The 144,179-nt window shown below is 46.7% G+C and overlaps 1 protein-coding gene across 2 annotated transcripts; it reads left to right on the top strand.

Moving 5' to 3' along the window:
• The first annotated feature begins 28,777 nt into the window (after positions 1-28,777).
• PAX2 (paired box 2) lies at positions 28,778-115,299 on the top strand. 2 transcript variants are annotated; one of them, XM_049810983.1, is made up of 11 exons: positions 28,778-28,880; positions 32,695-32,860; positions 34,152-34,349; positions 63,198-63,283; positions 65,360-65,479; positions 87,411-87,586; positions 89,412-89,538; positions 101,944-102,153; positions 105,885-105,986; positions 111,995-112,081; positions 113,398-115,299. In XM_049810983.1, the coding sequence occupies exons 1-11, from the start codon at positions 28,838-28,840 to the stop codon at positions 113,472-113,474; spliced, it is 1,392 nt and encodes a 463-aa protein (XP_049666940.1). In that variant the 5' UTR covers positions 28,778-28,837; the 3' UTR covers positions 113,475-115,299. The 2 variants fall into 2 exon arrangements, with proteins under 2 accessions (XP_049666940.1, XP_049666939.1); XM_049810982.1 differs by lacking the exons at positions 28,778-28,880; positions 32,695-32,860 and adding an exon at positions 32,540-32,636.
• Positions 115,300-144,179: the final 28,880 nt, after the last annotated feature.

Genomic DNA, 144,179 nt, shown 5'->3' with positions numbered 1-144,179 from the left:
GAGACGGGGGTGGGGGACATTTTTGTCTTCCGGAGCAAGCACTACGCGTACTGGAGCCCTGCTTCCCAGGAAGTGGCCAGACATCGCCTGCTGATGGGAAGTAGAGAGTAACATCATTTGTTTTTTTTCTTTGCTTTCGCGCGCAACCTTTGCTATCGTTTTATTAAACTGCCCTTATCTTGACCCACGAGCCTTTCGTTATATTTTTCTCTCCCCCGTCCAGCTGAGAAGGGGGAGTGATAGAGCGGCTTTGGTGGGCACCTGGTATCCAGCCAGGGTCAACCCACCACAATAGCCAACCCCTGAATTCCTCCATGCCCTGTGCAGCACAATAGCCGATTCCAGTGGTAGGGCCTGTTTTGCCTGGATGAGTGGTGCCTGCTTGCGGTCTCTCCCCTTTCCCATCCTGTGCTCACTTTCCCGCCACACACCTCTGTGCCCCTGGTTTCCTGGCAAACACAGCCAGCTTTCCTCTCTGGACTCACCAGCGGGTACCCGGTTCTCACCAGCCTCCGCAGAGAGTGATGGTGTGATGCAGACAGATCTGTGCAAGCACTGAGACTGGCAGCAGCGCAGACGTGACAATGCGAAGCTCAGCGTGAGCTGTGAAACCCTCCCGAGAAGTGAAGCAGGCATTAAGCACAGAGTTCAGCTTGGACTAATTATGGACTATGAACAATACCCAAATTAGCAAGTTTGAAGCCAGACCAGGCATGTCCATGTGACAAAATGGTCTCTGACACACATTTACATCATCAACACAATCACTGATATGAATCTGAATTTTCACCTGCTTAGAAGAATATTTTCCTCTCTCCAAAGCTTCTAGTTCATCAGTTCCAATCTTTCCAATAGGAATTTTTCATACCTTTTTTGAAAATAAATTTTCTTCAGAAGTCAGTGATCTGCTAGTGATGGAAAAACAACATGTATGAAACTGCTTGTTTCAGAAATATATCTTTTCTTCTCCTTTCCCTAACCCTGCCCCTGAAAAGTGTGAGACACTATCCAAGTCCAAAACTACTGTCACTTACACAGAACACACTTCGGCAGATCCGCCTCCAAACCACTTCAGCAGTCATGGGCTAGCTTCAAACTGATTATAAATGTTTTCAGAACAGAAGCAGTAGGTTTGAGGAAAAAGAAAATACTTATGAGGAAAAAAATACCTGCTATAATTCATTTGTTAAAATGAAGGAATTCAACCTAGCTTTGTATTGCACACCAATAGCAAACACATGGGAGCTAATGTCCCAGGCTAAGAAAACACTAAATCTAGAGTCAAGGCATGCAAATTTTCATACAGGGTTTTGGGCATAAGGGCTCATAAGAGAGCAAGCATGATTATACCAGAAAAGCATCTAGCAATGCATTCTCAAAGTATTCTCCCAGGTTTCAGGAATAAATGGTACTGGCACTAAGATATCCTAACATATAAGTTAAATAAGAGAGGAGAGACTAAAAGAAGTTTAAAGTCTCTATAAGGAATAAACAGAGTCTGTGCAAAGGTTTTGACCTAAAAAAAGTATACAAGCTGAAGAGGGAAGGAGAAGGGGAAAGGGACTGTTCTTAATTTCTCTATCAGGTTTGGTCTGACCTAGAAGCCTTCACTGACCCTAGAAAATGGTTTTGAAATATTGATTTCACAGGCAGCAGAAGTTACGAGGGACAAATGCCCCTTTGCCACTAACTCACAAAACATTAAACTCTTACCTTGCAAGTATTCATTGAGCTCTGATGGTGAAAAACACTGGGGAGTATGTGCTTTTCGCTAATCTTTTGACTTCTTAACTGCAGCCAGGGTATGAATAAACAGCAGCAAGAACCCCAAATAATTCCTCAACAGAGCCTTCAAGCCTCTCTTTGCAACATCAGCTGTCAAGAACACGAGTAAACCTCAACAGGAAGCACAAAGGGCTACAGCAGCTCTGAGGGACAAGCAGAGGCATCTGTCAGGGAGGAAGAAGGGCCAGCTGTCCCCTCTGGGAGGACAAGCCAGGGGCTGAGGGCAGCCCCGGTGCAGGCACAGCGCCCGAGCACAGCAAGCAGAGCCAGGAGTCAGCAGCAGGCTCCGTCAACAGACCCAAGCAAAACAAGCAATACGCCAGCTCCAGAGTCCATCCAGAGGAGTCCAGTTGGGAAGCAACAGGAGGCAGGGACAGACAGAACTGGAGAAAATGCTGGAATATTGGTCCATAGACCATCCAAAAGTCACAGCTAAAAGACACAACAGGAGATGAATGGCAACATATGTACGAGGGGGATATCCAGGAGACAAGCTACCTACAACGCAAGTCCAAAGTCCATCCAAAGGACCAGGAGAAGAGGTATGCCTACAACACAGCCAAAGCAAGGCCCAGATCCAACCTTAAAAGGAGCTCCTGGGCCCCAGCCCATGGGCCAGATATGTGGGGTGTGTGGAGGTTCCAGGTAAGGCTGGTCAGGGCCATTAAAGCCTATTGGGGCATTCAGGGCCCTTCTTGCAGGAGAAGGTAGATCTGTCCAGATGGGATGTGACTGGCATAACACCAAAGCTCTGCTCAGAACAAAGTGCTGCATAGCCCGTGCTGCTCCAGAGACATCCCAAGAAAGAGTATCCAGAGACAACTGGAGTGCTTCTGCAAAGAGGAGCTGGAGAAGTGTCTGGGTGGGATTCACGAAGTCTGGTGTGACCTGCTGGTTTCTGGACAAGAAGATCAAACCTGCTCTTGATTTTGTCCAGGCCTGAGGGGACAGCTTAGACATTTTGTTTAACAGTCCTTCACTAAATTAGCAATGACCTGGTTCTCAGTTCTGCTGCTGTTGTTCTTTGTGTCTTCCATCTACTTTTGCCTTTGCTCCTCTCCAGTAACATCGAAATACTATTATCCATTTTTCCTACTTATGTGCTCTGTATTAACTCTGAAAAGCATCCCATGAGGTTCTCAGACAGGTGCTTTGAAGAATAATTCTTTCCTAAATCAAGATTTTAGAGCAAAGACTAGTTTATATTATGTCTGTGCCTTACAAGGTGACACCAGAGTATTAACTAGTTAAAAAATAACATTTCTGTCAAAATAATCTAACCCCCCTGCATCGTTTCAATTTTTTTTTGAGAAACTTGTACCTATTGGACCTGTTCACATTAAAAACAAACAAATAAGTAAATAAATAAAACATGAAGAAGCAATACCAATGAAGTTCTAATACTTGTTTAAATAGTATAACTGAAAATTAAACTTAGTTGCTTTGTGTATGTGTGTTTTGGTTTCAGGTTACTCTTTAACCCTGGACCATATGAATTAATGCAATTGCCCAGTTGTAAAATTCTGAGAGGAAAATGATCTTTATACTCTGAAATGACCAGAAAGCTTGTTGTGTGTTTTTAAAGAAGGAAGCTGTTTTGATTCATAAAATATACAAGAGTTGCATTGTCATCCCCAAACATTGTATCAGTCATGAATCAGTTACAGTTTGAGATATGAGCAAGTTAACAATAACCTCTACATCCTTCTCTTTTGATTGCTAAGGTTTGAGCTAAGCTTTTCCTTGCAACTATATTAGGCTAAAATGACACTTTTTAAAATACGTGAAAGCTGAGAGTTGCGTATAATCGCTTGACTCCAGGAGCTGGGACTGACAGAAATTGCTGTTAGGATAATCTCGGGGACCATATCCCAAGTGCTGTCCAGGCAGCTTCTGGGATGTAGCTGGTAGATAAGGTTGAGAGGCAGCCCTAGCACATGCCCTGCCACGAATACACAAACTCCTCCAATATTTCATTCATGCAAGACTCGGGCTAAGCCTGAGAACAAAGTTATTAAATGCTAACAATGACCAAGGGAAATAACATCCAATCCTTGTTCAAAATACACTCCCTGGCCTAAAGGGCACTCAGTTCATTACTGCTGTATGATTCCTTCTGCTGCTGGGTGTTGATCATTTGCACTTGCAAGTCTAATCCATTTGTAAGGGCATCTAGAGGTTGAGGAGTTGGGGGGGGGGGGCTGATTTCCAGCCTTATTTACATCTAAAGGGATATATTTTATTAAAAGTCCATCTAAGTGCATCTCCTGCATATGCACCTCTTCGAGATCCATCTCAGACCACTCAACAGAACAAGCAGGTAGGACTTGGGCACCTCCAGCCCAGCTGAGGTCAACAGGAACCAGACAGTGAGCCGAGCTTGGCCGACTGACACCGGCAGGACCGGCTGTAAGGACATTGCTCCGTGGAGCACCTCAATCAATCCACTGACAGAATTACAGACGAAGAAGGAAACTAAGTGCCTAACTTTCCCTTCTGGTGGGCAGCTCTGAGAAGGCTGCCAACTCATGCCTGCAGCACAGCCAGCTTCCAGGCTGTCAGCAGAAAGCAGCAGCAAAGGCTGGGGGCGGGGGGGGGGGGGGGGGGCAAAGGGACAAGGGCCGGGCAGACCATGCCCTCCGATCCCCAATGGAGTGATTGGGGCTGGGCAAGCACCGTTCCTGGCCCACCTCTGGCTCTGCCAGAGGCACACCCCAGGGGTACAGCGTAGGGCAGGGGGCTGGAGACTCCTGAAGCGTCCCCCCCTCCCCGAAAAGGGAAGCTGAAATAAAAGGCAGAGGGAGCCTTGTGTGTGTTTTTATTATTATTATTTCTGATTAAAGAGGAATTCATTTCATCTTTGCCTCCTGCCAGGGGCTGAGGTGCCGCCATTGAGGTTAACGGTGCGGAAGAATACAAAAAAATTTCATTGAGGAGGATTATAAAAGTTACTAGCTGGAACATTAACAGAAGAGTAACTTGTAAAAAATGCAATATTACAATATTCACAAGGACGGTAGAGCGTGGTAAAGCTATAAAATTCAACATTAAAATCTTCTACAGCCTAGATAACCTAGTTAACAAACATTGTATTGGAACTACTTTTTTTCCGCCGTGCTGAGAGGGCGCGGGGCTGGGGCGGCGGGGCCGGGGGGCGCGGGGCCGGGGCGGCCCCGCGGCGGGGGGGGACGGGGGGGCGGCAGACCCTGTCTGCGCCTGGTGGTCCCTCCCCGAGAGAAGCGCGATCTTAGGAGGGGATAAAGAAAGGCGTGGACCCGGCGCGGCTCCAGCCCCTGATTCAGCGCTGATGAACTTTTTGTCATTAGCAAAGCGTGGGAAGTGATTTGTCTCATCCAAACCCGCAAACAGGAAGCACCGATTCGTGTCATTTGTCACCAGCAGCAAGTGCCCATATAAATAATAGCCAATGTATTTCCCTGCGCCGGTTGTATTCTGCAAGGCAAAAAACATCGGCAGCGTTTTCAAAAAAAAAAAAAAAAAAAAAAAAGAAAAGAAAAAGGAAAAGATGGAGGGGGATCAGACATTACCATTATTGTTCTTATTATTACTGTTATCTAGTAATACTAGTAACTAATAATAATGGGCTCGTGCAAAGACGTCAACCTTAAAGATAAACCGATGCCATCCTTCCAAAATCGGCACGGAGAGCCGGTTGGCTTTGAAGTCTCGCTACACCAGGCAAAACTTGTTTCCCTTGCAAGAGGAGGGGATGGCATTTCGCCTTGTTGTGCGTTATTTTAATGTTGTTTGTCGCCACATCTTTCTCCCCCCCCCCCCCCCCCGCACCCTCACCCCCCCTTTCCCGCGCCCTCGCTCCCTCTATTCTGGGGGCTGCGGAGTCGCGGGAAGCAGAGAGTGTGAAAGGGCCGGGAGAGAGGGAGAGGGAGCGAGAATTGCTCTGAGCGACTGCGGAGTGGAATTCAGTTCCCTGGGGAGTTAGCAGACAGTTTGTGGAGATGTTACTCCAGAGTTTCAGACTATGATAAATATGATAATTTGTATAAAATTTGAATGGGTTCTTGTTTTCAGGGAGAATGCCTCCGATGATGAATGTTCATGATTTTCAGATAGATGGCTGATAAAAAGTGTATTGAATTGTTGAAAGCGATTTTAATTTTAATTCTCTACCTGCAGATGTCTGATAATAATAATGTCTCCTAATAAAATAGGAAGGTGTCAGTTTAAGCAGCAGTATTTCGCTTCACTTCATCCTTCCCATCCCCAGACTGTGGCAACATTAACCTCTTCTTATAAAAAGGCACATAAAATTATTATAATTACAGAGTTATTAATTTTAAAAAGAGGGTTAGCAGGATTTTTTATTATTATTAATAGAGCTCGCACAGTACCCCTGCAAGTAAATCCCCGTGTGAAATGATGGATCCGATTGCTAATTCTATTATTAGATATTGCCTAGGAATTGCCTTTCGGGTTTTTAATTAGAGTAATTGAAACTAGAAGAGGCGGGGCTAATTATTTTTATTTTCCCCCTTTGTTATTATTTAAAAGTCATTGATAATGCTCCCTGCATTCAGATCTCGGCTTCAGAAGGAGACTTACAACAAAGCAACAAAGGGAAAACAGGCAGATCCTCGGGTCTGGAGGTTGAGACTCCCAAGCCAGCAGTGTGCGTCTGTTAGGTCAATTGGGTTTTGTGGGTTTGGGGGATCTCATAGGAGACCGTCCCCAACCCAGCTCCTACTGCCTCTGATCTGGGCTGATATTTCATGTCAAAAAAAAACCCACAAAAAAAAAAAAAAAAAAACAGGAAAAAACCCACGAACAACAACAACAACTCTAGTAACATGAAATCAATGACCTGGCAGTTACACTCTAATTAGCGCCTCCTGCGAAGCAGCCCAAAGCCAGCCCAGGAAAATCACACACAGGCACACGCACACCCGGGGGGGGGGGGGGAGGTGGGAGAGTGGCGGGGGGGGGGGGCGGGAGGCAGTTGAGGCGCAGAGGCAGGCGCACCTCGGCGGGCTGCGCGGCTCCCCGCGCCGGGGGAAGCCCGGCTCCAGCCGGAGCCTGCCCGGTGCCTCTCCCACCCGCGGCCGCCCCCACACCTCACCCACTCGCGCCGGGGAGAAGCGCGGGGGCGCCTCGGGCGCTGCCCCCCGCGTCCGGCGAAGGGGGGACCGGCCCCGCTCCGCTCCCTGCGGTGCAGCCGCCGAGCAGCCCCCGGCTTCGGTCTCGTGTGCCCGAGCTATTTTTCTCTCGCCCTGAAAGGAGCAGACGATATTGTCCATTCATCAGAAAGGCAGGAATTTGGTGCTTCTGGTTGACTCCGAGCCGGGTAATTCAGGGAGAAAAGAAAGCTGGATAAATGACTCGATAGTGTAAATTAGTGTGGAGGGTGCAAACCGCCTCGCGGAGAAGTGCGATTTTATAAACAGCAGCAGCATCTGGCAAAAGGGTAAAGAACTGTGCACAGCTCACAGCTTTTCTAAAGCATCGCGTTGATATTTTATACATGCACAAGAGGGGAGAGAGAGAGCTAGAGATACATATGATATATGGGCATAAACACAGGCTATGCAAGCACACAGGAGCTTTCCCTTCCAAATCTCCGCACAGGTGCATCTCTCCACACATTAAATGCTCCCTAGCTGTCTCCAGAAGAAATGGTTATATGCAATAAAATATGTATAAATTAAAGTCTCTTCATTTTGATATAGAGATTCGGTTTTATATTATACATTTGGTATATATTGCCACGTATTCCTCTCCACAGACGAATGTATTTCGGGTATATGCGCGTAGTTGTGAATATAACATATATACTTCTAGTTACGCAGGGAATCTGAGAATTGGCAATACGTCTAGCAATAAGAGAACTCGTTAGATATATAGTTATATAAAGGATCGTGTACAGTTACATTAAGTCCCATTAAGAGAGCGAATGTCAGTCTCCGCCGTTTCGCACACGAAATTAACAATTATAAGTTCCTGACTACGGAGCAGGGGGAAATTGCCAGAAGTTGGGGTGGTCCGGTCCCCCCACCTCGTGCCTGCGACCTCCTTCCCACCGGGGTGCTGAGGGATTTAGGAAGCCGGAGATGGGGAAAAGGCATTTATTCAGGGCAATTAGAAAGCAGGTACCGCTTCAGAAAATGGATTTATTAAGGGGGAAAGGAGTTGAAATTATTGTTAAAAAAAATTGCGCATAAACGAGTCTAACAAAGTAGGGAAGCAGAAGCAGCTTGGCGTGTAAGGTATCACACTGGAACTGCTTCTACTTCAGACCTCGGGATTAATCAAAGAAATCGGTGCGGCTGATGAGGAGTTATTCAGCAGCTGAGCTCTGGAAAACTGCATCCCTGCTTTCTTTATACATTTTATTATTTTCAATTGGGTTGAAAAATTAGGAGTGTTTAGAGAAAAGAAATACACATTTCTTCTTCCAGCGGGCTGGAAAGCTTTGATTTCATTTCCCCCCCTCTCTTCTTATCTTTCCTTCCCTTTCTGTTTTTCCTTCCTCTGAAGTTTGCGGTGGGGGCCGCAGGGAAGGATGCGTTTGAGAAAGTCAGAAATTGAAGCGCTTTTTTGGAGGGGACTCTTCCCCTTCGCCCCTCCCTCAGTATCCATAACTCACTCCTGTTTCCACCGAAGAGCCCAGCCCTGGAAGCCAGCAGCCCGGGCGCTTTGCACCCTCCGATGCCAGGCAGGGAAAAGGGACAGATCTGGGCTCTTCCTGACAGTTCTTCATTGTGCCTTTAAATCTCTCCCTGGCAGGGCTCGGCAAATGCCTCTTTCTCCTCTTACGAGTGGCCGTGGCGGGGGGCGGCGGGTGACCCCCCCTTTACATGGACGTTCGTCAATGAGAAAACTTTCTTAGGAAATTTGCTGGAAGACCCAGCTCCTGGCAGTCGGGGGAAAGATGGCAGCTGCCAGAGATGCCCCTTGCCACCAGCCCTCCGCGACTTTCTCTGCTTCCAAAATAAAAGCGAATACGCCTATTTCCAGGCTGGCCATCTCCTCCCTCAGTTATTTTTCAGTGCAAATCTTTAGTGCTGTTGAACCAGAATCTCCGTCCCTCGGCCGGCTCGGAGGCAAAGTTGACAAGCTGAGGGGATGGTGGGGAGGGAAAGTTACTGGCAGGAGTGGGACAAGGCAGGAGGGGCCGCAGCCCTCCGCACTCGCTGGCTGGAGTGTCACAGCCGGCCGTGTCCCCGCACACAAGGGCCCCTCGGGAAATCATCCCCCGAGAGCGTTTCCTATTGATCGCCGGGCGAAAAGCGGCGGATTGCATCTCTCCCCTGACCGCCGGCGGTGTGATAGTGGAGGGGATAGGGCGGGAGGGAAGGAGTTCTTGGGCCAATTTATCAGTTATTAAAGGACCCTTCCTGGACCTACAGAGCTCAGGGGCATTTCTCGTCTCGACTCCAAATAGGAAAAAAAAAATGTAGTCAGCTATCTTTAATCATTGACTCGAGGGCACATTTCACATCATCTCTCAAATCTGCATTTTTTATGAAGTGGCCAAAACGTGTGCTGTGTGCCTAATTTTCTCTCCCTTATAGGCGTTAAGAAGAGTAATGAGAAATCGGCTGGAAATTAACTTGCTTCTGCCCCTGCAGCCTTCTCCCCTCATGAGAGACTGGAACTTTTATCCCCCTCGCACACACTTTTATATGAACCGGTTCAGAGCCCGGGGGTGGCGGGCAGGCTGGGGGGAGGCGGGGGAGCTGGCCGCAGCGGAGTTAGGAGACAGACCTGCAAACTTCCCTTTTCTCTGCAGCTCCCAGACCATAACAGAGATTCTTGTCACAAGGACAATGGTTGTGTTCCCGGGATAAGGTGAAAGGCACACGAGTTACATCTCCCCCGACTTTCACTTTTCCCGTCGCTATCCCTCTCCCAAACCTGGCCCAGCCCCCGAAACGCTCTGAAAACTCAGCGCGTCCCAGAGATCCGGGGACCGGGGAGCCAGCGGGTGTAGGAGAACATTTATTTCCTAGGTTTTAATACACGGAAAGGCATTATCATTGTTGTCATTATTGTTCCTCTCATCATTATTAGCGCCTGGAGTATTGGAGTTTTCCACCGAGGTGGAGGCGGCGTGTGAGGGCAGGCTGCCTGGGGAGGGAGAGCCGGTTCCTTTCCTCACTTCTCCGCACCTTGAAGTCTTTCTTTTGTATTTCCCATAGCCCTTCCCCAACCCTCGCCCCCCGCCCGGCAAGACCTGCGGAGCCGGCCACCCTGGCCGTGCCGCCGCCCCGCCGCGGGGCCGGCTTTCCCCCTCCACACCCCTGGGAAAGCCGTGCCCCGGGGGAAGAGCAGGTCCTTCCCCTCCCTCGACGTGCCGGGGAACTGTTGCTCCTGCCCGCCGGCCCACCCCGGCGCCTGCGGGGCCGCCGAGAGCCGCTCCCGCTGCTACCCCGCGGGACCCCCGGGCTGCCGAGGGGGCGGGAGGGCCGGCAGCTGCCGTGTGTGTGTGTGTGTGTCCCGCCCCGGGGCGGAGGGGCGAGCCGCCGCTGCCCGCCGGCCCGGAGGGAGGCCCTTGCTCTGGGGGGCGGCGTGCGGAGCGCCGGGGTGCGCCTGCTGCCCTGCTCCGAGGGACCCGCGATGGGAACTGGAAGTGAACCTAACGCAGAGAAGTGCAGGGGGAAATAATTCTTACAGCTCAAAACAGCGTTAAGCTGAGATTTAGGAGCTCCATAAAATGCCAATGGGGAAATCGCCTCGGCGCGGGCTGCCATAAATGTTTCTGCTTTTCTGTTCTAATTCTGATGTCTACCAACTGTTTGACGGCTCTTAAAAACCTCTTTTCTTTTCTTTTCTTTTCTTCCTCTTTTTTTCTGCTTTCTTTTCCTTTCTTTTCCTTTCCTCTTCACTCCCTTCTTTCTATCCACAAATGCTAGAAGGGTTTTTTTTCCTCATTTTCTGTTTCCTTCTTCTCACATTTACTATTTTTCGCATTAGAATTTTATCTCTATTCTGTCTTTTTATCCATCCACCCATCCATCCTCCTTTCATCTTCAAATTAAACGTCCCCTTCTTTACTCAGCCTTTTTTTTCACTAATATTAGTAAAAATCAATGTCTGTCTCTCCGTCTATCCATCCATCCTGATTTCCACCTTCTCAGTTCCGTCCTTCTTTTATTTCCCCTTCTTTTGCACATTAGTGCAGGGAGTGGCTCTGTGTCTCCAGCCTCTCAGGTTTTTAACGTGATCTTCCACTTTCCCCTTCCCTTTCTCCAGTTCTGGCAACGGCGAGCGGGTGTCCCCTGCCAGCGTGTCCCTCTCCCTCATTCCTCCCCAAATCCACGCAGCGACTCCCCCCACATCCCCTGAGCCCTGGAGCAGCTCCCCGGCCCTGCTAGCCCAGGCTGTCCCTAAGCACAGGGCACCCCCAGGCCACCCGGCTGCCGGGTCCCCCTCCTCGGGCTAGAAACTTGTGTTGAACTTGTGAAAGAAGCGATCGCACCGAGGTCTCCCAAAACCCCGGGAGATCGGGTCCGGCCCCCGCCCCCGGCACGGACCCGGCCCCGCGCAGGGGGTCCGGCAGCCCGGACCCCTGGAGACATCTCCCGCTTTTGCCAGCCGCCGCCTCCGGACGAGTGGGGAACGGGTCGGGAGCGTGGAAACGTTTGGGGAAGCGCTCTTGAATTCGAGCCTCACCGCCGCGCAGGGAGGAGTTAAAACGCCCCGTCCCCCGCCGGGGCCGGCCGGAAGCACCCCGCCGGGGCCGAGGCCGGAGCCCCGTGCCCGGCACGGCCCGGAGCGGGGCCCGACACCGCCGATCTGCACTGCCCCCTCTGGCGGGACGCGCGGCCCCGCCGCCCCGCCGGGGAACGGTGCCGCGGCCGCCCCGCTGCGGGGCGCCGGGGGCCCGGGGCCAGCGGGGGTGCAGCTCCCCCCGCTCCCCCCCCCCCCCCCGGCTCCCTCCGGGCCGGTGCCGGAGCTCCCGACCAGCGACCCGGCCTCCCCCAGCCGGCCGGGCTTCGTTCCCCGGGGCGGCACCGGGAGGCCCGCCCAGCCCGCTCCTCCCCGCGCCAAGTCCCTGTCCCGGCCGGCAACTTCACGCCAAGGCCGCGGCACCGGCGTCGTCTGCTGCAGCTCCGCCGGCTCCCACCCGTCCGCCCCCCCCCGCCGGCACCCCGATACCCCGCCGGAGAGACCCGAAGGCAGCGGGAGCCCCTGCGGGTCCCACCCCCCGGCAGCCCTAACCCACCGCCTCCCTAGGCACTCGCCCCCACCCCGCAACTCTCGCAACCTCCTTCCCACTCCGCTGCTCTGCCACCAGCCCAGCCCACAGAAGGGCAGCCTCTTCCCGTGCCAGCAGCATCCCTCCAACTTTGGCAGCTCACAGTGCTCCTGCTCATCCCGCAGCCCCTACAGACAGCCCCGAACGGGAGAGGAGGCCCGCTGTTTCCTCTGTCCCTCTCCCCTTTCCCTGTGTCCTCCCCAGCTCCACCATCACCGCCAAAAGGCACCAGGTGGCCAGCCCAGCACTAAGGCAACCGTGCGGGGCACAGCGGCAGCGACACGGACATCCCCGCACCTCTGAAGTCACCCCGAAACTCTCGGGAAGGGGCCGGCTCTGCCCCGGGCTCGGCTGCCGGCCGGGCGGACCGCAGAGAGCGGCCTCCGAGCGCCACAGCCCCCCGGCCGGGGTCGAGCCTCGCCCCTGCCCCTGCATCTCTCTCGCAGGGTCCCCTCCTAAATATCCTCTCTGTCCTTCAGAGCACACCCTGCCTCGAAGAAAGGGAGAGGAGGCTCCGGACATAGGGAAAGGCACCCATTTCCTTACGATGCTCTCAAGCCAAACAGCCGAGCAGCGTGCTTTTCCCCTCGCCACTGAAAAGCCCTCCATGCTCCCCATGTCGCTGATGTCTGCCCTATTACCTGTTGCAGCCACTTTCTGTCTCGGACTACGGGGAAAGAGCCTGCCTCCCTGCATCCCACATCCCCATCAAGAGTTTATTCCTTGAAACACTCGGTGCCCGTTTCTTTCCTACAAGGCGCAGGCAGCCGGAGCCCCGAGCCCTCCGCGGAGGAGCCGGGAGGGTTTCCCGGGGGGGTTACGAAGAGCCGCGCTCCCGCGGCCGGGGGAAGAGGCGGCCGGTGCTCGCCGGGAGCAGGGAGAGCCGCGCTCCCTCTGCCTCCGCATTTCCCTGGGAACTTTCTGTTCTGGAGTTAACTATTAACTGCGGGAAAGCAGGCAATTTTCTTCGGAATGTGAACTATTTCCTTTATCCAGCAGATAGATGGGGTGATTGATTAATATGGAAATTGATATTAAAATATAGGTCGTAGGCAGGAACGCTTGCCCTGTAGTTCACAGCCGCACAGAGGAACAGGGCAAGCAATGCACCCAGCTATTGCCGAGGGTTTTCCTGGTTCGCTTTAATTGTGAAATACATGCGGATATAATTCTAATAGCTCCCATTAATACATTCTGAACAGTGCTGAGTGAAAGGGCACACGGAGGGGGCAGAGGAGCACTCACACGGGGGGAGAAGCGCCGGGACCCGCCGCAGAAGGGGGACTTGCTGGGATAATGCTCGGTGGTCACCTCGGGAGCAAAGGCGGGGGCGGTGATCCCACAAGCTGGCAGGGTCGGTGGGTAAAGAGCAGCAATTCACGTATCTAAAGATGGTGTATAGCCGAACAGGTACCCTCTACCCATTTGTAGGGTACCAGTTTGCTGCAAGGGGAGAATCAAGAATTTACGGCATGGGAGCCTGTAATTCTAGACTCGAGTTAGATAATACTTCAGCACGGATTGAAGGTAGGAAGAGACGTGTGTCCGTGAACGTACCCACCAATCTTCCGTCCTTAATCGTTCACTCCTTTTATTTGCAGTAGCACTTGTGCTCTTTGGTCGCAGTTTGACACCAAAGGGAACTGTTACACCCCGGAAAGCCGGCAGAAGCCCGGTCCCCGTTTATCCCGGCCCCACCATGTGTTGCTGTTCTCCCTCGGCCAGCCCCGTTCTAATTAACCGGCGCCTCTTTTAATTAAGAGGAGGACTCGCTCGGCGGCGACTGCCGCTCTGTCCGGCGGCGCGCAGCCCCGCGCCGCCCTTGCCGCCCCCTGGCCTGGCGGGACCCTCGGGCGGCCTCAACCCGCTTGCCCGGCCCGGCCCGCACCCCCGGGCCGCCCGGCTGGCCGCCCCTCCGCCCCGCAGGGGTGGCCTGGCGCGGGCACCTGCTCCTCCCGGCCCGCTCGGCTCAGCCTCCCGGCGGTATTTTTCATGGTCCCTTCCCCCCCCCACCCCCCGCCGATTGACATCTCCCCCCCCCCCCCCGCTTTAGTCCCGGGAGAGGGGAATTTTCCAGCCTCCTTTGCTGCTTTTCCGTGTTTCCCGGGTTTGTGCCTCTCCCCCTCGCCCCCGTCCCCTCCGTCTCCCTGCCCCTCGCCCCCCCCGCCCCGCCCCCCCCCCGCCGTTTGTTTGTCCCGGTGCCCGGACGATCATCGCGGTGTATGAAGTTCTAACTGGTTTGTGTCAGGCAGCTCTCTCTAAGCAGCCTGGCGTGACGGATTAAACATCAACTAGTTAAATAAAAATTAATATCAACTGCCTCCTAACTTCTAATGTCATGTTGTTTATAACTAATGAACTGATTAGGGGATAAACACATCAGGAAGACATTTCTGCTTCCCTGCTCTTTCGAGAGAGATTTGCAGAATTCAAAGTAAATCTCCCAGAGTCCCTCCTGGGTTTTTCCCACACCAGTTTGGGGAGGGAGAAGGGGGATTCCGTGGGGTTTGTTGGGGCTAGGTCGGAGGAATCTGGTGCGTGTGTGAGGGGTAGCTGGACTTATTTAAACACCTCTCCGTGGAAGCACGTTTCGGAGCGGCGGGAGTGTGCGGCTGCGAGCAGGGCTCAGGCTGCAGCGAGGTGAGGAACTGCTCCAGACAGATCTGGTGGCTGCTGCAGACCGGGTGGGAGACGTCGTCTCAGAAAAATACTCATTGCTGCCATTATTGACTTTTGGCGTCCCATTTTAATATTTAAAATTAACCTCTTTTTTCCTTGCTTGAAGCGACAATCGATGATTTTTAAGTGTTACGAAGGAAAGCGCTCCCTCCACCTTCTTTATTTTTACAGTGATCCACTTGTCTGGGGCATGCTTTTCGCCAGACTGCGTTGTTAACATTTTCCTAAACACTTTAAAAAAGAAAAACACATGCATACACAAAACCCCCAACAGCCTCATCTTGGAGAGGTCCCAAGCTTTTAAATACTGTTTGCCCAGCACCGCCGGCTCTGACAAGACAATAATAACAGGGGAAGCTTTTTAAAACCAATTTAGCAAATGCAGAAATGTAATTTTAATGAAGAATCGATAGCAGAATGGTTCATTTTTCCTGGGACTCCTTGTTGGAGCTGAGAGAGACTTTCAATCAATGGGGAGATGGAAGAGGGGGGGTAGAAAGCGAAAGAAAAATATTCGCTCAGTGATGTCTTTAGCACTGGGAATTTTTCTTCTTTTCTTTGGAGCTTTGTTTTATTTATTATTTCTTTTCAGTCGCGAAGCCTTTACTAAAACGCGGCCGTAGGAGCAAGGAAGAGACGAGTGGACAGATAAATGGATGGACGGATGGATGGGCAGATAGATAATCTCTCAGAAGCACAAAGCCAGGAGCTCACAGGGGCAGACTTCACAGGACTGCCTTCTGCCGCCTCCAAAGTAAACGGCGGAGTCCCCGGTCCCCGTCCCCGTCCCCCGCCAGCCCACCTGGAGGCTGCCCGGGCCCCTGAGCTGAGCGCTGCCAGCTCCCGGGTGGGCTGCGCCACCGCACGTATCGCCCCCCCCCGGCCCCTGTCCCTGTCCCGGCCCCGGTACCGGCGCGCTCCCCCCGCAGCCGGAGCCCACCGCCTCCCTTTTCAACTTGGAGGAAGTTCCTCCTCTGTCCCGCGTCCCCCTCTCCGAGCACATTTTTATGGTAATAAGACAACAAATTAATCTGCTGTTGCAACAAGACTTCCCTACAGGTAGCCAGTTTGCGGGAGGGGGGCAAGGGGAAGCAGATTCAAAGTCCAAGGCGCTGCCCACCACCCACCCCACAGGACCCCCCCCCCCCCCCCCCCAGCCCCTTTTCTCCCCGGCTGCACAGCCCTGCTACGCTGGAGCAGGTGAGTCCCTCTCCACTTTTATAAGCAGCAGCGCTGCATTTGCTTTGATTGTTATTTATTTTCCCCTCCTTTTAGCCTGTCCCGGCTCACTAGAGCGGCGTTTCTTTCTCTGTGGCTGGCTATTTTTTTTTTTTTTTTTTGGTGGTGGCGGTGCTCTGGTGTGTGTGTGTGTGTTGTTATCTAAACCGTTTAGTTTTGGGTGGTTGCGCCTAGATCTCGAAAGTCAGCGGGGGAAAGCAAGACATCCAAGCGGGGAGGAGAGAAGCGAAGAAAAGGCCGCGGCGGATCTACTGGTTTGCAGCCGTCCCGGGGAGACGGGCCATTAGGCAGAGGAGCCATGGCTCAGAGCTCAGGGAGAGCAGGTAAGGGGGGGGGGGTGGCGCTGAATATTCAGCAGTGAGGGATGAGACCGTCACCCCCAACTCCCTCCTTTGGTAGGAGGCAGCCTGCCTCTGCTCTCTTCCACACACACCCTCCTTGCCTCGCCAGATTCCCCTCCAACGCTTGCCATCTCACCTGCTAAATGCCCCCCTTGCCTAATGGGTGCCCGCTCCAGCCCCCCTCGAAGGGCTGGGTTCCCGCCGTGTTTACCGTGAGAGGACCCTCAGCGGAGCCTCCAGAGGCGAGCGAGAGCCGGGCCGAGCTCCGTCCCCTCCCCGCCCGGCCCGGCCCGGCCGCCAGCGGCCCCGGCCGCTCTGCCTCGCCGCCCCCCCGGCGCCCGGGCCGGCCGTGAAAGACACCGCCACCCGCTCTCCGCCCCCGGCCTGTTTTACACCCCGGGTTTGTCGATTTGCCCCAGTCCCGGAGTTCCCTCCCGTCCATAGAAAGTTCAGGGCATCGCCTAAACTCTTCCCCCACCGACTCTCTCCCCACCCCGTGAAACTTTGCTCGCTGTGGCGGCTCTCCCGCTTCTGGACCTGCACTGTCCCCGCCTCGGGGCTCTCCGGCAGCCCAGCGCCTCGCCAGTCTCTGCGGGGCCGCGGCGCGGAGCAGCTGCCGACCGGGACCGGGACCGGGACCGGGACCGGGACCGGGGCAGCATCGCCCCCGCGCGGGGCGGGGGCCGGGGCCGCCACGTTGACTCTGCACCCCCCGAAACCTGCCCCGCCGACGGACGGGTCTCCGGATCGCCCCCCCACCCCCTCCCCGTCGTCAATTTTATGATTTGCAAACAAAGCTTCAAACAAACCCCGCCGGGGAGGAGAGGTTTTCCTCGGCGCTGCCGCTCGCGGTAAAGCACAATTACGCGCTTTGGTTCCCTCAAATTACGTATATAAACGGAGCTGTTAATTTAGGGATTTGGGGGGAAAAAAGGACATAGAGGTTTAAAATGCAAACCTCGCCGACTGTCGGCACAGAGCCGTGCTGCTGCCCCGGCTGCCAACCGTTTGCTGAAGGGGAGGCTTGGAAAGAAAGGCTCCGGCGGGAATGGGGAACCGGGGCTTGCAGCTCCGGTTTTCTTTTGTCATTTCTGGTGGAGTCACAGGGTGAAATATCCCCCATCTAGAGAGTGATTCAGGTGCACAAACAGAGAGACACGTACGGGAGGCAAAGAAAAACACCCACCCTTCGGAAAACCACATCTCTTTTCTGTCGATAGAGTCCCCATATATAAATGTATGTGCACCACCTCAGTAAATCTTAATATTAAATACGCTGTATGTGTGTATATATATATATGCGCATATCCACATATACACGTGCGAGCGTGTATTTTGATAATCGAACCAATTAAATCTATTATATACGCTGTATATTATACATAAATATGACAAAGAATCGCCAAAACGTAAAGGAAAAACATAAAGGCAACGAAAAAGGCCTCCTAAAAGAAAAGGCCACAGCGGCTTTTTTTTCGCTGTTCTGCACCGAAAATCTTCTGAGTCGAAACTGAAAAAACCTTCAGAAAGTTTGCAACCCCCTCTGTTCCTTTTTCCTTCTGTGTTTTTAAAGGATCTGCCCAAGTCCCTTTGCATCTGAGGTTTAAATAGGGAGATCAATAGAAAACAGTTGTAATGATCTAATTAATTATGGCAAAATTAAAAGCGAGTAGAAAATCAATCTCTGATGGTGTTGAAGATGGAATTAAATTGATAGTCCATCTGTTCACCTCCTAGACCGTATAAATATGCAACCCAAGGACGGAGCTAATGGGATCAAGCTGCATGGGAGAGTCTCTCTCAATCTCTCCCTCTTCTTTTTACTTCTTTCCTTCCCGAAGTTCAGCCCCGCGAACCCAGGCTGCCCGTGCTCCCACTCACAGCCCTGTGTGTTTACCCAGCGTTACTCCGCTCGCTGGAGACACGCAAAAGACGCTTGTGCCGAGCAACTCAAACCGACAACAGCAGCCCGCAAATCTGAGGGTAAAAAGCCGTATGGTTGGGGGGGGGGGGGGGGGGAAGCTGAGGAGACAGCGTTCAGTGACAGCTATCGTGCTGTTTTTAAATCAAACGGACAGGCTTGATGATGATCATGGCTACGGAGTAGTTTGAGGATGCTCTCCCTCCCTCTAAGCACCTTTTTTACATCGGTCGGGGGTTTAGAAAAGTCAGCCCTTTCTTCAGCCGGATTTCTACAAAACACCAGGCGTGCGCTTGGCAGGGAGAGGCGACACATTGAATTAGTTTTGTTTGTCGGATTTTCCTCTGACTCTGTGAAGCTCTAAGGGCAGACACCCAACGGGAAGACCTCGGTGCCGCCCTGTCCCGAAGCCGGCCCCCTCCACATAACTGCCCTGCCCCTGCCGGGCCAGCCTTCCCCAAGCGGGCAGCGGGCACCCCTGCGCCGGACTCCCTTCGAGCTTCCCACGGCCACCCGCCTCCCCACCGCGGTGGTGGTCTTCCGACCTACCAGCGCCACTTGAAAAGAAAGGAGGATAGGTGTCACTGCCAAATTAGAGAGAGACCACGGAATTCCTACATTAGCCCGTTAAAAAAAATTAACAGTAATAAAGAAATACCCTTTCCTCCCACCTCCCCGCTGATTTGTAGGTGCGGAGCACACGCTAACAGCAGGGAGAGCCGGGGCGAGCTGTCAGGCTGGAGGAGTTCCCCACCGTCCCGGCCCCTTTTTAATTGTGAAAAATGAAAGCTAGGTGCTCCGGTTCCGCTGGAAAATAACCGAACAAAACGATGATGTTTATTGCCCGGGTTAGAGCTGCATGGGGTGGGACGGAGTCCGGGGGGTGGGGTGGAGGGGGTGTCGTTTAAATAAGTGAAGCCTAAATATAAATCAACTAAGACGGGGGGTCCCAGGCCCGGCTCTAACCGCCTGTGCACACCCCCACGGCCGCACCGCGTTTCTGGCACGCCTGTGGGGGCGAAAAAAATTGACCGTATCTCACCAGGTTGTGTTAATTTAGCTGTGTCAGACCCCGAGAGCCGACGGGGAGAGTCCCGCCGGCTTCGCCTGCCGCCCCCAGCGCCGCGCAAGGCCGGGGCCGGGGCCGGGGCCGGGCTGCCAGGGCTGGAGCCGGTCCCGGAGCCCAGCGCTGGGCCGGAGGAGGCGGGGGGGGGGTGGGGTGGGGGCCGGGCCGGGCCCGGCCGGGTCGGGTCGGGCCGGGCGCTGCCCACGGGGACTTCCCTGACAAAGTTTGCCTTCCCCCTCACACTTCTCCATCCGGCCAGAAAGAGTGCCCTGGGGGAGCAGCCCGTAGCACCAATCGGATTTATTAATTGATGTATTGAAAAGAAGGATTGATTGACATCTCCTAATGGAAATTACAGCCCCGCTTTCCTGCTGCACGCTGCCCTCCCGGCTATCCCTTCATAAAGAAACCCTTGAGGCGAAAGGTAGATTTTCATTTAAAGTGCCCCCATCCTCAATTTCACAGATTAGATACATTTTAAACACAGACACACATATTGCAAATTAGAAGCTAATTTAATTATAAATCAAAACTGGGCATAAATCTGCACTCACCACAAAGGATCCATTTAGCAGAATGCAACCACCTCCCCTAACCCTGGAAAACTGCCTTGCAGAAATAACACTGTATATACATTGCCAAAGTTATGGATTGTGCACAGTGCAAAGAGATCTACGGGAGATATTTTTTCCCCACGCTGGGGGAGGGGTAAAGCCCCGCGTGTCAGAAATTAGCCGATCACATGGTGACAATTTCTCTTTCTCCTAGAGAAAGGAATTCTTCGATAAATAAAAGTTTGCATAGATGTAGAAGGTTGTAATTCTGAACTTACAGGCTGGGAGGGAGTCGGAAGCGGCAGATTTTTGAAGTCCAGCAGGTCGGGATCAACAAACATGCTCACACACGCACACACACGCACGCACGCACCCACAGAGCCGGGGTTCGTATTGATTGGTGACGTTTGGTTTGCAAACCTCCGAGAGGAGAGGAAGGAGGGAAGGGATCAGGGTGCAGGAGAGAAGGCAAGACAGGCAGCCAGGAAAAGCGCTCCGCGGCTCGGAAGGTCTCCCTTCCCTCCCTCTCTCGGATCCATCCCGGATCCGCTCGTCCTCCCTCTGCTGCGCGCCGCTCCCTGACTTCGTTCCTCTCCCAACCCTGCCCAGCCGAGGCAGCCAGGGGAGCTGGAGGGGAGATTTGGCGTCGGCTCACAGTTCAGACCTTCACACACACCCCCCCCGCCGCCACCCTCCAGCTCCTCTTTTTAAGTTAAAATTCTCCCCTTCCCTCCTTCCTTCAATCTCTCCTTCTCTTCCTCCACCACGCTTAGAGACCCCCCTTCTTTCAGCCCCTCCGTTTCCCCGCACACTCCATCTCCCTGCCTCTCGCTCTGTGTCTTCCTCCTCAGATGCGCTGAACTCCGAGGCCATTAACAGCTGATGTTAAAGAGGAATGACTCTTCCTGCCACTCGTTTTAATTAGGCGCCGAACTTGGGCTTTCGCAGCTCCCAGCCAGGGGAAGGGAAGGGAAGGAGCGAGCGAGCGAGCGAGCGAGCGAGCCCCCTTGTGCGAAGGCGACAGCGGGGAGAGAACGGAAATCGCCCGGTTTCACGGCTTTTCCAGAAAGAGGGGAGGGGGGAGAAAGTTTCCCCACCAACTTACGACCAGTTTCTGCTGAAGCCCTGCAGACCCCCGCCTTCCCCCCTGCCGATTCAAGCACTTCTTCGCAAGCAGGACCCCCCGCGCCCGGCCGGGCAAGCCCCAGCCCTCACCTGCGGCTCTCGCACCGGGCGGAGGGGCCGCGCCAGGTCCTTTGTTGGTGCGTTTCCAGCCTTTGTTTAGTGGTGGAAACGAGCCTGCCTTCCCCGAACCCTCTCCCGGCACATCCCCCCGGACCGCAGAGCCGTCCGTGGCGGAGGGAAGCGGGGGCAGAGGCAGGGCTCACAACGGTGCTTGGGAAGTGCTGCCAGAAACGCGACCGGGGCAACTTTCTCTGGGGAGGTGGATTCGTGTGTGTATAGAAATTGTCCGAGCTCAGCCTGGCTGGGAAGGAAAAGAAGACTGGAAAGGTAGAGGGAAAGGAAGAAAGACAGAGAGAGGAAAGGGAGAGGAAGGGAGAGAGAGGAGGAGGGGGGGAGAAAAAAAGGAAAAAAGATAGAAAGAGAGAAAGCGAGATGGAAAGAAAGAGGGAAGGGGGAGGAGGGAGGGAGAGAGAGAAAGAAGGAAAGAAGGAAAGAAGAAATAAAGTCTCGAGGCATATCTATCACTTTCTAATTCATGTGCGGAGAAGTCTGCTCCCAACTTCCCCTGCCGGCCCTGTGGAGGGAGCGGAGCGCAGCGGCCGCCCCTCTCCCCGGCATGTCTCTTTGTGCTATCATTTTTGGCAATGTGAATCCCAGGCAGTCATTACCACACTTTGGCCCCTCTGAGTGCTGGAATTACCCTTTCCGGGGACTTTAATGGGCAAGCCATAGGGTTTTTCGCTGATCCGCAGCAGTTTTCGCTCCCTCCCCGTTTTTATGGGTGTATTATAGTTAGGGGTTATATAAATGTTTTTGAGTGTGATAACTGTAAATCCTAACATTTGCAAATGGCCCGGAGGCAAACTAACCTTGGACGGGCAGAGAGAGGGAGGGAGGGAGGGTCTCCCACTACTGCTGATTAAAAGGAGACTTTAATAAGCGTCTAATTCACTCATCGGGAGTTTTATGGAGAAATTAGAGGAGGACAAAAAAAAAAAAAAAAAAAGACATCTCCAGCGTGGGGGGAAGAGGCAGCAGAGGGGGGCTTCCACGGCTCTACCCCGGCGGCAGCCCAGGGCAAAGAGAAGAGGCAGCTGGGCCTCGCCAGTGCCACAGCCTCCCATCACAGAAAGAGCAGGAGGGCTCACATCTGGGCCAACTCCTTTGGGTCAGAGGAGCAGCACGGAACCGTCCTGCCCTCCTCCCCCCCCCCCCCCCCCCCGCTCCGCCGCTCCGGGGCAAAGAAATGAGCAGGCAGAGGAGCGGAGGGGGCTCCGGGACCGGCGGACAGACAAAAGGAGATAGGTGGCAGGGGGTCTGTGGCGGGCGGGCAAGACCGGCCCGCGGAGGCCGCCTCGCTGGGAGCCAGGTCCGGGGACCCCGCTTGCAGCGAGGGCTCCCCCAGCCCGCGGCCGGCAGGGGTTGCACCAAGGCGGAGTCCGGCGCCGGGAGCCGAGTGCCCGCTCCCTGCCTACCTGCCTGGGGAGGGAGGGGGCAGGCTCGGGCGCTCTGCGCCCAGGCTGTCCCCGTCCCCATATGTCTGTGGGCTGGGAGGCTTGGAGACTCGCCCCAGCTCCGGCCGGCCCGGTGCTCTAAGAGGCGGCTTTGTTGCAGAAGTGTCTCTTCACATTGTTGGCTCCCCCCCCTTCTTTCTTTCTTTTTTTTTTTTTTTTTTTTTCCTTCCCCCTCAATGAGGCTGCAAAAGGTCTCCGGCTTGTCTCGTTTTTGTGGCAAACGCTCTCTTGTAAAGAGGAGAGGTTAAAGTGTCGGTGACTGAATAAAGAGCAGCACACGTGGGCTATTACCATTCAGGGCAAACAAATGCAGAGAAGGGAAAAGCCAGCAGCAGGCAGGGCGAGGGGGGAGCGCGGCCCCCCCGGCGCACACACGCACCCGCCCCGCTGGCAGACCCCGTCCGCCGGCCTCCTCGCGGTCCCGGCGTCCCCCAGACATGCAACCCACCCATGGCTCACAAAAGAGCGAGAGAAAGAGAGAGGGGGAGACATGAGGGGGTCTTAGATAGGAAAAAAAGAAAGTAGCTTTAGGGGGAATGTGCTGTGGAGTGTGAAATTGCAGCCCGTGGTGCTCCATATTGTACCAGAAGCTCTCCAAAAACTCATCCTCCAACGTGACCAGAGGTGCTTAGAGGGGGAGAGAGAGAGGGAGAGGGGGAGAGGGGCTCGGAGACACAGGGGGAGGGGAAGGATGGGGGTCTTTTATTCTTTTCGCGCTCTCTTTCTTATTAATTCTTCGTTTAAAACCTAACTGTGTTTATTTGCTAAACTCAGCCACCAAGAGCGATCTCGGGTCTCCTGGGCAGAGTGGCTGGGGGGGCAGGGAGGGCGGCAGGGCCCTCTGTGCCTCTCCTCTCCTCGCCCTGCCAGGCCCGAGGAAAACCTCGCAGGCAGCTTTGATCCCGCTCCCGCATCTCCACGCTGCTGCCCGGCAACTCAGTCCTGCCCCATCGCCCTCTCTCCCCACCCCGGGAAGATCAGACCCCAGCACCCCTACAGTGAAGGAGTGATCCCTGGTCTGGACACCCCTTTCCCCCGGGCGCTCGCTGGGGAGAGGCAGCGGGATGTCTCCTCAGGCCAGAAATCACCTTGTCTTCAGACAAAGCACCCCAAAAGTCGCCTGGGAAGGTTTTATCAAAGCGCCCCCTTTCTTGAAGACCCCGCTCACACTCACACACATGGCAACTCCTTCCTTTAAACACTCATATTCCTGGGCTTTTTTTTTTTTTTTCTTTCCCCCCACAGCCAGGGATTTCGCCCGAGCCTTTCCCACGCGAGGCTGAATTAGTTGTCGTAGGTCAGAAAAATACATAGAGATGGTGAGCGCAGATTTATCCACTAAATCCGTAAATATGGTGCTGGGGAGTATTAAGGGCAGAGCTAAACCACCTCCAAACTACCAACATTTAGGCTGTAAGCGCTCACACTTGGCAAGGGGATGAAGACAGGCGGTGTGTGGAGCCGAGGAGTTAGCGGCACCTCGATGTGGTATAAATACAAAACTTCTGCCCCCGCAGCGCGCCGTCCCGCTGGCCATAGGGTCGCGTTTAACTGGTTTCCAGCGTAAGCAGCGACAGACAGCCCGTAGAAAACTGGGAGCCAACGTGGGCGCACGTCCTGGCTCTGGCGACAACGACGATCCCAGACATAACAGTTTCGCTCCAGGCCTGACTTCTCCAAGGGGCTCCCCCCGCCGCCCGACCCCTATTGTTCCCGGGCGGAGCGCCCTTCCCCGGCTGGCAGCGGAGGAGGCGGCAATCGCCGAGAACAGCGTTTGTTTAACCCGCTTCCCGGGGAGGAGGCGAGCTCGGAGAGTTGGCCAAGCCGAGGCAGCACGGGAGAACTAAAAAGACTTCGGAGGGGAGCTGAGAGAGCCCTCGCAGTTATGTGTATTGGGGCCAGGGGTGGGAAATAGGATCAATGGAGAAGATTTCGGCTTGAGCAGCTGGAGAAAGCCGGCTAACGGAGCAGATCGAAAGATAGCTATCGCCGCAACTCCCCCCAAAAGTTTATTTTTCTTGAAATTTCCGTAGAGAGGCGGGCGCCTCTTTTGAAGTGTAAATGTTTCTAGCTTGGGGGGGGGGGCTGGGTTAGCGAAGGAGGGGGAGATCCTCAGATCCTCTCTGAGAAAGAGTAAAAGAAAAGAAAAGAAAAGAGAAAAGAAAAGAAAAGAAAAGAGAAAATAAAAGATAAATAGAGGCGGAAAGGTTCATTTAAAGTGGGACGGGGGAAAAAGCACCCAGGGCTGGTGAAGTGGGAATCGGTTGGCGAGACGAGTGTGGAGCCGTGGGAGTGGGAAGAGGCCCATGGTCTCGGCCTCGTCCGGGCCCGCAGGGCACACGGCCGTGCCCGGGGCTGTGGGGACAGGCCGGTATTTTAAATCTAGGCAGACATAAATTGTTCGGTGGATTTAAATGTTGACAAAGCAATTCTTCCAGGAAGTCTGGTGTGGGAAGGGGCACCAGGTGATATTGTGGTATGTGTGTTGGGGGAAGGGGACAGCGAGCGGGCAGCTTTTTCCTTTTTCTTGCCTTTTTCTTTTCTTTTTTCTTTTTCATCTTTTCTTTTTCTCTTTTCTTTCATTTGTATTTTCTTTCCTCTTTTCCTTTCCTTTCCTTTCCTTTCCTTTCCTTTCCTTTCCTTTCCTTTCCTTTCCTTTCCTTTCCTTTCCTTTCCTTTCCTTTCCTTTCCTTTCCTTTCCTTTCCTTTCCTTTCCTTTCCTTTCCTTTCCTTTCCTTTCCTTTCCTTTCCTTTCCTTTCCTTTCCTTTCCTTTCCTTCTTCCCTCTTTCCCCGCTCCTCTTTCCTTTCCTCTTGCCTTTCTTTCCCGAGAAAGCAGTCTTGTTTTACCAGGCTCGGGGCTCCTCTGTTTACACGGGTTACCTCCGTGCCGTGGGACTCGAGCTTCGTCTTGCAGAGCGCTCACGTTGTGTGCTTCTCGAGACTCTTATTCCTGCCTTTCTCCTCCCTGAGACGGGGAAACAGCAATAGAAACTACGGCAAAATACATCCTTGGGAGGAGATTTGGGGTCCGTCGGGTCCCCCCGCTCCGGTCCCACCACCAAGCTGTTGTCTCCTCACCGTACAATCAACAGTTATAAAGGCCCAGAGCGTCTCTGTGAGAGACAAAATGAACTCCCCGGGCGTTAATGACGGCACGGGGAGGGAGGCGAGGAGGAAGTTCGCTGCAAGCGGAGGGCCTGGTGGGGACAGGCCGGTTAGCTAAGGCAGATACAACGCCGGAGGACGTACCCTTCCACCCGGCGTTGCTGGGGCTCCTGCCCGCACCTCCCAGCCTCTGCCTTCGGGCTTGGCTGCGTGCTGTGTGCCTGAGCCCGGCCGCAAGGGCGCGGGGCGATCGGGGCTGCCTGGGCTCGAAGGGAGGGAGGAAGGGAGGGGGAACCGCTGGACGACGAGAAGCGACCCAGACCGCTCGGCGGAGGAGGGCGAGAGAAGGGCCCTTTCAGCCCCAGTCAGGGCGGGAGCGGCGGGGTCGCGGAAGGGGTTAACGGCAGCGGTGATTAGCGCGCTCCCGGCCCGGCCGCCAACAGCAGTAGCGGTTGTTGGGGCGACTCAGTAACCACCGGGCCCTCCGCCGCCTCGCCGGCAGGTGCGTGCGCGGGGCCGGGGCCGGGGATCGCGGCGGCCCCGCTGCCGGCCCGCGCCCGCCGCCGCCGCAGCCCCTTCCCCGCGCCCGCCGCGCCGCCAAGCCGACCGGAGGGCGCCATCTAGGGGCCGCGGCGGGGAGCGCCGCCGCCCCGCACCTGCGCCCGCGCCCGCGCCCGCGCCGGCGCCCACGCCCGCGCCCGCGCCCGCGCCCGGCCGCCCCCTCCGCCGCGGCGCGGGGGGCGGCCCCGCCGCGGGCCCTGGACCCGGCTGCCCGCGGCGGGGGCGAGGGGGAGCGGCTGATAAGGGAGCCGGCGGGTGGGCGGGGGGCGCCGCGGAGGGTGGGCGAGCTGCGGCCGGCGGGGCAGGGCCGCCGCCGCGGCGGCGGTGAGGGAGCGGGCCACCCCCGGCCCGGCAGCAGGGGCTGCCCGCCGAGCCCAGCGGCCGCTCGCAAACTTGGCGTCCGGCGGGAGTTCCCCGGGCGGGGCGGAGAGGCGTCTTCTGCAGCCGGACGGCCGCGAACACCGCTCCCGAGCAGGCAGCGGAGAGCCCCCGCTCCTGCGGGAAATTTAGCCCGCGTGGGGGGCTTTCAGCTGTGCCCGCCGTGCCTCCCCGCAGCGCAGAGCCGGGAGCTGATCGCTGTCTCGCCTCACATTTAACCGTCGGTGGTGTCCAAAAAGAATTTTTTTTTTCTTCCCCAAATCATCCTTTTTGCACACGAGGGAAAGAGCGAGGGGAGCGGGGGGAGAGAAAGACAAAACATCAGCTGAAGTGCCAAAATGATTTATGAGACAGTAGAAAATATTTCATAAAGATCTCCCAGAGATTCTTTACTTGAACCAGTTAGAAAACAAAGGGGCTGCTTCGTGACAGATAACCAGAGGGACGGGGAAGGATGAAGGAGGAAAAGAGAAGAAGAAAGTACATTTCAGGCGATGGGAAACTCGCAGTCAAAACTGGGCTCGCAGCAATTTCCACCTTGCCTGTTTACCCCCGGTTATTACCCTGAGAAGGCATTTCCCCCTTGCTCCCTATTGCTCTGCTAGGTCAAAGCCACGTCTTTTTTAGCCGTAGACTTGTTTGCGAAATAATTTTTAAATCCTGCTCCAGCATTAGAAAAAGAAAACAGCAGCAGAGATGTGGCAAGTGGGAGATTGGATTTGTTGTTATTTCCCCAAATGCGCGTGAGGGGAAACTTTGCAATGACTGAAGTGGGCCCAACCTATCCGTTCAAAGAGGTGCGAGCAGCTCGCTCTTCCTTGCTTTCGTTCTCTCTCGGTCTCTGGAGCTTCTAGTTATTTTTCTTTCTTTTTCCTCTTGACGCCTGTCTCTCTTGATCCTGCTCTCCTCTCTCTGCCTGTCTCCTCTCTCTTCCCCTTTCTCTCCCCCGCTCACCTCCTTCCTCCCTTTCTCTCTCAGTCCGTCTCCCACTTCAAGCCGCACACTGCCGAAGCTTGGATGTGTACCGAATCCCCCCCCGCCCCCGCCCTCGCCCCGAGTCGAGTCTCCGGTAAAAAAGCGCGGGACATGAGAAGGGAGATGGAACTACCAAGCCGTGTGTGCGTGCGTGCGCCCGTCTGCGTGCGTTAAATAAGGGAGTTGAAGATCCAGAGCCGCAAGTGACAACAAAAGCGGGGCTCACGTCCCTTCCCGCGGGCGGGCCGGGGCGCCGCCGACCCGCACACGCGTGGCCCGGGGGGCTCCGGAGCGCGCGGCCGGGGCTCCCCTGCCGCCGGGTCCCGAAGGCGGCGGCCCCCCCGCGCCGAGAGCCGCGGGCCCGGCCCTCCTCTCTCCTCTCCTCTCCTCTCCTCTCCTCTCCTCTCCTCTCCTCTCCTCTCCTCTCCTCTCCCTCTCCCTCTCCCTCTCCTCTCTCCTCTCTCCTCTCTCCTCTCTCCTCTCTCCTCTCCCCTCTCCCCTCTCCCCTCTCCCCTCTCCTCTCCTGGCCGCGCTCGGCTCGGCGCGCTGGCGAATCAGAGAGTGTCGGAATCTATTGCCTTTGTCTGACAAGTCATCCATCTCCGGGGAGGCGGGCGGGGGGCTGAGGGCGCTGCGGCTTTTAGAGAGACACACACCGGGAGCGGAGGCTCCAGTCTCCGGCCCCGGCTCCTCGCAAGCACTTCCCACCTCGGGCGAAAGTCCGCCGGGCGCCGGATCCTCCACCCGGCCGAGAGGAGGGGGCGCGCCCGCCCGCCGCTCGCAGCTTTCCCGGGGATTGCTACTCCGCTTTGAACTTAAATGAACTAGCCCCGGACCGCGGGAGGAGGAGGAGGAGGAGGGAGAGCCGCGTCCTCCCGCGCCTTCTGCCGCCTGGCCGCCGGCCGCACCTTGCTCCGGCACCCCCTCCCCGCCGCCGGGGATGCTCTGAGCCCTCCCAGCCATGACACCCACCTGCCCCCCGGCGCCGCCAGCCCCTCGCTCCCACGGACTCTGCTGACTCCGCCGGCCCCGCCGCTCCGGCCCCCCAGAGCCGGCGCAGCCCGCCCGCCCCCCGGAAAGTACTTCGCTCCCCGCTCCGCCGGGCAGGGGGGCCAGCGCGCCCCGCCGCTCCCCTCCTCTCCTCTCCTTGTGTGTTTTTTTTCCTTTTTTTTGTTATTTTGGTTTTGGTTTGGTTTGTTTTTTTGGTTGTTTTTTTTTTTTCTCCCCTAAGTCTTGAAGTTGAGTTTTAGAGGCGACACGGCGGCTTCAGCCGATTTCTTCCCCTTCCTTTGCCTCCCCATGGATATGCACTGCAAGGCAGACCCCTTCTCAGCAATGCACCGTGAGTACTGGAGCCCGGCTCCTTCCGCTGCTCTCCCCCTTTCTCATCCCTCCATTCCTCCTTCCCCGACCATTCTTCCTCACCTGATCCTCCTCCAGGTCCATCCTTTCACCGCCGGCCTCTCCTCTCCTGGCCAAAACCGGGCTTAGAGGGGCGTTCAGAAGGCAGGACGGGCATCGCCGGCCCCGGCGCAGAGCGAGGGTCCCGGGCAGCCCAGGGCCCGGGAGGAGCAGAGCTCCGGGCCGGCGGCGGGGCGGGGGCCAGGACCCCCAGCCCGGGGGGCAGGTGGCTGCGTGCCGTGTGCGTGCGAAAGAAAACACCCCCCGAACCAGGTCTCTCCTCCGCAAAGGCACTTTCCCCCATCGCCCCTCGGACAACACGAGTTTATTCCGACTGGTGTCAGCCCCCCCCGGGCCGGACCCTGTCCCTGTCCCTGTCCCTGCCCCTGCCCCTGCCCCGCCGGACCGGGCCGGGGCTACCCGCAACCCCGCGTGGCTCTAAACCTGCAGTTTACCCCGCGATCTGATGCTGTTTGCTTAGATTTCGGATTTCAGCGGCAGAGAGGGGAGACGCCAGTTTCAAATTAATGGCGGGTTGGTCGGTGGCTGTTCCTTGCTTCGGTTTGGTTTGGTTTGGTGAAACGTTCGACTGCGGGAAAAATAGGACACTGTACGGCCGGGAGACCTGGCAGCTTCGGAAGCTCACAAGAAGTCACGGTCCCTCCTGGTTTATTTACCAGGTCGCCAGTGTGCATTTTAAATGCATTCCTGGCACAGAGGAAAGTGCATTCGTGATATATTTTCACTGTAAAGAACCTTTCTATAAGAGGGGGACGAAGGAAAGAGAAAAGATCCCTTTACGGGGAACTTAGTGTAACGAGGAATTTTCAGGGACTTTAATTTCACCGCACGGAGGGAAAATAATTCCGAGATTTAAATTAGAGAGAAAAAAACCCCCAAAAACCAAAACCCAACCAAATAATAGAAAGCCGAGATTGAGAGCATCTTGAGTTAGGAAATGAATAATTAAGAGCAATTTGTAACTTTTGACACCGAAACTTTTGAGGACACGCCCTGCCCGCTGCATAAAAACAAACCGAAAAGATATAAAATGGAAATGCTTGAAGTTTAAAAAAATCCAGATTTTGCCGTGAGAAGGAAGGCGCAGAAATACAAACCCATGATCAGATCCCCAAACGTGGATGTAGGTAACTGTCTTCCTTTTTCCAAATTAATGATTTCCAGGATATATTGCTTAAAAATGTAGGGTTTAATTTTCGAAGACCTTTAACAGAAAATAGTCCGTGCATTAGGCGTTATTTTTAGTTTTAGGCAGTGCGACCTGCTTTCAGGCGCGATTGCAGTAATTCTGCCTCCGGTACGATCCGGAACATGTAGGCAGCCGAAAGAGGCATTTCACCGTCGCTGATTTTTTAAAAACTCCAGTGAGATTCGTAAACAATTTTGGCTTCCGATTAAAAAAAAAAAAAAAAATCAACGTACGATTTGTTCCCTGAAGTGTATTTCTAGAGCTACAGACCCTAGATATTAGTAAGCAATTAAAATACATACGGGCGCGGACTCCTGACACACACGCACACAGACAGCAAAACACGATCTGTACGAAAGCGGTACGATGGGCTGGGTATGTGTATATACAGACGCCGGCACTTATACGCGGATAAATACACGTAAATATCTTACTGCTCTGATAGAAATAACCTTAGAAAACCACGGGGCAGAGCAAAACAAACTCGTGTGAAAAATATCCGGGCTGCAATAATTTGAATTATTAATTTTTAATCTTTTTTGCATCTGTTGCCTTTTAATACTTTGTAATGCGAGTTATAAAAGGTGCTTTGAATTATTTATCATGGAGTTGCCTAAGAAATTGCTGTCTCGTAACTTTAGAGGCAACATGTGCAAAAGGGGTTCTGAACAAATGAAGAAAACACACAGCAACATATACCCGCGGGTTTTAGTGGAGGAAGATGAATATTCCCCCTGCCCTCTGAACCCCTAAATATGTTTTCAGAAAGACTAACAAAAGAATGCAACAAATAACCCCCGGCTCATCGGGGAAGGGACGGGGAAGCCAGCCGGCGCCCTGGCCGAGGCGGCTGGGAGGGGATATGTGGAGGTGTTACTGAAGGGGTGGGGGAGATGGAAAAAACTCTATTTGTGCGAAAGGACTTGGATCGATCGCAGGGCAATGAGAGTTTCCACTAAGTTCAGAGCCAATAAGTCAGTGTCAGAAGCAGGGGAGAAAAAAACCTCAGCGAAAATACAAACAGATCATTTTTCAGCAAACTGCAAAACGAACTAAGATCTCTTGGCGAGGAAGATACAGAAGGTTAGGGTTGTGTGAAAGGAAAGCTTTAATACAGAGTGCACTCCACAGCTATATCAGCTGGGTTTTGCGGAGATAGAGACACCCAGGTAGCAGCGCCAGCGAAGCTGCACCGCCTGCGAGTGTGCATCTCCCCACACGCCCGGGTAAAGGCGACCTGCTCCGGTCTCTAAGGCAGACCACCCCAAGTGCAAGCGGTTCACAACCGCCTGTCTTGCTGAGTCCCAAAAGGAGATATTTCCCTTTATTCCTGTCATCCCGTTCCTCCAGCCCACGCTTAGCAGGTGCATACTTATTTTTTCCCCAAGTTATTTCTCGAAATGGAGAAGGACAGATCGGAAAACAGCGATCCTAGCAGTCCTATCTGAGAGACCGCAGTTTTTTTCCTGGAGAGGGGGGAACAGAGGAAAACGGAGCATTTTAAATTGTCTCTGAATTAGATTGGGGGTCGGGGGAGGAAAGACGGAACCGTGCGAGTCTGTTAGATTTTTTTTTTTTTTTTTTTTTTTTTACTGGAGGATTTTTCCTTTAAAGATCGAAAGCTGAAGAGAGAGAGGGTCTGTCTGTAAACGAACACCGGCCGCGGGACACAAAATATTTTCTTTCTCTCTCCCTACATTTCTTTGCCTTTGTCTTGTTCTCTCTGAATCCCTTCAACTCGCATCCGAAAATAACGGGAGAGGACGCGTTGTATGGGGGACATGCCGCGGGGTGAGGGAGGGCGGGGTTCGCGAGTAACTGTAATTGACAATGTGATAGAAAATCGCGGAAAGAAAATGAAAGGCGAGAGGAAAAGCCAAAGAGTAGAGAGAAGGGGGACTGCGGCAGGGTCCGCCCGAAGCCGCTCAGCAGCTGAGCTCCGGAGTTCGGGAGCGCATCCCTCCCCAACTCTTGGGAGAGGAGCCGGCGCGGGCACTACCTCCGTCCTCGCCCCACCACAATGGCCCCGGGTAGCCGCCGCTCCGGCGTCCCGGGGCGGGGGGGGCCGCGGGAGGGAGAGGTGCTCTCTGGCCCAGGGAAGGGGAGACGGCGTACGGGGTGGACAGTTCCCGGCTAGCCTCCGGCTCGGGAAAATTCACTCTGCCTTCTCTTTCCTTCCCATCTCTCCTTCTTTCTCTTTCTTTCTTCCTGTCTCTTTTCTTTCTTTTGCTCTCGCTCTTTCCCCTCTTTCTTCCTTTTTCTTCTCTTTCTCTCTTTATCTTTAATTTTCTTTATCTTTCTTTCTCTCGTTATCTTTCTCTTATTCTCCCTCGTTCTTCCTCTTTCTGTCTCTCTTTGACCCTTTTTCTCTTCTTCTGTCTCTCTCCCACGTCTTGTTCCCCCCTTTAGACCCCCCGCCATCACCTCCATCCATCTGTAGTGACTGGAGATTTTGCAGTACGAGTGGCGAAGAATCCACGACTAACGGTGTGTTTCTGGTGTGCGTGGGTTGTTGTGTTTTTTTTTATTTCTCTTTCCCCAGCAGGGCACGGGGGTGTGAACCAGCTCGGGGGGGTGTTTGTGAACGGCAGGCCCCTACCTGACGTGGTGAGACAAAGGATAGTGGAGCTGGCTCACCAGGGGGTGCGACCCTGTGACATTTCCAGGCAGCTGCGGGTCAGCCACGGTTGTGTCAGCAAGATCCTGGGCAGGTAAGGAAAGAGGCAGCTCCTTCCCCTCCCCTGGGACGGCAACGGTGCATCCCTTCCCCGCTCCGGTGTGACCTCCCGCCCTTCTTCCCCCGGCACCGGGCTCTCTACGCCACCTCCCCGAGCGGCCCCGGCACCTCCGCGCCGTGGGAGCCCGCGGCTGAGCGGAGCCCCCTCCTCCAGCCGGCAAGGACACGCTCCCCCGCCCCGGCGGTGTTTGGAAACTCCTGGGAAGACAAACAATTTACGAGGGGTGGGCGGGAGGGCGGGAAAGAGAACGGACGGGGGGAGAAAAAACCGAAAGAACGACAAAAAACCCCCTCCGACAACAACAACAACAAATCCCCCAACTCGCAGCAATCCGTGAGCGGCCTTAGCAAATACACGGGTAAATAAACAACGGGCAAATAAATAAATAAATACCCGCGGTAACCGATCGCCGCCAAATGTGGTGTGAAATATCCCCAGGGGCAAGCCGGGGCGGTGTGTGTGTGGGGGGGGAACCCGGCGCCCCCGGGCCCGGCCGCTCGGACGCGGAGCGGTGTCAGCAGGCGGCAGAGCCCCAGACGCCTGTGCGTGTCGTGTGTGTGCGCTGCCGTGCCCTCCGCAAAGGACGGGTCAGAGCCGCTGCCGCCAACAGAGCTAATGGCCAGCGGGGAGATGGGCTGGAGCTGCCCCGTACGAGCACCCGCTTCCCAGGGACCGGGGCGGGGGAGGTAATAAACCGCGCTCCCGCACACACAGCCCCGCCAGCGGCCGGAGCCGGGAGCAGCCGGTCGGGAGAGCCGGGGGGTGGGGGCGCGGCGCTGCTCGCTCCACGCGCCCCCTCCCCGGCCGCCCGGCCCGGCCCGGCCCGGCCCCGCGGTCGGCGGGCTTCGCCTCCGGCCGGCCGCACCGGGGCGAGGGTTTTCGTTTTGTTTCTCGATCCCCGGGCCTGAAACGAGTGGGTGCCTGTAAGGCGGGGGAAGGGGGAGGCAGCGAACAGCCCAGCGCCTCTCGCTTCTGACACACACACACAAAAAAAAAGGGGGGGGGGGGGGGGGGGAGGAGGCAACAAAAAAAAAGAGCGGGAGCGAGCCCTGGAAAGGAGAAGGGCCCCCCCCAGCCCCAGGCGGCCCGGCGCCATGCGGCACCCCAGCCGCCGCGGCCCGACGCCGCGCACCGGTGGGCCGAAGCCGAGGTGGGGCGCGGAGCCGGGGGCCGCGGGGCGCTCCGAGGGGCAGGCGAGCACCGGGTGCTCGGGGACGGCGGGTCTGTTCTGGGCACGTTAGGTCACTGACCATCCTTTGTGCAGGTATTACGAGACGGGGAGCATCAAGCCCGGCGTGATCGGCGGCTCCAAACCCAAAGTGGCGACCCCCAAAGTAGTGGATAAAATCGCCGAGTACAAGAGACAAAACCCGACAATGTTCGCCTGGGAGATCCGGGACAGGCTACTAGCCGAGGGCATCTGCGACAACGACACGGTCCCCAGCGTCTCCTCCATAAACAGGTAAGAGCAACCCCGCAGCCCTGCTCGCGGCCCGATCGCCTCTTTACGGCCCCATAAAAGCCCTCTCAACAGCGCGGACGGCCCAATCCTTCCTCGGTCAGGTTAGATCCGCCCCGCGCCAGCCCCGCGCCCGCAGCGGGCCCCCCGGGCATGGCCCGCCAGCCCTCCCGGCCCCGCCGTGACCCCCGAGCCCGGTCCCGGGCAGCGGGGCCGGAGCCGGCTGCCCCCCGCTCCAGGCCCGGGCAGCGGGGGGGGAGCAGCGGGTCTGCCCCCGGGGCTGGCCGCTGCACGCCGCAGGGCTGCGGCTTGCTACTGCCGCCTGGCCCGGGGCGGGCAGCGCTGCCGCGAGAGCCCCTGAGCTTCCCCCCCCACGCCGAGCAGCCCGGCGGTGCCGCAAGGTTTGGGGGCCGTTCGGGCTGGCGGGGGCACGGGCGGCGGAGCCGGGCTTTCCCCTGGCCCTCCAACGCCCCTCCCGGGGTGTGAACGACCGCCAGCCTTGTCGGGGTATTAGGGCTGTGAGCCGAAAAGCTGCCGTTATCCGCTGCTGAGCCGGGCTGAGAGCCCCCAGCCGCCGAGTGCTGGAGGAAGGCTTCCCTTGCACCCGCTCCCCCCGGTTCACTCCTCATCGCTAGCCGGAGGGAACGGCTAAACTTGCGAGGCGGTCCCTTTCCCCGGCTGGGGAGCGCCGCTTCCTGCGGTCCCCTGCGGCTCCCGGCTCGGGCTGATCCCTGCCCTCGCAGGAGGCTGGGGAGCAGCCGGATCGATTCAGCACTAGAGAACAATTTCCCCCCGTCTCCTCCCCCAGCTGCTAGGGTGCGACTTTTGTTGGTGGAGGGACTCAGATTTGGTCTCAGGTTTGAGGTGACAAAAATAACCATATGACAGGCAAAAAGAAAGGATCGATGCAGGAGAAAGAGGCCGGTGATAGATGTAATCAAGTACTAACGCACGGCAAAGGGCTCAGACTGTTCGTGTGCCCGCACATTCAACGCAGCGTCCATCAGGTCCTTACACTTTGGCAACACACAACACCCTTGCACAGTAAAAGTAGTTATGCTGTTTTAGCGTAACGTATGTACAGATACCTTGACTATGCCCACAGAAGTACAACCTTGAGAAACAGAGTAACACAGGGATATCTGCAAGGGGTGCATACATAGGCACAAAATAACCTCACCAACAGAGTAAGAATACATGAAATTTTGCACGCAATCCCAAATATACAGCACTTTCCACTCAAATAAATGTGTGTAGGGTATATGTAAATATGCATGCAGGCTTTTGTAGCGTCCACATAGATAAAAACGCACAAGTTGGTATATTGGCCCTTTTGATACATAACAAGTTTAGCCAGCTTTTTTTTTTTTTTGAAAAACCTGCTGTATTTATAGCAAGGGAAGCAAAAAATAAATAGCAGGGAAGACACAGTGGTATTTTTTGTCTTGCGCTTTTCACGGCAGATTTATCAAAATATGTCTAATAACTCAGACTGTGTATTTCTAAATCTGGCATCCTATATAAATGGGTTTTAATATTTTGCAAATGATATGGAATTATCCCAAATCATCTTGAAAACAGCAGGTAGAATTAGCTACTGGAATGTACCTTGGCTAAGAAAGATTCCCTCAGACACACTGTCTCTGTAATATACTGCTAGGCTACCCTAGGAAATTATCCCTGTGTGTGCCATCTGTATTAAAATGGTTATTAAGTTATGAACAGGGTAACATAATACTGATCGGCTAATTATACACCCTCCTAAAAAACCTCCAGGTCTCTGTTACTCTCTCAGTCAGGTATTGAAATAATAACAGTTTGACATTCAGACACCTTACAAAGGCAGCTGCGGAAGGACAGCCAGCTATCCCTGGGAGGAATTAAGCTGGTGGTACAGAAGTCCAGAGGAACAGCTGTGGGCTTTTTGGAGGAATAGCATATATGGACCCGACACACATGTATACTTCAGCTAGCTCAAGGGGTCTTAGCATCCAAATGTCACTGAACTCTCAGCCTCCTGCCTGCTGGACCCAATGCCTTGTGTCTGGGTTGCAATGTCCTGGGCAGAAGGCTGAGCGCCAGGTTTTGCTCCCACCTTTGCTACCAGTTTGTGGCAGGGCTTTGGGGGTTTTGCTCCTCAGTTTCGCCACCCTGGAAATGAAAACTAATCCTTTTCAGAAGGAGGTGGGAACAGATGTCAGTTAGATTGTGCTTATAAAATGCTTTGAGAAGGACAAGTGCTTTGTAGATGCCAAGTGTTATTATATTAAAGAGGCTCAGCTGTGACCCACCATGTTTGATTCATACTGCGATGGCATTTGAGTGTGTAGTTACCAAAGCACAAGAAAATTTTGGCTTCATGTGATTAAGTCTTTCCCCATTCCTTTTAAAAATTAAGGCCCAACTTCCCACTATTCACCTTTGTATAAGGCTCCCCAAACCTCACATCTGTGAGGAAGTGAGCCCGTTATATCACAGGTAATAAAATTTGCAAGTCTGTGCTAGGCAAGAACAGGACCGTGAACTGGGAAAAAATTGCAGCGGAATAGGAAACAGCAAGTATATAAGGGCCCGATCCCAGTGCTGTGGAGAGTAGCGTGAACTTCCTCCACTCCAATGACTTTTGTGACTCCAGCTCACAAAACTCACAAAACACAAAGAGGGGACTAAGTTCACAATTTAAATATACATTTTTCTTTCTTGCATTGTCAAAACACACATATGGAATTGGGTCAATTCTTTGTAACAGCACATCTCTTGCCTGCGGTACGATCACAAATTGAAGTTAATCTAACACTCTGAGCAGCAGTCTCTGAGCAGCTTCAGATAGATGACAGTTTTAAAACCCAACCTTGTAGAAGTATCTGTCTTCTTATTTTCACAAAATGTGGAGTTTCCAAAGCAAAATCTGCATTGGCCCTGTGTCCAGAATTGTTAGAGCTACATCCATGAGCGGTTTAACATCTTGAGACTATAAGCGAGGTATTTACAGAAGTAGAAGTCGCCTGTGTCCCTAGATAGACTGGGAATACTGCACTTCAAAATGGAGATCTCCTTGTACATGGGAAAAAATTACTTTTGGTTTTTATAAGATTTTCTGAAAATGTATTAATTACTTTTTATTTCCTTTCTTTCTGGGGATTAGTCTAACATTAACAAAGACTTTTGGGTGAGAGACTAGAAAACAATGCCATTTCAATTCAATTTTTAAAGTCTCCCTACAACATTTAAAAAATCTATTTTTCATTAATTATTTTTTGTGATACGTGAATTCTATGTGCCTGCATTGTACTGATCTGTCAGTATTGCACTGAGAATATTGGGACACATTTGGGACAACACGTAATTCAGTATTGCAATTTATCAGAAACTTCTTCCTACTAAACTCATGCAGATAAAGGATAGATACAAACTCGGGTGAAAAACATGACTTAACTACCCTGTCAAGATTCAGGAAAAAAAATTAAAGTCTTCTCCTATGCGGTAGTTTTCCTTTCATTACGGCCAAAAAGTCTAGAGAGTATACTAGTTAATGAGCAAAGCGCACCAGAACTGACAGGATCAGGACAGAGCAGTTATCTCTGCACCGGGAGCTTCATACATTAGGTACTATACAGTATAAACCTATTGTGTATGTGTAGGTATACACACACACACATATATACATACGTGTATATATATACACACACGCATCTATGTAAACACACACACATACGCACAGTGCATGTAATTGAGAAGCAGGCAAGTGACAGAAGCTCTTGATTCTTTGGTTAGCAATTAGTGCTTACTTTAAATCACTTGAGCACCTTACTTCTTGGGCACCCTGCCAGCCCGAACTTTTCCATCTATCATATAACTATAAATGAGTTATCTTTGGTCACTTCGGGTTAGAATATTTCAACTGGATTTAGGCACTGCTGTAAGCCTTGCGGCGGTCTCCTAAGTATGAACTCAGAGGCAGATGTTAATGAGAATTTTTCCTTTGCTTTGTGGCATGTACAGTTAGCCTAAGAACACAGGTTTCATGAGATAATAATTACCCCAGAAAAATCTTTTGTATTAGACAGTGTACTTTAGTAGGAACAGGACGGAGCACATCATGGACGCGTGTTCACGGTTATGCAACAAGGGATGCAATGGGCATTGTAGTTTAAGCGTTACTTCCTGCTTCTCTTAAATTAATTAATTCCTTACAGGCCTAGAAGGGCAAAGCAAAACAACGCCCCCACAATTTGTCCCTCTATCCTAGCTCTCCTGCGGCTGGGTTCAGTACTAGGGACTCCCAGTTAGTCCTTATCCAAGGAATGCCAAAGCCAAAGCATTACGGAGTTCAGTCAGCCTTCTGGATACACTTCGGACCCCCAGTTCCTGAGAGTAGACCTAACTTAATATCAACTGTAGGGAATAGAGTTTAGTGGCTATATTATCTCAGTCAAGCCAACAGATGTTTTTTTCAATCTTCTCTTAGGTATTGGGTATACGTTAATTTCTAGTTAATTTCCAGTGCTAAGTGCTTGGTTTGGGGAGATGTTTCCTGTTTCATTATATAACAATTGGCTAATGATTCCTAGTTAAAGTCTCCAGTAATGATGTACTCTTTAAAAATACTTACAGAAAGACACACACATTGATTCAAGTTATAATGACCAGTGAAATATACTTGTACATTGAAATATTATTGAGCATATGGCCAATTTCTGTGGCCGTGGACAGGCCTGTAGTTTAGAGCAAAGAATGGCATATTAGGAGATCAGATTTCTCTTACCAGTTCTGCCATTAACTTTCTGGTTGATCTTGGGCAGGTCACACGGACTTCTTATGAGGTTGCTTTGCCATCTGTAAAATGAAAATAACAGTATTTAGCTACCTTTGTAAAACTCGGTGTGACCTTTCACTAAAAATGCCCATGGAGTTCAACACGTGACGAGGAAAGCTTCAACGCTGGAGCTATTTTGTTTTACATCAGCTGAGGCTGTAGTCCACTCAAGGGAGATAGAATTGAACAGAATCTCGATTGAGGTAAATGTAATGTCTCAAGACAAACAATTGAGTCTGGCAAAAGGCAGGGCTGATTAGGGCAGGGGCTCTGTCATATGCGGAATAAATCAATGTTATGGCAACAGAGCTTTCTGGGTCACTCTTGCTAGCCTCGCTTGAGAATTTCCCCAAAGGACACCCTGGTCAGAGCCACTGGTGAATCTCTGCTTGTCTTTTCCACCAAACAAATCTGGAATTCTTGGAGGACAGGTAATGAGTCTAGGGAGAAGTTGGAAGAGTACAGAGTATCTAATGGTGGCTTGTTCATAGTGACCAAAAGCAGTGACAGCTACATGGCCTGCAGTGAACACAGGGGGAATTGCACTGTTTTAACTGGCAAACGTGTTTGTGTCACACAAACCTATCGCCACCATCACTACTTAGTAGCTACAAGCCAGTTTTCTCAGTAGAGAGGCTAATGGTTAGACTGGCCACGTAGACTGGATTAGCCTCTGACTGCGAATGTGTTGGTGCAAAGCAGGGGTGAAGAAAAGTTGTCCGACAGTACCCAACAGAGTTTACCAGGTCTCATAACCCGGCACTTCTTGTGGCGCACAGAAGAAACTTGGGATCGTAGCAGGGATCCTCTCCCTTAGTTGATGCTGAGTGTAAGGTTTCCCTGTGATTTCCTGCATCAGGGCATGCTCTCAAGGTAGAAGACTTCTACTGCCAGTTGTTTTCAGCTGTGCAAAGAAAGTGATTGGGTCACACAGGGCTTCATTACAGGGAATATACTCCTTTAAATTCAGATTCTTTTCCATCAGACACAAACCTGGTATTATCTTCTTTTTATCATTGCAAATAAAGGACAGGCTCATAAAGCAGAGGTTACAGACAATGTTACTGCAGCTGAAAGAGTAAATGAATGCTCACAGCATTTCTCTTTGTCTTATTCATCATATCTGGCCACTGGAAGGTTGTATGGTGGGAACTACAATAAGCTAGCTGCATTTTTTCTAATTTTCATATTGCAGAGATATTAGCTCAACAGAGGCGGTTAGCAAGTAAAATTGGTTGTGCCTGGGAAGTTTTGAGCTCCCTGTTCTGTGAACCTCGAAGTTCAGAACCACATCGGTCTCTTTATCACCTAAAAATACCAGCCCTTCCTTTTTGTATAGATGTACAGAAAGCTTGATTTTTGTTGGAAGTTAAACATTTTCAAGCTTTTGCATCTGGTGAATGATTGCTGCATTCTGCCATAGAGGTAGCTGCATTTCAGTGCTGGGTGAGTGAGTCTTATGGAGCTAAACCTCATTTACCAGAATCACTATTATGTGAAAAAACTCATTTGACTTTGGGAGAAAAGAGGAGAAAATGTAAGTGGCTTGGCCAAGCAATGACAAAGTGGTGAGAACAATATAGTGATCTGAAGGGCACAGTCCCTCCAACAGGAAAGGAATTATTCACGTTTAAACAAAGTAGTATAGCCAGGAATGAAGAGAGGGAAATAAGAAAGAAAACATTTAAATGGTAGCAGAAGGTATCCCCTCATAGGAAGGTCCATTAAGTTGTGGAATTGCATCCCATAGGAGTTCCTGATTTCTTGGACTATATATATAACTAGATGGCATTAATAAAAAGCAAACGTACAATAAGAAATAATCTTGTGTTGTCTAAAGAGATAGATAATGCTTTAGCAGGCCAGCTGGACCCTTTATGATATGATGACATGATGCATACAAAACAAAGTTGTGTTTTCAGCTGTATATCAAATATCCCCCAAAACCCGTCTCTGATCCTAAAGCCCATTCAAACAAAAGATTTCTGTATTACTTGAATAAAAAGATACGACTTCAAAACTGTTGAACAAGGCTGAGCTTCACTTAGATTCCATGGTCTTTAAGGCATGTTGAAATTCAAATGGAGTTTAGGCTTTCTTCTTACAATCAGCAAAACATTCAGGGATCCCACTTTTCGGGAGGGTGTCTATAAATGGAAAGGTAGAGACTTCCAAAAGCATTTGTCATTGGCCTGACATCCATGCAGCTATAGGAAATCCCATATGTGTGTAGATGGCTCTGATGATGATTAGTACTCATGAAAGCTTCAGAAAGGTTTGAGTTTTTCTCCCAATCGTTTTTTAAACTGAGAGCTAACAGAAATGAGGATTTTTCCACTGTAATCCCAGTTAATCTACTGGAGCCTATACATGCACAGCCATATTTACCAGTCCCAACTGTTTAAAAATGCCAAGGCAGAGCCTAAATCATGCAATTGGCATAAAAATAATGAGTACTTGTAATACAACATGGGTTTGTTTTTACTTGTTTTCTCTTCTCTACCCTAAATTTTTAAAGGGATTTGGATATCTGACTCCCATTAAACAACTTTAAAAACACCTTAACAATGCAGTCCTTTGAGTCTTCAGAGAGCTGACAGGCCCCTTTTCAAGCCCCCCCAAGCACTGGAAACAGACTTTATTAAATGAGAACTGAAATTCTTATGCTATCACTTGACTAGAGGAGCTGGAAAACCCACAACAAACACTGTTAGGCTTGTGATGAAATACTAGACAGTATGATATTCAGTGCTAGCCTCCAATTTTCTCTAGTGCCAGTAACTGAGAGCTGATTTTGTAGCACTTATATGGCTATCTACCCAGCTGAAAATCACAAATCTAATCACTTGGTTTCCAAACTCCTCAGAGTGCACTTACAAATATTCATTTCCAATCAATTTGCACCTGCTAATATTTCTCAATGCTCACATGTGATGACAGAGTCAGAAGCAATGCCGGTGCTTACTATTTCTGTTGCAATAGCATAAAGAGGCTCTGTGCATAGATCACAGCCCATTGTCCAAAACAGGCACAGCGTAAATAGGAATTTCTTTTGAGAGGTTCTTTTAGAAAATCAGTATATACACACATCTTTCTTTACACCATCCCCTTAGCTTCTACTAGGCTCATAATTCAGACAGTCCTCAAGGTTTCAGGGACCCTGAAACAAACATCTTTGTTACAGGAAATGAGGTACCTGGCCAGGGCTCACCCACCAAGCCCAAGCCTAGGTAAAAGGCAGAGCAAAAGTGGAGAGCCCTCTTCTTCAGGCTCATATCTGACAAGACGGAAGCTGAACACTAGCTAGACTGCGACAGCCTCCCCCCTCTTCCCCGATAAGTAGGCATATAAATAAATAAATAAATGGCATCCTAACTGCACTGAGAACTCAATAAAACAATCACATCAAATATGAGGAGGTATAAATCTCATGTCTGCACAGGTAACCCACTCAATTGCTTTTATTATGGCTCAGCCTGACTCCATTTATTACCATCCGTGGCCTGGGTGAAGGATGTTTGCATGGAGGGTGGTCTCCTGGTGAAATCCTATCCCTGGAACAGTGACAATCAGCCCATACAGAGGTGGATTTTGGTGGGGAGACCAAAGGCAGATCCATCTGTCTGCATGAAAACCAATCAATAACCCTGTAACTAGACCCCTTGTTGCTGGGAAATGGACAACACAATAGTTCAATCCTGGAGCCACAGGAGGGGAATAGCTGTGGTTGGTGTGTGAAGAATGACAGGATGTATGCATGAAGTGTTTGAGACATATGGACAGAATATGTCTGTCCATATAGATGTTGAGGAGGAGTGATGGGATAGGAGCGTAGAGGGTACATTTATATATATAGTAGGCAAATTTGAAAGGTTGATGTGTTCAGAGGTGGGTATGGGGAAGGAAAAAGCAGAGTTATACTGTGGGTTTTTTTATAGGACATTTATGCGGGGACTGTGAGTGCAATGCAGATAGGTACCTCTGAGGAAATGCGCCTGCTGGTTGGACACTACATATGAGTATATCAGTATATGGCAGGGAACATGTATCTCTAGACAGGCACATAGATGGTGACACAAAATGCTGGTAGGCTAAAGGAAGTATATGCGGGAGTTTGATGTGGTTGGGGAAGGATATTCCTTTGTCCTCTGTCTGGCTTGGGATTTATGTGTGTTCTAGTTTTGACAGAGAGGAGGAAGAGTGATGTGCCAAAAGCCTGAACTAATACACTTCCCAGAAAATGCTATGTATGAAACATTTACCCAAACCTCCCTGTTAAATCAGGAAGGGAGATTCTGGTTGCTTGTCTCCGCCTGTAAGAAAAATAGAAATAGGACTTTTCTTGCTGCTGTCATCCCTAGCTCTGCAGTTCCTGTAGTGTTTCCAAAATCTGCACAGAGTATTGTTCCCTGGGCTTCTAGGAACTCCCCCAACACACGCACACACACACACGCACAGAGATATGCTGGAGTTTGCCTCTATTAATTATTCTCTCCTGAGGGCCAATTTAGTGTTTATTCCTTTGGCTCCATTTTGAACAGTTCCTCCTTCTAAGATAAGCACCCTCCCATCTCTGCAGGGTCCAAGGCACAGGGTTAAACGTCCATCTCTGGTTGGGAGCCAAATTGGATCAAGAACAGCAGTCAGCTCTGCTCAAAATGCCCATCACTGTATTTCAGTTGAGAGGGGTGGTATCCATGTTTTGCAAGGCAGATTGATGTGTGTTCATTGATTCATAAAAGGAGAAGCAGAGACTGCGACCGGACAACAAAGTCAAAAAAGAAACCCTCCGATATCTGTCAGACAGGATGTCCTGCACCACTTTTAGTTTCAGGGGAGTTTGGATGGTTGCGGCAACAGTAACAGTACCCATTTCTTTGGTCAGGGAGGGTTAATATCCCAGCCCTTTGATTCCTGGAACTACTTCTCATTTCTTTAAGGAGGGCTGAAATATGAGGGCAATCTCATTACACCACTGCCCATTTTCAAGCTCTCACTTTAAAATTGTGATAGAGTTTTTGGGCACTAACATTTGGGCACTTCTTAAAGGGACCATTGCCTTTCAACATACTCATGTTTCTCTAAAAATTCCTTTAATAACAATTTTTGCTCATCTGCCTTTAAAAAGAAAGATCGCAGCACAACATAGCTATGTAACAGTGCCTGCTGTTAGAATTTGCCAAAATTAGGGCCTTTCTTGGTTGTTTAAATTTAGACTTTCAAGCTTGAAAAAGTATACATTTATACATAAATTATACATACACAAAAAATACATACACGCTTATTTAAAAAATCAATATGGAAGGGAGGAGATGTAGAAGAGAAGAGGAAAGGAAGGAATAATACTTCTGAAGAAAAGGAGATTGTGTTTGCATACTGAGTGCATAGGGGAAGTGTATTTCTGGGATGTGCTACATACAAATGGGCCAAGGCTGTGTAAGCAGGGACAGAGTGGAAAATGTGCGGTGTCACAAACTCCCTCTCCCTACAGAGCAAACAGCAAATTTAAAGAGATCATGTTTGTGGTACTGTCTCTGGCAGCCAGCTGGCCAGCCACAACATGAAGCTTCCAGAGCGGGTGGAGAGCACAGCTGGGGGGAGTTGGGGGAGGAAAGGGCAAGAGATGAGAGTGGAGTGAAAGGCTAAGGCGGATTTGACTTGGATAGTGTCAAAATGAGACCAGCTGTGGTTTTACAGAAGGCAGTCTTGGCCACTGTGCCAAACAGGATGCAGAGTCATCCAGTATTGACATCCAACTCCCTTACATGGCTTTAACAATTTCAGGCTACATGTATGCCTGTGTCAGGGGTCTGTGCATATGGAGGCAGCCAGGATGGAGACAGAGTAAGTCTGTCTGATTGTGTGTGTATTCTTGTGAGGTGCACAAGCTGGAGAGCAGGGAGGAACTGCATGGGTGAGTTTGTATGCTTGCACATGAGAGAGCATGTGTAAATTTGTAAAAAGATGACCGCCATGATTCTAACCCGCTTTTGTGGATTATGTGATTTTTTGTGACCTGCAAATATTGAAGGAAAAATGCATGCCTGTAGGTGACCACCCTGTGGGTCTTGGTGCCCAGCTGGCAAAACTGCCAGAGCTGGTGGCACAGGGAGACATGAAATGGAAGGGAGTGTGGCCCATTTCAGGTGGATGTGTACACAAGGAAATGCTGCTGGCACAGTGAGAGGCAAGGGATAAAGTGATCCTGGGGAACAGTCTTTAGAAGAGGGTAAGAGGAGGGTGCCAGCCCTGTAAACGAAGCCTTTGTACTGCTTAGAGCACCACCTTTCCAAATGAAAGCACCTTCTGCACCTTTTGAAAGTGCTCCTGGATCATTCTGTGCACAGTGAAGTAATTTGAGCATGGAAACCTGGGTGCATTTGTGCAGATAGACTGCTGGGTCTCTATTGTTCTACCAGACAATCTTCTCTGTAATGGATATTTGGGACATGCCCTATACCCCATGACATGTGTACGAGGAGGAGCGTGGTCATATCACTAGGGCAACATGTCCAGCTGGGAGTATTGACTTATAGCAAGTAGGTATTACTGGTCTGTGTAAGAACTAAGAATAGGCTTATCCATGGAAACAATGCTGTAACTCTGCAGTTGCATGCAGGGAGTCATAGGGGCAAGCAAAGGCATGGCAATACACATCTTGGGAAGCCTGTCTAGTTTTGTGGGGCTCTGCACAAGATTCTGCGTGACTGCTTCCCGATGGCAAGGCAATTGTGTGAATGCAGTGATGAACTGTGGCTGTGAACAGATGCATGAGGGGGTCCTAGCAGTGGTCATATCTTTGTCAGCAGTTCTTTTGGGTAGGCCTGGGGATAAGGTGCTATGGCAGCCATACCAACAATGAGCTGGGGAGAATGCAGCTGGGGAGATGGGCAACGTCAGTAACACAAACATGTGTGAGAGTGTGTACAACAGAGTGGCATCTGCTGAGATGTGTGAACACAGAAGGCATATGGCAGGGCGAGTGCACGTATACACAGAGGTGCCACGTACAAATGTGGGGACACGTACCTGTTGGGGGTACCTAGTGCATCTGAGGGAATGAGGGGTGTAGATGGTGTGATGTATTTCTCAGGGAGTGGACATGTTCTAGTTCATCTGATAGATGATGCAAGAAGGGGATAGCTGGGGATAGTGGGGGCAGAGGGGGTTACACTAAAGGAGGTATTTCTAATGATAGCCATAGTTTAATGCACTGGACTCTGCCCTCCTCTCCTCTCCTCTCCTCCTCTCCCCTCCCCTCTCACTCTTCTCCTCATTACCCAGGTTATCTTGTTTGGGTTAAGAGGCCAATTTCAACAGACTATAATTGAAGAGTGAAGAGAATCTGATAAGATAAGGAAGGGACATCATTCCTCAAGGGATCAATAGAGGTTTCATGTTCCTTCTTCCCCTGCTGTGTCCCTAACATGCTAACACTCTGTGTCCATGAGCCTGGTTTATTTGCTCTGCTTGTCTGCAAGCCCAGAAAGGAAGCATGGGAGTAGGGGGGGGCTGTAGCCCCCATCTATCACACAGCCAGAGCAGGGGAGGGGGCATAAGAAAGGGGCAGTGGGAACACTGGTGGTGATAGGTCCCCCCTGGGAGCCAGGAGGAGGTGGGGAGGTGACAAGCCTGATGCCCTCCTGGCTCTGGCAGGGGCACAAGCTCACAGGGGAAGTGTTCACCTTTGGCTTTTTATCTCGGTGTTGGGCTCTGCAAGGGAAGGATATTGATAATTTGTCTAGATTGAGACTCGCTTTTCCTAGCGTCCCCAAGCAGACAAGCTCAAAGCTTTTTATAAGCACTCACGGGGTGACCTCTCAGGGCCCCTCAGGGTGAGGGAAGTAGAATTACCCCTACCACAAGGAGGGCTGGTAGCTGCTCCTGATTAGGTTTATGTTAGGATCTGAGGTTCAGGCTTGACAGCCCCAGTATCTCACAAGCCATTCTTAGCAGTTTTTGGACCAAACCAGCATGAGAGCATCCCCTTGAGAAACGTGGAGCTGCCTCAGCAGTGAATCCAGGTCCCTTCATGGCAGGGCTGCCAGGGCTCCCACGCTGCACAGGCAGAGTTTCTTCTGCTCCTGCCTCATGCTCCTTGGCAGGAAGGTGTGCACCTCACACAAGTGATATGAGATCCATACGGACCCACGTGCAGGGATCAGCGCTGCCTGGCGCGCGCAGGCAGCCGGGGCAGTGCAAAGACATCCCTCCAGGAGGCCCAGCCTTTCGCAACAGGCGAGCGCTGCAGATGCTCCCCTGTCCCTGCAGCCAGCATAGGGATGCTCGGGCATGGGGAGAGGAGCTGAGAGGTCAGCACGGTGGAGGATCCAATCCAGATCCCATACAACAGGGCTGGGCAAGTTTCTGGAGAACCTGAGACACAGAGGGGTCTGGGGCTGAGATATCTTCTTCCACCTGATTTCTTTTTTATTTTTTAACACCCAGAGAAACAGACGCGGAGAGCAAGTCAGTCATGCAGTGAGCATGTGGCAGAGTTGGGAATACAACCCAGATCCCCTGACTCCCAACCTCAGGCTTTAACCACTAGACCATGCTTCCCTCTAAGCCACCTTGAACTTTCCTCAGTGAGGATGGGGGCTACTAAGCCTCTGTGGGCTGCAGTTTACCAAGCTGTCAGGAGTGTGCTCACTGGACCGCCTCACCAGAGACAGCCTTCCTCACGCACGCTAAAAAAGTTGAAAAGAAATTCATTTCATGGCCGGTGGTTGCTTAAAAAAGGCGATTCCAGCATATGTATGTGATAAATGTTAACTGTGCATTAATCGCATTAAAGAGGACCCTATAAACTTTTCATTTCTAATTAAATTCTGGCCGGTGATTCTGGCAAAGCCAGCACACTCTGGGCCTTTGTTTATGTGGAAAATTAAAATGCAAATACAATGGAATTTATTTCCATTACTAGAGTGATATGCTGGGCTCCTCTGTTTAACAGCCTCCAATTATTTTCAAACAGGTCTCTCTCTCCCCCCCTTTCTCCCCCCTCTCTCCCTTCCTCACTCCCTCATTTTTTTTCCTCCCCCTATTACCCTGATGCTGCTACCCCAGTGTGAGGGGTGGGAGCTGGTAAAGCAGTGAGTGGGCTTAGGATAGTGTCATCTGTTCAAGGTCAAATGCAGGCAAGAATACAGAGAAGGAAGTGGGGGGAAGAGTGGGAGAGCACAAACAAGGAGGCAGGGGAAGTAACAAGGCTTAAGCTAATGCAAGGAGGAGTAAGGGTTTACCTGTTAGCAAGGTCACTGAAAAATACAAGCTAAACTCACTGGCTTGCTAAATCCTAGCCATATAGATGACCTGACTGAGAGGGGTCAGGTCTTCCCCTGATGGGATATTTTAGTGAGACAGTACAGTTGAGAGCTCTCTCTGGAAGTTTTCGGGATCTTCACAAGCCCTTTTCATTGTCTTTGTCTGGATGTGACTGCTGCTGGGCCAGATCCTGATGGCTGAGGAAGCACAGAACAGGCCCAATGGCAGACACATTGCCTGCGCAGAGCAAATAAATCCATGCGGCAGTGACACATAATCATCAGCTGAAAAATAACTGAACTCTCTTGTTCATTTCCAAGGGACTAAATGTGGCTACACTGTCTTAGGGCATTAGTGCACAATATCCACACAAGTCAGAAGCCGTTGCACAAACCCAGAGATTCATTGTACATTTAAAATTTCTTAACACATATATTTACTGCTAAATGCTGCTGACATAGAATCCCATTCTTTCTTACATATATAAGAGACCCAGGTCAATTCAGACATGGGAACATTGCCAGGCACTCACACACAGATCAGAGGCATCTGCTAACTGACACAGATGCCCTGCTATGCATTAATATAGAAAGTCACAAAAGACAACCATTGCAAAGGCAAGTATGCACTTTGCTGTAGGTGTAGGTAGTCATTTGTAGATCACTTCACAGACTCAGTCAAATCTATTTGAAACTGCACAGTGTAGTCTGGCGTATATTTGTGGAGAAACCTAGGATACAGAGACTTACCCAAAAACGTAACTGAAAAGTCTTAGCAAACCCCCTGAGTGCACCAGAAGGCACACACACATGTAAACATATTCACATAGCCTTAGAAATACATCGACACGCATACACGGTTATTCACAAATAAGTGGCCACAGACCTTGAAGTATGCGGCTGAGAACCAGCCAGATGTGCCACCCCGTGTGTCACACACACGTGAGCGGCGTACCCTCGGCACGCCCTGTTGGCAGGGAGAGCTCAGGAGCCAAAGGGATATTCTTTTAGTGCATGTGAGCATCTTAAGGAATCACCTAGTGTAAATGATCCTGCCCCAGCCGAGACCAGGAAACAGGAGAAGGACACATTCACTTACAACACTGAAAAGAGGCCATTACCCAGTCAAACAACCCAATCCCTGACATCATTATTCAATACACAGGAGCCCTGAAATGCACACTAACTCAATCACAGAGACACACGATTACAAAATAATACTGATGGAATCAATGAGACAGACATGCGGTCATACAAAGCGCACCCACCCCGGTGTTAATACACAATAACAGCTGCCCAACAAGCGAATACAAAACAGCCATTCACGACCACAATGGCAAAACACAGGGCCGCATTCTCAAAGGAGACTGGAAAACTCTGGAGACAAAACCCAGAGGGGTTTTTGGTTTTGCCAGAGGGGTCTTAGAGCAAAACTTAGGGCGTGGGCAAAATCTGGCTATTGTCAGCCTGGTGAGTAACAAATAGTAAAAGCCTCGGTGAGGAGCGCGCAGAGAACGTTCATGTCTTAGTGAGGCTGGTGGACCCCCAGGGCACTCAGGAGCATGCAGAATTGCACCCACAGCCATTGAAATAGACTGGTCTAGTTAAGTGACACCTTTGCTCGATGACCAAAAGCATCATGTGGTCACTCTTAATACAAGCAGGGGGGGGATGCATGACATTCAAGACTTACCGTAACACAAGCCAACCTAAGAAAGCAAAACCTACTGATTATCAGAAACAGAACACATCCACGCTATGGACAGATGCAAATACTGTTCAGCACCCAGAGCCACAGAACCATCTCACAGACATCTGCAAAATAGCCCAAGCCTCTTCCCAAACAACAGCAGCACACCCAAATCTATCACAGTGCTAGTGTCTTTCCCCTTCAGAGAGGGAAAAATCAAAGTGCCCACATAAAACATGCTCATAACGCCACAAATAATCGACCTTCCTTGTGCCTCACAGACTGTGCCAGAGCATGCTAACCCAAGCGCTTAACACAAGGCCCGAATGGCTAGCTTTTGCACATCCTGCATGATCTTCTTGGGAGGGAGACAGGGGAACTGGACTCTACGTCCTTTCCCTGGCACAGGAGGCATCAGTTCCTACTAGGTTGCGTGCACAAGAATATGCCATTATTGAAAAAGCCAGCAAGGCCAGGGGAAGACTGCCGTCAGTTGTGTGTGCCTGCGTGCATTGTGTGTACAGGAATTCCCCTTCCTCTACCGAGTGCCGCTGCTTGTAGCCATTAAAAAGCCCAGGTCCTCATGCTGGGTGTTCAGTGAGTATTGATTCAGTCTGCAAGCAATTTTAATATTTCTTCAGGGACTTTCCAGCAACAGCACAAGTCATTAATTCACCCTCCCAAATTGCTTATTCAATAGCAGGAACATGGCTCCTGAATAAAGTCCCAGAATTTATGTGACTCACATGAGTCAGGAGGTCAAACAACTGTTATGGAGCGAAGTTAAAAATCCAAATAAAATATTGACACTTTTTTGGGGAGTGAGAGGAGGGGGAAGGGGGAAGGGAAAGAAAAGGTATTTAAAATAGGGTTTTGTTGCAATGCCCCCAGGATAAAGAACTGAAAGAGATTGAAGACAAGTTGGAGTTTGTAAAATCAATGGGATTTATTGCATATCCGCTTGGCATTTAATAACTCCTTCCTTTCCACCTCCCCCTGCTCTGTATGTACATGGGGGAGATCAGCTCTTCAGCAAAACTACAAATAGCCAGCCACAAAGTACACAGATGGGCACCCGAACACCAACGCATGAAGGCAGGCACGCGCAGGGATGAATGTTATTGTAAGGCAGTGGCATAGCATCAGAAGATCCTCTCATGACCTATGGTCTTGACTGAGCTAGACAGAGCCCATCACACGTGGCATTACATATGCCCATGTAGTAGCAGATAATCTATGTCCACTGTCTTTGTAAAAAAAAGATGGGAGGGGAGACTGAGGCACAGAGTGAATTAAAGGAGCCTGCTCAGCCACAGAACCCATCAGCGGGGTGGCTGGATTAGGATCCAGGTCTCCTGATGCCCCGTTAGTGGTTTTGCTGCTGAAGGATGCTCCCTTTTACGGGAATAAAAGCACACACAGTGACTGAGATCAGACTCCAAGAAGGCATCCATCTCACAGGAGGGACACACAAACCACACAGGAAGAAATGCATCCACAGACGCCACACAAGCCTATCCATATGCAGATAGACGCACACAGAGATACAAATACATACATGCTTCTACCGAACTCATTGCTATTCAGAAAGCACCGCAGTCAGATTACACACAGAAGTAGAAACATACCTGGAGACAGGCATACATGCAAATGACTGTGTATACAAATGCACAAGCACATACATGCACCCACTGATACATCACTATAGCCTCCTACAGCTGTATATCCCCACCGAAAAAGTCACGCAAACTGGTGTGTTGCTACAAACCTAGATTTTACTTACAGTGGTATCTTTAGCTAGCTGCACATAAACGGATGCCCCCACACACTTACATGCATTCTGCACAAGCATATTAATATATAGGACTGTCTTCTTATTATATTATATTATATTGGTAACTGTTTCAGTGAAACTATGCTAATTTTCTAGCAAAGATCTGAGACCGTAGTAGCCGTCAAACAACATTTATTCATTAGCACTAACTCCATAAAAAACAAGTGCACAAAAATATAGCCTAACTATCTAATCAAATAGTACTTGATGGCTTGGGATATTTAAGTGGGCTTTCTTTGTTTTATTTGGGTTTTTTTGTTTGTCTGGTTGACTTTTTAGCAAAGATTCAGGGCAGGTGCTTTCTCTGAGTTGAGATTTTCCAAAAGGCAATTTTTCAAGGGCTTTTTTGCATTGTGATAAAAATAATGTTTGACAACATTTTCCTCCTAAGACGTCTTTTGACCAAATACACAGTATGGTTTTAAAATTAAGCAAGGTAATGAAAAGTTTGAAATTTCCATAATGATGCTTAAACAAGATTAATATTTTTGCATTAAAATATGCTTCTGTGTTATTTCTAAGATTGTTTTGTTCATGATTGATCTTGCAACCGCCCTTTAAAAATGGCAAGATAGAATCTTTGGACTACCTTATGCTACTTCCTTCTGTCTTCTTAGACTACAATATATTCAAGATAAAAATGTAAAGTTAATATAGTTTTTTTAATACCACTGCCTACGTTCCTCTGTACTCCTCTACCTATGAATCCCAATTGCATCTGATCTTGTCCAGTCTAAGTTAGATCAAAAAAATGAAATACATGCTAATTTACAGCTGGAGGTATTTCGATTTGTTAGGTGAACAAGGACTTAATTCAGATTAAGGGGACCATGTTTTGAAACAATGGAGCTGGATAAAATCACTAAGATTCTGTAGAATATTGTGATTTTCAGAAAGAATATCTTGTAATTTGCAATACAGTATTCCACTGCAAAAGCCTAAACTGTAAAATTTGAATAATTAAATATTTATAACTCAGGTCTTCAGACAGTGTTAAACAATTGCTGCACCTCTTCTATGTTTACCCCAGCTAGTGCCTGGCTTAGTGTGTCAAGCTCTGGACAAATCAGTCTTAAAGCTCACAGGGAGAAAAGTTGCCTGCCTAGGGATGAAGAAACACTTGTGCGTGTGGGAGGATCATTTAAACTGCTGCTCTTGGGAGGTTATTTGTCAATTTGGAGTTGTCGAAGGAGTCTCAGCTGAGATGGTTTCACTGACGGGGAATAGGCAACAAGCTTTTTTACACAGGGGCAAATGAGAAAATTAATCTGAATTAACTTTGCAAGTGCATTGGTTAAAAGAATTGAAACATTGTTGGGATGCTCATTCAAAATTTGAGTGTCCTAAATTGAATTTAGGTTACTTCATTTCCAAAGTGAATTAAGCTAAACTAAATTAAAGCTGTAGTTTAACTAGACCACTTAAATTTCACACATTCAGTTAACTCAGATTAGTTATTTTGCACAGCTGTATGTAGGTAAACCCTTAGACTGCTGACTCCTATGGACAGAGATTGTATTTATATGGAGGCCAGGAAAAGGGGACCCACAAGTCCACTGTACTCTATCAGTCATCGTGATTGTAACAGAAAAAGATAGAAATAATAGGTTGTTGAAGGCCCACAGAAACCCATAGCTCTGCAGTTAAATTGGATGGATGCCAGTTATGTGATTTAGAAATAGAGCAGATCTGTATTCACAAACTTACACAACTATGCAAATGTACACACAGGTTTGGGCCTTATAATACAGCAAGGTTCCACATTAATTATGTATCAGTATTCAGATATGTTAGCTGTTACATCATTGATATTATAGCCTTGTTATGGATGAGTTCTAGGTGGTTATGACTTATTATTTGTAATAACTGTGCTTGGTGCTGTACAAAAACATCCATATAGCTAGCTGGTGATGGTTACAAGCCACAGATCTGAACAGTCTGTTTGCCCATTAAACTCTGTTAAAAACTGTAATGGTTGAATAAATGTTTATTAATTCTTCATGGGGTCTGAATATATAATATGTGACCCAAATGTCTAATTCCATATAGCCACAGTTATAAATGCAGACCTATGGGCAAAAATAAACAAGTATGCACATTGTGTGGTAAATTAAAACAGACTAAGAGACAAATGCTAGTGCATTTGCAAACACAATATAGATATATAAACAAACATATAGCTTGTATTCTCTAAATATTAGACCTGATAGTGACTTACATGAGCCAAGCAGACTGGCTACAGGTTTGTCTTTTCATTACAAAAAGATGGCTTTGTCCTATAAATATGAAAATTAGACTCTCTTTTACAGAGATGGGCACCAACTTTATGCTGGGAGCCTATGTAGCACCCGCACCCTGAAGTGCTTGCCTATGCCTGACTGCTTTGGGTGGTATGATGCAGCAAGGAATAAATGATACCAAGACTAGTGAGGACTAGAACAGGAAGGGAAAAATTCAGGTTCTCTGTGGAAATTTTCAACTTTTCAATGTGGTTTTGAATGAGAATTTTAATAAAATTCTACAGCTACATTTCAGTGTAGTTGGAACTGCTATTTCAAGAAAATCTGAATATATTAGTCTAATTTTAACTTTTTTAACATAGTCTCTCATTCACCCTAAGGGTCATTTTCAAGGGAAAAACCCAATTTTTCCATTCTGATAAGGCTTAAATTCTTCTCAAAATTTTGTTAATTTCTTTAAAACCCAAGGTAAAAATAACATTGTATCTACACTGACACATTGTCAGCACTGTTTATGTTTTGATTTTGGGTGAACATCTTCTACTGGTAAGGGGTCCACTCTGAAATTTTCATCAGTTCTGACAGATGTACGGGAGTGACGCACAATGACACCCCTGTAAAGGGAATCAGTCACCCAACACACAAGCACGTACTGCAGTGGAGCACTCCACAGGATACAGAGAAAATACGCAGCTAATACACAATGCTGCCAAGCCCCAAAGTTAAGAAGTCCTGAGTCAATACCCTGCAAAATGAAGAGACTGGCATAAAGTTTACAAGGCTGTAAATAAGAATGTGTTTGGTTTTTTTCCTTTGCCTCCAGTTCTGGCCCCTTGGCATAAAGTTTACAAGGCTGTAAACAAGAACGTGTTTGGGTTTTTTTCCTTTGCCTCCAGTTCTGGCCCCTTGGGAGGCAGCCAGGTCCCACTTCCACCTGGTCTTTGCAGCCATGATAGCCAGAAATATCTTGGTATTAAATGAAAGCTGAAATAATTGCTTATCTTCAAGATCTGAGGTTTTACACAAAATACCTGGTATGGCATAACTTGCAAGAGAGTTGAGAATGTTATCTACATTTATCTGATCCCTCCCAGTTCAAGACTCCTTTCCTAGCACACACATGTCTTCTGTTAATCAAAATGAATGTCCACAAGGAATTCAGCACAGACTCCTGAATTTTAATAACTGGAAATGGGCTCAAAGCAAAGCTTTCAATTAAAAGTTCCCATGCTCCAGATTAAGATATTTAACCTTGGCAAGCCCATGTGTTTCTGTAGGTCTTCTTAACTCACCTGCTGGCACAGCCGCTGTTCTGACAGCTCCAGCCCGTGCTGCGTGGCAGTCACTGGTGTGCTGGCAGCTCGTGGGGCTGGACCCTACGCCAGCTCCATGCTGCTGCAGCGACGCTGCTAGCAGGACCCAAGCGGGCCAGTCTGTAGGTAACAGAAGATGTTACTTTGAACTGCAGTCATTGTAGCGTAGGTGTACTCTTAGAACATGATTAATTCCTAGGAGCTCAAAAATTTCTGGGCATTTTCAAGGCAGAAATCTCTTGCTAGTGAAGGGGACCTAGCTGCCGGCAATGCTTCTCTCCTGCTCTCTTTCCTGTGGCTTGTCATTTTTGAAGCTTTTGGTCTTCTGTTGCAAAGGTTATGAGTGTTGAGGGGGAATGGTAGGTCTGTAGCTGCTAGGATGGATACTTTCATGGGTGGTGCGAGTTGAACATCTGCTCCGTGGTTGCCTATGATATTAGAATTTGGACTTGATGACCCAGGCGGTTCCTCCCAGGCCTGTGTTTCTACATCCAAGACCAGCAGAACTCTTTTTGTCCTTTAAGATTTCCTTAATTCACCTTAAACCCAAGATGTCAAACACCTACACCCAGGATCAAATTTGCTTCCAATATTTCGTAAACTGTATGACATCTTCTAGATGTTTGGATTTTAATGAATTGCTGGCTTTCCTGACTGCGAAGAAAGCCTTCCAAATGTGAACTGAGTGTAATAAAAGTAGAAACACCTGCCTGAGGACATTTCTATGCTGCAGTCACTGCTTGACTGCAGCTCATGTAGATATACTTTGGCCAGCTTTAAGCCAGCCAGCCCAGGTCCTGATGGCTCTGTAGCCACACCTTTGCACAACACAGCAACTATTCAAGCACACCTTCTGTTTCTCAGGTGGGTTTTGCACCCTAAAACAAATCCACTTGGATGAATGTTTCTTAAAGCCTAATGCAGCAATTTATTCTGGGACGTTACAGAATAAACCCCATCAATGCTGTCAACCCCATCAGTACCAGTGGCATGAAGTTGTGTGTTACTGCTCAGCAGAATGAGTTGGCAGGCCAACCTCCTGCCTGGCAGATCTCCCCCCTCGCAGAAGGCAGGCATCTTCACCTTTTTTTCCCTCCACCCCTCTTCCTTATGTCCGGACTTGTACCGTGTAGCACAGCAGAACTGGAATGGGCAGAGATCTGCTAGAAGCTGAATGTTAATGCTCTGCTCAAATTAAATGAAATAAAACCATATGGTGTCATCATGGGTCACTGATTTAAAACAACAAAAAAATCCTAGCTCCTCTCTAAGCCCTTCAGATAGTAAAACTGCTGCTGTGAATTCTGCCTCTCCTCAGAGTGCAGCCAAGAAACGCAGTGAAAGAAAAGGGCAGGATTGGGCTTTCTCTTGCGTTTGAAGTGAGCAGGCTGACCTGGAACAAAGTGGCACTTTTTTCCCCATGTCTTCAGGCATGATGTCAGTGTAGCTCCAGTGAAGTTGATGGACCTACACAGATTAACAGCAGATGAGGAGTCAAATCTTCTCAGGGAGGGCTGGGATTGTGTTTTGACATATGTAAGGCATCTCCATTTTGACCTCTCCTCTATTTGGAAGCTTTGGGAAAATAGATAATCCCTCTTTAGGCACCTTTTAGGACTATCAATCTATCTATCTAATCAATCTAATTAATCTGTCATATTTGTGCTTATATACTAATGTAGTAAATGATCACCCTTCTTCACTCCCTTTCCAAAAGGTGGGGAGAAAGAAATGCAATTTTCATGACAGGAGAGAGTTTGAATGTGTGAATATTGCTCGTGGCCCCTGAATATGGCAGGGTTTGAAGGCATTCTGCTGTCTTGGCAGGGAGCGCCAGAGCCTCAGGCCAGCTAGCAAGGAAGCTGAGTCCACTGCTCCTGCCAATGTCAGCTGTTGTTCTGAGGGTTGCAAGTGTTGCAGTAGATTTTGAGAGCAGTAGGAGAAGCTACTGCCCTCCCATCCTAATGGAAATTATGTTGTGGCTTTTGGGGGGCAACCGCAGCTCTGATCTTCCCAACTACACCTGCTGCTGCAAATTCAAACACAACCACCAAAGCCAGTGCAGCTGAAATACCGCTCCTGTTGCCTTTGTGTACCTCCCTTCCCTTCACGTACAGCCACTGTCAGCAGGGTACATGTCACTTCTGTTTCAAGCAGGGGAACGAAGCCAATACTGTGCTACAGCTCGCTGAAGCACTTACTTGGCCCCTGTTATTAGAGAGTCTGAGCCCTTCACTCCTCCTTCCAGCTGTCCTCACTGTGCCCCAGGTGGCACGGCAATGCTCCTATCTTCACACTTCAGGCAGGAAACAGAGCACAGAGAGAAATGCCATTTGTCCAAAGTCTTGGTGAGAGGTCCATGACAGAGCAAGGAACTGAAGACCTTTCCCCAAGTCAGATTAGGCTCTAACTATCAGACTTTCTATTTCCCTTCCTTCAACCCCCAAATCCCTTGGTTGGTTTTCTTCACCATGCTATGAAGCTTGCTTTCCATTTTGAACTTCGTGCAAACAAGACTTTCCCCCCTCCCTTTCTTTTGCTTGACCGTGAATTCAGCTCTGTCTCGACCCGAGCACGGAAACATAAGACACTCTCCTATTTGAACCAAAGCCATGTTCAGAGCTCTTTATGCCTGCACAGCACCAATCTGTGGGTGGGATATTGTTGGCTCCATGGGGGCTGTCACCAAGGAGCCCAAAGCTGCCTCTTCCCACCCCATGTTCTCCCTCTTTTCCTCAGGCACACTTTGAGGCCAGCATCACTGGGATGGTCAGGAGCCCTTTTGTAGGAAGCAATCTGATGCAGAGAAGGCATCACTGTCTCACTTAGCCCTGCACCAAGTCCCCTGCAGGCTGCCTTGTCTCTACTGCCGGCACAGCCCGTGGCTCAGCAGTACAGCCCTGCACTAATTAAGCAGTGCGGCACAGCAGGGTGTGTGTTCCTTGGCCATCACAGCCTCCCTTGGACACACTGCAGAGAAAAGGCTGAAGCTTCGCAATGTTAGCCTTCCAAGAACCACTTTAATTGCCCAGTAATGCACACCCTGGGGTCTTGTAATGTGCTTCTAATATGGAGCATTTAAAATATGAATACTCCAAAACAATTACAGGGAGTTTGGTACTCTGCTGAGTGTATCCTTCCACTCTGAAAAATAATCTGTGACAAAGGAGTATGCTCAAAGTGAGGATACCAGTGCTTTCTGAAATCTGTCAGGGTCTCCTTGGGGCAGCAGGACACACCACTCTTTCCCTTAGTGCCAACTTCACGCTGTTCTTCCAGGATTAAAAGAATTGCTAGATTTGGACTCCAGATGATTCAGACCTACCTCATCTCCCTCTGATCAGCGCTAATATGATTTTTTGTTTGAGATACTGTCTAAAGACTTTGCCAGCAACAGTTAGAGAGGAGAAACCACAGACTATGTCAGGCTATAAGAGAGTTTGGATAGACATTTCAGAGAGGCAAGGGACATTTCTTATGATCTGTCATTCTTTTAGCAAATAATTTCTGGACTGGTTTAGAAGTGAATTTTTATTTACTTATTTACAAGGAGTGAAAGAAAGTTCTGCTTCCCAGAAAGGACTATGGCTCAGCTAATTTTAACTTCTAATATTTCTTTCTACATTCTTGACAAATTTGATTAAAGCTTCTTACAATTGTCATACTAGGAGAGATGATTTTTGGTGTGTCCATCTGTATTCAGAATCAGCAAAAGGAAATGCATTAAAACTGCTGAACATAACGAAATAGAAATCAAACATTGGAAATTCATGATCTAATGCTGAACATTTAAGAAAGTCAAAGGCATTTGGAAACAGGCAGTTGGTTTCAGCTGGAGCTGTATGCAGTATTAACTCTAGAAAGAGTTACTACAAGGCAACTATGGTAACTCATGAATTCCAGGAATGGATGTATAATTCACAGTATGATACTACGTACTGTAATGACATTATATGCCATTACTTAAGATAATATTGCATATTAAATTCAGATTGTGAAATGAAGTTCAGTTGCTTTACTGCAATCAAAGATCTATAAATGTCCTGTTGCTGAAACTTCAGAAGGTTATGTATTAAATCTGTGTACATTCTCCGAAACTCAAAGTAGACAACTTGGGCAAAAACCTCCCACTGGAAAATGAAAAATGGGAATTTACAGTAAGTAGCAGTTTATGCCCCTAATTAAACACAAATGCTGTTATTTGAGTCACTGACTGTGATGGAACTAGAGCAGGGATGAATTTAGTCCAAAGTGACAATTTCTTTTGGAGAAAAGAAAGACATTTGAAAATATCCACGTTTACTTCGAGAAATCAGCACTGCTGACTGGTGTGCCAGGATTTGTGTCCTTTCTGCTTTTGGAAAGGGCTGAGGAAGTGTCCTGCAAAAAGGCTTGTCTTTCTCCAGTGTCTAGAGGCAAGAACAAGCCATCAAAGGCAGCAAGAGGTGATCAAGATTTTGCTCCCTCTTACACAGCAGTAATCCAGAAATCCTAGGTTTGAGGCAGCACAGCTGGCTTAGTGTGTATTTCAGTATCTGGTAAGGGGAAGAAGCTTTCAGCAATCCCAGAGTTTAAAGACAGCATTATTATGTTGCATCTGTTGCTACAGGACCAGGTCAGCTCTCTCCATCTTTCATCTGATGTTTCATTAGGTGGTCTCGTGTAGGACAGACTCACTTGAAGCCTCTTAAAGCAGCAGCCGCGATGCCTAGGTATCCTGCTGTTTATCACTGTCCCTAAATGAATAGATGCAGGGGGATGCACTGCCGTATTCTGTACTGAGCGTTAGGGTCCTGAAATTTCTCTTTCCTTAAAACTCCAGAGTTTGGTTGTGACTGTAGGGAAAAGGAGCACTGCTGGGGAGAGCCTCTTCATGACCTGCCTCTTCTTTTAGCCATAGGAAATACCTTCTACCGAAGACCTCATTAGATTCACTGTGCATTTGATGCCAAAAATTATTTGACCCAAGCCACTGGAGGTTGCACAACCAGAACTGCTCCCCTTTGCTCACTGTTTCCAGATACTTTCTCTTGACATAAAACCAGTTTCAGTCTGAGGAGGGGAATGTTTTTGAACAGAGCCTTTCACCCCTGGGTCACTAGCTGAAATCTGGCCCTGGTTGGTAGTGACCGAAAATCATTACCAGCTGATGGCTACTTGGTGAAATGGGCTGGTGAGTCTCATTCCAGTTCCTAATGGACACATCTAAGTAAACACAGTCACAACTGGCACTAACTGGCATTCTCAGCCAAGAGACCATGAACTGAACTGAATGGGGAAGGAGATTGACCCTTCCTCTTCATCCCCTGCCTGGGTTTTTGAAGCATTATGGACAGGCATTTTATATCACCATCGTTTCACAGGCTGTTTTTACTCTAAATGGCTTTTTGAAACTTTGCAATTTTCATGCAGCATCGTTTAGCACAGCCTGATTGGCCATCTCAGTATAATTAGGCTCATCTTATGGTTCTCCTCAGTAGAAGCTCAGCTGTCTGATGCCACCTCCCAGTACCAATGGTGAATCTGATGTCATCTCAGTATGAATGGAACTATCTGATATCACCTCAGTGCTAACAGGACGTTTTATAATATGTCATCTAAGGCTGCAGGGGAAATCTTCTAATCCATTCACTGCTACACTACAATAGAACATAACACAGTATAATGTGTAGGTTAACTTAGACACCCTCAGGCAGATTTTGGATAGACGGATGGATGGATGGATGGATAGATACATTTATACAAAGTATACATACATTATATCACTCTATTGATTTTTAAAAAGTTCCAGGTCTGTCTGGCTATAATGAGATTTTTGAACTTTGTGTTGCGATCAATGAGGGGAATATTATTGGCCTGGAGAATTGATATACCCGCTCTCTGTGGCTTGTTCTGCTCCTGGACTGCCCCTGCCCCCAAGGTGTACGATTCCATCAGACACTTAACCTCTTTTACAGTGTCATCAGGCTAAAAGGAATCTAATAGTGACACGGGACTTGTGCTCAGCACTCTGGCACTATTGCTTTCCTGTCACAAATAATTTATAGCTTTCTATTTCCATCCCTCTGCCTGCACCCCATCCCCTCGTTCTGTTTCTCTGGGCTGGGGGAAATCAATAAACTCACACAACCAGAGTGGCACTTCAGGGGGTTTTAGGGGGAATGTGAGAGAAGAGAAAAGAAAAGAAAAGAAAAAAACAGAAAAGAAGAAAAAAGTTCTATTATTTGCCCTAGCTCAGCTTCTGAGATCAGCTCAGCTAGTGCAAATCATCATGACCTCAGAATATGGCCCCGAGGCTCTCATACACCTTCTGTATAGGTCCTGAGCAGCTATAGATTAGGGCCCCTGGTACTACTGACCTATATGGGGTGAGGATCTGGATCTCCATCCCCAGCTAGAACCTTGACATTCCCTGTCTCCAGCTATGTCCCAGGCAGTTTCTGCCACTCCAGCTACTGCCCAGCTTCATCATGTGTGTACTGGAGATTCCTAACATGCTGAGGTGATATGCTCTGAAATACCTTTCTTTTCCCAAGAAGGTTTCAGTCTCAGGAATTGTGCTTTTTCAAAAATGCCCTCTCATCATCTCTGCCTATCTCCATCCATGCCATACTGCCCACTAGCCACACATTTGCTCTTTGAAGTTTTGCCAAGTTATTCTTTAGAACGAATCTTTAAGGGAAGCTCTCAGGTGGGCAGGGAGAATGTGTTATTTGCTTTCACTTTCTGGAGAGATTTTTGCTGAGAAGTTAAAGCTGATATACAGGGCTGAGAGTTCCAGAAATTTAGGCTGAAGGTCATCTGCAGCCTTCACCCTAATTGGACAGGCTCATTTTAATCTCAGAAAGGAATTCCTTGGTGAGACAGTCGTTCTGAGTCACAGATACCCAGCATCTGCCAGTAGGCAGGGACCTTGCCAGTCAAGTACGAGGTGCTAGTGATTTTCTTTCACCGCTGACCTCAGCTGGATTTAAACCAGTGACCTAGAGGTGAAAGATTTAATGTAACAAGAAACGGAGCAGTGACAATTACAGTTCAGTTTATTTTCATTCTGAGCAGCATTATGGGCTTTGTGGTATTCACTGAGGCATCTTTTTGAGTTCCCATGCTATGTTCATTCACCACCTGATAAACAGCAGTTTTTGCCGTCTTTGCTGGAGCTTCTTTTTCCTGGTGATCTGTATCCCATCACCACTTTCCTACAGATGCCTTCTGGTCCCACCTTCTCATTTATGAAGGACAAGGGCTTTGGGCAAGCCTTCCATCAGTTCAAAGCATTCAGTTCTATGCCAGAAAGGTATTTTTTAGGTACACAACAAAATTAAATCTACACCATTCGTAAATCCAGCAGTGGCTCTATTAGCTGCAAAGACTGCCTTGTGATCGTGCTGGCAGATCAGATCATAAATGATAATGAAGTTGCTAACACACAGGAGATCCTAGCTCGTTCACTGAGCACCACAGTTATGCAGTGAATACCTGAGTTTGGGGAAAAGATGACAGAGCAGAGCAAGGACAATTCTCTGGGAACTAGACCGTTAAAGCAGTAGAATCAGGACCACAAGAAGGCAAATGAAGCCACTCTGCTGCACCCAGAGCTCAGATGAGGCCTTCAGGTTCTGATAGCTGGGATCATGGCTATGCAAAGGCACAGAGAAGTTGCAGTTCTGAACATGTTTTGCTCTTTTACAGGATCATCAGAACCAAAGTTCAGCAACCTTTCCACCCAACACCAGACGGGAGCGGGACAGGTGTGACTGCACCGGGACATACTATCGGTAAGAAGACTGGCATGAGGGGTGGTTACAGGACAAGTGGAAATGAGGATGGAGCTTAGCTGAGGGAACAAAGTCTGACAAGCAGATGCTAAGCAGAGCAAAAGGGAGGAGGGTGTGGGGGGAAAGAAGCCTCAATGGAAATCAGAGGTTTCTGTACTTTGTTTCCCTTGTTGCATTGCAGAGAAGGGAATCATGGCAGAGAAACCAGCCCAAGGTAGGGGTTTGCCCAAAGTGGTTCTGCCTTAACATCCATTTCACATTCCCACACTCTCCTTCACCTCCCTAGAGAGAAGTATTTACTGCTATCCTGTCTAAGCACCTGTCTTCACCTTCTTATTCTCTCTTTCCCCCTGTCTCTCAGTTTCTTTTCTCTCCCTTTGCTGGAACTGGTCCATTTCTTAGAGCTAGTAATACACAGACATGGGTCAGATATTCCTGATGCCTCACAACTGAGTTTTTCATTGTTCTGGCTCTGCAGTCAAGTATCCCATGGGTGTATTTCACTGAGAAAATGCATTTCCTGCTGGGGGAGATGGGTTTATCAAGGTGAGAAGAAGATGGAGGCTATAATAAAGTGACCAAATGTCTCCTAGTCTGTTGTGTTTAAAGGTACTGTGCTAGATGTGTGGTGAGGTACTTTTCACTCTGTGGGCTGGATGGTGCTTACATCTGCTGTTGCTAGCATAGCTTTATCCAGTAACAATTCAGAGCAGGAAAAAACATGCAGTATTCTGGGATACTGTGAAATACAGTGGCTTATTCATGGCCTACGACACTGTCTTAGATACTGTTGGTTACTGAGAATCAGCTGCTATACAAGGATTTACTGGAAAGTGTTGGTCTACATGGGACAGAGCTGGCAGATAGAATCCTGTACATGAACTGTGTTCAGGAGCACAGTAGAAGTAATGGGACAGTATGAAAGAGCATTTCTGGATGCCCTTTTAATCTGGACTTGCTCACTGGACTGGGAATCACTGACTGCAACAGGCGCAGTTGGCAGATACTATTACTTCTTGGAAAAGTAGTGCAATGTCTAGGGAATGCATTGGCTGAGCTGCGATAGTGATTGTGAGTGCTGCTACTGGAGCCTCTCATTGCTCTGGGATGTACTGGGAAGTGTGGGTCTACATCAGGTAGTGTTGACAGGTTCTGCTCCATCCTGGAAGGCTCGTATTGGAGGTATTGATTTCTTCGGGTCAGTGCTTTATGAGCTGAATGGTAGGTAGTGGTCTATAAGAGAATTGGGATGTTCTCCCTGTTACTGGGACAAGCTAGGACATAATGGGCATGCCTACTGGATGCATAGCTCTACTTGTTCTATAGTCTAAAGCCCTGATTGTCATGAAGTGATCATATCTAATCTGGATGACTTGTCATTTCTGATATATTGGAAACTCATGAGCACTCTTGGACACAGCCCTCAGTGGCAAGAGGAGTCTCTGCCTGTTGACATTGGTCAGTGCAAAAGGAAGACACTAGATTTTTATTAATCTGGGTTGGCATATGTATTGCCAACTCACCATTTGTTCTAGCAGGGAACTGAATTTATTGGCCCAACGCTGAAGTGCTTCTAACCTATGCTAAGAAGGTAATTTTTCGATGAGTGTTTTGGGTGGACACATAAGAGGCTGGTCTGGCTAAGACAGAACACGCACTCCTGGTGGAAAAATGCTGAGAAGAAAAGATCTGGCGAAATACTGGTGGACTAGGAAGTCACTAGAGGATGTGGCCTATGCAGCGTTGCACTCAGTTGCCATGGCATGCACTGGGAAGCTTGCTCTGCAGTGGGATATAACAACAAGGTTTAGCTTCTTGATGGAATACACTTGCTTGTTATTAATGGCCCTGTACTGAAAGGCTGTGGAGCTACAATATAGGAATGGACTGGCAAAGCTGGGATGCAGCAACTTTGGCAGTAAAGAAAGTATGAGTCCTTAAGTATGAGGGACTGGGAGTCTGCTTAGTGCCCAGGCTTTCATATGAGACTGGTGGCATGCGTAGCTTTCAGCTGAGGGATCCCTGAGTGCTGTGCTGCTCTCCTCATGGCCCTTTTTCCCTTTTCCTTCTGTCCAGTGCCCAGCACAGCATCCCCTCCCGTCTCCAGTGCCTCCAATGATCCAGTGGGCTCTTACTCCATTAACGGGATCCTGGGGATTCCTCGGTCGAATGGCGAGAAGAGGAAACGTGATGAAGGTAGGGGGAGGGGAGAAGCTCATCCTCCCTTTTATATTCTTTGTCCCCATGTACAGGCTCCAATTTCAGGCCAAGGTTTGCAGCTGCTCCAGGGGCTAGATCAGTTTTAGCAACAGAGACCAGTTCCCCACCACTGCCCTGCTGGCTTGGAATGCTCTTCTTCCGAGGCCCTTTCATGACAGGCTGTGTCTCCAGACATCTGCTCAGCAGGCAGAGAGCCGTCTCCATTGCTGGAGCTGATCCCAAGTTCATTCACTGCTGGAAACGGCTGGAACTGAGCTCCCCAGGTGCCAGCAGGTGCCCGGACTTTGAACTGTGGGTAAACATGGTTTCCCTGACTCACTTGTTTTCAGACAAAATGCCATCTCGGAGAAGCACCAGCAATGTGGGAGTTATCTTTCATTCCCCTTGCAAACAAGTTCCTGCCCTGTGACATGCCATGAGCTACATTAGCTGGCGATCGTAAGGGCCCAGTTTTCAATGGGTAGCATCTACCACAGCAGAACTGCCATGCTTGCAACAGTCTGAAAGCAGAATAGGAGGTCTTCTGAATACTGTGGCCCTAAGGTTGAGTCCTGGGTTGGGCTGGGCTTAAACCATGACAGGTTGTTATTTAAGCCTTTTGCTAGGGCTCTAAGGAATTAGGATTAAGCTATCTCCGTTTCCTTCCTACCTGCTGGGAAGGAGGGCAGAGTGAATCCTGAAATGAGCCAAAAGCTGGAGCTCAGGTCTAGATAGACTTGAGTCAGGAGGGGTGGGTAAGGTCTTGGTGCTCTTATGGTGGCTTTGTAAACATTTTTTTCTTAAATCTTGCTCTTTTAATTTGATACGTTCAAAAATTGAGTGCCAGGAAGTGAACTTTTCTAAGACTAGTGCCTGACCAGTTTGTTCAGTTCAGCCCTGCCTTCAGTATGTTGTTTTCCACTGGTGCCTGTTGCATGGGGGGACCTCTTAGCAGTACAGGTGGCTCAGTGTGCTGCGTGTGCTGTAAGCCCAAGGCTGTGCAATGCAAGAGAACATGAGGGTTCTCTGTGATACATGGAGAGAAGAGAAAGCTCTCCTGAGAGAAATGCTGCCTTTTGGGGTTTTGCTAGTAATTTTCACAGCATTGGTTCTGGTGAGGTTCACATCCGTAAGTTTTTGATCCAAATAAATACAATAATCCCAAGAAAAAAAGGCTGTCATCATGATGCGTTTCTCCCTAATACAAAGTAGAACTAGAGGCAAGGACCCAGTCCAGCTCCTATTAAAGCAAATGGGAACATTTTTGCTGATGTCATTGGAAATTGGATCAGGCCCCAGAGGAAGATCCATTTCCCAGCTAGATGGCAGTAGGGCCCAGCTAAGAGAAAAGTATAGCAATGGAAGGGCTGAGTCAATGCCTCAAAGTAAAAAAATATCAGGAATAAGAGACTGCAAACATTGCAAACCCCTCCAGCATTTCCCATCATTACATACACAGGAAATAGTGACATTTCAAACTGAGTTACAAGTTTCTCTAATGGTTGTGTAAATCTCTTGGCAGTTAATTTGGGCTTTTTTGTGAACCCCTGTTCTCATACAGTCCAGCGTGGTGATCACCAGCTCTCAACATGGTGCCTCCATATCTCATTTTGAAATGAAACCGTTCAGTCTGGCTTTAATGGCTGTTCTTTCCAAATACCTGGAAAGGTCATCCCACTTTAGATGCAGCCACACAGTCAATTCCAGCCTCAGAACCTGAGCTTTTTTTGAGCAGTACAATTAAACACAGAAACAACCAAGCAGCCATCTAAGACTGACACTTCACAATGATATATTGACAGTAAGAACAACTCTCTCTGTCTGTCCTTAATTCATCCCAGATTTGATTTATGAAGGGCAAGCAACACTATGCAACTCCCTGCTGTTGGCTGAGAGTCCACATATCCCACTAGGAATCAAAAAGGTACCAGACAATCCTGGAGACATTGCTTGTCTAGCTCTCAGAGTTTTAGGTGGCAGTTACATGACACAGCTGCAACCGCCTTAGAGAACAGCCTTCATCCTGCCATCCCAGATGTCTGCTGCAGGGAGATGTCACGCTCCCGTCCCAGAGAAACCTCACATGGGACCCCCTCCCAGCTGCTGAACACCCCAAGCCAAGAGTTGAGTTATCTGGGCTCACACTGGCCTTAAGAAATGCTAAAAGACATCATCACTTTGCAGGGTTGGGTCCTAAGGCTAGAAGGGTCCAAGGGGAGGTTTTGCACTGTTTGTGACCCACACTCACTCCTGGGAAATCTCCCCTGTAGCTCTGAGGGCTCTGATTGTTCCTTGCTGAGATGGGGATTAGGAAAGCCTGGCAAGAAATCCAGCGCAGGTATTTCTTTCATGCTCATGCTGGATACATACACCTTCTCAGAATTTCTCAGAGCTTCTGAGCACTGTTTTGTTGCAGATTCTTAATTGCAGGGTTTATTCTCATGTTGAAAAGCCCTTATGGGCTCCCAATGCACATCTGCTTTCCAGGCATTTTGGGGGTGGCTCATACCTAAAGGAGGCAGAAGAAACAGCACTGCTCTCTCTTTCTTTCCGCTCTGTTGGACCAGCTCTGCTGCAAGGATTCCTCTGTGAGGAATGCAGTTCAGCAGAAAGGGGGGAAGTACCAAGCTGCTCCTGAATCCCTGGTTCTGAAAACCTTGTTAGCAACCTCTCTGATGGCTGGGGGGAACAGGGTGGGAGAAAGACAGAGGAGCCTCTATCTGAGCACACCCCCTCCCCCAGGTCCTCCTTGCTGCAGCTGGTGCCTACATTAGACAGTAGCACAGATGATTAAGAAGAGGAGAGATAATTATGTGTCAAGATGATGTAGCAGAACTCCTGAGTTGGACAGAAGGAGCCAGACAGATGCATGAGGTGGGCTCAGCGATGGACGCTGACAGCCAGGTGTGTCCCTCACAGGGAGTTAAAGGGAAGAGGGGAAATCCCAACCTACCAAATGCACTGGTTGCAACTGCAACGGTGGCCTGCGCATTGAGACTATGGCATTGAGAGAGAGCTAGCAGGGAGGTAGCTCTGAGTGTCTACTAGTCACAACAAGGACCTGTCAGATCACAAGTCCTTCCTCAAAACTCGGTGCGTCTTCCTCAGGTGAGTGCCTAGGAAGGATGGTCAAGATTTCCCCTGTTAAGACTATGTATTCCTTTTGTTTCAGTTTTTGACTAGTGATTGTAAACCCTCTGACTTCTGTGACAAACTAGACAAAGTGGAGAGTTGGTCTCCTACAATTTTTTAAATAATTTGGCTAAAGAATTTCACCACCGCTTGCATAGCACTGTGTGTGCCATTTCTTGCAGTCTACAGGCACTGCCAACGTTGCTGTAATTTTCCTCTGACCTTCTCCACCACTTATACCCACTGTCTTCCAGAGGCAGAAATGGCCCTGCAGCATGTAATGACTTTCCCAAGACCACTGGAGGGTCTTGCAGTATCAAGCTGCAGCTGGAAACAGGAATTCCTGGCTCTTAATGATCCTAATGCTGTACTATGCTGTGATGGCAGGCCAAGCTCAGCAGGGTCATTGTCAGACTGAGGACAGCAATAGAAGTCCAGAAGGATAAAGGGGAAAAATAATATGCAAATATTTATGTTGTTCCATAACCCCCTGATTGATAGCTTAAAGGATGAGAATTGGAGTGACCCAGAGGGACTAAAAAAATTATTATCACTCATACTGTAGTCTTGAGCACTGTATAAGGAGAAAGAGAGAGAGATGGGGAGAAAGGGAAGGACAGATAGATAGATGGATGGATAGATGGATAGACAGATAATATGAAAACAATATTTCAAACTGTTCCCTGCATACCACAGCATCTCTGGCTGGGTGAAGCTTTTGGGATCTTTACAACCACTTTTATTAGAGATAGCTCTTTCTCTCTGTAGCAGGCCACAGACTTCCTCTATAGACCCAAATTCTCATTTGGGATTTGTCTTCCAGTGAGGCTGGTGCTGTAACATTCACAGCATTATTAATCTTGGTCCCTGACAATATCTGTAGTATTTGACAGCATTACTGGCAATAATATCTGCAGTGCCGACAATGGCAGAGATAATATCCCCCAGTATTATCAGCATTAACAGGGAACATATCTACAGCCTGTTATTGGCGGGAGCAGACGTAATGTGTCCAGTATTATTAGTATCAGTAGTAATAAAACCCACAGGCTTGTTAGTGTGATCAGTGCTAATATCAGCGGTAGGTTTGTGGGAGAGGAGGGGATGGAGTGATTGCTACTGTAAATGGCAATAATACTTGGGCTGTTTGTAGTAAAGGAATCCCCAGCAGAGATGGGTGAGCAAACCTGAGAAGGCAGAAGTTCCTCCTTTCCTTTCTCCACCTGTCATTTTGATGATTAGAGTGATTGACATTGAAGTAAGCAATGCATGGCTGTGTCAGTGCAGGGGGACAGTAAATGGTCACCATTTCGGCAGGTCTGGTGGTGTTTTCCAAAGAGTGTTAGCAGTATCAGTGCAGGTGGTTCACCATACACTTCAAAATGGGGTTGAGCTGTGCAGAACAGGGTGCTGCCTGCTAGCAGTAGGAGCATTTGCACTGTACTGTAGCTGCAGGTTGGGCAGCGTCACTGTGCTTCTCTTTGGTGTTGCACGCATAGTTTTCTGACTGTTACTACCATGATACCCTCTACTAAGAAGCCTTGCTTTTGTTACAGGTGGTTTTCTCCTCCGTCACTCCAAATGGGAGGACTCTGACTGCAGGGCAGGGTTTTGACAGTGTTCAGCCTGGGGATTTTCCTACCTGGCCGTGATCTCATTTTCCTACTGGGAAAATAGAAATGTCTCCTTCAGGTGGAGTGTGAGGCAGGGAGATCTGCAACAGTCCCAGTCCTGAAAGTTGTGTTTTTAGATACTGCCCCAGGACATAGACTGTCTTGAAGAAAATTTTGAACTCAATTGTTTAAGTGGAAAGTAGCACTGAGAGGAGAGATGTGTAATGTGTTTAAGAAGGTCTGAGTTTTTGAGGAGATACACAGCCGCTGAGTATGCCACTGCAAGTATGATCCCATTTGCGCTGTTCAGAGTGGCAACGACAATATCATTTGGGAAACCTATTTGTGATATTTCAGGTGACTTTGTGTCATTGTCAGTGGCATCAATATGTGTTTGCAGGCAGAGTGGCTGTGGGTATCATGTTGTTGTAACTGTATCACTATAGGTTGGGGGTTTATGACACTAACGATGAGATTAACTATATCACTGCTTGCTATACTGCCCCATTACACTCAAGACCGTTACGCTCTTCACAGAGGTGGCTATGGATTATTTCTTGTGGTATGTCTGCATCATTGCACGCAGTAAGGTTGTTTCAGTGTGGTAATTGTTGGTACACTGGTGCAGGCTGTACTGTATTGTCATCGCAATTCATATACTTGTTACTGCAGCTGATGTAATATGTTGACTGACAACAGACTGGTCATGAGAGTGAAGTCAATACGGCTATGTCACTGCAGCACTGCGTTGAGAATTGTGTGTTTGCACAAAGTATGACCATGTTGTTCCACAGCATACTGGAGTTGTTTCAGGACATACAGTGTGCTTATGCCGTCATCTGTGGTATGATGATGCTTTACCAGTGCTGTAGTTGTAGTAGTGCAGAGAGGTCTAGCCCTTAACTGTCCTGTAGGGAAATACATTTACTTTCCTATGCTGCGTGCATATGTTTGCAAAGAGAATGAGTGAGTCATTCCACTTGACTGTATCATGGCACCTGATGTGTGTTCATCTCTGGGCATATTAGGTATATTTCTGTTCTCCCAAACCTGTTGTGCCTTTGAAGACAACCGAGTGTGTTTGGACCCCTGCAGGTGACACAACAGCACTACTGCACTACTGTCTGTGGTGTGGCTGCATTGTTTCATGCTGTGATTTCTCGTCACCACAGCTGATGTGTTTGCGTTATTCTATATGGTTGCTTTATTGCAGGTCAGCAATAGTCTTAATGACACTGGAGACACATGCGGTTACATTGCCTCAGGTGCTAACCCCGTGTTCCAACTGTCCCACACATTTGTGGGGCATGCACGCAGCAGTTTATGGCTGTGCACATGGAGTAAACAGTTTCTGGGGTGTTTCACACTCTCACAGTGTCTTCCTCCTACTTTCCCTGGGACTGTGTTGTTTCACGCAGTGTGGCTGAGTTTCCAGTGGCTGTCAGCTTGCAGTGGTGGTGTATCACGCAAACAGCAGTGGTCACAGGGGATGTCCAGGCTCATTGTGTCTGTACACACAAGTGGAGGTAACACTCCCTTCCATTCTAGGTGAAAATGTAAATTGAAGAGGGAGTTTCACCTCCGCAGCCACCCACTTCTTCCTCCTGAGGGTGTTTGGCTCGTGAGACTCCTAGGAGGACATAAGAAAGGCACCTGCTACTCATCCTGCACCTCTCTAAATAAACTGCAGGAGGGTGGTCAGAAAAGGGAGAGTATGTGTGGGAAAAGAGAGGAGGGGGAAACTGGATAAAGGAGAGGACAATGAATAAGCAGCACAGCACTGTCAGAAATGTGGGCTGTTGCACCACAAGTCTGGGGGTCAGTCTGTAAGCAAGAGAAACTCTGTATGTGTGTGTGTGTGTGTGTGTGTATGCATTGCTCAGGAGGACTTCAGGTAAGGGAGAGTTAACAGCTTACATCACAGAAAGCAGTTTGGACAGAATGCTCTGCTTCTAAAGCTTATAGTGCTGCTTAGTTTGGCAGGGTTTGGTACTATCTGAAGGCAAGCTGGTCTGGCTGCAGCTGTATTTGTGTGCGTCTCTGCTTGTGTATTTGTGTCTCTAGGAATGCACGCCTGTTTGTTTTCTGTATTTCTGTGTTAGGATCACTGGTGTCTGCTTATCTGTGCTTATGTACTGGGGTGAGTGGCAGGTTGGACCCCTATTTTTGTGCATGCCTATAGAGACATGGAAAATGTTTATGTTAAGCTGTGTATAATATTGCCTAGTACTGTGGATCATATGGATGCCTGGGCATGTATGGCTCAGTATTAGTGCTATGTATTTCTATGAATGCCAGGTATTTGTATTCACATTTTGAGCATATATGTGAATGTTGTATATTTGTATGTATATTCTGTGTGTATGTGTTGTTACATACTTGGAGTATCACTGTATCTTTGTGGTTGCTGGATATGAATATGTAGCCTATTAGTGCTGTGCACTTCTGTATATAGTTTGTACAGATGTGTATTTGCATTGGGGTTATATATTTGTGTGTATGTTGTATATATATATTGGTTGTTCTTGCCTGTGTGAAGGTTGTTTATTTATGTAGTTTGTATTTGTTTACATGATTTAATTTTGTATATGTGAATTTAAGGAAATTACTTTGAGTTCCAGGTTTTCGTTTAGTTAGTGTATGTATATTTTTGTAAGTTATTTGTTTATTCAGAAATTACATTTAATTCACTTGCACCTGCATTACTACCAGTTTGCATTCTTGTGTCTTTAAATGTTATTGGCTATGTTTTGTGAGTCTTACTTATGTATAGAGCTTTTCTTTAAGTTCATTTGTATGAGTGCTGTGAATGTGTGCTTATCTGACTGTTTATTTATGGGTATTTAGTTTGTAGTTAGATCTTCTCCTTCCACTTTTTGACTCATTGCTGGGAGGGGTTGTTGCAGCTAGTGTGTCAGCAGGAGTCAGGCAGCTACAACTCCTCCCAGCGTCTCTGCTGCTCTGCGTGTCCACCTGTGCAGAGGCTGCTCCCTAGCTTTGCTGGTGCCTGTCTCTCTCTGGATCTTCTTGCTCACTCTAGATGAGTTGTACACAGGGTCTGTCCGCATTCAGGGAGGTTACTGTTATGGTTTTTTATGGACATAAAGAGTATGGGAGTCAGAGGGAGCATGGTGCCTGGATCCATGAGGATCCCAGGTTAATGCACAGTGGATGACAGAATAAACTGCAAAAGAGATCAGGAATAGCTGGCAGTGTGCAGGCAAATGGTATTTTAGAGGGTTATCGGTGACTGGTATAACAGTGGATCAGGGTGCCATGACAATGGGAGATAGGGATGACCCTGTTTTGGGGTCAAGTGACATGGTAATGTGACGTAAGGGCAATGCTGCTATGGAATCAAGGTGACATGGACCTAAGGCACAACAGGGATCAAGGTGACAGGCTGATGCCCCAGGCTGATTTAGCAGAACAGGGAGGGCTGGGAAACCTCTATCAAGAATCAGCTGAATAAGGCAAAGGAGAACAGGAGGAGCAGGGTGAAAAAGATCGGAGGCAAATCAATGGACCTGTACTGTGGCTGTAGAAGCCAGGTCACTGGCAGTGTGGGACATGCAGTGTCTCCATGAGAAGATCAGTTGCATCCTGGTGTGAAGGGCTGGGGAAGTCTATTAGCAATGGCTGTTTGCATCACAGTGATGGAGAGCAGGGATAACATGGTGATGACATCAGGTGACGGACATATCCTGTGACGGTAGCCATGGACCACAGGGACTGTGTGGGCAGGGGCATTATTCCCAGTTGCTGGAAAAACAAAGAATCTAACGGGCAGTAAAACAAAAACAAAGGAGACTTGGAAGCACCTGACAGCCCTAATTCATCACAGCCCAAGATTTTTTTTTCCCCCTCATGTTCCCATTATATTTGTTTGTAAAAGTGGAAATCAATTTTGAAGGTAATTTTCTGGAAAGAATGGAAGGGAGGTGGGAGGGCCGGATAAGGCAGAGATGGCAAGAGGAAAAAAAAATTTAGGCCAGGCACAGCCCAGGGGCAGCTCTTGGCAAGGTGAAAGAAAATTGCATATTCAATCTCCATCCATGAATCTCCCTTGCTGCTGCCCGCCTCCTGCTCGAAAACAATGAAGGCTTTCTCCCCTACGCTGCACAACGCCTGAGTATCAGCGCTCACTTTAACTTCAGGGTCATTAATTCACCTGATTATTGCAGGAGAGGAGAGGGTTGCAGAGGCATCCATTCTAAAGAGCCCTCCCTTAGCTCATCCTTTGATTAGTTTGGGGTGGGGGGAGTTGAGATAATGTGCTGTCTTGGACTCAGTTTAAAATGGGAGGGGTTGAAGAGGGGGTGGAAGGAGGTAGAGGTGGAAAGGGAAGGATGTGGCCCGGCTTGTTGTGGAAGGGAGGGTTGGAAAGCAGTCATTCTTGCATCCCTCTGCTGTGGTGTTATTGCAAATTAAAAGTAGCATGTTCCACTCTGTAGCTATCTTTCAGGGAGGGGAGGGGCACGGGTATATGTCGGCATGGGGATTGGGGGGGATCTTATCATTGCTTCTTCAGCAGCCCAGCATAGTGTCACCCTGTGAGGTGACATTTGAATTTACAATTCCGCTGAGAAAAGCCATTAATTCACAAATTAACATTTCTCCCTCTCTCTCTCTCTAGCTCTCTCTCTCTCCTCCTCTCTCGCTCTCTCTCTCTATCTCACATGGATGTGCAAGCAATTGAAAAGACAAAGGAAATAGCCTTAAGGAAGAGACTTTACTGCTACTCTGTCTGTGCAGAGATTGCTACTACTGCTTCTAGATAGATAAACCAATTACCTGAGCTGCACTGTTCATGGCAGCCTGCTATTACCTCCTTTTGTAGAGCTGACTCCATTGCTGGATTACACTGTGTGTATCTCATTAATGTAAACCAGCACGATACTGGGCACTGTCCCTGACCCTTCTTGCCAGAGCCCATTGCTCTGCAGTGGAAGAGGGAACTGGGAGAGGAGTCAAGAGCAGAGGTGATAGTAGGCACAACATGCTTCCTAATGCATAGGGACCAGGCCACACAGAGAACCTGCTTAGAATACCTGCACCGAGCTTAGAGGAGATGGGGGCTTCGCTTTTACAGAGGAGATTGCATGATGTTAACCCTGATCTCTTCCATGTCTTGGTGAGCACTGAGAGTGCTGCGCAAGAGGCCTCATGTATGGGTACCAGGTATGGGCAGCCCCTTGCAGCTCCATTCTCAGCATTAGCCTGAGTTTCCTTCAGGTGTAGAAGTGTGCATGGTAGGCAGATGCAGAGGTGTGAGTATGAAAGCTATGTATATGCAGCTATAGGCAGATGTAGCTGAGTGCACCCAAGAGCTAACTGTCGGAAGTACAGGACAAACCTCAGAATAAGAAGCAAAAATAAACACTCTATGAACTGAGAGGGCCAGATTTCTCTGAAGTGCAACTCCACTGAAAGCCAGCCAATGATGCCTGTGGAGACTTTTTTGTCAAAGCGAACACTGGACGCTACTTCCACACAACCCTCAGTCCTCTTCTGATTCCCGTTGTTGCTCTCCCCTGCCATGCTCTTTCTCACATGCTTACTTCTGCTATCACTGCTGCTGTGGATGTTTGGACAGCACGTGTACAGTATACACACACACATAGGCACTCAGCTGCACGCTGGTGCCACCCCGGGCACATGTCTGTGACATTAGCAGCCTGCCTGTGCATACTCACACCCCTGCAGACACAGCTTCTCCCCACCTGCTCTGATGAGGTCCCTTTCAGTGACTCCAAGCCTCCCTGCTGGGGTGCACACGGGCAGGCTGCTTTCTGAGCACCTTCTGGTGCCCTTTGCAGACAACCTTGTAGGAACACACGTGGCTGGCTACAAGCCTGCCCTTTAGCCTGGTCACACAGCTACATGTGTTTGGGGAGAAAATGTCCTATCAGTGTGGTTGACATACATCAGTCTTTGCTCAGTAAGCATTCTACCTATATAGCATTGGACAGAAATCTTCCCCAACAGGTGTTTCACCCCATAAGGGTTTGATAGGGCCTGTTCAAGCCATTGTCTTAACTTTATGGAAGGCAGAAGCTTGCAGGGGCAGTTCTCTAGGTAAAAGGAAAACAGATCAGAACTGCTGGAAGCCTGGTCTCCACGTGCTCAGCGCATGGAGTATGTGCCTTTCTTCAGCATTGCTTTGGCTCCTTAAAGCTTCCTAAAAACTTACCTTCTTAACAAGAGCATCTGCCTCTGACATTCCCTGTGCCCCACACCATGCGCAGCACTTGGCTGGGGAGCAGCTTCCTGCAGCCGGCGCTGGAAGACGGATCATGATCAGCGGAGGAATCAGCAGGCAGTGCCAGTAATTCAAACCATCCTGACCGTTCAGTGAACCCGAACCTGCTGACCTTGACAGCACTAGACAGCAGCGGCCTCAGGAATCCCAACCTTTAGAGAGGCGTCAGCAGAGGACGGCTCCTGCTCTCTCCCTTTCTCTCTCTCTCTCTTTTTCTGATCACATCCCAGCAGCCAAGGGGGCCAACAGTCAATCCCCAGTGCACCAATTAGCTCCTAATTTGGCTATCTCCGCACTCCCAAGTCTACGTCAATGTAATGTTAAGCATTGCTTGCTGTTCATAGATGTAAATCATTTCTATAGAGGGGTGTCTTCTTGTGCTGAAGGAAAACACTAAGCACCTTGTTCTCAGTCAGGGCCAGAGAGAACCCCCTCCTCCTCCCAAAATGGGGGCTGCTGCTGTTTGGAAGGAAAGCAAGAGCTCTTTTCTTCCCTAAGTGATAGCATCAGATCCTCCAGCCTTGTTTTACTGGATCCCAGGGGGAAGCAACAAGATCTCACCAAGTGATTAGCCCATGAGAATCCTGGCTGGATAGATGAGGGGCAGGGAGGTGACTCGAGTGGAGAGGAGAGAGAGAGAAAAAACAGTGTGCTTAATTTTGCTACAAGAACTTGTAATACAGAAAAACGCAGTTTGTGAACATTTTAAGACCCTTGCGGGGAGTACTGAAAAAAACCCGAAACTGAAAGTTTCCTCCAGCTACCTCTGTGGCAGTGAAGCAAGACCTGAAACAAACAGCATTTTGTGTTGGCCTGCAGAGGCTAGGCTAAGCTCTAAGACCTTGCATATGGAGGACAACTCTGTTAACAGTAGATGGCCGGAAAGAAGCAGTTACAGATACCCATCTATTGAGACATTGCAGACATGTCTGTCTGTCTGTCTTCCATCTGTCTCAACTCATAATTCTTTGAAGGTGATTTTTCCATGCATTAATCAGGTAAAATGAAGGCCACTTTGAATAGGTGTCAAATGCAATTCATGCTCATTTTAAGGCCCTTTAAAATGCCAGAGTTTTGTCAAGGGGCCTAAAAATAATGCATAGGTCCACATTTCTGCTTTGCTTTTCCTTTATCCATCCAAGCATCCTACTGCTTACCATCCCATCAGGTTGAAGGTACAAAGTCCTCTTCCCACAGAGGTCAACAGTAACAGGAAAACACACAGGAGCACAGTGCCAGAAGAGAAGCTAGGTCATGGGTATCACTGTTTCCATTTGGATGTGGAGTAGGTCAGGATTTCTTTCTCTCACTGGCTCTGCCTTATTTGGGAGCTCAGAGGTGTTATTCTGCTTTTAAGCTAGGGGATCTGCATCAAATCAAACAGGTTTGTAGGCATCTGATTAAACCTTAATGAGGTGGTTATTGTGTATGAAATGTCCATTAAGTCTTGAGTCCCTTCTAGTCTTCTCTTAGATGCTTTAAAAAAGGCTGTTATAAAGGACAGGTACACTTCCACATGCTTGGTTTCCCAAAGGAGCTGTTGTTTTTTTGCTTTGGCTTTTGGCATAGTGTGGGAAGAGGTAGGCCTTATAAAGAAGAGTTGACCTTGCAAGCAGATCAGAACTATACTAGAGCTTGGGACAACTTTACTAAACCCCAGCAAATTAAAAAAATACCCCACTAGCTAATCCTCAAATATACTTATGGTTCTTCTATGCACAGCCCTCTCTTGTTTGTGAAACTGATTGCTACCCATGACCCGGCTCCCTCTTGTTTGGGGACTGCCTCTTACAATTTGGAACGTATCTCCAACATACATCTTATAGACGCCATATCAGTATAGGTTCCTTCATATACCAATAAGGGCTTTTACATGAGCTCATGCAGAAAGATTCCAAATTACTCTACTAATGATTTACAGTTATTATGCAAATGAGCAGTCAAAAAAAAAGAGTTTGCATGGTGACAGTCCAAGCAGATTGCTGCATATCGCAAGCCTGTAGCTGTTTCACTGCATGGCATTTTGCAATTACACATCCTGTATCATACATTGTTTATTAACCTCCCCATTCTTAAGATCTCATTTACTACTGAAATGTGGCTGACTCTCAGGTGGACCATGGCAGATGTTGAACAATACAGAGCATCAACAGTGAAATTTTGCTGTGCCATGTCCAAATGAAACCACAGGAGAATTAAGATATGCTGTGGGTAATCACTCAGGCTGGATTTTGTTCAGGACAGCCAGGTTAATGTCTGCACTCTTGCAAAAAATGCCATGGGAATTTTAATGACTCTGAGTGATTGGAGCCTTTGTTTTATGGCACATCAAAAATGGCAGCTCTAAAAACACTCTGCTTGAGCACTGGTTTAGTGCTGACTCAGAAGAGCTTCCAATAACATGATTCACTAGCATCTGGCTCAGGGGCAGGCACAGCCTTCTTCGACTTGTGAGGTTAAGGTAAAAGTGTGTATGAGTGGAAAACAAGGTGGAATGAAAGGGAGGGAAAGTCTAGAGCAAGGGAAACGGAAGGAAAGAAGGTGTTAAGAGGCATGTTAGTGGGGGACCAAGCCAATGGAAGGCAGCAGGCTAAAGAGGAATTCATATTTTCTAGACTGTGCATTAGAGGTGTCTGTGGCCTGATCTAGATCTGCTGAGCCCTAGCGCTGGTGGCCTCTCGGGTGCCAGTGCACTCCACTGGAATCTCAGGGATCTCCCAGAAACTGGGAGATGGGACTGGATGGCGACAGCACAGCTCTGTGCTCCCTCCCTTGTCTCCAGCGGTCCTGATAGCAGTGTTGATTTGCATGTCAGGCAAAGCACTGCTTGAGAAAAAAAAAAACCCTCCGAGTGTGGCGGTGTCAGCGCTCGCTGTTGTTCGACAGTGTAAAATTAAATTAATAAAGCCCCCAACACAGGAAAACATAACAGGAAATTAATGGCCTTTACTGTCGCTCTGATGCAGTCATTTGCAACCCTGCTTTCCGCACCAAAGACTTCATAAATGCAAGCAGTTTCTCTAAACAAGCATAGTTAGGGCTGCATGCAATGTAATTTTTTGCATTTCTTCTGTCCTTTGGAGCTAACAAAAGCCACTCTTTTTTATGTGCTCACCAAAAGGGATGCTGCCAAGAAGTAGCTCCCCAACAAATGGGCTTAGGAAGATGAGAGGAGGGAGTTAAGTCATGCCAAAGATGCCAAGAACATCTTCTGCCCTGGCAGAGGGAACAGCATAGCTCCTGGCGCCCCGCTTTCCTGCGACAGCAGCTCTCCCTCAGGGCTTTGCACTAAAGGCAATGTTGTGGAGACCACAACAGCATAAATCAGGATAACCCTTCTGATTAACTTTCAGGATGTGTATGTAAATCAGTATAACCACTGAATGCAAGAGACTTACAGATTTACACTAACTAGAGGATCTGCCCCCCTGCACGATAGTGCTGCTTGTTGCTCCACCAACATAAACAAAGTGAGTGTACTGGGTCTTGGAGGCAGCTGCATTTCTATCTGGCTAACAGTCAAGCCTAATAGTGCTAGTAAGAGATATTGGACCCACACTCTGTCCCTCATTACAATGGTATAAATTCCCAGTGCCTCTTCTGAAGTAAGGGAATTGTTGTGGATTTGCAACAACCTGACTGAGAGCAGAATACATCCACTCACCTCCAGCATACCCAAAGGTCACAAAGCTACAGTGACTGCTTGCGCAGAAGCCACCAGCGTTGACTACCCAGGCTAACACTCCTCATCTGCACATGGTGTACACACATCTGAGGCAGCTGCTTGCAGCCTAACACCTGGAAAGGCCCTTACTGGTGTATTCAGTAGGGCCAGATGTGCTGATTATTACTATCTAATGCACAAACCTAAGTCTGTACAGGCTTAGTTTCCCAGATACTCTGGGCCAAATTTGCCATCGTACACTTAGATGCTGTAGTAAATACATATGATTTTCATTTGCATACACACACTCACTGCCTTAAATGCACATTTGCATGCTCCCATGATAATCCAAGACAGATCTGAGTACACACTTCATTACACATTTGCACACACAATTCATTTCATTTACATTCTCATTGAGCATTGCCATTTTGCTCATGTAAGCCCTGCATTAAAGCTGCACTGTCCATGCCTGCTCCATCTGAGGTGCTCTGTCTTACACATCCGCTGCGTTAAAAGCACTGCAGCCCCCCAGCTGCCAGGCACTGGCACACATCTCACTCTTCCTCAGTCAGGCACGCTCACTTCCCTGCATGAGCAGCCTTCCTTGCTCACCGATTCCTCTTCTGAGCTATACCCTCATTTCAAAACATAAAATCCCTTTGTTTCTCAGCCTTTCTTCTCTGAGCCTGAGCATGTAAGTAACAAGCACACACAGTTTATGTGTCGCTGACACACTTAAATTACAGAGACACATGGACCAACACAGTGTCATCAGTTTGCATACTCAGATTCAGGCTTGTGGATTACCTTGAGGCAAACATACACAGGAATGTGAACAACTGCAGAGTTCACAAAGGTTGATAACTTCCTTGAGGTGATATTCATCCAGCACTCATGTCCGACTATCCCTGTTTCTGCAGCATGCTGTACATAACCTGAACTTGTACCAGTGTAGATCCCTGATAACATTCCTTCTTTATGCACTGCTGAACCTTGCCAGGCCCTGCCATGCTCTGCCATCTCTATCGTGCACTCACTTGGGATCCTTTCCATCTGAATCTGAGGTTTATCTTTCTCTCCACCAGTTCAGTTATCACAATCAAAGCCCTGACAATTCTTGCAACACTACTACGTGCTGAAATACAGAACTGACCCATCTAGAAATGCCGCCTTCTTTCACGCTGCCCCAAAGGCTGCAAAAACTCTTCTGGAAGGAAATGTAAACCAAATTTTACAGCCTTCCTTCTCTGAACCCTACTAAGTAGGGCAAGAAAGTTAGAGAGGTGAAAAGATTACCAGATTAGAGCTGCCCGTCTTTGCCCTTGTCCCTGCTGTGGCGAGTACAGTATTAGTTTAATAATCATTAAGGATGCAAATGGAGTCTCTAGCCAGACTGGATCAGCTTGTGCAGACCAGGACACCAGTAACAGACACTTGTGACCATGTGAAAATGTGTGATCCGCTCCCTCAGCTGAGGTCTTTGTCCTTGATCTCTCCCTTGGTTGGGGGTCAGCTCAGACACGGATGCAGGAGGTCTGCTGTTCTCAGCAGGAGCTCAATGCCAGGGCTTGAAGACCAGGTCTGATAGTGCTGGGCTCCTTCCTGGACCTGTGCCGAATGCAGCGTGAGGGTCTGTGCAGGGCTGGCTGCTGTGAATGACAAGCACTGGCTATCGATCGCGTTCTGAACTCGGCCCAGCCGATAGAAGGTAATTAATGACTCCATTTGCCTCAGTACCGAGGAGAACAATTGAGTTTGAAACTGCAACAACTGGCAGTGCAGGGAAAGGCCCCCCGGGACGTCCAGGAAGGCTGCCTGACAGGCCTGGGCTGTGCGGGGACATGGGAACACATCAGAGGCGGGGGAAAAGAGAAGGGAAATAGGATAAAGGGAAAGAGCAGTCTTAACACAAAGGGTGACTTGGGAAAGGGCAGCACATGCAGCCACGAGTGCCCAGAGAGTGGGACAGGGCTGCTCTGGGTTAAGAACCCAGGCAGGGATGGTGACAAAAGCAGGCTGCAGGAGAGGACAGAGTCGCCTTGCTGGCGCAGAGGGATGGCATTTCAGCAGCCGCCTCAGCACCGCTGCGTTAGACAGATGCGTTTCCCTCGGAGGCTTTGACAATTAGATGGGTTCTGCTGTGTCACCTGGCTGGCAGTTCTCATGCCAGTCACATTCGCTTTTATTATGACTGAGATTTTTATTGGTAGTGCTGCAAGGCCCCAGCTGAGATCAGGGCCCCACAAGGCAGCAGGGAGACATGTCATGGGGGTGGTAATAGCCCTTGCCCCAAAAGAGAACAGTATCTCCATGTTTGTGTGCCAGCTGCACAGCTTCTCATGATGTTCCTACATGTTTCTGTGCCACAAAGGTCTTCCTATGTCAGCGATACTTCTGAATTATTTGTTGAGATGGCCCCCTCCCACCCTGAGCAAGGGTGCTCTCTGTCACCTGTAGCCAGGGAAGTAACTGTATTACGTTGCTTTGTGCTACTTGTACATGATGGTGTCTTTGTGGCTCCCAGACCTGGGAACGTCTCTGTTTTGGAGCTATTTAATGGGCATATTCCCTGTGTCAGATGTAGTTAAGGTTGTTCCTGTGTTGTCTGGCACAGCGTTTCCTTGTTATCTGTCAGGATACTTCTGTGACACCCGTGGAGCATTTCTGTGTCTTGTGTCGAAGGTTTACGCTGAACACTGGCTGTGCGCGCTCCCTCGGCAGCCCCTCGGGAGGAGAGATGTTTCCTGTCACATGTGCAAGGCCAGTCCTGATCACGCTGACAGCAACTGTGTGCTCTTATGAGGGACACAGTGACCGAGGCCATGGTTCACCTCTCAAGCTGTTCATTAAGAGCCTTCTGATTTAAGAGGGAGGTGTCCCTGTGTCACAGTACCACAGAGTTTCCCTCACCATTAAAAAGGGAACTGGGAAAGGTGATGATGCTTCATGATGGTACAGCTAGCACAGCCACCTAGGTGGCATTCCCAGACTCATCCTGCAGCTGAAGCCTTGCTTCACTACAGCACCTACTCCAAAAGCTGCTTTCTTGGCAAATCCCCATCCCTTAAGCTTTTACTCCTAGCACTGTTTTTCATCAGTTGAAGTGACTGGCGCCCACCACAGTGCCATTCCTCATGGGATCTGTTAGTCTTTCCCAACGCAAATTTTCCCCATGACCCCTCCCTTCACTTTCACGCGCGCAGCCCTCTGATGGACCCTGTCTCTTCCCCAAAGTCCTCTCTGCTCCTTACTGCCACCTTTGCTCATATCCATGCAAGTTGTCAGCTCCCATACTTTGGGTATTACGATATTTGAGGCTTCTCCTGATAGTCCAGCTCACAGAGTCATGTGTTTAGATGAGAATTGCAACTTTGATCTAAATCCAGATATAAGTGTCTGTCCCTTGCAGTTTCAGGGAAAAAATGAAAACGTGTCCTCTATAGGTTTTGACACCATAAAACAAACACAGGGGATTTACGATCCTTTGGTTTTGAAGAAAATATAATGGTCCGTGACTGTGAATGTCTCAGTGTTAGTAACACAAGACATATAAATCTGTCTTTCAGGATCATCTCTGTGAAACTTTCTCCACTTTATAAGTAAAATCCATATGCACAGCTCATATTACTGCTCCGTGAAGTTTGGGATTTGTGTGCCCTACCATTATGAAGTCCAATAGTACTGCAAGCTGTTTAGACAATGTCTACCTCGAGGTAGCCTACAGGATTCTGTCAAAAGTTTCTTATCTTTTGTAGATTTTAAAGCCTAGGCCATGGCAGAGTGCCCCTCCTGTCCCGTATATGGAATTCCCACCTAAACTAAAGCATTGCCTTCCTCCTTACAACTCTTCCACCTCTCCCTATCTATTTGCTTGCTTTGATCATTCTGATTCCTTGTCTAACCCCGCTCTTTCCCTTTCTCCTCCCTTCATCCTGTTCTTTCATTTCCCACTGACTATACACTGTCCTTTCTTATCAGCTGGTCCTGAGTTTCCCAAATACACATACGCACTTAGGTGCATGCACACACACACACATGCACACGCACATGCTGACACAAATAAATAAATAAATAAAAAGGTCAGTGAGCAGAGCAGCAATAACCCCTAAAACAGTACTATCAGAGGGACATGATTGATCAATTGAATTCCATAGCGGCTGAAAAATGTGGGATTAAGCAGTGTATTATACGCACAATGAGTTGAGGCATGATGTTCATTTCAAGTTCATTTCGCCAGCCCTCTGCCACCAGATCAGGCAATCAATAGGGGCAGCAGATATCATATATCACCTCTCTCCGTGCTAGGGAGAGAGCACCATAATCTCTCGCAAATTTAGAGTGACAGATTTGTCAAGATCTGAAGGGCCCCTGAATAAATGAAGGAAAAGTGACTCCTTCAGTGACTTGGGAAAGCTATGATTTCAGCTTCTTCACACAAAGGCATGGCTTGTGCACACATGGGAGACACGCATGCACAGGGCTCTGCAGGCAGACAGGAATTGCAGATATATGTACATGTATGCACTAATTTGTGTAACCACCCTACTCACTAAGGGTAAAATCTGGTTTAATTACAACCTATGGAAGTTTTACCGAATACGTGAACACCCATCCAGTCACACCAAACACGACGCATAGCGTAGGGATGGCATCCTTGAAAATCAAATATAGCCCAAACCAGCTGCCACAGACAAACAGCTGCTCAGGCATGTACAGTGATGCAGAATCTAAAGAATACCAGAATAATGATCTACTGCAAAAATACCCATGTGTATTAGCAGCATGGTGTGCGGAGTCATGCACATTGACTGACACGTGGAAAAATCCTCAGACAAACAGCTTCACAGGCTGCAGACAGGTTGAGACAAGCACTGATACAGAAACACACTTTTTTTTTTCTCTGAGCCTGGACCCAGGAGTTCTGTGCCAGCCTTCTGCAGGGAGGACCAGAGAGAAGTGCCTACTGGAATTGGGAGCATGAGCCTCGAGCCACCCCCTGCAGTAACCGTGCGGTCCATCTAAACCACAAAAACTGCACTGACACACACAGTGTGCAGTCCACCAAGCCTGGTCTTTGCTTTGTTTTCTCTTAGTTAAATCTGTCATGAACTCCAGCTTTCAGGAATTTGAGAATTTTCCTTGTGCAAGTAAGCCTGAGGAGAGGAGAAAATGCCAGCAATCAGCGCCAGTAAACAGTCCTGCTCTGGCTAGGGGTGGAAAAGAAAGAGAGAAGGGGCTGCTTGAGGGAAGGCTGCTGGCTGGGACAAATCAATATGTAATATTTTCTATGGTCTTGCAAGTGGTACTGTACTACGTTACTGTATATAATGTACTATTGATTATATCATATCGTATAATCACCTATAAACGGATATATCTCATAGCCAGAAGGCAGCAGGCTCAGTTATAACTCTGGGCCACCAGTTGGGCATTAACTGTGCCAGGAAAATACCCATCTTGGCACCATCCACAAGCTAAAAGATGAAGCAGCAGAGTGGCATGATTCTGGCCATTGCACAGTGAATGCCACCCAAGGCTTCTGGGAGCATCATCTGCCCATGAGCCCCTTGCAATCGCATGGAGGAGGGAAATGGTCTATACAGATCCCTCAACCACTTCCTTGACAGGCAGCAAGTTTTTGAGATTCACAGACTGGAAGCCACTAAAAAAGGCTGAAGTATGAGGAATAATAGTGAAAAAGCAGGAAGGTAATCACAGTGCAAGAGGGAGAACCCGATCCTAGGTTAGACAAGGTGATAAGACAGTCAGACTTACGTCTGATGAAACACAGTAGGTAGAGATTCAGCATGGAGGGTATGGAGGTATATCTGCATGGATGAGACAGGGGATTATAACCAGTCTCACCAAAGTTAGGCTGAGAGATGACAGCAGAAAGATACTCAGCACAGTTGGAGAAGATTATAATGAGCAGACTTGCCTCAGATGAGATGAGGGATTATGACAAAGGAAGATTCACTTCAGCTGGGACAGGAGGTTATAACAGACAGACTCACCTTGGATGTGACAGATGCTAATAGCAGGAGACTCATTCACTTCAGATAAAAAGGGGTTATAACTGAGATAAATGCGCCTCATTTGAGTTGGGGGATAACAGGGGAAAAAACCAAAACAAAACCAGGTGGGTGGTAAGGTGGTTTATCATAGGGAAAGATTCACTTTGGATGGGGCAGGGCATTTATAATGGACTCACCTCAGAGGGGATGAGTGGGCTGTAAGAGATGTGGGATAGCACAACAGAGATAGAGACACCTGGAACGGGGCAGGAGGCACTGCAGTGAGACTGGACTGTGTCAGAGGGCTGTTGCAGGGACAGAGGTGCACTTCTGGTGATGCTTCTACCAGAAAAAGGCTTTTTTCATAGTAAGAACACAGGAATACCAGTTCCCACTGCGTAGGACTAGGTTTTGTAATACAGTAATTCATTTTGGATGGGAGGGGGGACTGACAGAGGCAAAGACTCATCTCATTTTGGAGGGAGTTTTATAACAGAGATATGGGTCGTGATAAATCATGAGCTACATGTGGGAGAACGGGACAGAGATCATAACAGAAACCAACGTATGTTGGATGGGACAGACACTCCACTGGGAGAGACTTGTCTCTGGTGAAACATGGAGACAGAAACAGGATTGTTCCTGTTATCTGAGGGGGATGAAAGACTCACCTGGGGTACCACAGGACAAGATCAGATGAGAAGGAAATTGTAACAGAGATATAACTTCTGTTGGGACCAGGGAGCTACAACAGAGACTGACTCCCTTCCAAGCTGTAAGAGAGCCCTTTCTCCATTCCAGGCTTCCTCAGCCCTCTCCAGTACAGGTCCATCCTCAGCACTCCGGTTTCTCTGTGAGCTCGCTCTCCAGTAGCCTTCTAGCGATGCTAATCGCTGTGCTTTGCTCCCATTTTATGCTCAGCAATGGATATTTGGCAATTTTTAACACTGAAAATCAGCGGAACCGAAAGTCATCTCTGAGCCGAACACCATTCTCCACAGCGGCACTTACCCTGGGCAGGAGAGTCCCACAGAGCCAGCGAGAGCAGCCCAGCTGCTCCAGCCTATAGGAGGGGGCTTCCCTCGGGTCCCTGCAGCCTCCCCTTCCCACAGGAGTGACACAGCTCCCTAGGTGGAGGCAGAGGGCCCTGCTCTTTCCCACTCTGTGCTTGTCCCACATCCCTTGCCGATCCGAGCCAGGGTGGTGCTAACTCCCTGTTTTCTCTGTCTGTGCCCTGCAGATGTATCCGAGGGCTCAGTTCCCAATGGAGATTCCCAGAGCAGCGTGGACAGTTTGCGGAAGCACCTTCGTGGCGACACTTTCACCCAGCAGCAGCTGGAAGCTTTAGATCGAGTTTTTGAGCGTCCTTCTTACCCTGACGTCTTTCAAACATCAGAGCACATCAAATCTGAGCAGGTGAGGGCCCAGCCTGGTAATGGGGACCCACAGGCGCCCATAGGATGATGGCAGGGAGATTCCTTCACCAAAATCACTCTCCCCCTCTTCACCCCTTGTTCTCACACTGCCCTGTTATTGCACATACATCACATTTACATTTTACAGCACTTTCTAGTTGTAATATCACTGTGCTGATGCACGTGTATGCACGAGCTCTACCTTCTCTTGTGAACTTGCCTTATACGTGCGTACTGTGCTCTCCCTAAATCCCCATGTCTGTCTTTCCATCTGCACACACACCTGCAGGTATGCAGGCATGTTCTTGCCAAGAACATGCAAACAGTGCCATGCATGTTCACCACCACACAGCACTGCACGGAGACTCCTGCACTCTCAGATCACGCCAGTGACCAGTGAGCCACAGGGTCAGGCTTTAACAGAGCATTTTCCTTCATGACCCAAAGCTGAGACTTAACTCCCATCTCCAACCTAGTTTTCCACACTGCTCTGCCCCCCTTTCCCTTACTCCCCCAGCCTTTTATCCCAAAAGCTGTTTGTCTTAATAAAATGAAAATCAAAAGTCTTTTTAAACCGCCCCAAGCCATAAACCAACAAAGGAAGAGAAGGAGAGGCTGGCTGTGGACTCCCTTCATCCCAGAGTCCCTGGGTTTATTACAATGAATAACCTTTATTTACTTTCATTAGACTATTAAGCACCAGCACAGTCATTTTTCCCCCTGAAACTCTGAGCAGGGCCCATAAAGCAAATCCGAAGCCTAATTGAGTTCATTTTAATTTCTCTCCGATCACAGCGAATTACTCTGGTGATAAATCAGGGGGCAGGCTCACCCCCAGTAGAAGGCCTAATTTGCAGCTAATTACAAAACTGATTTCTACAGGAAGATCAATACGAGAAGGAATTGGAAATGACTAGGCAGTCCTAGCCAAGCAGGGACAGGGGCGGGGAGGGGGCAACGTGTGGGGAGCCCACTGGAGGAGGGGGAGATGTGGGGAGGGGGTTGGGGAAGCGCATGGAAAAAAACGGAGCAGAAAGAGCAGAAAATCAGTTTTAATTTAACGTAATATTAATCAGAGCAACTTTTCCTGCTGTTTTGTAGCCTTCCTGGTTTCTCCAGCTCCCGCGTCTGGTCTGGAGGCTGTCACAATAAAAAGGCAATTACCAGAGCCTTTCGGACAGGACACCCTTTCAGATTCAATGGCTCTCCCCCTCCCACCCTTCTGTTAGCCATGTGGCTCCCCCCTCCCCAATTTCATACCCCAATGCACAGAGTGACAGAGGCAGGGGATGAGGCTTCTTTGTTTGTTTTTAAAGAGCTAGGACAGAGGTAACAGCGGAGGGAAGGCAGACAACTCAGCAGAGACCCTGGCTACAGCAGGCCAACACTGGCTGCCTCCTACAGCCTGCCTGTCCTGGTCATGTCATTGCAGTCCTTTGCCCCAGCTGTCCTTGTCACCAGGGCAAACACCTCCCGCCCCTGCTCAGCCAAGAGGAGGGGACATGGATTTCCCCTTTCTTTTCCCTCAGCTGGCACAGGCAGCCATCCCCATAGCACTGAACGAAGGCTCAGTCATACCACAGATAATGGGCCAGATCCCTCACCCCTCTTCCCCTTCACAGTGGCACACAGGCGGGTGGGATAGTTCATCCTATGAACACCCCCGCAACCCTCTTGTCACTTCATCTTCTCCATTTCCTCCTCCTCCTCCTCCTCTTCCATCTGTGCAGGGGTTTGCATCTCTCCTCTTCCTCCCCCCCATCTGTACACTCTTCCCTTTCTCCCGGCGCATCAATAGCGAGCTGTCTTTCTCCTCTCTTCCCCAGGGTAATGAGTACTCCCTCCCAGCTCTGACCCCTGGTCTCGATGAAGTCAAATCAAGTCTATCCACCTCTGCTAACCCAGACCTGGGGACAAATGTGTCAGGACCCCAGACGTACCCTGTGGTGACCGGTAAGCTGCCTGACCAAACAGCAGAACCAAGCTTTTTATTTATTTCCGTCATCACCATTAGCTTCTGCTTTTTCTGCTAATGCAAGATATCCCTCTGTGGCAAACATGGAAAGAGCCAGAAAGACTGTGGAGGACATCAGGGCTCAAGAGAAGCTTGAAATTCAGGATATTGGCAGCCTTGGGTACACCTAGAGGTTACCAGGTGTGACTCAAAGACAGGCAAACCCAGGCATGAATTGGGAACTTGTGTGCCCAGATGGGGCTTAGGATGGATGTTGGTGCAGGACAGATATGTCCAGATATGCACTGTGATTTTTTCCTTTGTGTCTGAGAACAAGAGGGTCATGGCTTACCCATGATCTGCACTTGCTTTTCTCAGGGAGAAACAATAATTTAAGTTTTATTCAGCCCTGGCATTTGGAAGGGGCATTTGCAAACTAAATACCAAGGTCTGCTGAACTGTGACTGCTAAACTCCCTCTTCCTTAAGCCCATGAGTCTCTAACAGCAGCTGGCGAAAGAAATTTGTTCACAGCCTTCCCCCTTCCCTCATGTGTGGGCACATTGAACTCAGGTGTGTCTGGGAGAGTAGGAATTGAGAGCAAGTGCATGACAGCAGAGGAATTGGGATGCACAGAAGTAGGAGGCAATTTCTGCCGCAGCTGCTCCACAGAAACTTCCTCTTCGCTGGTGGCGTGTGCAGTACCTGAGCGGCAAAGGGTTGTCCTGGGGCTGTGGGACACACTGTCCTGATACTAGTGTTAGACTGCTTGCCCTGTGCGTGCCTAGAGCCATAAGGAGATATTCTGGTGCCACAGTCCTTCTTCTCAGGCTTTAGTTACTGCTGGTCCCCACTCACACAGCTACCATAGATTTGCACATCTTCTGGGTAGCTAAAGCAGCTGGCAAGGCCCGAGTGATTCACCCCTGTTCGGTCTATCTTCCTCTCCCTACCGCTGGCTGTGGCCCCTCTAGAAACTTCGCAGTGTAAACTGAGAAATAACTCATGACAAAAGAGGTGCAAGTCCTAAGTTAGCAAGGGAAGGAGCTGTTGCCTCTTGGCCAAAAAGCTGTCCTCTGATGGCACAGAATCAAGAGCACTGGTGTCTGTCTCTCAACTTTTTCTTGCAGAAGCCCCAGCTGATAGCCCCTGAAGTCAAAGCAGCTTATGGCTGAGGCAGGCAGCCGTTGCTTGTTCAGCACACTGAGCAAAGGCATATTGTTGCATGCAGCTTTTGGCTACCAGGAACTTTGGGACCAGGCAGGATTAGTAACAGTTACTCCAAATACAGAGGAGGTACAGGTCTGCAAAATACCACAGAGAACCATGGGGAGGCGAACTGTATAGTTAGGGAGTGTCTAGAAAGTGTGACATCCCCAGACTTTTTTCATGGCTTTTACTGCTGTCAGGCTTGATCCAGAATCCTTGTAGCCATGCAGTTTCTTAGCCAACCAGAAGAAAATGGCTCAGCTGTGGCAAAATTGTTCCACCTTTCTTTGTATTTGCATATGCAAGACAAAACTCAGCTGGTGTCCATCTACCGTTTAGCAGATCTACATCTCTTTACAGGAAATACTTTCCTGTCTTTGGGGTGTAAAGCCAGTAGGAGAGCAGTACTCTCCTTCCTTCATGGAAGGAAGATCCCCATAGCTGGATGTAAAGGCAAAGCACCTAAAATCAGAGTTTAAGATTCAAAGGAGTCATTAAAATAATTCTTCTTAGTCCTTCTGCCTAAGTGAAGATGGTGCATTCCAGCCTGTTAATATGAGCATAGAATTCCCAAAGGCTGGGGACACTGTACAAGCTTTGTACATGACTCTCGCAAGGGGACAGCAGGAGACAGATTTGGCCTCACAGAAGAGGCTGTGGGCGGAGGCAGAAAATCTTCTTCATGTCCCCCCCCACCCTGTGCCATCCCCACTCTGTTCCCTGCAACACTCCCAGCTCAGCTCGAGAACATCCCCATCTGATCCATCTGGATCCAAGAGTGAGAAAAGTTCATTTCAGACCCAGCTTGACATTCCCAGGTGGCAACTTAGCACTAACATCTCAATCTGTATGCGACATTTCAATCAGTGCAGAGTAACAAAAGCAGAACTATTAGCGTTGGGAGCTGTTCACTGGTGGTAATGATGGGGAAACTCAGAAACTGGAAATGAAAAGGGAAAAAAACCCCTCAACACCCTGAAAGGCAGCAGGGGAAGAAGGGTGGAGAATTTTTCCTCTACACTTAGGCCAGGATCCAATGTTTGGATTAATGGTGCCATTACCCAAGAAAGGACTTCAGATAATGCTCATTCTTAAAATGTTTTTGCTGGCAATTAAATGGTTGCAGTTATTGATCTTCATTGATCTGATGTCCTCAATTTGCATAATCTATTAAAGGTGAATGATTCATGATATGTTTGCTATGGGGCTGGGCAATGCTTTCAGGAAGGACCAGAGAGGTGAGGAACTCAGTGCTGCCTCCTGAGCTACCCCAGCCAGGAAATAAAGGAGGCTGGGAGCATGCAGATTTCTTTGGTATCACCCAGATCTCTCTCCCAAGAAGGGATATTGGAGTAATAGCGAGCACTGAATTGCTGGCTGCCTGTTTTGCTGCTGTAATGTCATCTTTGAAATGCCTCTTTGCTCTTGTCCCAGGGCAGTCCGTGCACCCAGGTGATATCTGAAACAAATGTGAAACACACCCACCCATGCAGGCTACAAACTCTGTGTGCAGTCACTTCAGGATATAAGATTTAGCTTCCAAGAAAGTCTTCCCAGCTCAGTCTTCCCAGACAGAAAAAAGTATCTCTAGCTCTTTCCACACTTAAGCTGTCTGGCACTGGATTCTTGCCCTTTCTGAAGACTTCAGAAGAAGTCCTCTCTCTGGCTCATGACTAGCTTTCCTCAGCAAGCTTTCTCAGCTCACACTGTTCTGAGAATACACCCCTCCAAAAGCCATCAAACCCTCAACAGTGTGTAACTACCTAAAATCTTGGAATGTAGTGAGATAGTTAAGTACAGATGTTGCTGGAGTCCCTTTTATCTGTCTATAAGCTTCCCAGAATTGAAGAGCTAGAAATGCGGCAAAACACACAGCCACTGTGCAGGAACGCCTTCCCCAAAGTCCTGGGCATCTATTCAGAGGCACAGCTTAGCACCACAGTTACGTACAGCACAGCCTTGCCTAGTACTGCCAGTATCAAACACTCCCTTTCAGATACTTATTCTAACGCATCTTAGATCATCCATTTATTACTGGCAAATTACTCGCAAGAACATTTGTTTACTATGGAGCAGACAGGTTACCCTTATTTCTCTCCACTAAGTATCTGCAAGGAATTTCCATGAACAAGCTGACACTTAGGGGCTAGCTGGCTATGAAAAGTGTTCCCACTGTCCTTCATATAGAACAGACAATGTAGAAATTTTCAAATTCCTTGTGAAGTATCAGAGAAAGTTCTTAAGAGCTGCCTGAGAACACCGCCTTACCTCTTCCTTCACACACAGGCCAGTGGGCCAGCTACCTCTTGCCTTGATGTTGCATGGCCATCATAGCTAGACTGGCATAGATCCCTGACAGTTTCTTGGACAGTATCTTTGGACACCAATCAGATTTCCTAGAAGCAAAGATCCAAGCTTGAACATACCAAGATAAGGCGAGTACATGCAGTTGAACACCAAGACAAGAATTCTGTTGAGAGGTTCTACTTCAGTTATTTCTATTGAAGGCGGACAGCCCAAGCAGATGAGTATAAATCTGTACAGGGCTAAGTAAACACAGAAAACCTCAATAGCTTTCTTTCATTCAGTAGTTTCTACAGATCTTTGAGTTTGGAAGGTACTCAATAGCCAACACCTGAGAGGTGAGCAGAGGAGAACCTCAAGATTTTGGCACTAGCAACAGCAGTACTTTAAAAGCACAAGCTTGTTCACGGAAGCCTTGAATCCTTTGAGAACAAGGGTTAAAATTCTTCTTTAAGCACCATCAGAAGTCACATCTTTTGGAATAGGCATGCATGAAGAAGTGAGGTGTCTTAAAATCAGGTTCTGAGTTCTGGGGGCTTAGATTAATAGTTTGGAAGCAGAGTCCTTTCCAACTCAATTATCTAGCCAGGAAGCTACCCAACAGAGAGGCAGCACTATGGGAAATAAAACGTAATGGACTTTTCATGTATGGCTTGAAACTTGCTTATTAATAGACTACTAAAAGGGAGGATTTACCTACTAGAGGGATTTTTAAATTACAGCAAAGGTAAAGAAAAACTTCCCTTAATTGAATCCCAGCAGTTTTAACTAAATAGACCTTGTTTGCCAGCCTGCTACAATCTACAAAGAAAAGTAAAGGTAAAAGAAAAGCCCAAGAAAAATGGGGCAAAAAAAGCACTTCAGGAACTTCTACTGTTGACTGAAAGGGGAGTATGTGTCCCCCTCTCTTTCTGTGAGGAGGTGTCTGAGTGCTTCTGTGCTATGGTTAGCACCTATTAACAGGAATAGATAGCTTTTAAAATCATCACTACCCACCCAAACAGCTACCACGTCCTGTGTAGAAAATGTTTCCTTCTCTCTGGGAAATAAATTTTTCCCTAAAGCAACAAGTATCATCTACGGTGAGAAATCCTGATGACAACTCACGATGTGTCAAACTAAGGCACCAAAAAAGCACAAACCCCATCAATCTCACTTTCCTCCAGACCTAGTCTATGTGGCATGGGGTCAGATTTTTTTGTCAGTTTAAGTTAATTTTTAAATTCATACATGAATGTATGCAAAAAAAATTTAGAATTACTGACATAAAGGCTACTTGCTTGTCTGAAAGACATACGAAAATATTACTTAAGCAGCATCTGATTTCTAGGAAAGTTTTCAAGAAAGTTGTGATGCTAAGCACAGAGAAATCACTGGCTAGACACCTGGATCCAAAGTTTTTCTGAAATGATAAACAATCTTTTGAGAACTTTAGTCTCCTGCAAGGTGAAAAGATATTACTTCCTTCGCTTCAGCTTAGTGAGTGAACTGAAGAGAATTTTGCTCAGTACGATAACCAGGTCATTCAAAACTAAGAAACAAACTAGGATTTGAAAAAGCAGGAACATTTGTTTTCCTCTGTCAGTGAGTGAATTAAGCTTGGTGTGAAAGGATGAGATCTATTAGTTCCAAAACTGGGTTCTGAAATCAGTTCAAATTCCTTCTTTTATATATCCTTTCTTTCATTTAATAAGTCATTTTTGATGCAAAACCCACTTAGAAAAGCTTGCTTTTTCTGTTCTAGTATATTTAGGAAGTCAGGGAACTTGTGGTCATTTTGTTTAATTAGCATGAATAATTACAAATACTGTTTTTAATTTAATTCTAATTTCCATCTAAATATAACTTGACACAGATCACAAGTAAAAAGTTAATAATCTAATAAAATAATAATATGGACTCATCGTTCATTATTTTCTCATATAATAATATGTAAAGACAAATTATATTAAGCAACATAATTGCTTAAATAAATGTGTGCAGATGCAGTTCAACTACTTAGCAAAAATTGAAATAACTGCGTTTAGTGTAAATTTTGTATTTGTCAAAATATTTGTTACCACCCATAAAATTCAACCCTTTAGAAAACAGCCTGATAGTGCAAATGTAAAACAAGTTGATTTAGCTTGCTGTTTAAAACCATGATTAAAACTGACCATTACATTCAGCTGTACTTACATCATTACGCTGAGAGGGGGAGCATTTCCTTCCCCTTTTCCTTGTTTGTACTGGTGAAAATTTCCTGTCTTGCTCCAATCTACTTTAGCCTCTGACAGCAGTGAGCAATGGCCCTGGTCAGGGCTTGACTGAACTGACTTAAGAAAACCTCTTTAACAAACTGCTAGGGGCCCCAAATTGGCTTTGGTGATGGCAAATCCTGCAGATGCAGACCCGCACTCTGCGGCACAGCATCGCGGCTGCAGCCACCAGCAGTCAGGCAGCCGGTTGGGCACATCTCTGGATGCCCCAATGCCCTAAAAATGGAATATGATAATCATTCATGAGGCTGCTACAAGCTTGTTACTATCCTGCCTCATCAAAATGAGGTATTTTGATGAAGAGGTATTTTCTGTGAGCAAGCCTCTCCTCTATTTAAGATGAGGAATCAGCAAAAGTAGAAGTCCACAGGACCTCCCAAATTTCATCAACTGCTTCCCATCCCTAAGAAGAGATAATATCTTCTTATCTAGTCAAGGAATTTGGAAAGGCAAAAGGTGTTACTACTCTTCTCCAGGACCAAATGGCTGAGGGTGATAGATGGTCAGATGGAACATACAGGAATAGCCAGGGGGAAAGGAATCACTTAAACTATTTCCATGCATCCAATGGAAGTTTCACTGACAGTAACTTTATGACGCTGAAGAAGGTGGTTTGTGGGCTTGAAAGGCATACTGAAGTGAGGAACCCAGAAATGGATGGGCCCGAGAGAAAGAAAGTCTTCACCTTCCTTAAATTAGCATTTAAGTGAACAATAGCAGTGAATGACAATGTCATGTAATGACAATAGCAGTGAATTGGCATTCCCACTCCGATTTCCCTCAACAAGGGGACAGCATTGAAGGCTGCCACACTCTATGCTGCTGGATAAAAAGGGACTTTTTTAGAGAAAGTGATTATATCATCTTCCCAACAATGCAGTTTTTGCCTTTTCTTTGAGGCTAAATGAAGGATCCAGTAAGTATGGCTATGATGAAAATTTTTGTGATGTAGATATTTGTGCATTGACAGCAGAGACTGTGCTTTATATCTGAGTTAAACAACACCTGTCAGCAGGTGTTAATAACTTTTAATGTCCATCAGCTGTACTGGATTTAACCAGGCCAGCTGCTTGTACAGTTGAAATTGCCCACTGCAGTCTTTCAGAGAAACGGAGAGCTTATGGCAATCTTTGGCCCTTCTTTGCAGGTTTAGGATTGCTGTGGGCTACTGAGGAAGATCTATCCTATCTTATGATCAGTAGAGTATCATTGTGATGAAACCTTGGAGGTACCTATAATGAGGACTGTGTGAAAAGCTAACACGTTCTAATTACATTTCCCAGCATATATTTCAAAAGCGTCTTGTTTAAGAGGTAACATTTAAGTCCCAACCACCAAGGAATAATCATATGCTACACTTTAAGGGAGGAAGTAATTGACTCAAGAAAGGGTCCGACAGTATGAACTCCACTGAACTTCTCTGTTTGTCAAGTGCACTAGTTGCACATTTCCGCCCCCACCCCCAAGACTTTAAAGCACATCTTTCTTCATCAGCTCCATCTGCAAACAAATGTACTTAGAGCCACATGAAGTTGACTTCAGTGGAGTTCTCAAGTGATTAACACTAACAGTACTCAACTAGCTTCAAAGAGTAAGTCCAGATCACAGGTCTACTGGAAGCTCTGTACAAGGACTATAAAGTTTTTCTCTCCAAAGTAATGTATAGAGTTAGCAGGTCAGTTTACTTGGAGAGCAGAAATTAGATCAGACACAAAATCTAGATTTGTAAAATTCAGTTTTATAAAAAATGGGGCAAATACATTTCAAAACTTGACATCAGTGATGTCACAACAGTTTTGACTCTCAGGGGAAAGCAATCCAAGGTTGTTTCTTTAAACATGTATTTCAACAACCCACATGTAAAACATTGAGCTAAGAACATGGATGGATCTGTGCAGAAACAAAAAATAAACCTGAACACGCAAGGCTAGTTCTCCAGTCAGTAGGAATACAAAGAGAAGACAAGAAAGGTACAATGAGAAACAGATTAGTCTTTGCACACTTTTCAGTTGTTCTAGCAAGGGTCTATTATGATCACAGAGGGGGGAAAAAACCCAGGATGACCTTTATCTTCAGTGCAACTTGCATAATGCCCTTGCAAAAGAAAAGCTAGAAAACTAAGAAATGAAAGACAAAGCGGTTCTTGTGACATGACAGAAAGCAAAAGTGAAAGATACACTATGTCAGTCCAGACTGGTCTTTAGCATGACTTCTAGAATTTGAGGCAAGATTCTCACGTGGGATAAAGTGATGTGAATTCATGTGTAAACTCACCAGTGTATGAATGCTGAGGAGCCAGTCCCATTCTGTTTGCCACAATGAAACTTTTCTAAGGAATGGAGAATGTCAACATGGAAAAAAATGTTTCAATGGTGGGTACAAGCGTAGGATTCAGAACACCTGAGATAAGATTCAGCTTTGGCCCAGGGTTCCTACATGAACTTGGGTACATCTTCTCTGGGCTCAGTTCCTCACAGATAAAACAGTGATCCCTAAGGAATGCTGTAAGGATATGTGTTCTAAAGAGTGAGGCACTGGGGTCATACAAATACTTGATAGAGACCTCAGGAAAAGATGAAGAACGCTAAACATTGTCAAGATGGTGAGCAGAGTTGTTAAGTGGCTGTGTACAAGGCATGCCTTATGCAGGGACGTGCCATCTTGATCTTCTTTGTTTACTGAAAAGAAGAGGAGCACTGGATGCAGGTAGCTTATCCTCCAGGAAGCCAGCAATGAAAAACAAGCAGCTTATCTGGTCCTGCAAACCCCCCTGCTTCCCTTCCTTTCAGCAGCAGAGAGCACAATAAAAGCTGAGACGAGTCTCTGTAGGAACCCAAAGCTGTGAATCTTCCTCTCACCCTGTCTGGCCAAAATCCCTTCATTCGCAGGGGGAATTTAGGCCAGAGATCACCAGTTCTAGCTCTCCGCCAGAATAACAGAGGAGAGGGTTAGAAAGGAAGAAAAACAGCCATAACTCAGCAAGTACAGTCAGAAAGAGAGGAGTAGGAGATGCACAAAATAAGTAGTCCTCTGCTATGTTTCCAGCTATATCCCCACCCTGCTGACCCTTTCAGATTTCCCCCACCATGACATTCGGTGGCATTTTTTTGTCACTTATAAAGAAGGATATCATTTGGCATTTAGAAGAAGAAAGGAGCCTGGGACAGGAACAGATTGCTCCTGCTTTGGAAAGGGATTGCAAACTCATTCCACCCCCCATTTGATTACATGTCCTTGTTCCAGCCTTAGGAATAAGACACTGATGGATACCTTGGTGTTCACTGATGCATCCTTACTGAGGGACACCCCCCAAGACACAGACAAGCCAGTACAGCACAGCTCCACAGCTTGCTGGCACTAGCAGAACTTGGGATAGGAAAGGGCAAGTTCTCTATCACAAATACAAAAGAATTAGAGAATGGAGAGAATCAGAAGTGAAAACAAAAAAGGTGCAGCCGAAGTTTGAGGTGGTTAAAATGAAAAATGGGACTGTGCCGTTCACAGGTGGATAGATAGATCAATCTTGTCTACACTGACACACTTTGGAGCTATAATTCACTGCTGGGGCAATTATTCCAGCATAGTAGTGGCAGGAGTTATATCAGAGACAGAATTCAGGTACTTTTAGTCAGGGGAGAGTTGGACAACAAAGGGGTAAAAAGTGGTAAATGCCATCCACCGGTAAAGATACATGGCATGTAAGTTATGTCTGTGCAGTTGCAGAGCATAGAGGGAAAGATAGACAGATAGATAAATAGACACATAAAAGTCTGAGTTTTGGTTGTGCAATCATTTGCTGTCTGACCTTATCCTTGCCTCCTCTCCACCACTCTTAGAGGGAAGAGTGTTTAGCATTATTATGTCCCAGTCTCTTTGCCATGTTACTGCTGACTTCTTTATCCCCCGTACTGAGTAAGTAGTGCTGCCTCTGGAAGGTGCGAGGAATTTTTCTTCATAAGCCTTGATGTGTTCAAGAGAGGGCTGGGCTCATCTCTGCTGTGAGTCTGACAGGGGCTTTAACAGCCTCACAACACCAGGACAAATAGCTCCTGGTCCCTTAACCCTTCTCAGCTTTGCAAGGCAAGGCCTAGCACTGTTGTTCCCATTGCAAGGGCTTTAGACAGTCTTTCAGGCTGAAATCCTCTCCGTGGTGGCTGGGCAGAGCGGAAATCCAGGGGCTGGATCAGATTGGCCTAATGCTACAACAGCTTAAGCAGTCTGTTTTACCAGAGATTATGGTTTCACTTACACAGAGTGCCTGAAAAATGCTGCGGTTTAGGAAGGATTATGGCTGAAAATTCCATGCTTTAAAAGAGAAATAAAGCAGCGGAGGGACTAGGAAACCCAACATGCATGGGGGCTGTGCAAACAGGATTAACTTCTGCCCATAGCACCTCTTGCTTCTGCCCACCCACGCTTCCCGTGTCCATCTGCTTCTCTTCCCTTTCCTCCCCAGTGGCTCCCCACACCTGCTGTCTCTTTCAGCTCCTGGAGAGCTGAAAAAGGAGTATGGAAAATGCCCAGGACCAAAGTGTCCCTAGTTTATTTAGGTATGACTGTCAAATGACTTCCTTGAAAAATGTATCACTTCACTTGCAGCCCCTGAAAGCCAGGGGTACTTTTGGCCCTCTGCCTGCAGATAGATCTGTTCATCCAAATTATCTAGTACCAACATTATTTGGATAAAGGCTTCATCACTCCCAGACTGCTGGTGGTGACTCTGCCTGTCTGCCCTGAAGGTGAATCTGTGCAATCCTTGCCATCTGATGACAGAGGATGCAGCAGAAAAATAGCTTTGGGGGTTCTCCATCTACAGAGTCTGGCACTGGCAAGCGAAGGCTCACTGGTAGGATTGTAGGACAGTATATAGTTGTAAAAAGCAGAAGTTTGGCACTGATGTGCTGCCTACTCTAGTGCCTTTAATTAACTGTGCAGCAAGAACCAGATACTTCAGCTTCTATTCCCCATATCCTCCACAAAAGGTCCTTGCCAAACAGAGCTTCCTATAGCAAAAAGGGAGAAGAAATTACCATCCTCAGCATACCAGAGACTTCACATAAGTAAACTAAATAAAGAGGAACTGTACACCTTTTGGCCAGCAATGATCCTTTCCCATCAACTGGACCATGAACATATGTCTTTGCTGCAAAGGAGTCTCAGTGATCAGAGAACTTTGCTGGCCATCCAGGTTAGAGGTATTTGGAGGAGAACACAGATGGCAAACTATCATTTTTGCCAGGTAGCAAACCTTTAGGAAACAAATGCCTCAGGATAAATAGCGTTCACAGATAGAAACTGCCCAGCCCTTTATTGTCTAGGTGAGCATTGCAGCTTGCAATAAGGTGCCTAGAGTTAATTAAGCCACTTCTACATTAACAAAGTCAGATTTATGGCCTAATTATATGTCACATTTATATTTATCTTTATAAATCAAAACCACCAGAACTAACTTATTTCATAGGCCATTGGCAACACTTGCCATCACGGCAGAGAGATGGCTTTCATTTATTGGCTTTAATTTGTTTACCTGAGGGTGGATGGTTTGCTAGATGATTTGGATCAGATCTGATCACATCATCCATACTTCACTTTCAGGTGTTAAAGTACAGGACTCTATTATGGCTGACCCAACAACAGCGGGTGTTCTGGAGTACCCATGCTTTAGGTCACAGGGTTCTCCAATTCCCAAACCTCTTACTTGGCAGCCAAGTTATGAGCATTTGCAAAGCTGTATCTATTGTGCCTATGCAAATCTGCACATCAGAAAGGGAGGTCCAACGCAAACAATGAAAATTAGATCTTTTCTAAGTCCCCCACATTTCTTTTCCCCCATTATATCTCTCTGTCAAGGTATCTGGCAACACTATACTCTGAGAACAGAGTCAGTACTGACTGCTTTTATGGTTAAAGCTCCAAAGTGTGCCACTGTGAACAAGATCAATTGATTGAATATCTGTCTATCCACCCATTAATTGTGCAGTCCCATTTTTATTTTAACCACCTCAAGCTTAAGCTACAACTTCTTTGTCAAATATTTTATGGAGTTTGGCTTGAGAAGCTTTAGCCATTACACCAAGCATCTATAGATGTTCATAACAACACTGCTCTTGTGGGAAAGATTATCTTGTGTTTGAAGAGACAAAGTGGTATAATTCCCTGGGCCAAACTGTGTTAAGCGTAGCATCTTCATGCACCCTTGGCCAGTGAGTGAAAGCAGCAGGAAAGGGAGCACAGAAGCTTCAGAGCACTCTTCTCCTTCCCAACCCTACGCTTTTTCCTGTCCTTCCTCTCCTGCATGTTCCCTCCCTCACCTCTCCATTTCCTGCATCCCATTCCTCCCATCTGCCACTGCACTCCATTCTCCTAATCCCCTGCTGCCCCTGCAGAGGCACCCCTGCAGTCAGAGCCTAGCCCCTGGGTGCAGATGCTGCTGTTGTCTCAGCACTGGCTCCTCTGATCTACTCCTAACCTTTTTATTTTTATTTTTATTTTTGTTTTAAAATTAATTTCCCTGTAGATTTTAACCACTCCATTTTCATTTACCCATTTTGTTCTTCCTCTCCTCCCTTCCCCACCCTCCTCTTCCTCCCCCGTTCCCTTTGTCTGTCTGTGTCCATCCCTTACCCTACCACAGAAAACCTCTCCTCTCCCCTCAGTATAAAGCAAGAGCCTCATGGAGCCTCTCTCACCCCTTTCACCCCCACCACGCCGGTCGGCTCTGGGCAGGCTGATCTTCAGCCCTTCCACATGGCCCTTTCAGACGATGCGTCCACGCCTTGCTACAGTGCCTTCCTTCATCATGGTGCCCACTTTGGGCAGTCCAGCAGCCAGCCTCTGATAGCAGGTAACTGGCCTTGGCCACAAACTCAGTGGGGATGCTGCAGGCAAGGGGTTCAGTTTCGTCTGATGGGGAGACCAATAAGTGCTGCAAGCTCTTTGAGTGCAAGTGGGAGCCAGACCAACCATGTTCCAGTTCTGTGTATGCAGCATGTGTTCTCAGCTCCATGGAGTCACAAAAGGATTCCATGCCTGTCCTTCATTTTTTTTAGAATAAACTGGGAAAAGAAGCTGTAACTACCTAGAAGTGACTGGGTGTCCCAGTTGGATGGGTCAGGACTTAGTATAGAAACACACAGCAAAATCCTGTGTTGCTTCAATAGCCATAATGTCCCTGAGTACACAGCAAGGGTACTGTGTGCTAACCTAAGGTGGATGATAGCAGTTTGAATAACCTAGCCAGCTCTAGGACTGACAGGGTTGTTCAGCATGGGTTGTACAAATTACTAAGTTAGATAAATATAAATACATAGGCAGTTGGTGAGCACTGCCACAGCTACGTTGTGAGCAATATTTGAGTCACCTGGTTTGGAAGTGTCAATGTGAGCTGGTGCCTTCACACAGCAGATCAAGTAGTTAAGAAACAGGGCATCACGTCTGAATGTCAAGACCAGGAAGAGTGGGTGAGAGACTATAATGTCTTACAGCCAAAGGAATACAGACCTGAGGTAGGTGGCCTTTAAGGGAAGAACAGAAGTGAAGAAACAGGTTGCAGAAGATGGCAGCACATAGGAGCAGCAGGCTGGAGGGGAGGATGGGGAGGAAGGACAAGTTTCAGATAGGTACTAGGGGAAAATCCTGTGCAAGGTGACTGAAGCAACATTGCTGCATGAGCTCAGGGGTGGCTTGGATGAAATAGTGGGTATCATTTTAGGTGACCATTCAGGCTGTCGTCACTCCACTGTCAAAGAATGTAATTTGGGCTTTTTCAGAACAGACGAAGTCTTAGGGCAGACTACAGTTCCTAATGCTCAAGAAACACATCTTACCTCTGCCTCCTTCATGTTCCTGTATTATTTTTCTCTTTTGACCTAACATCCTCCTTTTGTCTTGTCAGGTGAGATTTGCATTTCTAAACGTCCCTGTAGGAAAGCAGCAAGTAACAGCAGAGAAGACTTTTGTGTTCATAACGCTGTTTTGGTCTAATCTTGCCGCAACCAATAAGAGCCTTTGAGCTCTGGGCACTTCCTAAACCAAGAAGTCTCCTGACAGACTCTCTTCAACAATATAGCTCTCTGGGGATGCAGTCATATATGACCATTCCCTAGCCTAGAAGGCACTGTGTTTCAGGAGAGGCACCTGCCTTAGGACCCTTACAGAGAATTAGACATGGGAGAAAGTGTTCAAAAGCTCAAACAATGTCACAGTGATGAAGATGCTGTTACTCACTCAAAAGGCTCTTGGAGAAGGGAGAATAGCTGGAGTTGGAAGCATGTTATGAGCAGGATAGGTGCTAGCGTTGCCATAGCCCTGGAGCACAAGAATTTAATAATCCTGTCTACCTGTTGGTAATGAGAGGAGGTAATGGAAGGGGCCTGTTTGTATGTAACAGCATTTTAAGAGTCTCTCTGTGGGACTCTTATTCATGTTGCTGGTACTGTACTTGTTTGTTACCTTCTTTTTCAAGATTGAGATTTTGACAGATGATCACTTTCCCAATGAATTTTCCACAGTGAGTTTTGAACATCAGCCTGTGTGCGCTCATGACGGAATAAAAACACAGTGGCGTATGTGCATAGATCGAGTAGCAGAGTGAGTGTGTATATGTTCCCACCTGAATGGAAGTGTCAAAATGAATTAATTTTGCCTGCTGCTACGTAATGTTCTCTCTAACTTTTCAGTGAGACAGTTTTCTCACTCATCACGTGTTGTTATTTCTCAGGCTAGTCAATAAATGAAACCAAAAGAAGATTAATTTTAAGCATAAAACTTTCTTGCCTTAAAAGAATGTGAAGAAAAAAAAAGAACTGTATCTAGTAGGTGTTAATCATACACCTTAACACACAGCTACAAATCACTAAAGGAATGATGGTGATAGAAGAGTAGAAGAATGTAGAATACAAATCCCTGAGGCATTATATATTTATTTTTATCAATATTGGGGAGTGGCTGGAAAGTGGCTTGGCCATTTTCTGGTAGTTCTGTGCCATTATCTAAGAGGAGGTGAGCTAGGAACACCAGGCTGATCAGAACTGATCAGGAACCTCTTCAGGGAGAAAGAATGAACTTGCATTCCTTTTTTTCTTGAGCAAATCACCTCTGTAATCTTTAGTCAAGACCTGTGAAAGCGATGACACTGGTTTAGCCTACCTCCTCCCTTCAGATTAATGCTCCATGTTGATTAGTTTTTGCTTTGCTGTGTAACTGTTACGTATTTCTGATTCGCCAGCCAAGATTCATGCTTATTCCAGGGCCCACTTTATCAGTTATGATTCTGCCACTAGTAGAGCTAAACCAACTCTTATTCTCCTTTCATTGGCATATCCCAGCACAGTTACAGTGACTCCAGTGGTGTTAATGGGCCATACTTAACCTGTCACTTTTAAAGGCGAGTCAGACTCCAGCCCTCCAGTTCGAACAGACAGGAGAGATAAAATTTAACAAAGGAACAAACTTCTTGGTGAGCTACAGTTCACCTAGGTAATGTGAAAGGCTTTGGAAGCCTGGAACAGGCTGAGATCTCAGTAGGCAGTGTTGGAGGTTGAGCTGTAAATCTCCCAGCAGCTGTGGGGGAAAGATTATCTTAATTTATTTAGCCTTTTTTTTTTTTCCTTTTTTTTTTTGGTTTTGGCTTGAAACTCCCAGCAGCTTCTGAGATGATTTTAGTTCATTTAAATGCAATAAGCACTAACAGCAAATGCCCTTCTGGCTGGCCCATTTTCAGGCGAACCAGTCCAAATGAGGAAACGCCTCTGGCACCAACCAAGAAGCCTCCAGCTGCACTTCCTAAGAGATGAAAAATAAACTACAATCATCCACCCAGTCCACACCCCTCTCTACTTATTTGGTGGAGAAAAGATATCACAACTTTAAGTATTACTAATAAAAACTTGTACCTGTGATAAAAATGAAGTGGGACTCAAACTAATTTGCATGATCCTATTATTATATGTATTACACCAGCACCTGGAAGGAGTCCAACCGGTATTGATCTCATGCTAAGCACTGTGCAAATGTACTAAAAGTGTGCCCTTGCACCAAAGAGTTTGCAGCATAAAAAGAAGCACAGAGAGGTGAAGTGACTTGCTTAAAATCATCAGCAGGTGAATGGCAGAGGTGAGAAGACAGACAGGCACAGAAAATTCTGGGATCACTTTCCAATGCCTTGCACATTGATCATGCCCTAAAGCAACAACACCACAGTTTTGGAACTGCATCCACTGCATATAGACAGGACCACAGCTACTCTGGCAGTGAGTAATGCTGCCATTCTCTGTGCAGCTCAGGGCCATTTTGGTTTAGTTAAAATAGATCCAAAATCTACAATGAAAAAAACCAAATTCTTTTGAGCCTCACAAAGCTAAGTTTTAACATCCATCCTTACAGTGTGAGATCAAAAGTGCCACAATCTTCCCCCAAAATTTTCAGTGGATGCACAGCACTTATGTAAGAGAAGGCTGCACAGCACTTGCCTATCAAGCTGCTAGTCATGTGACAGTGGGACAAAAGGTGATATCAAATCAATATTGAAAGATCTTATCCCTGTTGATCACCTGTCCTGATTCTTTCCCTTTCCAGGTCGTGATATGGCAAGCACCACCTTGCCTGGCTACCCACCCCATGTTCCCCCGACTGGACAAGGCAGCTACCCAACCTCAACTCTTGCAGGAATGGTTCCTGGTAAGTCATTCCTCAGACTTCAGTAATGGTGCACACATGTTTGAATGGTATACTAGCATTGTAAGGGCTTTCACAGTTGGCTTTGCTATTGCTTTGCTGACTTTAAGGGCTGTTCTTTTCGTAAAGAAATCATCAGGTGCCTATAACCAATGTAGCTAACAACCCTTTTTGTAACATATCTCTTTCCCCCTAGTAACTGATTCACTGCTGCTATGGGCAGCTCGCTATCTATAACCTGTGGCAATTAATTGGTAATTAATTAACCTCAGTATTCATTAACTAATGTAATTATTTTCCAATGACCCATGCAGATTATTATGTACTGCTCATGGCTTAGGATATTCAGCTATCCACTAACTTAGGGTAACAACTTACCTTCTATCTAAAGCCAGGGCATCAAACTGAAAATCATCAATGGTAATTTAATACCTGCAGGCTTGGAGACGTACTGTCCATAGTCTAAACTAGCTAAGAACTCAGCAATGATTAACAGCATTGCAGGAGAAACTAACTATTCACTTTCAACAACCAACTACTTACCTACCTCCTGTTTGTAGGATAGTGCCTCCAATCCGTGAAACTATCTACCTAATCCCACATCCAAAGGTAAACTGTTTCTTTGCTGCCCAGAGCCTTTGGAGAAATACCTTCTCTTGGCATATGAATTCTCCTGCTGTTTAGGGAGAAGAGAGGACCATTTACCCTAGGGCAATTGAAGAGTTTATTACCCCAGGCTCTATTCCCCGCTCCTCTGATGACATTTATCCCCAGTAGGTAAATGAAGAGGCAGGATTTTTGTTTCTCAGCCACGGTAGCTCAGAACTCAGAACTTCATCTGCCACTGATTTCCGTTTATGTTACTGCCCTGGGTTGTGAGTCTTGAAGGCTAATGAGTAGGTACACAGTGCATTCTGCAACGTCTGCTACTGAAGGGATGACTCCAGAGCTGAAGCAGCAGAAAGCTGAGGACAGAAAGCCCTTAAATCACTATGATATGATTTGCCAGGACTTATAAGTAAAAAGCCTAACTTAACCCTCATCCAAATCTCGGAACAGCTAGCCAAATGAACATACACTGCAGTGAGGACAGTGAAAATATCACTGATAGGAAACGTTTGCAGGTCAAAGTCTTAACATCTTTAAATGACAAATCATTGCTTATATACCATGAAGTACTGGCTAATGCCTACGGTCATGTTCCAAAGCTAACAAGCTACTTACCGCTTATGATCTTAAGGCACAACAAAATCTCAGGCTATGCTGTGAAGATGATGTGATTGACCTCCAGATCAGGAAAAGATAGTGGATTGGTCCCCTCCTTACACCCACTTTAGTCCCCTGGTTATAGTTGACCAGCTTGCTGAACTTTTGAGGTGGTGCAGAGTTGGCAAATTTTAGGGCATCTCCTTCTATGCTAAATTTTTCAGGAGATGGTTTGGCTCCAGAATCAGAGAAGCACTAATTCAATATAAATCAATTAACACCCCCCCCCCCCCCCCCCGTAACAGTAGGTAGACTCAGTCATCAACATTTAAGTCAGTTATGTGTCAAAACTTACAGAAGGTCATGGCATATAGAAATGATTAATAACACCAAAATAGCTGGCTCTTTGAATAGGTACTTCTAAAAAACAGGCTTTTCTCAACTTCTAACTGTTCTCAACTTCTCAACTGTTCAGTGACTGCTGTGTAAGTTTAACATCCTCATCAAAAGGATGATACTGACATCTAAACTGGGACAAAAATTTTAAGACCATGAATCACAGGGTCACTTATCCAGGAATAGGATAGTTCAGCTCCTTGATGTGGAGGCTACTTATCCATAAGAGAGCAGTGTCCCCAAAAACACACAAATACCCCCAAAAAGAAAAAGAACAGGATGATAAAGAAAAAAAGTTGAGTTATACTTCAAAGAAAAAAAGATTTTTCAAGTCAAATGGATATCTTTACATTAGATCTGATGTCACGTTCAATTAGAGGAAGCTTTTCCTGTGGCCTGCTTGGGCATCCTGCAGTAGTTACTGCATCTTTCCACAGAGCATCAAGATCTGGCTGTTTCAGTCATACCCCACTGGTCAGACCCAGCCCGGCAGCCCTTCTATTCCCGTCTTCTAATGTGACTGAAGCCAACAAGCTGGAGATAAAAAGGCTTCCCGGGAAGGAACAGAAGACTTGGCTTTAATGGGTCACACTGCAGATCTCTGCAGGCACTACTCACTGTCAGGTGCCAAAAGTGAATGCCTGGGGAAGGGTGTAAGAGTACAGTAAGCACATATTGGTACTTTCTCAAAAGATCTCCCAGCCTCCAACAAGTTGCAGCTCAAAGACTTCCTAAACCAGACTTAGTATCTTTCTATTTAATATGAAACACCCTCGATAGGTTTCCCCTCCACAAACTTAAACAGTGTCTCTTGAACCCATATAAGCCTTTAACATCTGTAGCAACCTATAGCAAGAAGTTCTGTATTTTAACTACATATCCTGTGAAAACTACCTCCCGTATTTGTTCTGAACCTGCCACCTGCTAGGCTCACTTCATGCCTCATGGTTTCTGTATTGAAAGACTAAACGTGCCAAGATTTAAATACAGATACCAGGAAATACTGTTAGTAAAGGTTCCCAGAGCACAGATTACACAGAATATAGGCCTCATGAGATTGATCCTCTGTGCTTGCTTGCAACCTCTGTTAAAGGTCCAGGTTGAACAGAGAAAACAAATATGATGTTGCCAGTGGTTTGTTACATGCCCCCAAGCCAAGAAAGATCAAGGGTCAGTGCTTTAACTACATTGGAAACAAGAAGCCAGCAAGATAACCACTCAGGGAGTATCTTTAAGAAACATACTGACACGCAAACAAACCTTATTGTCCAGATGTGAGTGAATATGAGAAAGAGCCTCTGTTTTCTCTAAATAAAGGTGCAGAGCTAAAAATAGAACTTGCCAGAAAGCAGAATTTCCAACCCACACAAAACTCTGATTTTTTGACATTTGTTTTCATCTTGCATTGGGGTGAGGAGTCAGAATCTTGAAATAGTTCAATTTGCAAACATCAGGATGAAACATTTCAATAATGTCAACATGTTCTAGATGTCAAGACATATTAAAATAATAAAAGAGTTGAAAGGAAATTAAATGAGATGAGAAAGGCAAAATGAAACAAAACAAGAAAGTTGAAATATAATACTTTGTTTCAATTTGCAATCATTTCAGAACTTTTCTTTCCATAACTCCATTGAAGCTGACAAGCTTGTGCAAAACATTTCCATTTTGATGATACAGCATTTTCGGTGGAAAACTGTTTCTGAGAAGATTGTTTGACCAGTGCTAACCAAAGCTGCTCTGTTCTATCCGTGACAACCTTTCACTAGACTTCTACTTGTATAGTCTAGAGAAGGGCTTGTCTCCACTAGCAGTACATCCATGCAACATGGTCAGTCATGCATGCAAATATCTCTGAAGTTTATGTGGATGATGTGGTAAGATACATATCCTGCATTTGCCCTTGCCTGTAACTTCAGGTCCGAGGCTGTAGATGCAGATGAAAGCCAGTAGTCTCTGAGCACACACTTGAAAAAGCAGGGGTTAGTCACTCAAAGAAGGATGAATTGGGTATTATGCTCACTTAACCTATATGTCTGAAAGATGTTTCCTGAACGGGTAACAGAGCACCTTTGATCCCCGTCTCAATTCTTCCTCTTTCCCAGAAAGGCCATCAAGCTTCTGCAAACTGTTTTGGTGAAGTGAGCATCCGCTGAAGGGAACTGCAGTTTACACAGAGCAGCGTAGAGCCTGCAGAGGGCTGGTGATGGCAACGGCAGGGAGTCGTTAAACAGAATCCAATGTTGATGAGGAAATTACACTTGTTTCATTAGTGATCGGGGAAGGCGATAGCTCAGTTCCTCTTGGTCACAGTTGAGCTCAAAAGCTCATTATCCTGCTGCATGCATGCTTTCACTCCTCGTCAATAAACAGTTTCCAGTGGCTGCCCTCCCTCCTCCCCAGCTCTCCATAGTTGGGGCTCTTTCTCCTCTACTTAACCCATGCTTTAAGAACACTATAAACAGTTTAGGGTGACAACTCAGAGGAAGGTGAGAGAGAAGCCTTGAAATATCAGAAATTCTTCTCTCCATGTAGAGAAGTTATGTTTGTATGAGGCATTTCAAAGCCTCATATACTCGTTCCAGTATATCCCACAGATAAGTCACTTCAGCAGAGATAAATCTGGAGTACGCATTGCTTTTTGCTCTCGTATCCTATCCCGCAGCATCTTGGGTCACCTTAACAGGTTTTACCTATTCCTTCCCAGCTAGCTGTCAGGATTTTCAGTGCAGGATGTTCCTAGATATGGAAATATGCTGAGTTATTATCATTAAAATTGTATTTAGCAAGGTCTGTCAGACAAAATGAGGTTTTATGCTGAAACTAAAAACTACTGTGACTAAAATACCTTTGGATGGTGATTGTTTTTGATACATACATGTCTTCATACTGACTACTTTGGTTATTACCCTGAGTGTCTTTAAAAAACCTGGCTGGACAGATTCTCCTCAAGTTTAAACCAGTGCAAATTCCCTGACTTCAACTGATTTCATTTCTACCATCTGACATTCTGTGGTTTTGGCTTTAACTGTCTGGTGAGGGGAGATTTGCAGAGATTACAGTATAATTAATTGACATTTCCTTGGTAATGGTATCACAGGCCTCCAGCGCGTCTTGCATTGCCTTCTTTCCCTATTCCATGGTATCTAGAAGGAACCCCAGGTGCTTTCCAAACACTTCTGTTATAACAACTCCACCCCTGTTTCAGGGCAGACCAGAAGCTAATAGTCATGCTGTTCTTCCTCTGTCTTTTAAGCGCATAATGCCTTTCAGATGGCACTAATTGTCCCCAGTCTGTTGGTACTGCATTAAATTGAGGTTATGATCAGATAATGGCATGTTTTTACTTAACAGAGTCATACATTTTTAAGTTTTGGGAGATTTATTTATTTTGAATGCAGCACCATACCTCTTCAGTTACCAAACTTAATTCCCTTAGCCCTGTACAGTCTTCTATGAAACAAGGAGACTCAGCTCCTTATGCGGAATAAAACTGCATATTTAAGAAGACTCTACAACATTCATAGCTTGGGTCACAGTCTTATTAGATCCCAAAGCTCACAAGTATTTTGGTTTGGGCCCATTTTACTGAATGTGAAAAATGGAGCTGTAGCCCAGCTTGTCTTTCAGATTCAGAATAGTACCTAAAGAGCTACTCATTAGAAATTTATTTTCTGGAACTGGAATACAGCAAGTTTTCTCTCTAACTCACTAACTAAGCATAAAGGTGGGGTTTATCATATATGAATCAACTTTCTGACTAACACCATCATACAGAGTAAGAAAGAAAGAACGATTCATATGTTTTCCATTTTGTTTTATATTTAAGCCCACCCTACTCTCAGAACATTTCCAAAACTGAATTATACTTTTCTCCACAAATACGTCATCACCCTCAGTACCCTACAAACAAAATTTAGCAATACATATTGCCATTGACAGCACTGCTAGTTCCAAGGAGTTTATTGTGAGCTTGCCCTGTCAAGCTCCCGTGCCTGCTGTCTTGACACTACTGGAGAACCTTAGATTTTATTTAGAAGAAAGCTGAGAATTAATTGCAGAAAAAGCTTGCATATGCAATCCTACTGCAACCTGAAAATCAGAAATCAGAAGGCAATGAAAAATAAACCAGTATAATTATTTATTTGTATTATTGAATTTCATTATTTTAATCTAATTTCTTGATTCTGAAGAGGTCAATCCTACGATTTTTAATTGTATGGGTAAGCAACATCGTGCTGAACAAACACTACAGTGTCCTGAAGGGCACAGTCCCAGCTGGGCAAGGAAGCTACTTACAGTAGTTTTCTTGCTGGCATACAGATTCAGCATAAACACGGGCTTGATGAAATAGCAAACATAAATCTTCATTCCTAACTGTATTTCACACCTTCCTTGGTTTCTTCCAGGGAGCGAGTTCTCAGGGAACCCCTACAGCCACCCTCAGTACACAACCTACAATGAGGCCTGGCGGTTCAGCAACCCTGCATTACTAAGTGAGTACCTATTTCCGACAACACACCCCCAGCCTCGCGCTCCTTCTGTTTGTCTCTTTGTTTTCTTTTCTTTGTTGTTTTGTTTTTTTTTTTGTTTCTGAAGAGGGTTTTCAAGTATTTGGGCAGGTGAGGGGCCTTTTTCCCCAGTCTCTGGTCCAGTGTCTAGATGGGTATGTACCTCATGTATGTTTTGCATCTGTTCTGAATCCGATTCCCCTTTCATGAGACTGTTCGGAATTCCAGTTCAGCTCTGGCTTCTCGATGGGCTGCATCCACTGTTCATTTCAGATTAGATCAGAAGTTAAATTCAGGTTCTGCTACTCTCTCAGGCAGCAATCACCATCCATTCAAGGTCTGATTAAAAATCCAGATGAGGTTTCACTCTTCTCCCAAGCTAAACCCAGAGTCAGTTCCTGGGGATCTGGAAGTCCCACAGAAGTTGTTCCTATCAGACCAGTTGGAACAGCATCCAGAGTGGGAGACAGGCTGCATCGCTAGGTTTATAATAGCCAATAGAGTTTTCTTGCAGGGATGTATCCAATGTGTAGTGACTAATATGCCCAGAAATAGTCAGGTTTTTTTCAGAGGGGGAAAAAAAACTCCCGTAAGACCATATCTTCTAACACAACATTTCTTTGCAAGGGAATAGGAAGAGATTTATTATATGTAAAATAAATCAGCTGTGATTATTACCTGCATATTTACTGAGGTTTAACAACTGGATAATAGATGCACATTTTATTCCAGTGTTGTTAAATCTCAGTAAATGTGATCTTAATAATCAATCACTACTTAACACACATTCAATAACCATCTAGAGAGCTTTCATGCCTAATGTGACCAAAATCCCAAGCAATATAACATGGTAATTTTGTTTCCTTTCTCCCCTCCTGGTTTTAAAAGTGACCCCTTATACTTTGTTAGGTGTGCTCAGAACATCTGGCCCTGACATTTTCCTTGCGGATCAGGTGTGGCCTTTTTGTGCTGCAGTGCTTGCAGGCTTCCCTCTTGCCACCTTACTGATGGTCGGAAGGAGCAAAAGGATCTCCTTCCCGTAGAGGCGCTTCAAAGCCAGAGGCCGCCGCAGCAGCACCTCTCCAGCGAAACGTGGCCCTCGGCTGGCTGCCGCTGATTGCCTTTCCCTAATCCCATTAAGAGCTGAGTCCCCAAGTTTGTTCTTTTGGTTCCTTTCCTTTTCTTTCTTCCTTTCCTTTTCAGTTCTCCTTTGTTTCTTTTATTTCTTTGATTTTTTTAATTTTTTTTTTTTACTGTTTGTCCTTTCAACCAGTCCATTCTTCTCCTGTGTTAACTTTCAGGTTCCCCTTATTATTATAGTGCCACATCCCGGGGCTCCGCACCTCCCACTGCTGCCGCTGCCTATGACCGCCACTAGTTACCATGGAAACCACATGAAACTGCAGGGCGACAGCTTAGGCCTCCACATTGTACCTGTCTGATCACCTCCCTCCATCCCTGGGAAGGGTGAAGAGACCTTCTCCGTTCCTCCCCACAGTCCAGTTCCTTCCTCTTCGCCACGAAGGCGCCGGACCAAGCGCTCACCGCTCAAGACTGAGACCCCCCCCGCCCTCCCCCTGCCTTCCGCCCCGACCGCTCCCCCCACGCTGGGAAGAGCCTGCGGCCAAGTGGCTTCTCCTGCGGGAGCCTTCCACCGCGCCTGGGCAGAGCTCAGCCACGTGAAGTCCCCTTGGCTTCCAGGACTTCAGGGGGACTGGGAAGCAGTGCAGCTGGCAGCCATTGCCTTACAGGACCCCCTTCTTCTGGGAGCGGTAAGGGCCAGGGGAAGCAGGGGAGAACGCTGCTCACAAAACACTGTTCCCCAAAGACATGCTCTTCTGTGGTGGACTCTTCAACATGTGTAACCTGTGATGCTCACCCTGTTTCCCAGGCCAGAGGGAACAGCCTGGCTAGAGCAGAGAAGGCAGTACAGAGACCTGGCAATGAAGAAAAGGACCAAGTAACTACCCGCACCCCACGAGGGGTTCTCTGTGCACCTCCTCATCCCCACTCTCCAGCATGGCTTCCCCCATAGTTGGCTGCACCTCACACGTGGTGACTTTGCAGGCCAGAGTTGGGAGGAACCTCACACATACACCCACAATTTCTGTGACACACAATCAGCTCAGACAGGAGGATGGAGCAACATTTACAAACCAACCGACGAAATGAAGAAATATATAAATAGATATATAAATATAACTGTGTTTTTATGCTTTGTCATGAAGGTCTGTAAAAAGGAAAAAAAAAAAAAGAACAAATCCCCAATTTTCTAAAAAAACCCAAGCAAACAAAAACAACAAAAAAACCAAAATAATAATTAAAAAACCTTACAAAAATAAAACTCCAATTCCCATCCCTCCCCACCACCTGAATGGCAGACAAGTTCCTCTGACATTTGATGCTCCTCTTTCACTCTAGGGTTTTGTTTCCTTTCTGTTTTGCACTACAATGGGATGGTGGTATTGGAGAGGATTGGATGCCAGCTCCACCCCTGTCTCCTCCTCCTCCCCCTTTCCCAAATCCTGTCTCTGGGGAGCAGTGTGGACAAGTCACATCTGACAAAGTTACCAAACACATCAGTCGACAAAAAAGCACTCTGAGTCAACAAACGTTTTCCATGTCACTGGTTGGCAAACAAAGAAAACAAGCCCAGCTGCGCTCTAACTGCGCTGTGTGGTGGAAAGTGTGGGGCTTCATGTGGGCCCATCTGATTGCCCTCTGGACAGCTGAGACTGAGATGGACAAATTCAGGATTGGCTGGGATTATTGCTTGGTTCCCTAGCCCGTAGCCTCCACAACTTTTACCTTAATCCCTGTACCCGTGACGACTTCAGTTCACCCACATCCCAACTTTTGCAATTTTAGATATGCCCCAACACCCATTCTCCACTGCCGGTGACAACAGCCTCATTATCTGTGCCCAACACCTAATTTCCTAACCACTATAGCCTTGCTATATGGGCCCCCTTTGATTCCCAGTCCATCTGTTCATACACCTACTAATTTATAGGCTTCTATTCAAATCCATATGCTTGCATCCTACCAGCCAGTCCCAACATACAGCCCCATCTTTTCATCTTCAATCCTGGATTGTGCACCCTAATATTTACCCCTTATACCAAATGCTTACCTGATGATTCTCTAGGGATTCTCTGCTCTTTTTGGTTCCCAAGTGACTGGCAAACACTGTTCTGCAAAAGGCTAACTGTCAATAGAAATGCTTATTACTCCTGTATTGTCAGCAAACTCATAAACTGTTCCTTGCACTGACACTTCCTAAAAAATACTCAAAGAAAACATGAAGGCAGCTATAGCCTGTCCCCAGGGCATCAAGTCTGCCAAAGTAGATCCTTGTTGTTTTAGAGAGGTTTCAGATAAAACTCGTGGGCTACTGTCCATGGACAAAGACAGGATTGAGAATCAAACCCCCAAAGGGTATAAAAGTGAACAGCGGAGCAATCTGTACAGCCAACATTATGTATAAAATCCAAAGTTCCAAGCCTCAGAGGAGATGTGGTTGTGTACTCGGTATTCTGTCTCCAAGTTTAACTTGTATGTATGAAATCCATCATCAGTAAACAGCTGTGTTGATCCCAAAGGCCCCTTTCACCTAACACTTTTAGCCCTTGCATGGCTCTAGCTGATTATAGGTCTGTGTCTTCTTTAATGGGGTGCCCAAATGATAAGGGTATTTGGGGGGGATGTTTACATAGAAGATATAGAGCTAAAATCTATTTCTGTACAGAATAAAATCAAAGAGGTTACTCCTGATCTATTAAAAGTGTCATTCTGCACGTCTTACCTCTGAGTAACCTGCTGCAAATAGCAGAGTTGTTACGCTGTTACCGAGACCAGAATTTGGCCCGTTATCTCGTCGTATTCTATATGAGAAGAAAATTCTGAGTAATTTCTAAAAATTTACTTTTACCACTCCTTCTGTTTTCCACCACAGACACCAGACAGATGCTGGACCCCGTTAGTAAAGTCTCTCTTCTAGTCTCTCAGTACAGCCTGTGCTCTGCTTGCGCACCGCCCAATTTCACTCAGCAGGTGGTTGGGGCAGAGGCAGTAAATCCCAGGTCCAGCAAGGAGAACCTCCTGAGGAGGCTATAGAAAAGGAGGCTGTCATGCTTCACACTTGGCAACCTGCAGTCCAGGGGCCACCTTGAGAGAAGCTAGCAGCTCAGAAATGGTTATTTTTATAATGGTGTTTCGCTAAACTTGAGACACGAGCTAGGGTATGAAAGCAGGATTTGGTTGGCTCACTCATGGCTGGCTTGATTTGACCCTTGGAGGGCCAAATCCACTGTTGGTGTAACTCCACTGATAAAAGAGGATTTCCACCAGGTTTTGGATTGGTCTGGAAAGTTCGTAAGTATGGCATGTAGTTGGACCAGGGAAATTAAAAGGAAAGCAGAATTATGCAAAGGACTGGGCAGTCTAATCCTCTTCCACCACCATCTGTAGACCCCCATGCGAATGTACTGAATTACATTTGCCAAAGAGTTTCTTGTGTTGGTTGTTTTGATTTACAGTCGGTGGATGCATTGTAAAGCAGTATTATAGCTAAAGTCTAGTAGCTGACATGGGGATTTATGTGGTGATATTATGCAGAAGAAAACCATCAATATTCATATAGATTCCATTAGACTGGACTATGCAGGAAGCGCAAAAATTCTACCAATTATTTAATATTATGTTATTTGCAAAAACAATTGCTGCTTTGTAGGAAGATAATGTGTGTAATGTGAAGGCAATTCCTCTTGTATATAAGTTCATCTTCATCTTCATCATGGTAGTTATTAAAACAGCCTCGTCTCATCCTGTAGATAAGGAACACGCTGTCTGTACTGTGCAAGTCTCGTTGTGCTCACTGAAAACAAAACGATGTGTTCAATAAAGCACAGCACAAATCCAGAACCTGAGGGAACAGCCAAACCTTGGAAGGACCCCTTCCCCAACAGGCCAATAGTTGCTTTGTTATAGGTGGATTTCTTTTTTCATTTTTGTTTTAAAAAGTTTTACAGGAAAAAATGAAAAAGAATTGGAGGAAGAAATCACTATGCAAAATCTGGTGAAGTCTATGACTCACATCTCTCTCTTCCATTCTGCTGCCTCTTCCCTTTCTCCCATTTCTTTCTTACACCCTCTTTCCATTCCATTTCTATCCCTCTCCTATTATTCTTCATTCCCAATGCACTTTTCTATCCAGAGAGGGAAGAGCATTACTGATATGAGAGCAGGTATCTGGGACCTCAAACTCCCCAGTTGTCCTCGTGGCCCTAGAGAACCTTTGTCAAGTCCAATTTCCCCTCTATGCCTCCATTCCAATCTTCTGTAAAATGGGGATAACAATAGTTCCCAGTTCACAGGAGGATTGTGCAGCTGAATTAATTGGCACTGGCTCAGTGCTTTGAGATCCTGGAAAGAAAATTCTATCAAAGCATTAAGTATTATTCTGAATAATAATTAATGTTTCAATTACATTTCTCTCTTTTCCTTCTTCTCACGAATCATTCTTTGTTTCTTTATTTTTCTTTCTTAGCTCTCCCTTCGCTTCTTTCTTCTCCTGTCATTCTTAGCTCAGCTGCTATGTTTGCTTTATCTAATGGACCAAGCAGAAATGTTGTGTGACCAGATCTCCTTCTGTCACCATTTTTTTTGCGGGGGAGGACTCTCCTGAGTTCTTAAATGCCATGCTTCGCTGGAAGCAACAGGGACCATGGCATTTAAAACCGGGCAGCACTTTTGAGTCCTGTTCTCTGAAGCTCCCACGTCCTTTTGGCCCATGGGATGTGGGGCAAGATGGGGGGAGGGTTGCATGGGGAAGATGCTTTAAAGCTGACACCCTTGTGACCTGTAAATCTGTTGGGAAGAGTTGGTGGCAATGAGCCCTGCTGTGGAAAAAGGGAGAAGCCTGCATGCTTTCTGACCCATCGGTAGCAACAATTCAAATTAAGAGTAAGACTTCAGAATTAATCACAACATGAAGGTGAGGATGTTAAACAAGAAAAGGAAAAAAAAACCCCTGCACCTCTTTCTCCTCTTGAGTATATAATTATATATGCATATAAAGATTTTCTTAAAGGAATGTTTGGTTTGCTGAACTGTTGGAAAACCCCCACCCTTTTGTCCCTAAGGAAAAGCACCCCTCTGGGAAAAGAAATAAGAATGATATCTGCCCCCTTTGGCACTGACAGAATGAGGGCTTCTGAGGGACCCCACAAACACCACAGTGTGCTCCTTGGCTGGGCCCAGGACGGTGGCAAACTTGCAAAGCAGGGAGGACGGACCAAACAATAACAATTACAGAACTGATGACAAATCCAACCATAAACAGCTCTGCTGATGCTCTCCAGGCTAAGCTAGATGTGAGACCATGGAGGGTAGGGGGCCAGTGCCAGGTGCAGGGTCATATCCATTCTAGGCTGCTGCAGCCACTCTTGGCTTTTCCTCATCGCTTCAGTTCTGTTTGACTCTTTTCCTTTCTCTTTTTGTGCACATGAGAAATAAAAACAATTTTTTTTTTTTGTATGTCATTTTTGTGGCTTCTGGCTTGTTTCTCCTTCCCTCTCCTTTTCTCTCTCTCTCCCCCTCAGCACTTCTCTCTCCAGTGGATTCTGCTTGAGGTCTCCAGGATGTTAGTTGCACCCAGCACCCTTTGGGCACCATAGAAACAACACTATGATTGCCAACCACCACCACGCCACGTGATGGAAGGCACCACATGTGCTTGCAACTACCTACAGTGTAATCCAGCCCCTGAGCCCCCACCAGCCACCACCACACTCCTATTCATTGTCAGCAGGACTCCCTCTTGTATCGATCTCACTCAATTGACTCCCAGTGATCCATAACACATCAGGTCTCCCCAGCTAGTTCAGAAAATCAAAATGCTGTTGGGTAGCCAGAACATCAGAAAGATGTGGGGTAACCCAGAGCCCCCTTCCCCTCTACACCTGTTTCCTCATAGCCCCAACTGGGGATGAGCAGCACCTGCTCAGCACGCCTCTGGGAGGATTTTAAGTCTTCCAGAATCAGCCTTGATGCTCTGTCAGAGCACTGTGGGGGCTGTGTGCGAGATCTCAGTAAAGGGAGGGTGGCTGACAGCTCTCAGGTCTTACACCCAATTCTCTGCTACCCTGGTTTTAGTTTCACTAAAGTAATTCTGTTAGCCTGATGTTTTATTATAGCTTGCTCTTTCCTAATCTCTATCTGTCTTGGTCAACGAGGGGCAAAACCAAATGCAACGTCATTAATAACCCATTCTCCAAGCTATTCATCGTCCGCCTAACAAAGAGCTAGGCATTATATTAAGGTGTGCTATAAACATACCAAATACTGAGGTATTCACTCAATTTTTCCTCAGTCAAGCATTAATTCTTCAGGAAGTCAGATGCAGTTTAAGGTCATAGAGGCGGAGTAAAGACGTAGCGAGGAGTCAGGCTAGGCTAAATCAATTTTGCTTCTACAATTTATAGTCATTTAAAAATATTTTCACAACAGCTTATGGAAGCCAGTGGGCCACATTTTCTGCTTGTGCATGTGTATCTTAAGGAAAGTCTCTGCAGAAGTGCAGTCATGCAGTCAAATGCTTTCAGGAAGCTTTTGCTCATCAGAGAGTTAAAACATTTCCTTTTGTTTCAGTTTATATTTTTTCCCTTGCAGTATTAACAGAATACGCTGAAAATCCTCGAACAGGGCATTTTCCATAAATGAAAGTCAATTTGTTGAAATCCAAACAGTCTGGAAAAAGCAATTCAATTTTCACAACACTGCAGCAACACTGCCTGACAACTATCTTGGTCGGAGGCCTCGGGTTTCCAGGGTCAGCCGCCTGCGAAACAGACAGGCCTGGGATGTTGTGCAGGGATAGGCTTGCACTCGAAATCAGAACAAAACTGGATTCCAAAATTCTGAAATCTTTTATGCATCAGAATTATCTTTCTCTACTGAAGTTTAGGTGTAAGAATCAAACCGTGGATTAATAGATGAGATCCTGGATGTTAAACTGATTGGAATCAAAGGAAATTACTAAGGTACATTTGCTGTCAGAGGTGAAAGACAGGCTAAGAATCAAGACAGATGCACAAGAAGAAAGCAAAATGGATTTTCAAAATTCATCCTGGTAAAATAATCTTAGAAGAAAGACTTAGAAGCTAGCATGATCATCTCATTTGTATCACACTTAATACAGCCCAGAGAACTGCACCCTGACATTCCTGTAAGTCTCCATAACTGATAGTAGAACTATAGCAAAACTTTTGCAACTTCCAAGAACTTAAATATCTTGCAGAAGGAAATATTTGCATGAAGGAGCTATTTCTACCATTCCAGCTAGTATTATGTTCCTTTAATAATCCTGCATAATCAATGGGAGTTCTCCATGTGAAAATGTTGTGTGATAAAATTAAAAAGAGCACCGCAGTCTGTCTTCTAACGAGGAAAATGATATTGTAAGAGATTATGCAAGACTAAGTAAAGAAATCCTCTTTATAATTACTCTGACAAGAAAAATAAAAGTTTGAATGTTTTGAGATGATGACAACCTTTTTTAAAAATAAGTAAGTTCTTTAATGAGGTGTAGGCAAGGAAAGATAATACACATCTGAAAGTATTAAGGTACCGGATGAATTTACTGGACGCACAATCGGTACTGAAAAACCGTAAGGACCTGGGGAATGGCAAGAAAGGAAGAACAATAAACATGGCACCAATGCTTTAAAGGAAAAAATTGATCCTGAAAACTATCATCTAGTAAATCTACACAATGACGCTTGTATCCAAAGGAAAATACTTTAAAATATTAAGGGAAGGATCAGCTCAGTAAACAAGTAGGGGTTAATGAAGATATGCACAGTAAACAGTCTGTACATAAATTCTTGTCTGCTTTAGAAAAAAAAGCTGGGGGATATCCTCAGTACAGTTAACTTACATGATTCAAGAGCTGTCTGCAGTGAAGCAAAGGAAGTTTGTAGGAGCCTGTATTGCCAGCCCCTTGCACTTGAAAATCATGAATCAAGTACACACAAAAATCACAAGGTTGAGTGGAAATTACGTAATTTGTATATAACACTAGATATCACTTTGCATATATGTCTATATACATGTTATAAAATAAGAACAAAAGAACTTTTATTTGACTTTTAATTTTAGTGTTCTCAAGACATCTATAGCTATATTAATTGTGCCTCTTCCACTGCAAGAGTCAGAAATTCACTTCTTTTACTGAAAAGTGAGCATCTCACTGCATTGCAGGGACCGTGTGCTGTAGTGCTTTTGGAAGCAGCTCAAATGTCACAAGACCTGGAAATGGCTGTGTAACTCCTGGCAAGGCTGACAGAGCTGGTCTGATACCAAAGCTTGTCAAAGACTTGGGGTTTTTTTCCTGCCTCCTGCTTTGTGACATTTTGGTGGAAGCTGCCCATCCAAAGCATGTTTGATCATTTCAGGTTCAAAACACTACCTGCAAATTCATTCCATAGCAGCTGCTTGGAGAAGACCTTTTTCCACTCTTCCTTATCCCTGTAGCACGAGAACCGCCTTGTCAACCCTGGCTGCTTTTTGCAACCTCTGCCTCCTGCCACCTCTTCTGCCCTTTCCCTCAAGACCCTTTCAGTGCCTTGCCAGTTCTCCTGCCCCAGGCATGTTGTCCCTCAGCATTGCCCCTCTTGGGGAAAACATGGATTCTCTGTAATCCCCCTTCCTCCTTTTCTGCCCTCTACCCTCTCAGATATAAACCTTCCCATGTTCCTTATCATACACACTGGGAAGACCATCCTGCACCCCACATTCCCTGCTCAGGCACTATTGGCTTCTGCACACACCCCTTTCCCCCACACATTCAGAGGCCCTTCTCTATCCTTACTGTTTTCTGCTGCTCTCCACAGTGTCGCTTTACTACTCTGATAGGAACACCAGGTTTCAGGACGGAGGCAACATCCATCTTTACTACAAGCAGCCTAACTTTCTGCTGCCAGAGTTTTCAAGTAAATGCTGACCAGCTGAAACTGAAACCGCCTGTGGCTTCCATCCCTGGGGAGAAAAACTGTAAGGGACTACCCTGATGCAATGCAACACACGGCCGTGGTTTCACTGAGAACTACACACTAGTCTTTGCTGAAGGATAAGCTTTCTGTTATGAAACATAACAAAAATCGCTTCATTTCTAAATTGTCTCCTTTCAAAACATATAATTTGCATCAGAATTACACTGGCTTTGCTCCTGTGCCTATTCAAAAGGAGACGAATCATTCTGTTTTAGAGAGACACACCGACAATAAAATATTACAAACATAATGACTTTCAGCCTGAGACCAATTTCAAACACACCCTGTTGAACACTTGTGAAAGGAAGACAAACAAAACCTACACAGAAAACCCAAAGGCTATAAGACTAACAGTGTGAAATTTCACACAGATATAGTACCTCTGTGTACAGAAGAAAGAAGCATTTTTCCTCCATGTCAGCCTCCATCAGAACACAGTTTTAACTACAGACCTGCATTTGGCACCTCCTTAATACACCAGCAATGGTTAGTTGTAGTGCCTAGCTAATGAGGCAGCTTTCAGACTCATATATGGAAGTCAAATCATCATTAAGAAGCAAATCAATCCAAAGCCCCTTATTTTCATGCCCCTTTCTCTAACATCAAGATCAGTAGTTTTTGACTTATGTTTTTAGATTTTCTAGTTTATTTTTAAGGAAACTGCTTTTAATGTAACTGGGAAAAGTGAGCTTATGGACCTAGATGCGTTATACTGGCAGCTATTCTTCTACTGATTGTTTTTTGTTTTTACTGTTTGCTAATTGAAAAAGATGGAAAATCACTTCTCTAGATACGCTTGAAATCTCAGAACATGACATAAAATCCAGGAATCCAAATTTCTACCAAGCAATGTCTAGCTAACAGTTAGCTGTCTAACCCATTGGGAAAGTTTATATATCCTATCCCCCTGTTAAAGCTGAGTAGAAATAGGATAATAGCTTGCTAACGCTATCAGCTGAGACAACCCTTTATCTCAAGCAGACACGGTCCACACTCAGAAGTCCCAGACAGACTTTGCACAGAATCATTCTCCTTAAATGTCATGGGTTGCCTGTTTTAAATTGAAAAGTCCTAGATAAAAAAAAGCAGTAAAAGAACTGAGCCAAGGCTGCAAAGCTGGGTACCCAAAGTTAGCAAGTGCCATAATACAGGAAGACTGGACAGAACTCTGCAGGCAAAGTGCCAGAGGGAACAGGAGAGAAATTAAACAAACTTGTAATACTTTTTGCTGACTTTGTAGACTCAGTACCACAGGATAAGATTATCACAAGAGGTTCACACCACCATGAACAGAAACCCCTCATACTCTCCCACTGCCTGTGCATTGGTTTCCCCTACCACCCACCTTTGTCCAGCGATCCATTTACGTCACACAAGTGTAATACACTAGTAGGTTAAATTTGCTAATAAACCAGGATGTGAGCGTGTTATATCTACTTAGTATTCAGTTTGCTCTTTTATAAATTATTTGGTAGAGAATCAGGCCCTCCTCTCCCTCTCTAGCTGACTCTCATCTGATTCTAATTCAATTTCTCTGCCTATTGTTTATTTCACCGCTCCCCTGTGAAGTGTCAAATGCTGATGTTCCGTCAGCCTAGAACTGTCGTTTATATTTGTCATTCAGTCCTTGTTAAAAAATAAAACAGGACTGCGCCTGCCTTGGAGCGCTCTGCCTGGGAATTCCCTGTGGTAAAATTAGTCCATTTAGATGGAAAGTTTTGTGTCACTCCCCTGTCTAAATTGGCAGATCTGGCTCTTTTGCAAAAACCAATAAACTGTGAACCTTGATGCATCTGTCAATCAAACTCATCTTTCGTGAGCAAAGCCAGATGACAACAAAAGCTGGGCAGGCTCCTCCGATTGGTTCTTCTCATTTAGGCATATCAGGAGGCACCTGTCACTCCTCTGGCTCAGCATCCTGCTCAGAGGGACTCCATTCACAGAGAGATGAAGCCTTATTGGGGGCTGGGTTGGGGCTGGGATGGGAAAGGATGAAGGGGGAGTTTACCCTCCTCACTTTTAATACAATCTGCAGCTTGGCTTTTTCCTCACGGCTCTGGTGAGAGACAAGGAACTGGCATCACCTTTTGTTCTGGACATGGGTTTTTTTCACATCTTAAGTGAAAGCTTTGATTTCTTAAACTATGCAGGTTTTCTGGTGGCTAAAAGGATGTAGCAGGAGTAGTAAATGTGACATGCTACATCCCTTGGGCTCTGGGGACTAAGCCACAATACCTCAGAGGAGAGAGAGGACATATACCAAACCCCTTTCCAAGGCTGCTCTGTGCACCCTGCCTATCTGGTCACCCACTGAGGAGAGGTAGAGAGGGTATTTCTACCTCTCTGCTAGGAAAGGAGGGGATCACAGACTCTTTGAACGAGGCCTTGCATATCAAGGGAAGCATTTTTTATAAAGGCAAAAAAGAGGAAGAAAAATGGCAGCGAAAAGCAATAGCTCCCACCATGGTGCTTGAGAGGAGATGGGGCACTTAGGAGCTGATGATGCCTGTGAGAATGATCCCCAGAGAGATCAGACTTCAGGGGATGTCTTAACTCATCCAGCTTTCACTAGAAAATTCTGAACTCTGCAGTCTACCCCAAAGAAGGACGCCAAATCTTTATTATTTGTTTCTTTTGAATTCAAAAAGAGATTTTAACCTAATTTTTCGAAGTGTAATAATTTGCATTAGGTTGCCACTGAACCATTCAAGAAACTTGTTCTTCCACAGAGCTGCTGCTTGATGATGGATCTATGTTGCCTCTTAAGAACCCCATCACAAACCTCATCTCAGGCACCTGTTTTTTCTCTTTCTACCTTGTTTTGCTCAGAACAGCTCTGCCATCATATGTCACTTACACTGTTTGCAGGTATCAATGTAATTCTCTTGGCAGTGCAGTAGCCAGCCAGTTCTCTCAAAACCAGAATATGGTACATGACTAATTCTCACAGTTGCCTCACAAGTCTCCTAAGAGTTTTGTGCTTTTGCTCCAGTTACAGGATATATGATATAAGATGAAAATCTCAGTCTTCCTAAACCAGTTGTGAGCTTATTTGGTGCTACCGTCCAGTTTCAATTATAGGCTCAAAAAGACAAGACAAAGAGCTTAAAAACAGCAAAAAAAGCTTTTTAGACATTTAAGCTCATGTCATTATTCTTGCAGGTGGAGGAAAGCAATTCTTGCTTACTGAGTTGTTTGAGACTTGCCAAACTGGGCATACAAAGTACTGATTTTCATGTGAGAGATGAATCTGGTAAAACATTGACCAGATGATGCTAGTTAGCATTCATATACACGTTTGCTGGGCTACACATATAAGGTCAAAATACAATCTGTACATCATTGTTTGGGGTCTTGAAAAGACTGCTGAAAGATTGCTTATAGCAAGCAGCTTAAGGGGTACTGAATGAGTTCACAAAATAGCATAGCCACAGGCTACAGTCACAGAAAGAAAAATTACAGTCCCTATCTATTGTGATAATGAACCATATTACAACGTCACCTGGAGATATCAAGACAACAACTCTGTGTGTTATGTACTGTACAAAGTAAGACATCATTCCTGTCCTGACCAACCTACTTATCATTAGACAAAATAAAGAGCCGAAGTGAGTCATTCAATGCTGCTCACCTGATCATTGACAGAAAGGGAATGACACACAAATTTCAACAGCCATGCCAACACGCTGGATCCTCCTGCCCTTTATGCAGGTATGAATAAAAGCAAAGGGGTCCACCTAGCTAGCTAGCCCTAGCAGAAGGATGCTGGGAAGCAATCACCTTCTGGGAAGAGATAAGAGATGGCTGCTCAGACACAACCTCACTGATGTACTTTGAGAGGTTTGCCAGATTCTTGAGAAAGTAAATGAAAGAAAAGAGAATGAATCTTCAACACAGGTTTTCTACCTGCTGCATCCTTTTCTGGCAGCGGAATACATACACATAATGTAAAGAATGTCTAAGCGAATGAGTTGGAAAATACTGTGACAAAATAGAAGAGAAACTTTAGGATGTTACATAGTGGAAAGAAAGTGCTAACAGATAGCTCACAGAAGCATACCAATAGCCCAAAGAACAGCCATAAATCTACTAATACAGGGAGCCGCTTGGCTAAGATTCCCAAAAGCAGCTCCCTAAAATGTAACCTATATTCAGGGATCTAACCCAGCACCACAACTTTCCCAAATCACTGGCAGCCCAGCACTTTCCCAGTTCATGAGCATCTGTGCTTGTTGCAGATGCACTCAGGAGTGGAGTCAATTTCCTTCCATGATTTATTCCCATCTCAGTACTCTACTCTGAGAATTCACTGGCCAGTAACCATAAGAAACTGGCCAGTATTCTGAACTGTATAATCTTTTGTTATTTGGTTTCACCTTTGTCAGAATATTGCAAAGGCTCAGTTTCTACAGTTGTGACCAGCTCCTCAACAGAGTCCACATGTGAGCTAGACATGTAAATATGTACAGCTCAGTATTTTTACTAGAAGACTTTGAGGAGTGTTTGGGACACTCAGCTGTATATTTACACACTGAGCTTTTTTGAAAATTTTTGTAACAGCAATTGCTAAAGATCCCTGAAAATCTAGCCATCATTTTTTCTGTGTCTAATCAGACCTGAGCTTTAATTAATGAATTTATTTTTAACTTGTCCTACTTTGAAAATTCTCTAAGTTCATTAGGAAAAATCTTCTCCTGTTCTTCTACCAGCTAGGATACATATTCACCATCCAACTTCTTTTTAAGTTTTCCTGTAAATCAGAAGGGACTTAAATTATACCCTCTACTCCAACTGTTTCATTGTGTTCCCCCCTCTGTCTATGTCAGGTGATCACTCTCACTAGATTAAGGTTATTCGGGTCTGTAGCAGGAATTCTCTTACTGCTTTGTGTTTGCACAGCAGGTCACATAGTGGGCTCCTGGCCCACACCAGAGGTCTCAAAGAACTACCACAAAATAAACTGTAAACCGCAAAATATTTTTGGGAGGAAAGGCCATAAAGTGCCATTCTTGGGAAACATCCTGGTAATGTTGAACATTTCTTCTCCTTGGAGGCAACTTCTCTGCCCTTACTGACTCCCCAGAAAATCCTGCTCTAGGTCAAGGTGCCACATGAGAAGTTCCCACCAAAAGGAGGGGAGAGAGATTGGAAACAAAACTAAAGGGAACTCAGAAGAGTCTTTGATTCTGGAAACCTGGCACAGTCTTTATCAATACCTCCAATATTCTCCTGTGTGTCTTTCCAGTTTTATCTTTGAGTATGGATTGCCTATTTTGACCCATTATTGTTTGTTTATTCATGTGTTTTACCTCTTCATATGTATTTTGCTTGGCTGATAGAGCAAAAGCAAAAAAAAACAATAGCATTTTTATTTGCTCTGAGACCTGTTTGCCTTCACAAACCGAGACTGAGCACAGACATCACCTGTTCTCTCAGAAAAGGGGGAGACACCAGAATATTTGGGACCCGTGGTTAGGGTGTGGCAGGGGAAGGCAGATGCTTATGTGGTTATATTACAGGGCCAGGCTTCATCATTTTTGTGTTCCATTCAAAGGTGACTGGGAGGAAAGGAGACAAGGCTTTTTGGAGCCCTTCCTTCTGAGTGAGCATCAGCAAAGGTACTAGATTTGTGTCATCTCTGGACTACAAGAGCTTTAATACAGGAGAAGCAAAAGCTTTGATGCATCTCTTCCCTTGCACAGCCACTCAGAATACAGAGAAGTCGATCCTGGATGATTTGGTTACATACATACAGAACTGCATGAGTGGTTTTTATGCAATACATATCTGTGTACCATAACAGTAAGCATCAGAGCCCACATTAAATGGCCAACTAGAAGCCTCAAAAGGCAGTTGGAATCTCACTACTGAGTTTGGTTTATGCTCCAGAACAGCAGAAGGGTTCTCACGCTCTTAACTTGCCTCAACAGTCACTCCTCAGTTTGAAATTCCCCATGCTGCTAACAGAGGAGATATATACTGACAAAAATCATACAGCTGCAAACTTCCTTATGCTCCTTCTTCTCAGACATAAGTGTTATGATTGCAGGTCCTCTCACTTTGTCCCATTAACCCAATATCAAAGTGACAAAAGCGTGGGGAATCTGTAAGCCACTGACAATCTGGTTTGCTTACAAAGATGGAGATTGTTTTTCATGACACTGTTTCTGCCTAGGCACACAAAACTAGCCAGTGCTCTGTCTAACATGGCTTGCTCCTAAACTGATCAACCTTGAAAAAAAAAGGCAGGATTCTAGTTTTGGTTAGCAGGGCCAAAATAATAACAACTATTGTTTCTGCCATCTATCCCCATTGTATTATATTCCATCACCACCACCCCCCACCCCCCCAAGTGAGCTTTTTTCAGCCATCTCTTATTTAAGTGCTGAACAAGTCACCTAAGATACAGTCCAGACTGAAGAGGCTAAAGAGAGAAGAAAATGGTCATTAGGAGGAGAGATGGAAACAGTCTGAAAACAAAAGCACTAGTTATCACCATCTTGTGAACATGACCCATACCTCCTCCGTGGAGGATTTCATGTCCCTTGAATAAACATGGTGCAAAAAAGCTACTTAATGCTACTCTCTGAGCTGCCAATGTAGTAGACTACTACTCACAGTAGTTTCTGCTGTGAATTCCAGTGTGACTCCAGTGTTTGAAAATACACAGTACTGATAGCAAGCAACTTGTTTATGCAATTACAGTCCTCAACTCGAACACTGAGATTTTACCTTTCTGTCCAAGGTCACTACCTTTTTGCAGTCCTACAGCCAGATAGATGTTTATCTACATTGAGGTTAAGTCCCTCAGACTCATTGGAGAGCTCCCATCTAGCTCAGTTAAAGCTACAATATTGGTGTGACAAGTTACTTGTGCCATGCTAAAGACCAAGACTGACTCTACAAATGTCAGCGAGAATCTGTCAGTTCTGCTTATGACTGAGTAGCCACTTGGCTGTGAGGTTAGTCCCCTGAATTTCCTTTTACTAGTCATAGATAGAGTTGGTTAAAGACAAATTACTATGCAGAGTAGTGCCATTTCTAGCAACATATCGAGGTCTCCTGCTTCTCTCCCAAGATCAGGCACTGGTGTTGTGTCTTGGAACACCTCTGTTAGGATCTTCAGGAGCAATAGACCTCCCACAGCTTCAACTGGAATCACAAGCACACAGAAGGCACTCAGGGATCTGTTATCTTCAAGTGACCACAATAATTCTTCCTCACAGGTCTCACATGACTACAAAAAGCTCTTGTTTCTGATCAGACTGTCTACAACTTTCTGTAAACTTCCATTCCAGATTAATCACTACATAACAAGGCAAAGCATTATCTATCATCACTGTTATTTTCTCCACCAAGTATACAAGAATCTTTATGAAGTTCTTCTGGGCTCCAGGCAGAAATCTTGGCTGAACTATTCACTCAAAGATCCTTCCAAATTCAAGTCCTTTTCACGTCTTCAGGAAATTTCTGTCCTGTTTTTTTCTGTTTTACAATTATGCCATTTTCTTACCTTTATCTGTGCTCCATGTGGTCTGTTGCTGTGCTGCACAGGGCATTCTTTGACCTCTGCATCTCCTGGTGTCAGGAAGACTCTTAATTGGAATTCATAAAAATGGTTCCTGAACACCACCCGGAAGGCAAGCCAGAGGCTTCCTTAGCAGAACGACACCCTGCAGGTCACAAGAACACAAGAAAAAGATGACACTTGATTAGATTACAAAGCGGCGAATTCAAAGCTGATTAAATTTTTTTCCCCAACAGTTTGTATTTTGACCAACTGAATTTGTAACCACAGGAAGTTACCAAGATTCCAGAAAAGACTGGACAGTTTTAGAGATTAAAAAAAAATAAATATCCAGAGTTACAAGCATTCAAAAAGCGTTCTGGAAAGATAGGAACATTTCTGGGATTAAGCCAACCTGCAGATTACTTGAGCTCCCCACAAAATGCAGATGCTTCCTATGTCTGCCCATTGCACAGTTCTTCTGCCTTCCTCTTAAGAATCTGTTGTGACTACAGCTAGAGGTGGTAGACCAGACAAAACATGACCCTGGCCCAGTCTTACAAATCCTATACTCTTAAATCCACAGATTTAGCATTAAAAGTGAGGACACTCAGCCTGCAACTCTGGTCTACATTTCTAATCGTAGCCACTGCTGAAGGAGCTGCATAGTGAGTAACTTTTAAGTCATCTGTCTTGCCATCTTAGCTAGCTACCTATTGTATCCTGTTTAGTTCTAAATGCAACCTGCTTGGAGCTTATTTTGGTCCATTTTGTCTCCACTATTTTATACAGACTTCAGTTCATTGCCTTTTCACCCACAGGAGTTTTTTCATCTCCATTTCACAATACAGAAGGATTTGTATTGTTTCAGGTTTTACTCTCCCTTTTCAATTTTTAGGGATAATTTTTTTATAAAACTGTTTGTGTTTCTGTCCCAAAGGTTCAGTGACATAAGTGAATGTATGTCCATTTACTCCATTAACGTGTCCTATGTCATGTTCACCTGACTGGCTCAGGACAGCCTGATGATAACCATTTTCCTCATTTGATCATTCCCGATTTGCCTTCTGTATCTACCACTGTCATTCAGAAGTCTGAAGTCAGAAGAGTTACACTCATGTAAACAGTGTGTAAGTGAATCTGGTTTCAGGCATTGACTTTTAAGATAGCTGTTTTCAAGTTCATTGCCACAGCTACCCCAGAGGAGACTCCTAGTGCACTGTGATCATCTTGTCTGGCCTCTGATATGAGATACCATAGGGCTGCTTTGAATTAATTCCTGCTGGGGGTCCAGTAGCTGGGGTTGAGCTAGGGCAATCTGTTTCTGAGGAACATTTGCTACCAAGTATAAAGGTTTGAGTTCTGGAAAATACAGTGAACCCTAGCTAAAATATTTTGACAGGTGATTACCTGCATTGTTGGAAATATGCGCATTATTTCTAGTTGAATTTACCTGCTATCAACTTATAGCTGCTGGAGCTTTTCAGATCTTTGTATACTATGCTGCAGAGCCTTTGCTACCAAACTGTATGTTCTTCCTTTTGGTTCATATTTATGAACTGTAATACTACTAATCTTGTTTTTAATGAGGGAAAAAAACACCCCTTTATACAAGCACCTTCTCAAATAGCAATCAATGAGGTTTCTGTTCTGTGGGATAGTAACCAATCAGGTTCTTCTTTCACAGATACCCCCAGTTCAGACTGGTCCTTTTCAAGCACCACATACATCTCCCAAGTTTTCTGATTAAGCTCTGTCTGTTTGCATGACTTCTATGCAGAAAAATCACTGCTCAGTTATTATTACCACCATTGTCAATTTGTATATGTTAGTTCCTATATGTACTTTTGTTTGTTGTCTTAAACTACAACAAAGAGCAGGTCCTCACCCCAAACAACTTACACTTTAGGATCCTACATAAAAAATTGCTACACTCATGTGTTTCTTCCTTAAACCCACTATCTCAAGTCACAACTGTTATTTTGGATCTGCTCATTTCTAATGGGAGTATTTCTAGGTTTGGTCCCCTACACCATAGATGAATCTCAGCTTTATTTACCTGAGTAATTACAATGGAAGTCTGTTACAAAAGCCTTGAGAAGGATCTGCCTGCACCATTTCCTTGGATTGATCATACCAAGAGAAGGAAATGTGTTTGAAAATAAATCTTCCCTCTACCCAGTATGCCTTTGCATGGCTGTCTTTTCCTGTACACTTGCTCTTAGTGCAGTAACTTTAACTGGCTTTCCAAGTGGCAGGAAACTTGGGGGCCCTACAAAAAGTCTTTCTCCTAAATCCTCTGCAGTTTGACTGTGCCAGCTCCCTGCTTCCTACATCTTCTGACCCTACCTGCTCCATTTTAGCACTCTAGAAGATCTGATGCTCAGATGTTCTCAGGTGGGATGCAGGCTAGAGGTTTGCCCTAATCCAGGGTAAAACCAACAATGTAAAGACAACCATAAACAAGCAGTCAACCTCCTCGATGCTCAGTTGCACCGTTTTTACCAGATGAGAATTATATTTGCATTTGTGTTATATCTGACTGAACAAAATAAGAGAGAGACCATTTACCACCACACCACTCATGTTTCACCACCCCAGTTTGGGGCTTGCCACTCAAATTCAGTTCTGTCTTCAGGCTGTTTACAACATGGTGCCTTGTTTTGTCAGCTGGATTGATGAAACCTTTGGTCCCAAGACAAAGATGATGACTGAGTGCTGGTAAACTGAGCCACAGTGCTCGAGGAACAAAGGCAGCTCCCACTAGCCTGCAGCTAAAGGCTCCTGATGGCAATTTCAGAAATGCTGAGCTCTGACTTAATGCTGCTCCCAGTCAGATCAGCAGGAAAGTACTGGTAACTCTTCCACCGATCTCAGCATTAAGTACTTTGGAACATCCCACTTACAGTGTAGGGAAGGCTGGGGGAGGAGACAGAGGTGAAGATGACACTAACGGAGCCTATCCTCTGCAAGTACATGCAACCAACATTTCGCAGACATACCTCCCTCTGATTAAGTCTTTAGTACACCTCTTTAGGTCACTCAAAGATTCCTAGAAAATACATAATTTTAAAAATCTGTTCAATCTTTATCCAAATACTTTTGTTTCATCCAAATGGAATTTATTCCTGTCTTTGGTTGGTGATGTGGTTTAACCCCAGCCAGCAACTAAGCACCATGCAGCTGCTCACTCATTCCTCCCCACTCCCAGTGGGATGGGGAGGAGAATCAGAAAAAAAACAAAAGTAAAACTCATAGGTTGAGATAAGAACAGTTTAATAACTAAACTAATAACAACAATAATAATAGAATAATAATAATAATTGTAATGAAAAGGAATATAACAAAAAGAGAGAAATAAAGCCCAAGAAAAGACAAGCGATGCACAATGCAATTGCTCACCACCGCTGACCAATTCTTAAGCAGCAATCCACCCCGCCCGGACAACTCTCCCCAGTTTATATACTGAGCATGATGTTTTATGGTATGGAATATCCCTTTGGGTAGTTCAGGTCAGCTGTCCTGGCTGTGCTCCCTCCCAGCTCCCTGTGCACCTGCTTGCTGGCAGAGCATGGGAAACTGAAAAAGCCTTAACTTAGGATAAGCGCTACTTAGCAACAACTAGAACATCAGCATGTTATCAACATCATTCTCACACTAAATCCAAAACACAGCACTGTATCAGCTACTAAGAAGAAAATTAATTCTATCCCAGATGAAACCAGGACAGGCTGGTTTTAACAGTATCCACACTGTAGCACATGCATGTGCTCATATACCCACACTTCTGCATTCAGAAGCTGTGAAGCCAGAGGGACTAAAATGATCATCTAGACTGCGCTGACTGGAAACTGATTCCATGCACCAGAGTCATGACATTTTAATGACAATGTAATTACAGTGTAATTTTAATTATGTTGGGAAGTCCCTCATTGTCCCTGTCTTGGACAATGTGAAATTATGTAATTTGAGATCATCAAAGGCACATAGGGGACCAGGCACCCCATTCTGACCCATACTGAGAGGAAACTGGGAACCCAAATCACTGATTTTGTTTTGTAAGTTGTGATTCCTTCTTGGATGTCCCTGCCTAGTAGACATAATGGCAGATACCAACACACTGTGAGATGCTGGACACCACTCAGTCCCTACTGAAACAGTATTTGGGCACGTATCAGCATTTTGAGGGTTAACCAGATTTGCCCCTAGCTTCCCACTTTAGTATGAGGGAGAAGTAGACATGTGGCCATTACATATGAAGGCTTCTGGCTGAACCCCAGAGACACCACACAACTACTAGCTTTTACTGTTGTTTTGTTGGTTTGGTTTTTTTTTTTTTTTTTTTTTTTTCTCTTGCCCCCCCCCCCCCCCCGCCCAGTCCGTGGTGCAGACTGTGGAAAAGCAGCATCCTGACTCCATCATGAGACAAGTGGCCCTCTGTTCCTCCCCTCTTCTTCTCCCCATCCCTTTGGTGCATCATCCATCGCACTGAGTTGCACTGGAAGGAGCCAAAGAGGAAAAGAATTTTCCTTCTCTCTTTCATTTTATTTTTTTAAACAATCTTCTCCTCCACCTCCCCTTTCTTCTACTCCTCCTCCTCTTCATCCTCCCACCCACCCCCACCCTGTCCATCTCCCCTCATCCCGCTCACACACCACTCCCCCCCTTTACCGGTATCCAACACTGTCAACCCAAACACATGATAAATTGCCCTGTCAACAGAATTCATTCAGGGACCAATTAATTCCACAGAAATGAACCAGGAGCCATCAGTTGCTGAAAAACTCCAAGTGCAGGGAGCGAGGAAGCTAGCTTTGTGAGTGAGAGAGAGAGAGAGAGAGAGGCTTGGGAAGTTAGTCTGACAGAAATTGGTCATTTAATGCTTAAGTGCACCGTAGACAGCCCTGTCATAGCAGCCGGCATGGCAAAAACTCCCCCAGTGCTTTATTTATTAATTATGTGGAGCAGCACGGGGGTCACTTCACTGTCTCGATACAGACTCATCAACTTTACTTCTTGTCACTGGAAGAGATCCCACAGCATGTGGGATAGAGAGCCAGGCCTTATCCTGGCTCTGTCTCCTGCCATCCTGCCACAATACAGGCTAGAAGCAAGTTTGCAAGACCACTGCCTGTGCCCTCAATGAGAGTGGGCAGCAGCGGGCAGGGACACAGGAACAGTCAGAAGTGGGAGGCAAACCATTATTCTGCTGCTGCCCAGCTCTGGAGCAGAGGTGGTGGGAGCCTGGAGATTTCATTTGCAAAGCTTCCTCATTATCCTCCTTCAAATTCTCCTTAGCCATGATGCCTGCAAAAATCTGACAGCAGTTAGGCTGCTGATGTATTATGAGTACTGCCTATCCTGCTGATCAATAGCGTCTCATTGCTCCTTACTGTATTCCCTCAGCTGTCCATACTAGCCATTGCTTCTTGACTCATATTTGTAAGCTCTCTGAGGGCAGGACCATCTTTCTCTAGCATGCGAGTACAGCACCAGGCAATGCCAGATTCTGATCTCTGAGAAGTGCTTCTCGAATGGTAGTAACAGAAAAAATAATAACAATTCTATCCTTTTACAGAATCACAGAAAATAAGGCTGGAGTTGACCTTAGGAGATCATCAAGACCATGCCTCTGCCAAGGCAGGATCAATCACTGTTAAAGTACTTCTAAACCTTTTTGTCTAGCCTGTTTTTAAGAACAATGGTGAAGGTTACACAACCTCCCTAAGCAGTCCATCCCAGTGCTCCACTACCCTGTTCCCCTCTCTGCCCTGCTGTGGCTTTAAGATTTAAAACCACTCACTTCTCTCACAGAAGACATCAAGCCATGCCCTGAGATATATCTCTACCTTTAAACAAGAGACACAAATATGTCTCTACCATCTGGCAGAGATTTACAAGTGATGCACGGGCTGCTTTTCACATTCTCTTGTCTGGGTGGAAAACAATGGAACGCATTCTGGTTTAATTCAATATAACATGTATTTTCCAATTGGGTCAGTAGAACCAAAACTTCATCCTCCATACAAAAGCTGAAGAATGCAAAGAAATCCTGGGAGTGGTGATATTGCACTGGTGCTGCAGAGTTTAGGCCTCCCACTAGCAATTCTGCTGATTCAAGTGGTCTCCTGAAGAAGAAACATCTCTTCCTCCGCACATGATTACTGGTGTCCAGTGAAGAACTGCAGTGTCAGAACACTTCCAGTCCACACATTATTTACTCTGATACCTGGAGACACAGACCTATACTTCAAAGTTTTCAAATATGGGGCTTAAGTGCATTTCTTCTAAATACACACCCGTCCCTCCATGCTTATCAGTACAATAGGGACACACGAACTACAGCAGAATTCTGAGTTGGTGAATCACTGCAGTTCTATCTTGGCAAAAAGCTGTTGCCTTTACCTCTCCTAACCCCACCATGGTCAGCTTTAAAGAGGCAAGAAATCCTTGCCCTGCCTATCATAATACACAGAGGGGAGAAGAGACCTAGCAGTTCAGGTAGACCCTCCAGCATGTCAGATGGCACATTACATTTAGTTTAATGCCAAAAACTACAAAATGTATCCTCCTGATTTGAAGCTACCAGTCAGATCCTTCCAAAGCTTGGAGGACACCTTGGAGGGATATCCTAGTTTGCTCTCTTGCACCCGTCTCTATCCCAGAGGCGACCTTCCAAGATCACAACTCCACAACCACCTTCTAGCACCATGGGCCAGCTGACAAACTGGAATAACTGTGCCAGTTTCCTTAAAAGAGATGTTTTACACAAGCCAGGAGGATACCTGTTTTGTCCTCAAGACCCAACAATATCTCTAAAGAGCATATCCTGAACAACAAAAGCCAGGAAGTGAACATCTGATCCAATGACAGTCTGTATTTATGTATTTATCTATATCTCTATTTATGGCTCCACTCTCTTAGTACTTAGCCTGTAATGGATAAATCTTAGTGTGTTATGGAAGATACAGCCTGATCAGGAAACTCAGTTGACAAAAGACTATTTAAGTCACACGGGATCCTTACAAATCCCTTCCAAGATCAACTGTAGCAGCATTTCTCAATCAGGCTTTAAATGCATTTTTTTAGCATTCATTTCTTGCTAGCAACCAATAGTTCATAGAGAAATTTAGATGAAAAATGTTTTCTGTTCTTTAGTTTCACACGAGAAGAGGAAGAGAATCTTTTATTTCAGCTAACGATTAATATACACAGGCAAAGATGGTTTTAGCTGATCTGTAGAATGTACAGTCTCTAGTAATCTTTATCACTGACTCTTAGGTAACTGCCCGCAGTGTGAGTATTAGCATGCATGCAGAAATAGTAACCACTCCCTTCACTTTTTGTAATCCTTACAATATAGTATTAGTCAGAAAAAAACCCAGTCATTTCCCCATGGAAAAAAAAACCAGATTTGATAACCCCAGAGATCCCTGTTCATTTCATTCCTATGCTTTATCTGAAAAGTGATGGGGAAAAAAAAGAATTTAAAGGGTGAAACTTAGGTATACAATTGTTCGTTCCCCTTTAAGAACCTCATATCTTTCAGATACTCAGAATGGGGATCATATTTGTCCTGGTTTCAGCTAGAATAAAGTTAATTTTCTTTCTAGCAGCAGGTATAGTGTTATGTTTTGGATTTAGTATGAGAAGAATGTTGATAACCCACTGATGTTTTCAGTTGTTGCTGAGTAATGTTTATACCAAGTCAAGGATTTTTCAGCTTCTCATGCCCAGCCAGCAAGAAGGCTGGAGGGGCACAAGAAGTTGGGAGGGGACACAGCCAGGACAGCTGACCCAAACTGGCCAAAGGGGTATTCCATACCATGTGATGTCATGCCCAGTATATAAATGGGGGGGGGGGGGGGGGGGGTGTGGAGTTGGCAGGGATGGCACAGATCACTGCGGATCGCTGCTCGGGAACTAACTGGGCATCAGTTGGCGAGTGGTGAGCAATTGCATTGTGCATCACTTGTTTTGTATATTCCAATTCTTTTATTAGTAGTAGTATTGCCATTTTATTTTTATTATTATTATCATTATTATTTTCTTCCTTTCTATCCTATTAAACTGTCTTTATCTCAACCCATGAGTTTTACTTTTATTTTTCCCGATTCTCTTTCCCAACCCACTGGGTGGGGTGGAAGTGGTGCTTAGTTGCTGGTTGGGGTTAAACCATGACAATATTATAATCTAATTCTCTCAAGTTACAGCTAATATTCAGAATGGAACATTTGATTAGCATAATTTTCACTAGATTATAACTTCTTTGTAATAGGAACCATGAATGCCTAGAAACCACAAGTAATGCTGAGGTCACTCAGATATTGTAGTGATACTATAAATAACCAAAACAACAGATAAATAAATGTTTTAAAATGTTCCTATCGGTGCCAGAAATAAACTACCCCTTCACAGAGCAAGCATGACAGGAGAAGTCAGATACGAAATAGTTTTGATAGTGGAGGACCTAATAACAATCAGATCAGAAAATTTACTTTTGTCTTGGGACAGACTTTCTTAGGGAGATGCTGATCACCTTTAGTGTCTAAAAAGATAGGCAATAAAGATAAAACCCGCTCTGTGCAATGAAGGGATATTTTGGGCTTCCGTTTGCTTACCCCAAGAGACATCCTTATTACAGGAGCACCCTGTATTCTGCAGTTACAAGTTGGTTCAGTACTTTGTCTTCAAGGAGCTCACTCTGCAGGCCAAAGAACTCAGGTAGCAGGTCCCTGCACTGCGGCTCTGCTGTGGACATCATTATGTATAATCCCTTCCTCTCTGAAGCACGCATTTTTCTCAAAGCATCATCTCCTGGCAGTACGTGGCAACTTACCTGCCTAAGCTAGAACACAACAGGTCATCAGTTCCTAGTGCGAAATTGCCAAACCACTTCACTGTCTATTGGGGAGTTATTCTGTGATGCAGCTGATAATGATTTAGGAGGGGTCTGGGGGGTTTCAGTGGGTACAGACCATCGTCATCCACAGCTACAGACATCAAGGACACAGGCCTTGCAATATAACTAGTGCTGACAAGCAGGAAAAAATATCATGTGATTCTAAGAGATCAATGTGGACTATCATAGGCACTACTGTTCTTGGAAGAACAGCCTGACTGTGTAAATCTGTAGGCTGTTAACTTAGTCAACAGCAGAGGTTGAAAAGTGGGATTTGGCTGATTAACCTTCTAGTAATGGGGGCTGCTAGCTGCAAGTGTTCAACAACTCGGAAGACAGCCTTAAAATCTCAGAAACAAAAAACGTTGGAGATGATTGAGGGTTTCCTTCTCTCTTTTTAATCCTTTCACCTTCTTAGCCACAAAGCTAGCAATGCGCTATTCTAAAAATGAAAGTTACTTTTTAAAGTAATAATTTGTCTCCTGGAGCTGGCATTTAAAAGAAAACACACAATTAAAATATTACAAAGACATCACAGTTGATAACACTGGACTGAGTAATCCCAGCCTTTGATATGCAAAGGGCTTAATGTGCAGAAAGCAGTATGAAGACTGTACATAGTCTCTCCTTGTGAGACAGCTGCACCTGCCCATGATACCAAAACAGCTCTTCTAACACGGGGATTGCTGGACCCACTCCCCAGAAGGGGAAGCTATTGGTAGCTTAAAGGACAGCAGAAAGCTCTGACCCTGCTTCACTTACCCTTCTCAGGCCATTTTTTTGTTTTTAGCTGCCGTGTGGCACCGTCTGCTGTGTGCTGCTGCTCTCAGAGTGTGGGGGACAGTGTTGGGGCCCCATCACTTCAATAAAGTGGTTGCAGCATCATGGCACAAAAGAGCGTCTGCTGCCCTCGGACTCCTGAAAATCCCAAGTTCGTGCTATCTTATTTGATTCTTTTAGGCTGAAATAAATGTTCTTCCCATTGATACAGCTGGAACCACTCAACACCATACAGGTGGGTTTCCCAGTAGTTGTTCTTAAGTGCACCTATTTCCCTGTGCCCAGAACACTGAGGAAAGCAGTGTCAATGCATCAGTGCAGGACTGCAAGGATGGGCCCGATTAGATGCAAAGTACCTACTGAAGCCTGTAAGGACTGAAGGTCTGCACATTTGAGTCCTATATGTGAGAACCTGGTGTAACAAGAAGAGGGAACTCCTGCCATAAATATGGCAGGAGCCGCTGTCATTGTGTGAGCAGAGGAACCTTGGTTTGGCCCTGGAGCTTACAATGAGTGCTTGTTTTCCAGCAGGTAAAGCCAAGCTGCCTTCACTTGCTGCACGATGAGAGTTTTCAAAGGACACCTGAATAATTCAGGGAGGCTTTGATCTGAGTGCAGACGGACACAGGCATAAACTGTTTCCAGAACCAGCTGGGAAGCAGTATTCCTGGCACTCCTCACCTCCTGCCACTTCTCCTTGACATCTGATCCTAGGCCAGCAGCTCTCCCAGCTCTCATTGTATTGGCAGCTCAGTGACGTCTTTGGTGTCAATGGAGAACCCACAGCTCGCTCAGCCCCCACAGCCTCTCTCTCAGTGTGTGATACTCATTTACCATTTGAGAAGCATGGTGGGGCATGAGAGCAAACGCTGCTCCATAGGTCTCCTTTCAAGGATGGATGAGATTGCCCTTCAGGGAGAAAAGGTCAGTATATCTTGGCTGAAATTGCCTCTGATCCAGAGGCAAAGGTCACTACAAGGGACACTTAGGGTCCATATTTAGGGTTGGGACAGAGTCAAAGTTGGGGTAGACCTTCTGTATGCAGCCATGAGAGAAGATGACGACAAGAGCTTTTATTAAGCCTCTGTGGTCTCCCTGTTGCTCCCTTCTTTTTTCAGGTAATTCTGCATCTTGAGTCAGGCTTTATTCAGCCTGTCAGGGTTCACCCTGACCTGACCAGGGTCATCTGTGATTTATATCAGCCCAACCAGGAAAAGAATCTGGTCCTTTAAAGCTACAAGGTATATGCCTTTCATAGAGCATTTACAGTTTCTGGTGTAACAGTGACTTGATGCTACACCAATGGCTTGATTTTGTCCATGTACATGGAGAACATACAATGAAAATGAATTTATTCATGTTGACTTTAACAGACTAATTCTGGATTTACACCATCAGGAAGAAAGTGAGAATCAGAGTGAGTGTGAGCAGATGCATTCAGCGAGACAGAGCTTTTTTTTTGTTTACAGTCACTTTCCTATGACCACTCTTTAAAGTATGCTTTTCTCTCTCTGACTAAACTATAAACTGCTATATAAGCCATGAAAGTTTTTCTGATGTTGATATATCTCCCTATATTGATTTGTATGCCGGACCTTCACTTTGCTAAGGAGCCTGTTTGCAGTTCTACCTTCTGCTGAACTGTGTGCATGTTCTGACCCAAAGGGATGGGGGTGAACAGAAAAAAGCAGAAGTTACTAGAGGGTCCCTATGCAGTTCTTATGTCCTGTAAAAGCATGGCTCTGTTATACACACAAGACACAATACAATTCCTCCCACTCACAGTAACTGCCTTTCTAGTGGCTTTCTAAGGACATGTTTGAATGGATCCCACCACCGCAGTTTCCCAGCTCTGCACAGGCATTGCTCACTCTGGCCTCAGACTAACACAGGACTTCCCAGGAACTCAGAACCATGCCCATTTTACAGCTGGGGAGCTGAAGCATAGGAATTAATTACTGTGTGCATGGTCACACTGCAACTCATAGCTCAGCAGAGAATCGAAGTAATGTCATTTAGATGCCACTTAATGTCACTTAGTATTTGATCCGCTAGGCTCTTCTTCCCACAGCTGATCACCCTTTTGTATGTAAATCAGCCACTAGAGCTAGAGGAAAGGCACTGTAAACTTAAATATTGAGAGAGGGAAAGAAACTGCTGAAAAAAAACATAACAAAGAGAACAACGTATCTGGCAGGGTTTTCAAAGGGCAAAAAAATATGCTGTGATTAGCAGTTGAATGTGCAGAGGTATGGAAACTTCCCCTTGTAATGCTGATGGCTATGCTCCCTAGAATTTTCTATTACCTTTCACCCAAGCAGTGACGTGTGTCTGCAAGTCCAGAAATGAGCTCTCTGTCCTGAGATGAACTGAATGTCCTTCAGAACCAGGACTATATTTTTGTTGTGTGATATGCATTGCTTGTGCAGCAGGGCTCTGGTCCTTGATTTTTCAGGAATACCAGAAGTGATAACTTGGAGTGGGGGTGGACAGGTTGGGTACATCCAGTCCTGCAGTCCCCAAGCCCTCCATTTACCCATCACAGAATGACAAGTTTCATAGCACAAGGACAAGAATTAGACTCTGTGCCCTGAGAAGAAGAGAGAAAAGGTTATGAGTAGGAGTTAAGGGATGGAATTAATGAAGATAAACAGTCCTGGAGTGCAAAGACACTGGCAAGCAATATTATCTGAATGTGTTGTCCCAATCAAACCCATAAGTCTATTCAAAGCAGTACCATTACATACAGAGTGTTTGCCAACTCAAGCCACGATTAAACAGCAATGACATGTAGCAGCCTATGAAGGAAAGAAGCAGGTGCTAAAATGCTTAGCTGTTTTTCTTTTGAGAAATCAAGTGTGCTTCACAGGCCATGCAGAATAAGCTACTACCGCACCAAAGGAGAAAAGCAGATGGAGCCACCAGCACTGGCACAGACGAGTACACAGAAGTGTTTTTAAAGGCTGGAGATTTTATCAACCCCTGTTCAAGGAGGACTGTAGGTTTCAGCTGTGGAAGGTGAAGAGAGGCAAAGAGGAAAGGAAGGGGAGGAACGTGAGGTAGAAGATTGCATTAATTAAAAGAGATTCATTAGCACCATAAAAGCAAGCACCATGGATTACAGCAACTGTCAGCAAAGAGCAGTGACAGCTTCAGCAGAGCTGGCCAGCCACTCTCATCCCCAGCCACTGGCCATCTCCCCACCTCAAGCCGTTGGGGCAGTAAAGTGGGCCAGCTCAGAAATCATGGAGTACTCCCAAAATGAGGGGTAACTTGTACAATGGAACAGTGGAATGAGCTGCTGCTGGTTTTTTTATACTTTCTGTGTCACCTTGAGCAAATTGCTGATCTTGCTATGCTCCAGTTCCTGAAATAGGGAGATATTTCTTCTGAACTGCCAATTTAAATTGTAAGACCTTTGGGGCAGAGAGTAGAGCACACCTTCTATTCTATTTATAAGGGATTAGTAAGTGTTGAAGAAGTGCTGCAGTAAACAGCTAGTCAGCTGGTAACCAGAGTCCAGATGCATATAGGTAAAGTTAGAAAAAATGCTCATGCACTCGATCCCCCACCCAGTGTACCTTTCATATCAATAAAGTATTTCATAATTTCACTATGTCAGAGTATTTTTAAACTAAAAATCTGGAAGCTAATATTATAAATTTTCTGATAAATGTTTGTAGTTTTATTGAAAACATTTTCTCTTCAATATTTTCTTCTATTTGTAAAAGGTCAGAATACAGAAAGGTTCTAAAAATCATACCATCTTGATTTTGCCAAAGTGAAAGATTTACATTGCTCTTAAAATGACTTTATTCTGTTTAGTCAAACTTCTCAAAAACTATTCTTGTTCTGGATCACAGCACACTTTTTGATGTATTAAAATTCCTAAGAAACTCTGTATTTACAACCATCATTACAACCACCTCCAGCACTTTCCACTGCAGCACCACCAGTAACATATACTGTTCACATGTGAAGCATCTTTGTATTTGCTATTTAGCAACTATTAATCCTGTAAAAACACATTTATTTGGAAGCCAAATAAAGTGTGTTACGGGGTGCAGTTCAATTACATATATGCACAGCACTGGAAAATCTGATCTCCACTAAAGTTCCCATTTGTTCCTTAAAACCACAGCAGCTACTTCCATGTATGTCAGAAACACAGACTAGAAATCTCAGGGGAGAGCGCTCTGGAGAGATCCCTGTTCTCAGCTTTCTAACTCTCAAAGAGGCAAAGGAGTCCTTGCAGAAATTTCTTAGCTTCTCATTGCCTCAGTTTCTCCACATGCAAACTGAAGATAATATCTAGTCCAGCTTCACAATATGTCATAGGGCAAACATATTTGTCTGTATCTGCGGGGCAGGGAGAGGCTTGGGAGGGAAGCACAAACTGGAACAGAGTTGATACCACCTAGTATGGAATCAAATGCAGTTCCTCTCCAAAAACCTCAATGTCCCAGGCAGACTTTGAGAATCTTCAATGAGATGTTTCTCTTCCTGTGCTTTCAGCTGCCTCTGAAAGTCACACACATCATCTGGACTCCAACATGGGGGAAAGAAAATGTGAAAACTGCAGGTCCACTGCTGTTCACCCTACCATTTGGACTGTAACTTATGAGGGACCCGTTCTTGGGTCCCAACACAGGTTGCAGAACTAGGAGATGAAGCTGTAGATCTACTATGTGACGTTAGGTGAGTCACTTCTCTTTTCTGTGTCTCAGTTTCCCCAATAGCAAAAGGGAGAGGGAGGGGGGTAAATAACCTCCTGGGACCATTGGAAGGATGCAGTTCACCCTCATCCCAAGCACAGTGTCTGCCAACAAGATGCGTCATAAG

The sequence above is a fragment of the Accipiter gentilis genome, chromosome 9 (assembly GCF_929443795.1).
Source record: "Accipiter gentilis chromosome 9, bAccGen1.1, whole genome shotgun sequence".
Classification (NCBI taxonomy): Eukaryota; Metazoa; Chordata; class Aves; order Accipitriformes; family Accipitridae; genus Astur; species Astur gentilis.
This window is presented reverse-complemented; position numbering and strand designations above follow the sequence as displayed.

Excerpts from the sequence above, each read along its gene's own strand:
- PAX2 (XM_049810983.1), top strand. The coding sequence starts at position 28,838 with ATGGATATGCACTGCAAGGCAGACCCCTTCTCAGCAATGCACC. Across the intron at positions 28,881-32,694 it reads CCCCTTCTCAGCAATGCACC|GGCACGGGGGTGTGAACCAG; the intron begins GTGAGTACTGGA and ends TTTCCCCAGCAG. Across the intron at positions 87,587-89,411 it reads AGCACATCAAATCTGAGCAG|GGTAATGAGTACTCCCTCCC; the intron begins GTGAGGGCCCAG and ends TCTCTTCCCCAG.